The following is a 143,505-nucleotide window of genomic DNA, read 5'->3' on the forward strand; positions in this document are numbered from 1 at the left end:
GAATTCATTCACTGCTTCCCATGGGCAGCCAGGTGTTCAGCCATCTCCAGGAAAGCCAGGTTCCATCACACCCAATGGTGACTTGGGAAGAAAAACACCATCACTCCAAATGTCCCCCGCCTTCCTCCTTCTTCCCCCAGCTTTAGATATTGAGCATGATGTCATATGGTCTGGAATATGCCTTTGATCAGTGGGGGACAGCTGTCCCAACTGTGTCCTCTCCCAATTCCTTACGTACCCCCAGTCTCCTCTCTGGTGGGATGGGGTGAGGAGCACAAAAGGCCTTGATTCTGGGCAAGCCCTGCTCAGCAACAACCAAAACATCCCGGTGTTATCCTTTCCAGAACAAAACCAAAATATAGCCCCATACCAGCTATGATGAAGATCAATTCTACCCCAGCCAAAACCAGTACACCATTGCTAATTTCAAATAAACTATTTACATGACAAAAAAAAAAAAAACCAAACCAGTTGTGTTTTGTGCTCTCTGCACTCAGTAGAAAGAAAATTTGGTCTCTGAATTGCAGATTTTACAATGATTGTCTGTTGACAGAAGAAAACCCTCAAATGAGCAAAATGTGAGGGTTTATGTACAGTGAAGCCTTTACAGCAGCTTGTTGTATTATGGAACATGGTAACACATGACTTTCACCTTGATTGGTAAAAAAGTCTGTAGGAATTTTCTTTGAGGTATTGTGTTATGAACAAGCAGAGAGTTTTATTATGGCCAGATATTCAGGATAAGAGTTGAGGAGTATATCCACATCCAAACAATTCTCCCATGCAAGCAACTGCATGAGGTTTTGACATTTGTTAGTGACGCTGCTCCAGACACCATCCCCCAAATCCCCAGCAATAAGGCAACTGCATGGCTTAGGGGATTGGTAATCGGATACCTCACCTCCAGGTCATCGTAGGTCTCTGGTTCAAGAGCAGCAAGGCTTTGTAATGACTTAAATGCCATTGCATATTTATTTGGAGAAGTGAGCATATGATTTCTGTGTAACAAGCAGTAGATGTCCACATATCGATACAAACATTGTGACAGTTGCCAGCCTGTTTGAAACATTTGAATGACTGAATATCAGTCTAACAGAGATTGATTAATTCCCTAATAATAGTTGGAATTGTGTTTTGTTTTAATGCTGTCCATATAGTAAGAGACATGGTGTATGTATGTATATGTGTATACATATATAATGTATTTATTCTACTTTTATATATACTTATATTTTTATATATAAATTTATATTTACTTACATTTTGTAACTGAGTGAGACAAAAGCCTGTGTGTAACCCTGCCTCTTTTTCTCTCCAGGTTGTAAAAGACTTTGAAACATGGTTTTGAATAGTACTGGAGGCAATCCAAAGCCAAATTTAATTTGAATTTTTTGTCTTAGCTGATACAAATTCAACAAGAGAAAAAATATGTTCTGTAGGTCTTCTTAGGCACCTTACTACATAAGGAGAAACTGTAAGTGCAGAATTTGAAACTTAAGCACATCCTTAATGAGGATACAACTGAAATAAAACTCCTTCCAAGGTCAGTATTAATCTAATACTTCTGGAGTCAGACTGCATGGCCTGTGCATGAGAAGGAAAAAGGTAGATGATGCTCCCTGATGAGGAACCAGGACAGGCAGGTATAATTGTCAAACAGAAACATGACGCCTCCTCCAATCTCCTGCCATTAGTGGTTCCAGCAGAGAGAGGGGCTGGCTGGCATGAACACCCTGTCCATTGACCCGTACTGCCTCCCAGTGGGCATCGGCTACTTCTCTTTCGGGATAAAACGCAGGGGGGTTTAAAATGCCTGGTACAGAAGCCATTGTCCTCGGATAGCTAATGGGGGAGGTCACTGACAGCAAGACTTTGGGTATCTAAAACCAAAACGACAAAACTCTTGCTCATCTTCCAAGCGTGTAGCTCTCTGTGAAATCACGGATGCATGGTTTACCTTTGCCTATGGCTTCATGCAGAACATACACCTCCGTAAGAAAAAAAACCCCAAACTGATTTCAGCAGGCAGCCTTACAAATGTGAGTTCTCATCATATCAACTTGCACACAGAGGGCTCTGTCTCCGCCACTCTAAGCTCTGAGGAGCAGCAGCAGAGTGGTATCACATCCCATGGCTGTACCCTCCATGCAGTGCTATGAGTAACTTTTTTTTTCTTCTCATTTTTTTTGAATGTGCTGAGAGCAACAGCACAGGACATTAAAATGGGATGCCAAAAATGAAGAATGAAACAACATGAGGAAAGAGCACTGTTTGCTGCAGTAAGGTCTCCACAAAGGAGTGAAGGAAGAGTTGGGGAAACGCTTTTGTACTTCTTTGACAGCCTACAGACTTTCACAGTTTACAGCCTCAACTTGCCTGTTCCTTCTGGCCTCAGCGAGACAAGAGATCCGTTGAGAGCTGGGCACCTCAACTCTATGTGTTTCCCACCCAAAAAACCCCTAACAATCCCTCCCAGCCCTGTGCAGATGTTGTTACCTACCTGAAAACAGTCACCTGAATCTTTGTTTTGGGATATTTGTGTGGTTGCTGCAACTTCAGACAGGGAGCGGGCTTTGGGGAAAACAGTTCTGTGCTCCTGTGGAAGTCACAGGGCTGTGCAAACACTTGTAAGGATTAGAGCTGTTGCCCGTGCCTTAAACTTTGCATTTGTCTATGTCTCATACCTTGATCTTACAGAATGGGGAAGAAAAAGACACCACTCAGTGCTATAGCACAAGTTTCATGAATAAACAAAGACTTCTGTGTCTAGGTGTGTCCAGCTACAAAGGTCACTTAGGTGTGGGGGTTTTTTTCCTCCAAAGTAATCCTGTTCAGGGTGTAATATCCTGTTTCGTTGCTGCAGTCCTTATCGTTGAAAGTCAATGTTCAGGATCCATGCATCTGATATCCTCCCAGTGCCCTTAAGAAATAGAACTGAAAAACATTAGAGCAAGGGGATAGTACTGAATACACAGAAAAGGCAAAAGTAGTATTATATTGGAAGTACTGTTTTTGCATCACTCTGGTTTTTGGAGAGCTTACATTATCAGGTTTCTGAGTGTATGCACACGTCTGACATTCCTTCAAAGAAGGAAATAGGATGCCTAACTTTCAGTGCAGAAAATTAGTAACAAAATAACGCACAAGCTACGGGGCTGATACCATCTCTGTAATCTTGTGCTTAATCTGCTATCCCCAAGAAAAATCTGTTGACTTTCCAGTTCTACTCTGCCCAGGCTGCACACAACAATTAATGGGCCTGCGTTACCCTACGCCTATGAAAGCCCCTGAAGTTAAACGTCTGCACCTTAATTTTTACAAATCGGTGCCCAAGCAGCGCTGCCCACCCAACTGGGAAAGCCCAAGCCCCACTCGAGGTGTCCTACTGCTCCCCCGTTTCCCGGAGGGCTGCATGCGCGGCTGGCCGCAGCCGCGGTCCGGGCGGGAGCAGGTGCACGGGAGCGCACGCCCGGCGCGGTGCCGGGGCGGGGGCAGGAGCGAGCGGCGGCCCGGGGCGAGGCGCTCCCGCCCCGGTGCGGGGCGGCCACGTGGAACCGCGGCTCCCGCGGCGGCCACTTCCTGCTCCGCATCACCCCGGCCGCTGCGCCCGGCGGGGAGGCAAGCGCGCAGCCCGCAGCCTACCGGGGCGGCGCGGGGGAGGGAGAAAAAAAGAGGGGGAGGAAGAAAAAAAAAAAGAAAGTTTGTACGTGCGGCGGCGGCGGCAAGAGGACAGCCTCCGCAGGCGGGCGGCTGCCGGAGAGCAGCGGCGGCCGGGGGAGGCGGGGGAGCGGCGGCGGGGCCGTGCCGTGCCGTGGGGGACGGAAGGCGGCCGGTGCGCGGGGCCGGGCGCTGCGTGCGCGGCGGCGGGAGGCAGAGGGCGGGCGGGAGGATGCGGCTGAAGCTGGGCTTCCTGCTGCGCGCCGTGCTGCTGGCGGGCAGCTTCTTGGGGCTGCTGCTGCTTTGGTCCTCGCTGTCGCCCCGCGCCGAGGAGCCGGATCTCCCGGGACGGACGCGGGTGAGTGCGCGGCCGCGCCGGGGCGGGCGCGACGGAGCGGGTGGCGGGGCCGCCGCCCGGGATGTGACCGGCGGCGGCTGCGGGCGGGCGGGGGGCGGCTGCCCGGGCTGCGGCCTGCGGAGCCTTGCAGGCCCGAGAGGGGAGTGCGGAGCGGCGGGGCCGGCCCCATCCGGCCCCCGGAGCCGGCGTCCCTGCCCGGGCGGCGCCGCGCCCTGGGGCTGCCCGCGGCGGGGCCCGGGGGCGCCGCGTTCCGAGGGAGCCCGGGCGGCCGAGCCCGGCCGGTGTCCGGTCCGCGCCGCCCCGCCCGGCCCGGGGCCGCCGCAGCCCCCCCGCCCGCCGGGAGCGCGCCGCCGGTGTCCGCCGCCGGCGCGGTGGTGCGGGCAGCGTCCCGCCGGGGCCCTTCCCTCCCGGGACCTCCCCGCCGGCGCTGCCCTGGGCACCCGAAACGCGTGGGATGGTTTCCCCTTCGGGGGTTTTCCATCCCTAAATAACGGCGCCGGTGTCCCCTGCGTAAGTGTCCTGCCAGGGTCCCCTAGAGCTTCAACAAAGGGTGCAGGTGTTCCCTCGCCAACTCACCTAGCTGCCGCGGATCGGCTTCCCGACGCTTTACTAACCAAAGGGCAGGTTTGGCCAAGGAGAAGCAGCAGATCAGGTAATTTAAGAACAGCTCACGGAAAACCAAAAGGCGCCGGATTTATCCAGGTGGTGGTGCAGGTCTCCCACGCCGAAATGGTGGGAGCACAAATGATATGCAAGGTGGGCAGCGCTTCAGCTGACTTCCAGAAATGCTTCAGGAGGTCAGACGGACAAATCTGCAGTACGAGTCTTCCCATGGCCTTGTATTAGTCAGGTGAAAATAATCTGACCCTTTGACACCAGGGTCTTAGAAGGAGTCAAAGTAATTCTTCCGTTTTCACCAGCTGTTTTAGAGCTCAGGAAAGGAGATCTGCTTGAAGTAAGATTAGCCAAGATTACAATAATCTTGGTAAAGTCATAAAATTTTCCAGTGATTATCTTAAAAAGGAATCTTTTATGATGTGTTCACTAATGATCTTGTACCTCTCTAGTGGGCTGCTTTGGATAATTGTGTAAGGCAAGTGAGTTGACAGAACTCTTGTTTTCAAAAACTGGGAATGGCTTTGGACTCCTTCAGCAGATGCTCTGCCTTCTGAAGCTGTTACATTTTGCTGTATCTTGGCAGTTAATGCTGAGATAATAGGCCATAGTGGTTTTTTTGGAGATGAGCAGTTTATTAAGTGGTGAAGTTTCTGTAATCTGTTCTTCTAGACACAACGTGAGATTTTCTGTGTGTGGAAAAATCTTCAGGAATTTATTTGTAGACCTCCAAACAAAATGTCAGGCAGTAGACATTTTGCATCAAAACCGGTCAAATTACTTTTCCTGCTCAGGAAAGGACTGTAAACAGACATGCAAAGTGACAATCTCAGGGGGAAAAAATTGTGATTGCATTGCTGTGTAGGGCAGTGACCATCATCAGATGCTTGTTCTGGGATGACAACTGAAGTATTGTAGCCCTAGTGTGCGCGTGCTGTATCAGCTTACTCAGGTGCTGTAATGCATCATGTTGTCCTTTCTCATGAGCCTAAAGGCTTTTGCTGGGATACTTTTGAACTGAACCCTTGTATCACTTCCATTCACATGTGAGGTCTAATTTAGAAGCCTTTTTTAGCTGGTTTGCGTACCAGTAAAGGAATTGCAAGAGCTTTTACAGTCCTGCCTCTGTTAAAGCAGCATTCTGTCTTGATTACCTGGTCTTGACCTGAGGAGGAAATGTCCATGACAGCCATCTCAGGAAATAATTCAGTCTTTGTTGAGAACAAATACAATTATATTAAGTAAACACTTTCCAAGATGAAATCTAAACAGAATACCTGGTTCATTAGCTAGATCAGCAGTTTACTTACCGTTGTGATATATATGAGAGTAACACATGCTGCTTCATAATTTTCTGAGAAACATTATTGTTGTTACTAAATTCATGTTTTGGGTTGGAGTGCTTTCCACCTTGGAAGCTGCTCAGGTAAGGGATATGAGTTAAACAGTAATGACTGTGTTTCCTGCTAGCGTGCTCCGGCATATTTCTGGGAAGCTGTCGGAGCCCAAGAACATGTCCGGAGGTTAGGAGCTGCATACCCTGCATCGTGTTAGGAGAGGCAGAGCTGACCCCGTGAGCTGGGCTTGTATCTTGGAGTGTGCTCCCTGCAACACCTGGGAACAGACTGTACCCTGGTACAGCTTCAGCATAATGGAAGTAGGAGTTTAATCTTAACTGCTCCTCATAAATGCAGTGGTGTGCACTTTGTTCAGTCATAGAAATGTGTGTATTTGCTCTGTTGTTATTTGCCCAGAAGTTTGTTAAGCTAAAGATGACAGATAAATCTTCTTCCTGTATAACACCATCCTCCCTTTTCTTGCACTAAAAGCTCTAGCCAACAAATATGAAATTCCTTGTCAGACAGTACCAGCTTAAAATAGAGTTTTGCTTTTTTAGCTTTTATTTTTTTTTTTTTCAACTTCAGGCAGTACCCTTTTCCTCTCTGCATTGTAACTCTGGGCATTTTTTAATAGCACCAAGCACTATAGATGCAAAGATGAAAAGATTTGCTGTGTCGTTCTTTTTTATGTTTATAACCTTTAATGTTTTCCCGCTCACAGCAGCAGACAATGGGTAATACAGAAGATCTTTTAATGTTATAACTATGTACCTTTAAAAAAATCATTCTTTCAAATGATTACCTTTCTTTCTGCTGATTTAAAAGATTTCGGAGGTCTTTTGGAAACTAAAAATTATTAATTTACAGAGAGTTTTCAAAATAAAAATGAAAGGGGAGAAGTGGCTGTTTAGGAAGGAAATGAGAACAAAGTGGTAATAACAGTAATACAGATAGTTGGAGATAGCGCCTTTCTTTCTGACGCATATGCAGAAGTTGGGAGGACAGAACTGTTCTCTGGGTAACCCAACTGTGGAACTTCCTCCAAGAATACATTTGAGGAAAAAGGGCTTGTGGGATTTGGAGTGAGAGGTTAAGTATTCGTTTGCACTATCAGAAATCTCTAAAGACAGTAAACTAACTCTGATCCTTAAGAACTTTCAGTTTCCAATCTAAATCAAATAGAAACAATGAAAATATATTAAGGTCTGTTTTCAGAGTCTTAAGTGCACATGTGCTTTCGTGTAAGTAAGGATACCTGCTATCTAACAGTGAGGATTGCAAGGCTACCAAATATTTAGGCAGGGACTCTTTGTTTATGGCTGTGAGAAAAAATTAGGTAGAATCATTGATTTGATTACCATGTTGTGTCTTTTGGATGTTTTCTGATACCTTCTGGTCTTCTGGATCAAGAAGTCACAGTTCTGGAGCCAGCAGGGAATGATTGAGAATCACAGAATCACAGAATATGCTGAGTTGGAAGGGACCCATCAGGATCATCAATTCCAACTCCTGGCCCTGCGCAGGACACCCAGGAATCACACCATGTTCAATCACACCACTGAGGCTATTCATCGTAACAAGATTGCTGTAGGGATCCCAGCTATAGTATTTGTTGGTCTCCAGCGAGATGTGTTGCTAATGATCAGCCTCAGAGGTACAGCCTTAAAGCTGGTGTTGTCAAGGAGTAGGTAGTACAGCAGGCAGAACCAATGGGCTGAAACAGTAAAGAAAGATTTGTTATTGAAAAGTTGAAAGCTTATTTAAAGGAGTAAATGTACTGTAGGTGAACTTCAACTCTCCAAATTTGACCAGTTACAAATAACCCTATTCATTTGTCCATATGAAGAACAGTATGGAAGAGTGTCCAGTGTGTTCCTAGAGTGCAGAGGGAGATTGGTAAGGTAGTAAAAGATTTGCTGGAAGTGTGTACCCAACCTTGCACAAGGCAGACATGTAGTGATGAGATTGCTAAACCCACAAAATGTATTCCATAGTCTGTCCTGTTCACATGTGCAATGAGGAGAGCTTACTGAAAACTTGGCACAGGCTGCTTGGCCTTATGTCTGGGAATGTGATGCTTCAGATTTGAAGCATTACAGTAATTTCAGTATTTTCCTTAGTCACTGCACCTGAGCCACCAATGGACTTGCCATATATTGAGGGCATTTGATTTTCTGTGTCTGTAAGTGACATGATTTTACTGGGATTTTGTTTAGGTCTTACTTGTATATCAATAGTTCTCAGACTTTCTGGGCTGTGTTGCAAGTGTTTCTTCCTGTGCATACGTAGTTGGACAACAACTGTCCCCTTCCTCCTGCCACCCATGAAAGTGTGCACATCTCTGGTACCAGATGTGCTTAACAGGAGCTTGTGAGGTTGGTCTCCCACCCTTAGACATTTATACTCCCATCTCCCCACCAGGACAGCTAGCTGCCAGATGTCATGGCAGCCATGCCAGAGTGAGGGAAGAGTGGTTGCCCTTGGATAGGGAGAGAAGGCTTTGCTGCATGCCCCGGTCAGGTTGCAATTCTAGCACATCCCTCTGGTTCAGGAAACCAGATGATGATCTTGCAGTCTTGCAGCTGGGGCTGTGGGCCTTCACCAACTGCCAAGTTTAAACATTACAATTCCCACATGGCCAATAGAAGGTGGAGAATTTATGATGTGGAGGCAGAAGCTTTAGAAAAAAAGAAGAAATAAAAGCTGAATGGACATTTTCTGAGCTTTCTGGTGACACACCTTCTCCCCCACTTTAAGAACTGCTAATATCCTGTATACCTTGGCTGGATTGTCACTGAGATCTTAATGACAAGTTGCAGACTGAACTTGAAGTGTTATTGTGGTTTAAATTAGATTCTTTGTATGGAAATCCCAGAGGAAATTGTTCACTTTCCCTCTAAGGAATAAGTGTGCTTAGAACAGAAACTGAGACACAGGAATTTGAAGTTGATATCATTACTGAAGGAAAGGTGGGAATTGAAATAAGATAATAAGATCTGATGTAACAGGGACAGTGGTGTTCAGTAATGAAGGGATTCGAGTTTTCTGAACTTGGTAAAAACATGATACATGGTGCTACACAAATGATTAAACGACAAACTAATCTCTCTCCAATTGCTTTGTATAGTTATCTACATGTTGGTCACGTTTTTCACTGGTTTGCCTTTCTGTAATTGAGTGACGCTAACACAAAGGGCACTGCATCAGGTCTGCTACTCTGGCATTATCTGAAAGCTGAGCACAATCAATCATCACCTGGGTATGAAAAGCTCTATACAGGTGCAGGGCTAGACATAGCCACACTGCCTTCTACAATCAAAGCTGTAGTAAGTCACTACTTCTTGTGTGACATTCACCAGAAATTAACACCTTGGCAAACTCTTCGTGCTCAACAAGTTTGGTTTGAAGACCATGTGCAGTGAGGTAGTGAGCTTGCTATAGCCAAAGTATTGCTGTTGCAGAAGGTAACCATCACTTCTTACAGTAATCTTTTGTGGTGCTAGCAACAATAATAGGCAAAATGTTTTGAGATATTAAATGATATTTTTTTTAAATATGTGCTTTTATCTAAATTTGCTTTGAAAAAGCTTGTAAAAATCTCATACCCTTGGGAAGGTATAAAAACCCCAATCCCTATCATATTAAAAGGGAAATCATTTGACAAGTGCTTCCAGTTATGTTGCAGAATCAATGACCACAGAGCAAATAATGTGAAGAAATGGAAAAAAAAAGAAAGCCTACATGATACCTACAATTTAGTATACATGTATAGATTGTATTAAAAATCTCTCAAACTCTCTCATCATTAAAAACCCTTGTATTAAGTTAGGTAAAGAACTCGTTATTATCTCAAGACTATTAATTATGTATATGTCTAATCCTCTTTAAGGAGTAGTTTTGCACCATTTTTATGTGCGTGACAATATTCCTTTTGTCCTATTTTAGCCCCAAGTGTTACCATTTGTGAATAATATAAAAGAACTGAACAGCTGAAAAATCAAAGACCTTAAGCTAAGGCTGGCATTTGCTTTTCAAGAATCCCATTGCAGGAGAAGAGGGATCTAGAGTATCTCGGGAACATTTGGCAGGATCATCAGCATAGGATGAAAGGTGACTTTGCACACCTAGGTAAGATAATTCAACAAAAGCTTAGCAGTTGTGTCTGTTTTGGGGATCACATAGGTAAAACTATTAATCTATTGCAGTACCTAATGAATAAGCTGTGAGTAAGATCACAGAAATTGGGATCAACACCATGGACTTGGTAGGCTGTAATTTGTTTTTTTTTGGCGGGGGGAACAAAACAGAAGTGGTAATTTGTGCTACTTAGTGGCCAAATAGTGGGACATTGAAAAGAGCATGTAATAATGTAATAAATTCCTCTTTTAAATAAAATCCTAGGTAATAGTTAATTTTCGGTTTTAAAGCTGGTGGATATGAATGGCTAAGCTGAAGTAGTAGAAATTCTGATGCTAGTAAATTTAGTTATTGCAAAAGAGTCATTGGGTCATGAGGATGACAGCATTATCCAGAGGTAGATATGTGGATTTTTCTCCACTTGGCCAAGCAGCATTCACCTTCCCTAACCCAAGCTCAGCAGAGTTAAAATTGCTTGTATTGAGCTGACGTTCTCTAATGAAAAATGACAGCGTCTTTGTCCTATTTTTGTCAGATATTAAATCAGCATTACAGAAGACTGCCAAATGGAAATAGGACAGGATAAGCTGTTACATTAATAGGTTTGACTTCTACCTGGGGGGGCAGGGAGGATGCTTTTTACAGTAACTAGGCCATATAATCTGAGAGGACTTTAAGTCTGGCAACAGTTACATTTAATTACTAGATTGACTCTGTAAGTATGGAAAACAAATGTCTACGCTGGATGATTAGTTTAAAATTAGCAACATAGAATCACAGAGTATTCTGAGTTGTAAGGGACACACAAGGATGATTGAGTCCAACTCCCAGTCCTGCACAGCACTATCCCAGAGAGTCACGCCATGTGCCCGAGAGCGTTGTCTAAACTCTTGAACTCTGTCAGGTTGGGGCTGTGACCACTTCCCTGGGGAGCCTGTTCCCCAACCACCCTCTGGGTGAAGAACCTTTTCCCAGTATCCAACCTAAACCTCCCCTGACACAGCATCAGGCCATTTCTTTGGGTCCTGCCACTGTCACCACAGAGCAGAGATCAGTGCTTGCCCCTCCTCTTCCCCTTGTGAGGAAGTTGTAATTGCAGTGAGGTCTCCCCTCAGTCTCCTCTTTTTCAGGCTGAACAGACCAAGTGACCTCAGCTGCTCCTTATACAGCTTCCACTCAAGGCCCTTCACCACCTTTGTGGCCATCCTTTGCATCTTCTCTAATAGTTTAGTGTCTTTCTTGTGTTTCAGTGCCCAAAACTGCACACAGTATTGGAGGTGGGGCTGCCCCAGTGCAGAGCAGAGCAGGATAATCCCCCCCCCTTGCCCAGGTGGCGATGCTGTGCCTGATGCCCCTCAGGATGGTGTTACGGAATACATACAGTGCACGTAGCTCTGTGCTGCTGCAGTTGGAGCTGCAAGCTGGGCTCTGGGGGGCAGAGGTGCCCCAGAACTGCCATCCTTTGTATAAGAAAGAGCCCAAGGGCCTGGTGACTGGACACAGGGAGGCACAGCAGGAGGCTGTACGTACATCCAGGTTTGCCCCACCCAGGTGCTTTTCCAGCTATGTGTTGGATATTTTGTCCAGATGGATACTGAGAGACGGTATCAAAAGCTTTAGTGAAATCCTAAAAGATTACATTGACTGGCTTCCCTTGATCAACTACTTGGGTTACCTTGTCATAAAAGGAAATCAGATTAGACAAGCAGGGTTTCCCCTCGTGAAGTAGTGCTGGCTGTGACCAATGACTGCATTGTCTTTCAGGTGTTTTACAATACCTCCCAGAATAATCCTCTCCATAACTTTACTGGTCACTGAAGTGAGACTGACAGGCATGTAGTTTCTAGGGTCCTCCTTGCCCTTTTTGAAAATTGGAAGATTGTTAGTAAACTTCCGGTCAACTGGGATATTTACAGATTCCCAAGAACTTTCAAAAATCATCCAGAGAGTCCTTGTGATGATATAACCAGGTCTTTTAGGTATTCTCAGATGAATCCCATCAAGTCCCATAAATTTATATGGATCCAGCTGGAGCAGCAGATTCCTCAGAACTTCAGGGTCAACTGGGAGTTCAGCATTTTCATAACCGTGAAAGTTCAGTGTTGAAGACAGAGGCAAAGAAAGCATTAAACATCTCCACCTTGTCAATATCCCTGACTGTGAGGTGACTGTCCTCATCCTTTAACACACTGATGTCATTTCTGCACTGCCTTTTAACAATGTATTTTTAAAAAATCTTTTTATTGTCCCCCACAGTTCTGGTCAGCTTCAACTCCAATTGAGCTCATGCTGGTCCAAATGCCACCTCCTCCATCAGTTTTCTTTAAGATTTTTGTGAATCAGAGGGAATTTATCTTGCTTGAAACTGCCTTTAGTAGTCCACCTCTGCCCCACAGTGCACTAGGTTAGACACAGTTTTGATGAGTGAGGTTTCCCTCCCCATTACTAAGTGCAATGCTCAGGTGATGCATTCAGGAAGGAAGATGTCCCCAGAAAAGGGGAGCAGCTAGCAGCATGCATGTCCTCACCACCTGTGCTACTGTTTAGGCTTGGATTTGGGGGTTTTCTGGCTTTTCACTTAATACAGGCTGTAGCAGAAAAAAATAAACTGAGTGGGCTTCTATAAATTTAAACAAAAGGTTTAAGATTGTGCTTTATGGTGGATTAGGATTTATCAGTTTGATTGTAGCCTCCTCCCCTGTGAAGGAGCTTGTGGAGAAGATATGTGCTTTTGTGGAAAAAGAGTATTTTAATAGCTGTACAAAGTTATGGAGGAGAAGGCTGATACTTGTATTCTACCTTTGCTTTTCGAATAAGCCTCCTTATTGTGTTCCCCTTGCTTGGGATCAAGCAATTTTGAAATGTTTGCTTACTGAAAAAGGCCTGAAATTTGAAAAACCCGAGTTCTTTGCTTAGTGTGTTTTTGAAATATGTTGGTGCTTTCCTACAGGTACATTTTACAGCACAAAATTCCTGAAATTTCTGAAATCCCATGTCTTCCCATGTGGGTATAAAATACTTTTCTTACCAGGCTGCATACAGACTTTATTACTGAGACAAAAATGGCTATCTTTTGTAATTCAGAGATGATGCTTTAAAAAGAATTGCATTAATCAGAAGTTAAGCATGCTTCTCCCTGCATAAGCACACCTCTTTGCAGAGAAAACAAACTCCCTTTTTATTTTTTCGCTCTATTGTAATAAATGAATTGCTTGCTGCTCTATGGTGGCCTGTGCTTCTTTTAAGTTTCTCTTACCATGTGTTCCTGAATCCCTCGTTCTAATCCTTGAATGCAGTAACATTTTTTAGTATTGCTCTTGCTTTCTTAAGCTACAATGTATTTCCCTTTGATTTCCTTGTGGAGCGTTCAGTTGCAAATAGCAGCAGTCAGCACTGATGTGTGAACCTCTGAGCTGCAGGAGAGAATTGAAGGAAGGTATAAGGTAAAGACATTATACTGGTTTACATGTTGTTTACGTGTGGAAAACTTGCCTTACAGGTGACAGTCTCAAAATAGAACTGTTAATGAAATTAAAGAATAAGCAGATGGTGCTCAGCCCACAAAATTTCTTACTTATTTTTGTTGTTTTTTAAGAAATTGGCAGTGAAAATGGCTCAACAAGAACTGTTCTGACTTGAGTTGATTTTTTTATAAGGCAAAAAAGTATTATTTAGATACTATGTTTCAGAAAAAAATACAATCTTTTTAATGAAATTGAATACAGTCTTTTTCATATTCAAACATTTTTGCCACAACTTGAGGACTAAAATTTTCTTTGGTTTTAACCTGGTAAAACATTTTCTTTTTAAGCATTAATAAATGAACCAAGGGCCAAAGCATAGCACCCCATTTTATTTCTCAGTTCCTGCCTTTATGGATTTGAGATATTTAAGCAATGTCTTTCTTTTGAGTTATTTAATAAGAATTCTAGCTATGGCAGAGAAAGCATTTACCATTTTAAATTTGCTGTAGAAAATGTCTCATCTGTAATAACGCTTTGAAGCAAGACCATAAAAAAGTAGCCAAGATACCTCTTTTAAAAAGTTCCTTTTTTTTCCTATTGAAGGAGGAGGATCAAGAAAGACAATATTAAGCTAATGGGTTCTTCAGAGAAGATTAATTGTTCTCTGCATGCTTTAGTCTTGAAACAAGTTTTGCTACACTTTCAGTTAAATGAGGCCTTGAAGTCACCTCTTCAAGGCTTGTAATGTATTGCTTTTATTGGGCTGCTTCCTCTGCTCTGGCTCTGCTATTCCATCTCCCACAGTATTATTCTAACATTTCAAAGTCTATGAGCAGCTTTAAACTCCAGATATGAAATATGTTGGTTTTTTCTCACCTCTTCCATGTTTTCTACCCTTATTTCCCTCCCCTCTATGAAGTATGTTCCGCCTGCACAGAGCCAAGACCTTCACTAGTGATAGCGTGAATCAGTATCTCGGTAAATGGCAGAGATGGAAAGGTGTGGTACGTGGGGTTTTGTTGTTTGCTTCTTTGATGGAATATGAGATTCTAGCGATAGTAAATGTATCCCCTACCTCTAAACACAGAGTTCTTAGCCAAGAGCCCTCAAATCCAGCAGGATGCTTCATGGGTTTCCTGTGCCTCAGCTCCTCCTTGTGGGTGAGAAGAATCTCCTGCTGCCTTTTGGATAGCTGTTGGGAGATCTTCAACTCCAAATTCTGATATTTGAATCGATGTAAGTGAGGTACTCCTACAGCATGAGATTTACCAAGTGAGTAAAGTGGTCTCGAGTACTCTCTGTAGAGTTATTCCAGCCATAGGTGTCTGAAGTAAGACTGTGAATTAGTTTCTTGGATGCGTGTGTGTGGTCTTGGTGAGTTTTCTGTCCCTCATTGTGTTTCCTTAAATAGTTGTTATTTTTTTATTTATGTAAACACTACAGGAAAGTTTGGGCTCAGAAAGGCCAAGAAGGATTAACTTGACAGTGAGGCTGTGAAGCTCTTTGAGCAGGTCCAGGCATAATGTCATCCTTCAGGGTCATCTGCAGAAAAAACCATCCTCAAGGAGAGCAGCTATCCATGATGCAGGAATCAAGTCTGGGAGAAGACTGTGATGCCAAACTTGGGGCAGATGGGTACTCTGGCCCAACTTTGGCAGTGGGTGATGAGACCCTTGAGTGCTCATTGACAGAGCAGTGAGTAGGTGTCCAAATTGTCAAAGTCATTGCCATTATTTTGTGTAGAGAAACGGGGAGAAATCTCTGCAAGATGCAGAGTTTCTGTCTTAGAGAGCAGGCTTGCCTTTTGCATGAATAGTCACATCAGTCACCTCTCAGGGAGTTAACAAGTTTTGCTCCCATTATTATCTTCTACCAAGACTGGTGATGACAGGGGAGTTGTCAAGCTGTTGTGATAAAAGGGAGCAGACTGCCAGGATAGTTCATGTAGCTTTTAATCTTTGTGTATGCCTGAGGGGCCTTGGGAAAAGGATGGCAGGGAGCAGGCTGGATTAATTTTTCTGGATGTAATGGATATGTCCTGGGGGTTGGCCTACTTTAAAAATAATTAGAATTCTTAGAAATCTGTTGTCCTTGAGCACACTTCATCTGTCCTATGTCCCCTTTTCTCCGATTCTCATATGCCTAGATCTTGTGGTTGAGAGATGCCTTGTGCCTCTTTGGGAGGCATTTGTTTTGATAATATTTCCCAGGGGTGCATAATTTCTAAATCAAAGCTGACTTGCATGTATGTGTGTGGTGAAATGCACACAGGGACTGCAGGTAATCAGAGGTACCCAGTTTTGCTCTTAAGCTGAGAACAGAGAGGCTGCTCGACTTAAAGCAAGGTGTGTGAGACACTGATTCTCAGTTCTGAACATTTATATTTACTGGAAACAAGGATGTGGTTTTCTTCTTTAAAATAAACTTTAAAAAATAATCCTATATGTTTGCATCAGGTGACAGAGGTATGGTTGGATCCTTACAAGGAGCCTTGATGGTGATCATTGATTGACTGCAGCCAGCACAACTCCACGATAGTGTAGCGAGATGCATTGGTCTTGGTCATACCTTGGTTTTTTTGTGTTCTTATTGCAATCTCATCCTCAGCTGAAGGATGAATACCTCATTTACTCTATTTATTTTTTTCCTGCTCATTTTGGGTTTTTTTCATCATTCATTCTTTGTGGGAATTTGGGGAGTTAATTAGGCTTATTGTCACAACCCCCTGTTGAACAGCTTAAGAGTTTTCTTGCATTGCAGTAAGGTTTTAAGTGACATGGATATCTAGAAGTAAGGAAGAAAGATAAATGGTCAGACTACTCCTCTTGACTTTTTAATAGTTTGGCCAATATATCTTCCAACGGGTTTGTCACAGGATATAACACACAAAGGGTTTTATGTGAGAAATGAGTTTTCATTTTAAACTCTACAATCCATGTCTATGATAAAAGAAGACTTCACTGCCTTAAACATTAAGCACCAAGATTTTAATGATAGACTTGGCCAGTTAGTATTGCTGCAAAGGAGAGGCAGATTGAACAGGTTTTATCTTGTATAATATTTGCAAGAATTTATTCTGTACTGATAACTTGTCAAAATCCTGTTTGCAGTCTAATCCCAGCAATCATAATTTTTCAGGAATGGCTTCACAGCTGTTAATTTCTAAGAAACAGACAGAACTTTTATTTATAATTTGGTTTATCTAGCAACCATAATATACTACTTAATGTTACCGAAAGCATAATGTTGTAAGCAGAATTCATTACAATTTCTATGTTGATGCTTTAAAAACATATTTTATTAACTTAACTAAATAATCTTGACTCTGATGCCTTAAAACGTTCATTGGTGAGAATGCTTTTGCATGTCAGAAATAATTGTTTGGGTTTTTTTTCCTTGTTTTACTCTCCAATGTGAGATTTCTTTATTGCAGAGCATCATATTTTTTGTGTATTTACTAAAATGCATGGCATGGGCATTTATTTAAAGCTGAGTATTACTGATGAGGAAGTTAAGATTTTGGATATTCTGTAAGTCACTTTGGCTTTACAAGTGGAAACTTTTCAGCAGTGTATATTTAGTAGATATATTCATAGCCTAGCACCAAACCCCAGCAACTTTCCTGTAGGAAGTCCATTTTCTGCCCTACATGCATTTATTAATTCTGTCACGCCTTAATGTTCCTTAACTGGCTTTATACTGTAGGGGCTGTAACACTCAAAGAAACTTTAAACTGTAGGAAAAAGACCAGTTTTGGCAACTCAAATGTTTTATAACTGGTGCTGATTTTATCCCAATCCATGTTAGCCTCCATGATGTTCCTTTATGTTCCTAATATGTTTGCTTTTAAAGTTCTGGTTTCTTAACTTGTCTGCAGACTAAAGATATGCCAGCACTAGACTGACACATTCCCTAATATCGTTTTTTATCTAGCTGTAGTGGCATAAAAGATTGGCTACAAGGGTGAGAATGTACATGGAAGGAAGTTCTGCCTGACATTTGGGTGCACTTTCTAAGGAAAGGGTAGTTTGGACACCTAGGAATATGTGTTCAAATCATCATGCTGTGAAAAGTCACCAGTTCGAAGTGCCCTCTCCTAGTGGAGGGCAACCACTGGTTATGCACATCTTCTCTCTCCTCCACAAATTTAAGAACATGAGTTCTCTCCTTAGTTCTGTAGTAAGAAAGAAAATAATCCTATGTTTGTAGATTTGGTTTGAAAGAAGAAAGGAAGATTCATATCACTAAGAATATTTAACGGAAACATACTTTGTTGTGTAGAGCACAACAGTGTTCCTGCATTACCATTATTACCACAGGAATTCCTGGGAGAGCAGTTGTGGGCTTCTGGGGAAGAGGAACAGCACCCCTCACCCAGACCACTCAAAATAATCTGTTTTACTGTTGTGGGTTTCTCCTACTTGGATTATTTCCACTTGGATTATTTCTGATACAGGATCTGGGTGTGGCGGCTCAGTAAACCACACAAGTCACATGCGCAAGTCTGCATTTTTTTGTCTGATGCTCTTAATACACCATGAGTATCTGACCTTAAATGCATTAGGGACGTAAGTGTGCTGCCTTTTGTGCCTCTGCTTTCTCAGCACAGCAAGCAGTTCTCCAAAAGAGTATAAATGTTTAGGGAGAAGAACTTGGTGGTGAAGGTTTGTCCATGTTTGTTTTGTTCACCATAGAATGGTTTGGATTGGAAGTCACTTTAAAAATCATCTGGTACCACCCCCCCTGCCATGGGAAGGGATACCTTCCACAGGACCAGTTTGTTTAAAGCCCCATCCAACCTGTCCTTCAACTGTTCCAGGGATGGGGCATCCACAACTTCTCTGGGCAACCTGTTCCAGTGCCTCACAACCCTCACATTAAAGAATTAATTCCCTGTATCTAATTTAAACTGACCCTCCCTCAGTTTGAAGCCATTCCTACTTGTCCTTGTAAGAAGTCCCCTCTCCCTGTCTCCTGTAGACCCCTTTAGGTACTGGAAGGCAGCTCTAAGGCCGTCCCAAGGCTTTCTCTTTTCCAGGCTGAACAACCCCAAGTGTCTCAGCCTGCCTTCATAGGAGAGCTGCTCCAGCCCTCTGGCCCTGCTCCGGACTCAGTATTGTGTTGTAATTGAGTTGTGTAGTCTTGCTTTAAAGGTACAAAAGAAGCAAACCCTCTCAAGTCAGGCAGCTGCTGTCCTACCATTCTGCTTGTTCTTGTTCTCTCTGATGTTCCTCAGAGGTGCTGAGGGGGCTCTGAGGATGGGCACTGCTGGTGGGAGCAGGGCTGGGCAGCCCTTGAGCCCTCTGTGTGCCTGTGCACAGCTAATGGTTGTAGACAGCTGGAGAGGCAGCAGTGTTGTCTGTGTTTTGCTACTTCCAGGCACTCTGTTTTTCAGCTACCCCTCACTTCCAGCAGCTTCCCTCCTGTCCCACTCCTGTTTTGAAACAGCTCAGCACTGGTGTTTACCCTGCTTACGGATGCCAAATTCATTTGGCTTGCTCATGCAGCTGTCTGTGGGGAGCCCTTGATCCAGCTCAGCGTGCGGGTGTAAAGGTGCTCGCATTGGCACACAGACAGGACAAAAGTGCATGGTGTAGAAGTACACTGACTGCAAAAATGTAACCATCTCACTCCATAACATCAGCCTGATATATCCAGCACCTATCAGACAGAGGTTTAAATCCAAAACAAATTAGCAAAACCAAATATTTAAAGGCAACTCATCTGCAGCAGCTGAAAGATACAGTTTTCATAAATCTTCTGCAAGATCTACGTGCATCTTGTAATTCATATTTCTGCTGTTCCACAGTTCTCATTACAGATGAGATGGAAAATATCCCCTTCAGGTTTTGCTGTATATCTGCAGTGATAAGAAGATAAACATCCCTGTAATGCATCAATGTTGACACTCAGAAGCCTTCCAAACTTTGGTTTTTAAATCAAATGGGAAAATTAGCTTTGAGCCTCTTCACTTGGTAGGGAGAATGGGCAAGTGGTTTTTTGTGTTTTTTTCCTTTGCCGCATCTTGTACAAATCTGACATCCTTTACAAATCTGCAGTTGCAGATATACTGTCAGGAATTATAGAACTGGAAGTGCTATACCAAACACAAGGAAAATATGCTATTTCCAGGTAAAACACTATGTCTGAAGCAACAGCTAAAGAGATGCATAGAGTTATGCTGTTCCTGTTCTGTTGAAATTATTAAAAATGGAAAGCTGCATAGTAGTGTATTTTTAAGCTGTTATTTTTTTTAATTGAAGTGAATTGAAAAGTCAAAAGTTCCAGGTTTTGGTGGAATTTTTGTATTGTTTGTGTATTTGTTTTGCTTTATTTTTATCATTTACTGGGAGTGTTTAGTGGGATAGTGAATCAATCTGGTTTTCTCTATCTTAACCTACAGTATTTGTCCAAGTCTATGTCAGATGATAATATATTGAGAAAATGTTGATTTGCATAACTTGCATATCACAGTTTTAAACAGAGCATATACTTCTTATGTTTTGCTGTTGTCATTTGTGTGTAAGAACTTTTGAAAAGAAAGCACCTCATCCCAAAAGGTGACTGATTATTGACAGCTGTAGTATTGGCATGGTTGACAACCATGGGAATGTATTGTCTCTTACAGAAGGAGCTCTTTTATATTGCTTTTCCTTACCATTTTCAGTATAAGAGTTTTGCAGGTTATTGAACAGTAGCAAAACACAGTGGATTTTGTGTGTGTGTGTGTATTTTGATTAGAATATCGTCCTTGTGGATTTTGGGTTCTTTTGCTGATTCTGTTTTGATGTACAGTAAACAGTTCTATACTGTTTACTGTCCTGTCCTGGTACATTTGCCAGTTCATCCTTCTGTGGTATTTGATGGCTTATGTATGTAGCTTCTCTCTTATATTGGAGATTGAAACACTGACAATTTTCTTCTTTTGCCATTCTTCCTCTTGGGAGGCACTGTCTCTCTCCCCAGTCAGACTAAAATATGAACTGCCTTACTGACTCCTCATTTTCCAGCTGCAGGCCAGATTTTGCTGTTAGAGGCAACAGACTGTCTTTCCCAGGGACTGCAGAGGGCTTTTGAATTGAGTTTTCTGACAGGCTTTAACAAAATTGTCTTTGTTCGAAGTTGAAGTGCAAAGCTAGCACGTAAAGGTCTTGATTCAGTGAACTGTGTTCCATTTAAACACCCATTTAATGAACAGATAGATCATAAGTAGACTTTGTAATGTCTCTTCCATGTTAGATGCAGTAAGTGAAGGGCACAGTTTTCATAAATGCAGCTATTAGCAGGCCCATTTGAAATCCACAAGTAGTGCACATGCTTAGGGCTTGTGGAAGTCACTCCAGATGGAAACAGCATTACTGGGGTGATTATACCGTGAGGAAAGGCTCGCTGTCATTTTGAGATCAATTTTTAGCCAATGTTCCATTCTCAGTATTTACATGGAGAGTCCAAATTGCCAGAACTTCAGATTTCATAACAAAAATGTTTACAGGAAGTGAGCATTTGTTGAGAAGATTGTGTTGCTTCAGAGAAATACCTGTTGCTGTGCTGTTTGGATGGTGAGGGTATCTTGCAGACAGAGGCACCCTGCTGAGAAAACTGACTTCCATGTTTTCCAAGCAAGAAGGAGCCTCATGTGTCTTTCTTTGTGTGTGCTGTATGCCCATTAATTTGAACAGTGGAGTGCTGCAGTCCCATTGCTAAGGAGACAGTGCAGATGGGAGAAGTAGTTCACTTGCATCTTCTCCAGATGTGTGGTCAGAAATGCCAGCCATAGTGTACCTGAGCTGGAAACAAAAAAGTCACGTTAAAAGTCTCTTCAGGATCTGACAGATGTAAGGAGGTCCCTCAAAAGATGTTCAGGACTAGAAGTTAATCCTTGGTACCGTGTTAAGAGAAGGCAGTGGGATGTCAGTTCCCAAAGTTGGTTTGGAGAGTAATGTTTTGATCGTTAGTCTCACATAGCTTCAAGTTTATATTGTGGCACCACCATGGATCATAACAAACTAAATGTCAAAGCAGGCAATTACTTGAAGTTCAGGTGCAGCATGTCTGCCTTTTTGATTGGCCCTGTGGTCTCAAGGTGCCCACAGTGGCTTCCATGCTCCAAATAAAAGATACTGCGTGGCAAGGTGCACACAACAGACAAAGGTGCAAAGCTGGAAGCACAGAGGAGAAGAGGCTGGTTTAGTGGAGTCCATTTAAGGGAGTTTGTGGATTATATCATAGCATTCTTGCTGGCTATCTAAAAATTGCAGATAACCCTGGCTGTGCTAACACATTATGTGGCTTCTAAAGCAAAGCTGCAAGATAGATTTTGGTATTCATCATGTTTACTTCACAGCAAAACAAACAATACCACTAGTTGTATATGTCACAGAAAGAGTAGTCTATTTTCCAAGATTGATTTGTCTGTTCAATAAATCGGTTTTTACTAGTTTAGTGTTGTTGCAGATATTTTTTCCTTTTTTATGCTTCAAATGCATGTACTGTGTTGATTTTTTTGGGGAATTTTTAAATATTTGATGCAGATAAGAACTTATCTTACCTCAATGGTTCAGTAGACTATAACTAATTTATTGGCAAAATAACTAATTTATTGGCACACGTTCTCCTATGTAGGAAAGACCAGGAATGAAGGGCCAAGAAAAAATGAGATCAAATAGCAGAGAACACAATTGATAACAAGTTATTTCCCTTTTCTTATCTAGTCAAGCAGTACACAAGGTAATTATATAGACCCCCTGAATTTTTGAAATCTTTTGGGAGCTCAGATGAAACTTGCAGAAGCAGGTTTTAGACTGTATGTATAATTTGCATACAATGCACTTCTTGGATTTAGCTGGCTGTTTCATTGAAGAAGCTTTCAAAATGGTAGGGTTGATCAAATTCTAAAAAGCAATTTAAAGAAAAAGACAGAAATAGACTATGGTAAAGCTTGAGAATGGTGACAGTATTTCAAGATAAATGAAAATCTAATCATGCAGTTTGCTCCTTAATAGCAAGAAATATGAAATGAGATTGACGTATCTGTCTTTAAAAATTGAGGCAGACAAGATACATCACAGAAAACTGCATCCCTTGATCAAGCGTGTCCATTAGTGACGGATTTATTGTATTGTAAATGTCATTTACTCGCTGAGTTATATAAAAGAAATGCATGATTTTTAAATATCCATCTGTCCCAGATGATTGAGAAACAAGAATGAAGTTCTTCTGCAGGCTTGAACCAGTGCAGTGTTCATAGCTGATGGCTGCAGGGCCGGAGAAGCTGGCCCCAGCCACTTAGAACGTGACAACTGATGATAGTTTTTGTTTCTTTCTGAGGCTGTTTCTGAAAAATAATAGAAGTTGGATTTTATCAATAGCAAAGTTATGGATTATATATTGTAACTCCTTTAATTCAAAGCGAATGCTTGTGTTGTGATTTAACCCCAGCCAGCAGCCAAGGCCCCCACAGCTGCTCACTCACTCCCCCACCAGCAGGATCAGGGGGAGACTCTGCAGGGTAAAAAAGGCAGAGAACTCATGGGTTGAAATAAAGACAGTTTAATAGGGAAATCAAAGGCCATGCAGACACACAAAGCTAAACAAGCAATTCTTTCACTGCTTCCCATGGGCAGGCTGGTGTTCAGCCATCTCCAGGATAGCAGAGCCTCATCACATGTGACAGTGACTTCCCTTCCTTCTTCTTCCCCCCTCTTTCTATCCTGAGCATGATGTCATTTGGGCTGGAATACCCTTTTGGTCAGTTTGGGTCACCTGTCCTGGCTGTGTCCCTTCCCAACCTCCCATGTACCCCCAGTCTCCTCCCCACCATGGCAGTATGGAAGGCAGAAAAGGCCTTGGCTCTGTGTAAACCCTGCTCAGCAGTAACAGAAACATCTCTGTATTATCAGCCCTGTGTTCAGCACAAATCCAAAACACAGCCCCATACCAGCCACTGAGAAGAAAATTAACTCCACTCCAGCCAAAACCAGCACAGCTTGTTTTTACATGCTTATCTCTACAACTTAAAACTGAAATACTTGAATTTTGGTGGTTTCAGTCCAAAAGAAACAGTTTTATCTATTTCTTTCTTCAGTTTACAGAAAACATTCCTAAAATGGGCTTGGTCTTGGTAAAATTAAAAGCTTTGCTCCTTCCTCGTCCACTGTGTAATAGTCTACACAGGAAAAGGAGAATAATTTTTCCTTTTTGGAAGGAGACGAAGCTGGACAGAGGACATCTTAGAAGTTCTTGAAAATCCGTAACGTCCGTATGAATAAACATGAGTTCTATTTTTAGGATCTCATTGAAACATATGCATAACATGAAGGATATTCCTAGAGCGGAAACAGAATGTGGAAGGAACAATGACTCAACTAGAAAGGTCACAAGCTTCATTTAATGTTGACATGTAGTGATGAGAACAAATCTTGTATTGAAGCTCTTGAGTGATGCTGTATTTTAAAGCCTTTCACCTTGGAGGGCACAGCTTCCCAGGAAAAAAAAAGATGAATGAGGTTTTTGGGATGGGAAGGAGATGTTTGTCACTGCTGAACTATTAAGGGCTGTGGAATAAAGTTCCTAGCAATTGTAGCAAAGCACTGAGTGTAAGTATAGTACTGGCTGAGGCCAGCTGCCAGGCACAGATACAAGGTGATGTGGCTGAAGATACGCAGAGTGCAGAAGTGAAATGAGAAACTACCAGAGAAAATGTCCGAGTGATAGAGGTGTTAGTGTTCTGGATTATGGCAATATTGCAGCAAACTATTTCATTCTCATGTCTTCTTTCTCTCTTTTATCTTCCATTTGATTGTAAAAACTACGGGAATTGTTTGCCAAGCACTTGACAGTGTATGCATGTGGCAGCAGTAGAGTAATACTATAGAAAGAGTAAACCTACATGGATCAGCATACACTACTTGCTAAGACATCAATACAACACTATTTTCAGGTATTCAGGCTATTTTTCCTCTTTGTTTTTATTAATTGTTAAAGTTGCATAGTCTTGTGGATCTTGGGGATCTTGGGAAGGAGGTAATTTAAGCTTCTAAGAAGTGTGTGAGTACCATTTTAGTAATCTACATTACTAAAAAAATGTCCTCTTCTGCTAGCCTCTCTTTACAATGCAAAGACAGTAAAAAAAAAATGTTTTTTTTTTAATGAAGAGGGTAAGAAATACTCCAAGAGTCATGAAATCTGAAATCTGGGGGCCCTTTTACATCTTACAATCAGCTCTGGTAGAGATGGGGTCTCATGCAATGGTCCATTTTGTTCTTAATACTCATAAGTTTATGCATTTAAGTTTAAGTTTATCCAGTTAAGCATTTGTAAAATCCCTCTAAAAAGAAAAGTTGTGGACAGTTGTCTAATTATGGTATGTTTCCCTTTTTCTTCTTGCATTATAGGCCAGAAAGGTGTTAGTTAGTCAAAGTATTATGAAGCAATTTGCTATAGCTCAGGTATGTTTCTGATTAAACATTGTTTTCAAAATCTGATTGTACTGCTCCAAGCCACATAGCCCTGTGCAAATGTGGTCCTCCTAATCACTTGGAGGAAGGAGACAGGATAAAAACACCCTGCACTTTGGACCATCATTGCTGCAGTCCATTTTTCAGAAGAGATTTCCTGAGGAAAAAAGGTTTAACTTTTTAGGCAATACATGTTGGCCTTTCTGTGAGTAGTGGCACCTTGACATCTCCTAAGACTTGACATCTCCTAAGATTTGATGTGGAGAGTGGCTTCAGGAGAAGAAGGAAAACTGAAACTGATTGGGTCCTCTCAAGACTCAACAAGAAACTAGACTTTATCTTGGAAGGATGGGTCAGGGTCTGATGGGCTTTGCTTACCTGGGACAGATTTTCTCCCTGGTGCTGCAGTAGAAGAACTGTGCCCTGGGGTTCAGTGCTCTCCTTCTCTTTGGCCTCTTTGTGGGGGTTGACTGTAAGAACAGAATTTTGAACAACTAAAATACAATAAAATGTTAAATGGCTGAATTTAGCATGAGATTAGTCAACTGGCATACAAATTAGTTTGGGTTTTTTTACATTTGTGTGGAGTCTCATCTATGATACAGTAACCCATATGGTGCATTTGAGGGTAACTATAATGAACAGGTGCTTTTTTGTTGGCTTGGAGGCCTGAGTCACTGCAGTCTCTGTTTAAGAATGAATTAATGTGGGTGATACTCTACAGAAGTTGGTAGTTGAAATGCCATGCTAATGACAATGTAGACTGCAGTATGTAGAAATTTATCTGTTGAGCAGAGAGAGAAGGAAGGTTATGGATATTTGAAGAGCAGTTGCTTGGTCTGGTGGCAGACTGTTCTACAGTCAGTGGGTCAGCTGGTGGTTTATTAGATCAGTCTTAAGTGCTTAACCTAAACTGACTTACCTTGTGTGATGTACAGTATTTGACTTTCCTCAGTTTGTGTCACGAAGAGAGCCAGGATCAGTGCAGGCAGGTCTCTTGTGGTCTGGTTCCTTGGGCCCAGACAAATTGCACTTGGATGCAACAAAAAGAGCCATTTAATTAGCAAGGAGCAAAAACACACCTGAAAATACGCACTATGTGGGGAGATGCTTGCTTTTATGCTTTTTTATTTGTGTTCTGTCCCACTTGATCAAGGCCAGGTTGGATGGGGCTTTGAGCAACCTGGTCTAGAAGAAGGTGCCCCTGCCCATGGCAGGGAGGCTGGAAGTGAGAGATCTTTAAGGTTCCTTCCAACCCAAACCATTGTATGTTTCTATGATTACTTCAGCTTTCTTCTACTGAAAATGTTGATTGGTCTAATTGTAATAAACTTGTAATCAGTTCTTGCTGTTCTGAGTTTTAAAAGTTTTTCTGCCATCTTTAGTGTGCTGTCTGTAAGGAGAGGATTTAAGAGGCTTTGGACCATACTTCTGTCTTATCAAGGATCCTCTAACAACTTTTCTGTTACTCTGCAGCAAGCAGCTGCAGATACAGTTTTGTGTTCTTTTTATTGCACAGGTTACTAGTGCCAACATGTTTTCATTTCTAGAACATGGGAGAGACTAAAATACATCCCCTTAGGTAATGCAGCAGCTTCATTTACAATTCAGTTTAAGAATCTTTCTGTTAATTGAAAGTGATTGTAATCTTAATGATAAGAGGCTATTTTGCTGGCTTTGAAACTAGGCTTAAGTTATGAAGTCAAGGACAGATTTCTTTGATATCAGTTTATTCAGGTATTTGAGTCTTTCTATTTTAAATCTTATTAATTACTGTCCAGATTACACAGTGCTCTCCATAGCCACAAGGAGAGGTACACTGAGAGGCACAAGAACAGTAGGTTTACATTAGATATTAGGGAAAAATTCTTTCCTATGAAGGTGGTAAGGCACTGGAACAGGTTGCCCAGGGAAGTTGTGGGCACCCCATCCCTGGAGGTGTTCAAGGCCAGGCTGGATGTAGTTCCAAGCAACCTGGTCTAGTGGAAAGTGCCCCTGCCCATGGCAGGAGGGTTGGGACTAGGTGGTCTTCAAGGTCCCATCTCAACTCAAACCATTCTGTAAGTCTACGACTGGTTGTGGTTAACTCTGCAAAGTTCTTGGGCGTAAGTGGGGGCTTTGAGTGATTGTCAAGACTTCCTTAACACACCATGACTACAGATGGGACCAGGGGTAGCGTCACCATAACCAGGAAAGGCAGGATGGGATGTGTAAAAGCTGAGTAAGAGTTGAATCTCAGGCAATCAGCAAGGAGATTGGTCAGTTTAAGTATTCTCCAAGCACTGAGTGCTAGTGACAGTGAGGACAATAAGACTGCTATTTTTTACAGTAATTTGTTCTGAAGCACTCAGTGTCTTTATTTTTACTTGCTTTCGGTCAGGCAGAGTCTAATTGAGAAACTGCTTGTCGCGCAGGAATTCCAGGAGTACTGCACCTCTCCTAAGGAGGCATCATGTAAAATAGGTAAGGTACAGGCCATGTTCTATCTGCCATTTTTTGTACTCTTAAATCTCCCTGAAGGTGAGAGAGAGAAGTTGGCAAGTTTTGGGTGGCCAATGGCATCCCTTGTAAGAGACTGAATCTGGCACAAAGCACTCTGGCCAGACCTCTGGATAGTCTCTGCTTTCAATGAAGGTATCTGAACTTCCCAAAGTAAAGGAATCTACTCAGTCTGGACCAGATGCATATGAGTGTGACAATTGCATTTGTAGGAAATCCAGACTCCAGGAGAAACATAGCCAGCAGGAAGTTCTGGGAGAGCAGTGCCATTGGAAAAGGGAGTGAAGAGCAAGGAGAGGGGGTAAAGCAGTGCAAGTTGAAAGAGCAATTGTGGCAGGATTGCATTACTTTGCATGAGTTTTAAATGACACGTGCACAGCAAAGCCAAAGAGGATGATGGAACTATCATTAGCTGCCCTGACAAGTGAAAGATCATATCACAACAGAACAATTTCATTTAAATGGGCTACTTAGATGGGTATTGTACTGACATCCAAATGTGGATAGAGATCTTTAAACCAGGTATTCTGCAAGTAAACAGGTAAAACTCAGGATTGATTATGCTCCCTTCTGTTAGCCAAATAACCAGGGAATCAGGTTATTCAACTGAAAATAAGTATTCTTCCTTCTTCCATAGGATTTGTTATCTGAGAGCTTCCGTAGATTAATACCAGTTTCTGTGCCCTGCTAATGATCGTGTGAAATGTTGGCTGCAGACCATGGCAGTATGCAGCATTAGCCTGAACTCCCTGTCCTAGATGAATGCTTTTGCTGTGACAAAGTAGATGGTATCCAAGAAGACAGGAAGAGCTAGTTGGTATTCTTGCCCAGGAAACTCATTCAAAAAATGAAATAAATTTGATAAACTAAGGCTTATCTTCTTCAGTGTCTTCCTTGAACTCACAGGTTCAAACACCAGCCGAGATGACCTCAGATATTGTTTGTTTTTTGACTCATTACTAGATAACAAGAGGTTGTTTTAGTCCATTATTTGGAATCAGTGATACAGAGACTCATGTAGATTAATGCAAGTCAGTCAGAACTTGAATGCTAAATTCTGTCAAACTCCTTCATTATAGCAGAACACAGAGCTGTTAACAATTTCACATCTTTACAAACAGTTCCTCTCCTTTACTATGTGCCCTTCTTATTTTCGGATGTGCCACTTGCTTTTCCACAAGCAATGCTCTCAAATCTCAGGAATGTCAACTGTAAAATAGAATGAAATTGTTGATCTTTCTCCCCACTAAATTGTTTTGCCTTGGCTAGCACAGGTAATTTTGGGGCTCAAAAGTCCTGCTACTTTGTTATTCTGTCAGTGGGCTGAGCCAACATTAATGGCTGTGGTCTGCTGATATCTACTGAAAACTCAGTGATTTCTGTACTGCAGAAGTGTATGTACTAGTGATTGTCCTGTTCTGCCTTATCACACAGGACATAAGAAGTGAGTGGGAAAGGGATTTCACTCCCTGCAGATGACTAGCAGTTTTTTTACAGGTATCTATTCCTGGCAAAACTTTTTCATCTCAGGGAGGAGAGAAGCCAAGCTGGATAAAGGATGGTGCAGGGCAATGAATAGTATATCACATGTCAGTCAGCTTGATAGATGCTGTGAAATCTAGGAAACAGGTGAAGGAGGAAGTTGCCCTGCTGGTTTTTTAGTTAAATTTCATGAAAAGAAGAAATCAAAACCAACCCACAACATTTTATTTTCCATTCCTCAGGTATAGGTGGGAGTACAAAACACATTTGTATAGAAGTACTGCTCAACACACATTTCTCCAAAGCTGCTTGTGGCCCTTGCACCTCATTTACACTTCAGGGCTATGTATTTTTTAATGAGTAGGACATACATATATGTAAATATGCATATAGTGTAATGCTTGCTGTTGATATCATCACAATTATTTTTAATTATTTGGACTTTGTGATTCCTAAGTGGCCTCTGGCCAAGTTTTGTGCTGAACATTCCAAAAAATAATAGATGTGGTTGTTGTCTTATAGGATTACTTGCTTTTTGGAGATGCCATCACAGCAATGTGTCTGTGGTAAAAAGCTGTATAGTCATGGTAGTTCTGTGTACCAAAACTTATTCCAGGGTGCTAGATATGAATTGGTCTTGTTTAAATTTGTTTTGTTTCCCCCTGGATATTTAAGGGGGCAGAAATCTACTATGGAGAGGTAGCACTGGTTGCATAATGGACTTTCATATTGTCAGTTTATGTCCAAATTGAGGGCAACTATGAACATAAGAATATAACTTACAAATTTATATTTTCTTGGAACTGCTGGTGACAGAACATCAAGAGCATGGTTTCTCACATGGGTTGCACAAAGCATGCAATGGAGGGATTTAGCAATCTTAGTTTTACAAACATGCATTTTTAAACTTCAGAAGTTATCTCTAACTTAGTGTAAAATTGTATTTATCTCTGTCTTTATGCAGTTCTCATAAATGGTCTGTTTTAAGTATGCATTCCATCACTTTTGGAGTGTCTCTGAAATACACTGAGAGGAGTCATAGCAGGATAGAGACTGTTTTGCCCAGGCACTGTGACAGCAAATGGCCCTTTCAAGCCAGATGACTTGAATGTCATTGCTCATATCTGACAAAAGAACTCTCGTGGTCCAGCTTCAGCCCTAATTTGAGTCAACAGGATTGCCATGTGATGAAATTGCTTGATGGAAGTTTAGCAAAATATGATTTAGAAGCAGTGCTGCATGTGGAGCTTAAAACAGACTTTCTTGTGCAAAAGTTGTAGTGATTGAAAAGGCTTTTTTTTTTTTCCCTTTAATTTTTTTTTTAAGTGATACCCGAAGTGCCATAGATCTTTATCCTTGTTTGGGAAGCTGGGTGTTTTTCCATTTGTGTGTGCTTGTGGTCTGCAGCTGGTCCTGCAGTGGGTATAATTCCTAGTTGCTCGAATGGAGGCTACCATGGCAAGGGTGAGAGGTGGGAGGTCTAATGGGATGGAACCCTTTGAGAGTCAGACAACTGTGTTGAGGGAATCACTGCTTGTTTTACTTATTCTGAAGTTAGTTCTCAAATGAAAATTCTGAAGCAAATCCACTTTTTTAACATCAATTTTTTTTCAGACATTATTTCATAGACATTATTTCATAGACAGTTTTAGGGAGTTGCCAGTCTTGAACTAGTTACTGAAGAAAAGCAGATTATGCAACTTTCACATTGGCAGTTTTATTGCCAACTACAACTCCAGCCCTCCTACCAGATGACAGTTCTTGCAGCGTTATTAAGACCTCTCACGGTTTTTCCTTTTACTTTGTGTAATTTATAGGCATGTTTTCAAAGGGAAACAGTTATGTTTTCTATACCTTCAACTGCATTCCTGTCTTCTGCAATAAGGCACCTAATTTGTGAAGTAAAATGACAATGAATAACCCCCATTTCTTTATTTACAAGTCAGGTAGTGACTGTATTTATATCACGTCACTGTTTCAGAAACACCCATTGCAGTTACTCATACATATTTCCCTAAGGAGTGAAAAAAACATTCAAAAAATAAAGAAGCATGGAGCAAACTGGATCTAGAAAACTGGTAGGAAATCCTAGGTCCAGCCCTATGGAAAAAAATAATGATCTGTGGAAAAAACTTTTTTCTATATTATGTGTCCTTTTTATAAAGTTGTAATGAGATTTTGTTGGTTTTGTTATTTGTCTTTAGATGTAAGAGAATATGCAGGTTTTGCTTCTCTCCCCTCATTTTTGGACAGCCTAGAAGTGCTGTATTCAGATGTATGTTGGGCTCACTTCTGCTGAGCCCTCCCTTCACCTTGCTGTTATTATCTTTTTCAAACCTTTTAAAATAATTTTCAGATCATCTTGTTTTGCCACTTTAGAAAGGTTGTTGTGGTTTATATTTTTATATGCATGCCTTCCAGTTTGACTGTTGTTGTATGACTACTTTTTACCTGAGCCAAACTTGTAATCAGTGAGGAACGCGGATTAAAAATTATTTCAGATTTTTGATATGTCATTAATTTTTTTAAAGGGCGTGTGGATCATAATTCATAAAAGAAAGAGGAAGCTCTAGAAGTTCCTAACTAAGGCATTGTGATTTATAAGATGACTGAAGTAGTTCTTTGATTGTGGTTTGACTTTGCTTTTTTTTTCAGACAATATTTGGAAAATCCTTGTCTCAGTTATCTGTGGAGAAATGAATAACATCTAGTAGCTGTTGTCTGCACCATGCACTTAAACACTGCTAGTTCCACTTCTATTTGTTTTTTTTTAACTGCCCACAAAATGCTGAGATTAAGTTAATTTTGTTCATAGCATCCCATATGATTGTTGTGTTTTAGATTTGTATCCAGGGGTACAGAGGAAGGAGTGAGCAGCTGTGTCATGCAGAGGTTTGCAGAAGGTTAATCCACCACAAGTGCCTTCTATCTTATTTGTCCTCTGTGCATGGATATTGGGATCAATGAGTGTGTCTGTGTGTTAAAGTATAATTTCTTGTTTTAGGAAATATTTTTCCAGGCCAGTACATATGGAATATATTTGGTGCGTAGAAGGGAACTGCAAATAAATGCATTATAATGCAAATTGTGCATACCAGTTATAATGAGGCTAAGTGTAATACAGGATAAGTCATAGTTCTGACGGCAGCAAAATAAACAAGTTTCTTTCAGAAGTGTTATGCTTCAGTCAAAGAATTGGCTAAGTGGAAGCTCATAATTGTTTTATAGGTAATGGAAGTGGAATGAAAGGTTATTTAATTCCACACAATAATAAGTAACAAGGAGAATAAGAAAGTCCTGTCTGATGGAGACTAATGATCCAGGGTGATGACTGAGCGTGGCAGTGTGCAAACCCGGCTACTTTCGGTGCTGCCTTCCCTTTGGACTTCAAGCATCTACAGCTGTTCAATTCAAATTTTCAGAAGGTTTCTCCCAGCCCTTTTACAGTCCCCCTATGGACCTGTCATCTGTCACAGTAAACAGTGGGTTTCCATTTGGTTTATCCATCACTTTGATGATTTTTTAAACTTCAGTTATATACCCCTCAGCCATCACATCTCCAAACTGCGGAGTCTTGGAGATGAAAGATGAGTGGACTTTCTGGTCTTTCATCTCAAAATACCTTTCTACCTTCTCCTTGATTCTGGTTACCCGACTCTGTACTTTCTCTGACTCCTTTTGAGATGTGGAGACCAGAACTAAATATTACTGAATACATAAATGCATGGAATTTTATGTAGTCAAAATTATGCTCTCTTTAAACATCCTTCCTGATGATGCTGACTGTTTTGCTGGCTTTTATAGCTTCCTCCGCACTCAGAGCAGGAATTAGATGCGAGCTGAGAGCTCAGCAGTGTTCTGACAGTCTAGTGGCAAAGCCTTCCTTTTGATTTCTAGGTTTAAGTGTGAGATGATGCTGTCTTCAAAAGTCCTCTCAGGGCTTTATTTAGATCCATGGCAGCCTTCTACTTGCTTGCAAAATGTGCCTTTTCACATGCCCTTAAACTTCCCTTTTCTAACACAGACTTCTGAGTTCCTCAAAAAATGATGATGGAATAACAGAATAATGTAACTCCTCTGCATGTTGTATGTCCTCCCTGTTTAAACTATCACAGAGAACTCATAAAATTTCTTGAATAAACTATTTTGAATTGGAGCCAGTCTGACTCCCATTGTTACCATGTTAACCTAGAAATATTCTATACTGTATTTTTCTTAATTTCTGAAGGTTTTTTACGTGGATTGATGTGAGGAAAATAGTGTAAAGTAGTAGGAAGTGTTGTGTGGTTTAATTAAACATGGACATGCGTCAGCACTGTATCCTTGTTGCAGTAAAGGCAGAGTGCATAATGGGTGGATGCCCTAGAAAGAGCTTAGCTGTCTGGAGTTCTGTGTATGGTTTCTCCTCCCACACTGCCCCAACACGGGAGAGATGTTAACAGATGCAGAGGACCCAGAAAAGACCTGCTAGAGAGGCTGGGTTTGGCTGGAGAAAAGTCTAATGGGGAATTTAATTGCATCTTTTCACCCTAAAAAGAGAAGTTGAAGAGAAAATGGAAATAAATTCTTGTGATGGGTGCAGACTGAAAGGACAAGAGTCAACATGAGAAACTTATACTGAGGTATGAGGAAAAAGCCTTCACTGTGAGATGGGTCAAGCAACTGGAACAGGTTGCCCTGAGAAACTGGACAAAGGGATGTGACTGGACAAGCCTCTGAGAAACCCCATCTAACTGTGAACTTTCCTTCAGCAGGTTTGATTAGGTGACATCCTTCTGATGTCAAATTTTTGTTTGATTTTGAGACATTGCTAAAATGTGTGTGTTGTTTCCTGCAGATATCTGAATGATCTAACATTTGTCCTGCTTACAAGTAAACAATTTTAGCAGGAAATCTGAACCTTCAGCAATGTTTCCCTAATCATACTTGGAGAGTAGTACTGGAAAAAGCAGTGAGTGTGTGTTTTGGAGTGCTTTCATGGGTGGTGCTGTTGTATTCTGGAGACTTCACACTCAGACACTTCAAAGCCTTTCTGTCTAGTTTCTTCCAAAATCACACACCCTTGTTCTAACCATACCAACCTCGCTGATCACTGAAAATGCTGAGCAGATTTCAAAATCCTAGCCTTTCTTCTCAGCGAGAACTTCAAATCTCCTGGTGGGGAGAGAGGGAGGAGTGCAGTGAAATTGTTTTAAACAAGGATGCTAGAGATGCCAGTGGCTGTGGCAGCTCTCTTCACCCCAGCACTGCCTCCCCAGGCGGGTCTGCCTGTGTCCATGCAGCTGATCTCATTTCTGCCTGTTGTCCCCGATGCCATCAGTGTCACCTCCCAGCTGTAAATAAACTGTTGCAGCAGAGGGAGCTTGCTGGGAGTGAGTTGGGTGGGGTGCAGGGGGATTTGTGGAGGGTTGGGATTATATGTGGCTCGCAGCTGCCGCAGATGTGTGCACCAGATTACTCGTAGTTACAGCAGTCTTTCCCATCTGAGGCTGTATCTAGCAACCACTGAGACCCTGCTGAGCTCTGAGCCACAAGTGCACGTAGAAACCCCAGAAACACCCCCTGTCCAACAGTGGGACCAAGGCCACTGTGCTCTGGACTGTGGCACTGCCTCCATGTCACCTTCTTCTTCATAAAACGCTCTGTCAGTGCCCCCTGCATATCAGTTTGAACTACAGCTTGAACTACATTCAAGTTAACGTGTCCTACATGGGTATTTGGTCTTTGGGAATGCTTTGGGCGTTTGGGCATTTCCAGGACCAACTCACTGAGGTAAGTGTGGACAACGGCTGGTGATGTTCTCCAGCGGTCAGTAGCCTTAGTAAAACGTGTTCATTCAGTCTCAACAGAGACTTCTTGGTACTTGCTCAACATATATTTAGTACCAACTCTTAGTGCATTAAGCTACTGGATGTAAATAAATAAAGGATCATCAATTGATATGGTCTGCTGTTTCTCTGTGTGTGTATATAGGATGACAAAGAAGCCAACAGACCCCTGCCAAACAAAGGAGACCATGGACTAGGAAATGAGAAGTTCAAACCTGTGGTACCTTGGCCTCATGTTGAAGGTGTGGAAGTGGACTTGGAATCCATTCGAAGGAAAAATAAGGCCAAAAATGAACTAAATCATCATGGTGTCGATAACAAGCAGCAAAACATCATCCAGAGGCAGTATCTCACATTTAAACCTCAGACATTTGTATACCCGGATCCTGTGTTACGACCTGGAGTCCTTGGTAATTTTGAACCCAAAGAGCCTGAGCCTCATGGAGCTGTTGGTGGCCCTGGAGAGGAAGCAAAGCCATATGTTTTAGGACCAGATTACAAAGAATCCATTCAAGCCAGCATTAAAGAGTTTGGGTTTAATATGGTGGCAAGTGATATGATCTCACTAGATCGGAGCGTTAATGACTTGCGTCAAGAAGAGTAAGCAAACCTTCTGTTTTCTCTTAGCTCTGTTTTTATGGAATTCAGTTATTTGCTTTCCATAGATCTGAGTTGATGCTTAAAATATTATTTATTAGGCCTATTAAGGCTTCTTGTACTGAAGGCATGAGTGCTGTACTATTAACACGTTTCCATATATTCTTCTTAATGCTGTTGCAATGATTCCTTTCATGAATACTTAAGCTATAGTGATTTATCTCTGAAGTCATCTGTTTGTGTGTAATTGCATGTATCTGCATGTTCCATGTCTAGCCACAGTCCTTGTTGTCATATCTTTTCTTAATCCATAACTTCTTAAGATTTGTCTGAAGGAAGGAAGGATTATCTTTATTAGACATCCCTATGCTTAGTTAGTTTATTCAGTTTTGATTTACCCCAATGCTTTTAAAATGGACCATAAATAAAGAGAGAACAGAAACAAAGAAATACTGTTCTCTTTAAATAACACTGCCTAATTACCTGCAGTAACAGAAGTACGGATCTGCCGCAGTGCTTGTTGGAATAGTCTTCTAAGAGTTTCTCTCAGCATTTGTCCTAAAGAGGGAACCAATCTTAGAAAATACATTAGTTTACTTGCTGAAAGGGTGTCTACTTTGTTGTGGGAAAATCCTGGAAAGTTGCTAACATTTGTTCAAGAATTACTAACAGGTTTACACAGTCTATTCTAACTTTTGATATATGTTGAAGCCAATTTTGCTCTCAGGTTAATCTGCATTTGATATAATTTTCCTTGCTAAATATCAGCTAGGGACAGGCTTCTGAGCAAACTGATTTAATGGTAGGGTATTTTTTTGTTGTTGTTTTTGGGTTTTTGGTTGGGGTTTTGTAGGCAGTGTATGAATTTAGATATTAAGTACTTCGCAATTTTCACTTCCCCCTCATCCCCAGCAATGGGGATCCCTGGACTGGGTGCCTGTCTCTGGGCTGTATGTGTCCAGCTGTGGTAAATAATCTGTTGGTGGTTCATTGATTGGTTACTGGGGCTCTGCTCGGGGCTTTTATGATGGTGTTTTTTTCATTTTGCAAGGTAGGAGAGAACTGGCCAGCTGTGAGTCTGACTCATACCCATGCATGTACAGCTGCTTGAATTTACTGCATGGTGTGCACTCATTGAAAGCAAATGAAGCACATGGAGTGCAGCATTTCACTTCCTTTGTGCTGTGTTCCTCAGGTGACTTACTAAAGGTTTCCACTTGCTGGCAGTCAGAAGAGAGGACCATGCCTGTCCGCTGCTGGTGGCAAGGAAGTGCCAGCTGTCCTGGGGCTTCCCTTTGTTTCTCTTTCTTTGCTGTGCTCAGAAGTTGGTCCTTCATACTAAAGAGATTTTTCTGAAAGGGAAGAAATGGTCTGGGTAACCTGTGTAGGTCAGCATTTTCTTTTTAGGAGGTTATTCCCTAGATACTGCTGCTTCTGCTGAGGCATTTGCAGCCACTGGGATCCCTTTTGTAGGAGGCAACAGGACTAAGGAAACTTGAAGAAAAAACATTTTCCTGTCAGGTGTTGTGATTAACTAAGCAGGATGGAGCTGCTTGTTGCCTGCTATTGCCAGGAGCTCATTTTGGCAGAACAGCCTTTGGCCCTGCCTTCCCTAGAGAGAGAAGAAGAAAGAGGTGGAAGCACACTCCTTCCTTGCCCTTCACTCTGTAGGAGTGAAGCAAGGACAGCAAAGTGGAAGATGGCAATGTGCCACATGCGGGTGGAATGGGCTGCCTCTGCCCAGGTGAGCTGCCTGATCTTAGGCAGCAGAACTCAAGTACTCCCTCCCCTTCATTTTCACTCGAGGTGAAGGGCATCAGAGAGCATATGTATCTGCCAAGTAGTTCCATACCTGTAGCTTCCTGAAGTAATTTTGGCATAATCTCAGAATTTGTCTTCTGGTCTGAAAGACATTAATAAATAGATATTCTGAAAAATGATTAAATACTTTGAGGAAGAGGAGGGACAGCCGTGAAAAGATGAATTTTAGAAACTGTTCCCTTAAAGCACAGCTGCAGATAAGCCTTCGTGGAGGTCAAAGCCAGCTGCTCAAATCAAAGTTAGGTTTTGGTATTTAATGTTATAAGCAAGCAAACAGAACAGCATGAAAAAACAATGTGAACAAAAGGTATATTTCAGACAACATTGTATCACTTATTTTATGTACTGAATACTTGGGATGCTTGCAATTGCCTAAATAGGTTAAAGGTTTATAGCTTCTGTGTGTCTCCTGGGAACAGCAGAAGAGAGGGGAAGCAATGTGAGATAGGCTGATATTGCTATATGCTTTCAGGGTTCCACATGCTCACTTTCCTGCTCATCCCCCAATACCAGCAAGAAATGCAGCAAAAGGTAGCAGATTACCTATTGGATGCACCATTTATTTTCCTCCCACTGATCTGTTTAAAGAAGCCTTTGTGGTTGATAAGGCCAGTCGACATTCACTTTTATCCTACCAAAGAGCAATATTGTAATAAATTTTTGGTTAGTAGTATCTTTGCATTGCTAATTGAGGAAGATCTTTCTGGTAAAGACTGGGTTGTTCATTCATAGAGAGATAGACCTCCCTTCAGCCCTCTCTTTCTTCAAGCATCTGAACTTTTAAGTGTTACCCTGTGCAGTCAGGTTTGTTCAGTGAAGTATGCCAAATGCTTTCCCAGGCTGTGCTAGCAAGAGTGAAATACTGCTGCAAGAACTCTCAGCTTAAAAGCCATGTAGCCTCAGGGCTTGTCCCTGCTGGAGGGAGAAGAGGGAAGAAATGCCAATAAAGGGAGATTCAATTCTGCTATGTTTGGATTTGACTTTGTAGTCTGACATGTTGCCAGGATGATTTGCCAGCTGCCTTTATTGATTCAGTAGGAACTTTGCTGGTGATTCTGGGCAGTCTCAGCTGCTGTAAAAAGCCTTAACTCTTGCTGCATCCTGTAGAGAGGAATGACATGGGATGGTGTGTTGAAGGTTTTTGTCAGGTACATCAGAATATTTCTGCTTTGCCTCTTACTCTTGGCTTAAGGATTTTAACCAGTATATTTCAGTGTTGATGCCCAGCACTTGTGTTGACATACAACAAGTCATAAGCTTGGTTTAAAAAATCAAGAATATATGGGTATATGTTTAAAAGTCAGTGTACAAAATTTAAAAGATGGCTCATCTCACTGCGGTCTTTCAGCACTCACTTTCAGCAAGAGACCCAGGGGAACATAAACTAGGTTATGGTAGAGAAATACCTATTTTCCACCTTGTATCTAGGTGCAAAGAAGTAGAGCAGGCTTGGCAGGCGCTGCCTAAACCTCTATACAGTATCTGGAAGAAAACTGTTTCTTTAAACTTGGTGATTTTTACCTTTTTTGGATCTATTTTTATCATCTTGATAGGTGGCAGCTGTTTAAGAGCAGTCATTTATATTGGATTTTACATGTTATCACTGTTTCCTAGCAGACCTGCAATAAAATTAATGTTAGCTCTTGGGAAGAAGAATATTAATTTTATTGCTCCCTGAATTCTACTTTTTTGTAATCAGGAGTCTGCATAGAGGTAGAGCTGAAGTAAAATTAGAGTGATAAATTTTCTGGATTATTTTGGATCCAAGATAAGGAAATAAATATTTTCATGCTAAGGAAATAAAAAAGGGACCTAGGTTTGAGGATGAATGCTGTTGAGTAACAAGGTATGTTCTCTCAAAAAAAAGCCCCAAGAGATCACTGTGGAGAATCGCTGCTAGGAATAACAAAAATTGAGTTGTTTAACCAGTATAATGATCCACTTGCCCAGAGTAACTGAAAATAAAATCTAACTTAAAAAATGCATCTATGCTGGGTCTGACCAGTGAATGTTTTTCTTGACAACTTTAGCTCTGGCCAAAAACATACGCTGGTGAGAAAACGTACAAGAGTGGATAAGCTTCATTCCTGGCAAGCAGTGCACTGGGACGCTTGAGCCAAAAATTGCAGTGCGGTTGTCATGCTTCATAGACGGCTTTCTGTGCACAGACTTGTCTTTTGAATGCATTTATAGTCTTGAAATTAATGACATCTTGAGCCAGTGACTGCAGAATGTGGTGCTTGTTTTAACCTCTCCTCCCAGATATGGATACTATTATGTACCTCTGTGTCTCTGCTGCCCTGTGGTATGGGAATATCAGAGACCTCTCCATGATGTTGCTATATAAATGCTTCGTGTTCCATCCTTATTATTCCTGCTATTTTATTTCCCTTTTCATTAACTCTGAGCTAAAATTCTGAAAGACCTATTTGCATTTGACTCCAAGATTTTTAATTTTTTTTTCCTCCCGGTGGTGATGCACTGAGTATATGCACTGAGTGGTCTAACACTCCATATACAATCATTTGCACTTGCACTGAGCTCTCCTGCTGGCTCATTTCCTTGACAAAGTTCTTGAATTATTCTGCAGCTGTTTATAGTCATTTTAATTGCAACTACCAAGAACTTTCTTATTGTTCAGGAATGACCTGGAAGAGGAGTTGGACTGCTCAGCTGCCAGCACAGACATTTATGCTGCTTACAGTCTCAAACACACTTAAAATTTGGAATTAATAGACTTTAGCAGTTATTAGCCTAAGAAATCTGCCGTACTTTGATGAAGAACTATGCCTGTAAAGAAAGCAAAGAACCTCATCAAATACTTTGGAAAGTCAGTTACTGTATTAATAGCCTCGCTCATGTCCACATAATTTTTGATTTCTTCAAAAGATGATAATATTTTTCTGTGGCATGGCTTTTTTCCCACAAAAGCTGTGTCTGTGGTTTACTAATTTTGTTATTTATTACCAGCTTCTATTCAACACAGAAGTAGGACTTAGTGCTCTGCAATTCTTTAGCTGCCCATAGCCCTTTGATAAAAAATTGGTGTCGTGTGTTCCTCTGTTTGATAACGAGACTGGAGTCAGCAATACTTAACACTCTACAATAGTTTGTCAGTTTATGTTGCATTGTTTGGGAAATACTGGGTTTATTAAAAATTTTAAAAAGGCCATGAGGCTATTCATGGCAGAAAATTCCAGTAGAAGCTATCATGCAGATTATCTGAAGATAGGAGTATTTAGTAGGAAGTATCACTGTGTACTTGCCCTTTTTTTATTCTCTTCTCCGGGTATCTGGTGTTGGGCACTGCTAAGAGTTCAACGGAAATGCTTAATTTGGCCTTCCTGCTTCTGAAGTGGTCTCTTGTCATTTTCACTCTGTATCAGCCCAACAGACTTTCTGGCAGGCATCCTATTTCTGGTGTTTGGAAAAAAATATTTCAATAGCAGCTTTCATACTTCAGTGAGCTGTTTCTCAAACTTGGGTTTTGGGGTTTTCTGTTTTTTTTTTTTTTTTGTTCGATCTTATTATTTACATGCACTTAGCTTGAATTAATGCTCATTTTTGTTTCCCTTGTTTGGACACCACTCTGTGCATTTAAAGAATGCATGTCTTACTGCTAATAGCATCTGGTTTTTAATCATGCTGTCTTTCCCTTCTTCAGAGTTCCCCTTTTCAAAAGGAGGTGTCTCCTGCCTGTGTCTTCTGTCCTGTCAGGTGCTCTGATTCTTCCATAAACATCACAGGTGGTGTCTTTCTTGGACAACCAGTAGTTCTGTGTGGTTCTATTGATGGCTTCCCCTTATCCTTATGCTAGACAATCCCTGGCACATTTAAACTCTAGTATACTGGCTCTGATTTATTCTAGCAGAAGGCAGTCTTTCATGGACTAAAGTTGACTAAAGTTAATCAGTTCCGAAAATTTCACCCGCTGCTAATGAATTCAAGGTCATCATTTCCTGGATCCTGCTTCTTGAAGGTGGGCAAGAATTTGTTTTAGTCAGTCCTCAGGAACCGCTGTCAAGCACCAGGACCTTGTAAATATGGTAGAGCATGATCTCACAATGACATCACAAGCTTCCTCAGTGCCCTCTGGTGCCATCCATCCAGTCCCATGGACTTGTGCCATGTTTATCCTATTTGCTGTGATACTTCCCAGGAGGAGGTCCCTGGCTCACCTCTGTGGTGGATATTCCTTCCCTTCTGCAGGCTGCCCCTAGACTCAGGGACATAGGAGGTGTGACAGCAAACCTTGCAAGTAAACTGTGAAGAAAATCAGATGTTGAGTGTCTGGGTCTTTTATGTCCTTTGACACTAAATTTCATTTCTTTTATCAGTAAATTCATGTTTTCTTTAGTTTTTCTTTAGCCTCCAAGCTCTTCTCGTTACTCTTTCCATCTTATGGATTTGAACTCCACAAAGCTTTGCCTTTACTTCTCTCTTCGTGGGCTCAGGCAGTATTTCTGTACTCCTTCTAGGTAGCCAGTCCATGCCTCTACCTTCCCTCCTCTACCTTCTGGCATTTTTGGTGCAGCCAGGTGGGTTTTCTGCCATGCCTGTTTGTCTTACTGCACATGGGAATGGATGGCTCCTGTGTTTTGGGGAGGTTGTCCTCGAAGATGCCATTCCTTGGCCCTTTTTGACAAAGTTGTAGCACCCAAAATCATTAACTTCATATGGCAGATATAAGGAAACATGTAAATAATGCATGGAAGAGTCAAAAAGGGAGAGAAAACTGCCTGATGGACAAAACCAGTGATGACTACAGATGGAGAGCTCTGAGAAGAGTCTGGTGTATGGCTCACAGGAGCTGCACCTGGTTATACAAGACCAAAGCAGTGCAAGATGTTCCAAGGAATCTGTATTTCTAAAAAATACATATCCATAATGCATTAGTTGCAGTAGCCTCTTTTTATACTTCTAGCTCAAAAACACTTAGAATCAATGTAGGTTTTCCTTTATGAATTCCACTTTCACAGTAGAACGCTCCAGTCCGCACCTGCCATTTTCATTCCTGCATTTTTCTGGGTTTGAGCCATGCTAATTGCACTTTTGAAGTCAAGAAGCATTCTCTTAGAGTATATTTTAAATGGTGCACTGTGGAACTCCCTATTTCTCCTATTAACGAACTTGCACTACTGTAGAGCCCTTGAGCCAGGGATGTTCTTAGTGCCGATCAGATTTCATGCCAGGGTAATTAACTGTGTTGGCTGAAAGAAAGGATTAGAGCTCAACATGCTTTGCTCAGGCTTGATGTGCTGTTGTTATCCAACCCATGGAAGACTTGCTTACAAATTATTCTTACTGACCCAGAAGGTTTTAGTCTTGTGACTTTAAGCTAGATGTTTTTTGACAGCTTCTTTTGACAAGTGTTGAAGGAATTTTATCTGGAATAGTTTGACTGGGAGAGGAAACATCATTAATGTTTATGGCATGAGACAAATTAATCTCTTGATGGATTTTTTTTTTCAGTATGACAATAAATAACTGCTGTCTACTCATCACAGTGAGCCAGAATTTCAGCTGCATCACCCACACACATCTGTCAGTATGATCACGGCAGAATAAATATTTTTAAGTGTTTTTTCCTTCTGCGGATTATCCAGTTGGAGTTTTCCTTTATAAGGACATTATTGCTGTTACAGGGCATGGCCCCTGGGCCGTACAAATTTGTACTTGAATAATTGGATCTGTTGCCACAGGTCACCTTTGACTTCAAACAGAACAACTGACAATGAGCCTTTGTTGAAAAACCTGAAAAGGTAACTCTTCCTTGCTTGAGTACAGTGTTGTGTGCATAGAGAAATGTATTTTTGGACAACTGTTCTTGCAGCTCATTTTATAAAACAAAAGGGAATGAGAATTGGCTTGTTTTTAAAAATTGCACATGTAGTTTTAAAGGGTGTTAGTTTTATTTTTCAATTAATTTTAGTATAAAAAGAGGAGGGAATTCTTGCCAAAAATAGACTTCTAACTTTACTAAGAATACGTACATGCAGAGCTGTGTGATAGTAAGACAGAGCTGTTAGTAAAGATGCTTTTCCTATCATAGTTTGATGGTGACAGCTTGGACCCTTTGTGTGGTCCAAATACTATTAAAAATACTGAATTGTATAGAAAATGGTTAGTGCTGGACTGGAGTAAAAAAATACCAAAATCTTTAGTTGTAACTAATTACTCAGGGTATAAAATAAGGCAGATGAGTCTTGGCTCCCCATTAGAAATGGACAGTCTTATCTGGGCAAATAACGTGAATTTAATATGTTCTCTTCCAGTAAGTAGTTATTTGTCCAGTCAATCTTGTTGTAGCTAAGAAGATTGAATAGAAAGGCTCTGGAGTGGAGCCTGCTTTCTTCAGGAATGTGATTAGTTCCTTAATTATAGCACTTTACAAATTACATATTTGATACTGTTACAAGAAAAAGGATTTCAATAATTACTTTTGGTATCTGTATCATTGGAAATGAACCATTAGGGACTTGGTTTCATTTCACATGGTACCTTGGGAAAATCTTTTATTCCAATGCCACATCATACTCTGGAACTGTTCTGTAACAAAGAAAACTAGTTCTATAGTGTGCACATAAATTTTTGTGCACCTCAGTGAGAGCTGGGGTTGAGAATCAGGTGAATTATAGTGATCCCACTAAATCAGGAGGGCTAGCTTTCCACTGCAGATTATCAGCTGCCTTACTGCTGGCAAGACTCCTGGAGGGAAAAAAAAAAGATGTTTAAATTGTAATTAGCATGTATTGTGAGAGCATCTCATGTGGTCAGGAGAGATTTGAATTCCAGGCATTGGCCTTAAAGCAAAGCCCAGCATTTTCTGTTAATATTTCAGGTCCCAGTAGTGAAAACTACAGAGAAAATGGATCCTTTGTCTCTTTAGTGTTGGCTGCTAGCATTTCAAATGTTAAGTTCTGAGGGAGAAATAATTCACCCAAAGAGTACAAAGAAGTTGTCAGAGGCACCAGGTGTGTTATCTGTAGTTGGATTTACTTACCTCTCTGTGTACACATCTGAAATGAGATGACCAAGCTCTGAACATGACCTCTTACTCAACAAAAACATATATATAGCACAGCACCTGGAGTATATTTAAATTGTGTCTTAAACTTGACTTCAGTGGAGGGGCAGAGAAGAGTGTGAGCGATTTCCTGCAGCTGTTTGTGTAACCCTCCAGGTGCTGGCTTGCAGCATAGAAATTCTGGGGCATGAGGAGGAATCATTTTGCCAGATGAGTTGTAATCTGAATGTGAAACCAAAAAATGAAATGCACTTCTTATGCTCTGCCTTGTTGCTGTGTAACCAGACTGTGCTTTGCTAGAGCATTCAAATAAATGTGCATGATACAAGTTATAATGGAGTCCAGATGAGCATGGGTAGGAACTTCAAGGTTCAACATCTGATGAGCAAGGCATGGTGGAAATACAGTATTTCTGTGAGACTGAGCTCACTGCCTCAGGCTTCTTTCTAGTTGTTTATTACATTAGGTAAAGCCTGTAAAAGTTTGATAAATCCAAAATTAGGCACAGACTCCCTGCAATACCCACAGTGTGTCACCAGACTGCAGAAGGCCTCTAGAACTGTGAGGTCTTCTTCCCTTTAAACCAAAAACAGGAAAGCAGAGGGCTTTTGCTCCAGCTGACTGTATGGGAGTTTCCCCTTCCCTGAGGAAGGGAATTTATTTTAGCCACCTAGCTGCCCCAGCTTTCCTGCCCTGTGGTGTTTATTGCTTCAATTTTTTCAGTGTCGGATAAGTGATAGCATGGGCAAGAATCTTGTGATTAGAAAAATTGTGAAGGTTATTCCTTTAGTTCTCCTCTTACCCCTGAGGTTGGGTTTCTATGCAAACCTTGCCCTGGATTTGGATCGTGATGCTTTCAGAGGTATGGTAGATGTAGGTTTTGCTTCCAAGGGCACTAATGATAAAATGTAGCCACATAGCCTTGCAAGTTACTTCAGGAATGGAAATGGGCAAAGCTTGTAGCTTGTATTTTAAAAATAGCAAATGCTGTTTCAGCGTAGGTTTAAGCTGCTTGGTATTGTGTAATAGAGGTTTTGATGCTGTCTGCTGAAGGGAATAAAACATTTATTCAGCTGATCAGTCTGTGCTTCTTGGGTTGTCTCTTTACTTCTCTTCCAGAGCCCCTGTTTTGTAAGCTGACTGCTGTAATCTTCTGTTGATGTTGCGGGTGCATAAAAGTACCCTGCAAGGCTTCATAGGTACCAAATCTAGTATTAGCATTAGCTTTACTTAGTTGTATCCTAACAAAGAAATGCCCAGTTCTGTGATCTGTTTCTGTCTATTCTGTCTACTCTAGACTTGAGCAATGATCCTTCTGTCAAGCAGCCAGTCTCAGCTATGACCTTGGTGATGTCACCCATACAGATGAGCAAACAGCTGAAGGTGTTTTGTGAAAAAAAAAAATTCCCATCCATCTTCCTAGGGGTTAGATTCAGTTTACTGCAGTAGTCATAATAAATTGGTGATTTAAAATAACAAGGAGCCCTGAATTCAATATTAAAAATATGTAAACAGCATGCTGTCAGCTGAATGCCTATCTCCTTGTAAGACAAGAACAGGACTTACTAGAAAAGGAAACTGAAACTGCAAACAGATCTCCTGACTTATTTTTGGGATTCGCTTGTGCTGGACTCTTTCAGAGTTGAAAAAAATGCATGCACTATAAAGCAATTATAATAGGTCATAATACAACTGTGAATCCCATACCACTTTAAACGTGAAATAAAACTTAAAATACAATTTAAAGTTGTGAACAGTTCTATATTAATGGAGAAGAGAAATTCCATTTTTTAATGTTGGTTACAATTTCAGGATACATACTAATTTGAGACCTTCAGCTTTGTACTGATTCAGGGCCCTTATCTTGCAACACTGATTAGCTTCTCAGGAGCTTCTTTGGCTGCTGGAGTGGTTACAGGAATGGGATGGCAGCTGCCTGCCCTCTTGGAAGAATCTGGGCTGGTACATTTTGGTCTTAGCACACAAATACAGTGCTTTAAAATCCAGAGGGTACTGATGTGTCCTTGATATGTGCAGGTGCAAGTTAGAGAGCTGACCCAGGGGTGGAGAGTCATGATAAGCAGCCATGATACCTCTTCTTCTGGAGCTCAGGTGCTGGTATACTGGGAAAGCTAGGGATTCAGCATGACAGGAGAAACACTTCTGTTGGCTCCAGATCTTAAATTGCCCTCTAAGTATCTATCTGATGGGGCTCACCCTTAAATTGCTGTCAAGGTGCTCTCCTTTTTCAGCTCTTGTGTTTTGATTGGTGGTTGAATTACTCTTCCAGGAGAAGCAGACTCTACTTCTGGCTTTTTTTTAGCCTGAGGAAATTTGAGTCTTTATCTGCATCTTCGGGGGTAGCTAGCAGGGAGTCTGTACAGTCATCCCAGCCTTGGACCAAGTACCCACACTCACAACTGTGGGGCCCCAGGCCGTCCTGAGAGCAAGCCACTGAATAGAGTACAAAGCTGTAAGAGCAGAAATTTCCCCAAGCCAAGGAGCACTCCAGGCCAGATGCTCAGCTTCTTGTGCAGAGGGTCTCCTGTAAAAGCGCTCCTCTCTGCTGTGGCTGGTGCCCAGGGATAAGGGGACCTTGACATGGTGCAGGCTCCAGCAGTGCTGTTCCCTCCAGGGGTGGAGAGGGAGTAGAACTAATTCACATCCTAAGTATGCAGGCTAATAGACAGAAAAAACATTACTCACCCTGTTTCTCAATTGGATCACAACTGTGCCTTCTGAAAGGTTTCATCTTGCTTCAGTGATGAGTCAGTCCTGTTTTTCCTCAGTAGTGCTGATTGGGGAATGGAAAGTTTTTATTCGTGGACTGATCTGAAGATGTTGTTTCCTTTACCCATGAGTTCCCCAAGGAAAGGGGACACAAACAGAGCATCTCTTCCCTGCAGCGCTGCCCAGGGAAGGTGTTGCCAGCCCTTCGTAGATCTGTGCACACTTGTTCCTCTTTCCCCATACAATTACTCTTTACAGGGCTCAGGACAAGCAATGTGAAGTGTCTAGAGGCAAGCCCGGCTTAAGGATACTACCTTGTCATTCCTGCATATCTGCTGCAATGTGCCATCCTCTCAGCCATATCAATAAGAATTCAAAGATCTTTTTAAAGTGAATTTTTTTATTAATTTGGTGCATAGAGTATTGCCACAGCTGGCCTGCAGGCTGCACCTGATAGGGCACTGAGCTAGTATGTGGGCAGGACCGCACCCAGGGGATGAAGCTAGATCCTCTTTGTCACAGACCCTTCTGTACTTGAAAATGGGCACAAGCAGATTCAAATAGCTTGCAGCTTTTGCCTAAACATTCATATCTACTTCACCCTCTCTTTTAAAAATGAAGAAAGTTCCTGGAAATTCAGTCATATTTTTTTTCCTTTTTTGGTGCCTAAAATCTACAGGGAAACCTGTGCAGTAAAATTCAGCTTCAAACATAAGGAAAACACATTTATCGTTTCTTGGTATGTGGTTTGCCAACCACTGGATGTCAGTGCTGCTCCACTGAGGAAATGGTCCACTGAGGAAAGCTTTCCCTGCTTCCTTCCCTATGAATGTGAAGGAGATGAGAGCTGAGGCTCCTGGCTTTTGTCACTCAAATACCTGAGCAACATTCACATTTATTGAAAAAAAACTGCCAGAGAGATTAAAACGTTTATTAATTGCACATATCTAAAACAACTACTATATTTCAAACCTCTAATTCTCAATTCAAGATGAGGAAGAAGACTGTGCATGGGAGTTACTGCAGTCTGTCAGAATTTATGGTCTTGATGAGTCGGTCTGTGAACTGTCTAATAAGTGAAATATAGTGTCTGGAAAAAGCTGGAAGCATGATCTTACTGGAGATGTAAATGTAGTGCTTCACTGCTTGCAAATGGCACATTTAGCAACACCCGATTTAAGGAGATTTAAGTTGGCTTTGTAAGAAAAAGCCTGTCTAGACCTCTGGGTTTATGTTTTTAAAATGTATTAAATACAGATCAAAAAATGCTTATGAATTGTTCATAGATGTATTTGTTCAATCCAGGCTTTTGTAATAGGTTCGACTTTTTTAAATTATGCAAAGTTACTTGCTGTCCTTCATTCTTATGCTCTTCTCCATTTTATTCCTAAATATGACTAACCCATACTGCAGGAAGTGGGAGAAATAAGCAACCAAAAGATTTGGGTTCTTTTTTAAGGTTTTCTTTGTTTTTGTCCTTGAAGGCAGTCTGAAACATTGTAGCTGTCTCTCTTTTTATTCGGAAATAAGCAAAAAAGTTTCCTAGCTAAACTGCTGCAGGTGTAAGTCAGGAGCACAGTGCAAGCTGCATCAGCTACTGCCTTCTCCTTTGAGACAAAAGGTGCTATTCTGCTACCTTTTACACAGAGCTCTTGAGTGGCATTCAGCTGGTCTGCTGGTCTTTTTGAAAGTATAACACCCTGTTTTCCTCCATTTGTACATAACCATATCACCAAAATTAATGCTGAGAACATATGTGTGAAGCAACACTGTTCTGTTATAAATCTGTTATTAAACATATTAAATCTTCCTTTTACACTGCCTACTTAACCCACCTAGGTAGGATGTCCATTTTATCTCTGCAGATGGCTAGGCAAGTCGTTGACAGCTTAAGCACTTGTGCTACAAATGGAAGTACTGCAATGTGTAATCAGCTGGAATCTTTGAGAGGGATCTGTGGAAGGAAGGCTGGCATCCGTGGCCTGAACTTTTTAAGCAGCCAGTCTAGCACTTTTTTGTTGGTACCTATGATTAGCTGCAGCTACTTCAGGCATAAAAGCTATTGAGCTGAGGGATTTTAGTCAGTAAATTGTACTTTTGGAGATTGTCCTGCTTCAGACATTGCTTACAGCACTCCTAAGAAAAGAAATGCCTTATTAGATAAAATTTTGTTATAGTCTGTTTTGATTCTGTAATTTTCTTCTCCCACAGGAACAAAATTAATAGTATGTTTCTACCAATGTCTTTTATTTTCTGTGAGGTGAGAAATGCCTATTGATGCTGTTCCCTGAAAATAAGTGAAATGTATCCTTCACTAGAGAAACTCTTTAAATACCTATAGATCTGTTATGTGAGCTCTTTCCAAATTTAACTGAATGTAGTTTTGGAAACTCTGGTGATCTCTGATGATTAAGGTAATTATTTTTAAAAACAGCGGTGTTTCTGTTCACTTGAGCTTTTTATTGTATAAAGAGAACTATAACTATGGAAGTTTGTGCATCTGTAAGTTTAGAAGCTTTTGTTTGTCACTAAAAATTCTTAATACATGATAGCTGCCTTTGAAAAGTCAGAATCTCTCTAGTAGGGACTTTATTTGCTGAAAGATGAAAAAAGGAAGGATTTTTCCCATTGAAATCAAAAGTGCTATGTCTCTATGTTTGATGATAGGAATTGTATTATTATAGTTGGAAAATGAGCAGAGATCCTGTAGGGAAACTTCAAGTTAAGGAAATACTTGGACAGGTTGTAATAAGGAAGACTGTGAACAGTCTCACTTAGGGATGCAACTGGGGAAATGGACATTACAATTGCAAATTAAATCCAGTGTTGATAAAAGTGATTAAGAGGTATTGGAAAGTGTGGAAGGTATCGGAAGTACTCGTATTGCTTGTTTCTAAATCATCTCTAACCCCTCAGGAAAAAAGACCTGAGTCATCTGCACTATTTTTGTTTGGGTTTTTTAACTCTCTCTTTTCTTGTATTTTTTTTTTCTCCATGTGTTTTCATATCTTTCAAGGAAGGAGCCCATGAAATTGGACCAGGTCTGAAACTTGTGCTTGACACAGTCTATTTTTATTTTTATCTGTATCTGTGATGCACTTAAGCTGTATTACCTTTTATATCCTGTCTCTCTTAAATCTGAAGGAAAGCTGTCAGGGAAGATTTCATCTGCACAAGGAAGGATGCTGTTAAGCAGTTCTGTAAATCAGCATGTGAAAACTAATAAAATCAACTCTTTTTACAGATGCAAATACTGGCATTATGATGATAACCTGCTCACCTCCAGCGTTGTCATCGTCTTCCATAATGAAGGATGGTCCACACTCATGAGGACAGTCCACAGTGTCATTAAGAGAACACCAAGAAAATACTTGGCAGAAATTGTTCTGATTGATGATTTTAGCAACAAAGGTACATTTGGAATATTAACACATTCCTTGTAGAAAAGGAAGCTTTTTTGTTTTCCTGAAATAGTTTTCTTTTGATTTATTATCTGCCATGGTTTGAGTTGACTATGGAAGAAAAGATTGCTTCTTCACAGTTCTCTACCACAGTTTTTGGGCAGTTTATAGAAGAAAGCTGGGATACCTAGTATCTCTCTTAGCTCTTGTGAAAACAAGTAGTTTGAAGAGTATCAAAGGAGTCTGAGTTAAGCCTGTTAGGAGTAATTCCTTTCTTTATTGCATATAGGAATCCAGATGTCTCTTTTTTTAACTACAATAAAAATCTACCTAGACTATCAAATTATTCTGATGAATTTTCAATATGTTTTACATTTCTAACATCCTTTTTTAATTAAACATCACATTAAGCTGCTTATTGATTCTTATTAAGGAGGAGAAGCTTTTAAGAATTTAAATACATTTTAATTTCTGCCTTTCTTTGAGTCCTGCATATCAACATAATTCCAAAGATTTTGTTCTTCCTTTGTAATTTACATTCTGATCTTGGTTTATGGGCAGGATGCATGTCCTTGTATTTGTGATTCTTATAAGCATACACTGGGGTTTTTTTGCCTTTCATGGTGGTATCATCAGTGTTAATGCAATACAAGGCTGAATACAGAGAAGAACTGAAAGTGGTATCCTAGGGATATAAGTTGGTTGAGATGGAGGAAATCGGACTGATTTTAAACTTTACACAAATTTCAAAATAGTGTATCAAAGCTGCATGTTTGTTAAGTTTTTGTTGCAGCATAGTTCTTGAATAGAAGTTGACAGAGAAAAAGAGTAGACACATAAATAAAAACATAGTTTTGATTGTGTGGGAAGACAGTCTCTTCTAGACAATGTTGATGATGGCTTTGAGCACAGGCAAGTTTGGTCAACAGCACAGGATACCCTCACCTTTGTTTTCGTAATAGCTGAGTTGTGTAGTGGCATAGAAAACAGATGACTGTTCTGAAACTCTCCTTTTTATTAAGTCGTCTGGGCCTCACCCAGCTCCAGTCTCATGGTAGTTATTTTCCATGGGTATATTCACTACAAATTTTAAAAATTAATTCATCACATAGTTGAGGTTGCCTTTTTTAAGTCACTATAAAAATAGTTATTGTATGTTATTTTTTGTGTTATAACTGTAGATAGGTAGTATCATTTTCAGTTTGTTTTAACAGGGGAGGGAAAGTTACCTATATTATAAACTGGACTGGTTTTGGCTTAGTCTAATAAAGATACTGAATGCTAAATTATAGTCTTCTGTATCCTTTAACAGCTGTTGAGAATTTGGCTTAGATATACACACATGCTATAAAGCAAAAATATCTTCTCTCCTAAGGGATATAATTTTAATAATTCAGTCAGCAGACATATGCTGTGTTTTTGCTTTTCAGCTAGGCTCATAGCTTTCCTTCAGAGCTGTTCAAGGATTGACTTAGCTGTATAAAGTAACTGTGACACTGATTGTGTCTAGAAAACTTCCCAGATTTTTTACTAATGATAGGTCTCAATACTTGGGTTTCACATGACTTGCAGCTGACTCTGTGCCATGTATATGTAGTTCATGGAATGAGTTTGTCTGGCATAGCAACTCGTACTAGTTTTCCAATATATGACATTTCTTAAACAAAAGCAGTATTTTTAAAGATTTTTTTTTTAAATACAAAACTTTTGTGCTTTCTGCTCATAAATGAATGGTTAGCAGACACAGCTAGCCTGGACCTAAGATCCAGCAGACCCTTGCCTCTGTATCTCTCACACTTTATTTTCCCAGATAACTTTCTTAGATCAGAAAATTCAATAAAGAAAGCTTGAGATGCAGTTTTCTCAGGTATGAGTGACTGGTAAGACAAGCATGGACTGGAATTGCTCTGAACACCTTGCTGCAATTGCACTAATTCACTATAATAATTCTTCAAACTGCTTTAGGCTATTACTTGGTAAATATAATTAACTTAATTTCAATAATTCAAATTATGTTCTAGATGAAAAATGGCCAAGAGAGCAGGATCTTGCTCTACTTCTTTCTCCCCAGAGAGAAGGATGAACTAGTATGGGCTGCAAAGTGTGCCAAGCTGCCTGAAGAGTTCTCCAGTTGTTAGGAGAGATGCAAAATACAAACACTCTTGATCACAGCAGAGCTGCTGGTAGCTTTTTGCGTTTTCAGCCAGGAGAAGAGCTGTGCTGACAGCACAGATACGGATTTTCTTCTTCCCCACCTACTTTCAGGCTGCACACTTCATATCTGCCTTTCCACCTAGCAAAGACCACCTTATGCTCTTGGAGCCCAGTGCTGAGTGACACGTGTGCTGGACTGGGTAGATGTTTGCTCATGCTCAATGTGACCATCCTTATTTCTTAGCTGCCACCCTCTCAAGTGATATGAAATTAAAATGGAGCACAGCAGTTGAAAACACTTCTAAAGGCTAGCTCCTAACAAACCCTGCCTGTCCTTATGAGAAATCCTCTTTCATCAGGAGGGAGTTACAGCTGCATAGAAGCTTATATATGTTATGTCTTACAGGGAGGAACAGTTGCAATGCTTGGAAAATGTCCTTTTTATTATAATTCTTAGCATAAAGTCAGGTGGGAGCCATCTTTTTGCTGAATGACAATCTTTCCTTAATCTCTTCTGCAAACAGCAGGGTTTGACTGTGGAGAACTGTGCAGAGATATGAGCTGAATTCTACTCTGGCGTTTTTTTTCTTTGTCAGAGCACAAAGGGAACAGTAACAAGAAGATTGCCAAGCTAATTGAATGATTCTATCTCCATTTTCTATGGAGACCTCTGTATTAATTCATGTTAGAGTGCAAGAAATGTTGCAGCAATTTCTACCAGAGTGTCAATGAGGCCAGGCTGTTACAAACAGGGTTTCTTTTCCCCCTTTTTTTTTTTTTTTTTTGTATTCTCAATAGAAGCAGTTTATTCTTCTGTGAGTGCTAGCTGTGTGAAGGAAACAGCTGTTCTAGAAGGGCAGTGAGAATTCATAAAACTGTATTTTCTAAAGCTTCCTACAATTATAGTTGTGTGTATAGGTCTCCAACACTTGTTACGTATTTGGGCACCAGCTTGCTTGTTTTTCGAAGCATAGAGGCCAATATCAGCTGGAACTGCTTTTGTAGCCTGTGCACCTGTAAAGGGTGGCTGTGAAGCAAAAAATACCAGTGTTCCTGGTAGCATTTAATGGCTTTGTCTACCTTTTGTGTTTACTTGTATGTTCTTTATTGTTACCTGTTACTGATGCAGCATCCCATGAGACAAGCGAAGGGGAAGTAATGAGCATAGGCAGATAGCAGTATTTTTATTAACCTGTGTAATGGTGCTTGCCATGGGGAAACTGAGGCATTAATCAGTGCTTGTGTTAGAGCTGAGAGCCCCACCTTAATAGTATTACAATACAGGGTACTCGGAGGCAGGAGGCAGCTGCTCTAGGAAGATACCACTGATACCACTTTTCTAGTCCTCAAACTGATGTCCATGAGTTGAAGGGGGAAAAAACTTGCTTTCCTCTTCTTCCCCCCTTGTGATCTGCAGTGCCTAAGATCGTTGGGAGAAACCATGTGTTTTTAAAAGACACTGATTCATGCTTTAATCATGCACTCAGACCTGAGAGAGGAACTCAAACAGGGGAAGGCCAGATTGGTGATTATAATATTTTGAGAGGTAAAATATACATTTCTGAACAAAAACCAGATTGCTGTAAGGCTGTTGACAGATGTCATAAATACACATTCTAGGTGAACAAAATTTAATGCTGGCCAAACAGTATTTTTAACTGTAAAAGTATCAGGATTTTGTACACTACTGTCATGCAGGCTTTGTAATATGGGAAGGAGGAAAATTTCAGCTTTCCTGTGGGAAATAGCACTTGCTGCTAACCCTGGCATGGTTTCAGATAATGGACTGCAAAGTCCTGACACTGGTACTGTAGAAAAGCTTTACACAATCAATATAACAGGTTTTTACAGCTCCCTGTGAGCCTTACATAGTTGAACATTTGATAACTAAAACATTTGGCCTCATAGGCAGGAGAGCTGGAAATAACTTCAGGTTTTAAATCTTTAAAACATTCCTGACAGTCCTTCTGTAACACATACTTGGAATTTGCAGCATAAATAATGGTGTGGTATAAAGATTCTCTTAGTACCACTTCAGTATGACCTCAAAATTCTGTTGATTTTATCCTATAAAAATTTATATCACAGCTATCATATCATATATTCTCTATTTATTACATGGCATGTTCTTCTATACAGCATATGTGATAAAATTGTTCTTTCTCTAGTTTGACATTTGTATATCCTTGAAGTTTTCCTAATGCACAAGGATGTACAAAAGAAACTGTAAATGTGTGTGGGAAAGGAGAATGCATAAAACTTGGTTGAGAAAACTTTTTCTTATATAAAGGTGGAGAGGAAGAATAATATGAGTATCAAGAGATAGTGATTTCAAAAGATTGTTTCTTTGGTAGAATTGCTGAATTTTCGATATTGGAAACTTCACTTCCAAGAAACACCATTTCCTTTTCAATTACATGTAGCTTTTGTTCAAACTATTTTTTTAATACTGCTGACAAGGATATAAAACATATGGAAACATAAGTTGCAGAAGTCTCCAGACTTCATCATTTTCATTCAGGTTGCAGAAAACATTTCTGCTGAAGTAACCTAATGGCATGTTGCTGCTGAAAGGGACGTCCTTCTGCTTCTACCTCTACATGTCCCCCCTCCTGTTAGATCAGCACAGGCATGGCATCTATCAGCCCCTCGGAGCTGGTGCAAAGCAAACCAGTGCATGGATGCCTCAGCTGTAGATTAGGTGGCTTATTTTGGTTCCTGACAGAGAGAAACTGAAGCTGTGGGCAATTCTTTTGAGCCTTTGAGTATAAAAATAGATTTTTAACAAACGCCAGTAGCTAAATCAGCGTAGCCACAAACAGCAGGCGCCTGATTACAGCCCTTCTGCCTTCATGAGTTTTCTCAACAGAATCATCTGGGCAAAAATGTTAAGCAGCACTAGAATCCTTTTCTCAAATTGTGTGGTAGGAATGTGGTTTCCAGAGAAGTTTGGCAAAGACAAATACAAATCTGCAAATACAAATCTGAAACCATTTAAGCATAGCTCGTCTTGATTTTTGTGCAGTGACTCGTCCCTTTACTGATAGAAGTCCCTTTGGCTAAAGGTTTGTTGTCTCCTCAGTCTGATGCACTGCTGGCCCTCCAATTATTCTCATTAATTTCATTAGAAGATTATCATAGGACCTCCACAAGAGGGAACAGGTCTAGATGAAGGAGGGCAATAATTTGAGCATGGTGAGATTCTGCCTCAGGTTTCCAGATTATTAATAGACTGACAGAAAATTTTGTGAGGCAGAAAGTGAGTGAAGGGAAATGTTTAACTGAAAAGCGGTGCCTTCAGCTGTACATGTGACATCAACTGATGAGGAAAGACTTTGTGCTGAAGTGTACAAACTTCTCTGGCTGCTTGGAATACAGACAAAAACCTAAAAGCCATGTGATAGGTTGAAGTGACTGGGAGTTGTACACCCAGCTCCCTGTGGTGTGGCCAACCACTGCAGCTGCCTTTTCTTCAGATGTGCCAGACACAGACCTGTACCATGAGGTCAGCGGTCTTGATCTCCTCAGTTTTAATGTTTGTGAGTGGTTGAATTAAAGGTTATTGTAAATTTCTGTAGATATTTTTGGGGTTATATTAAGAGTACAAAACTCTTTGTTATTAAACCTCACCAAAATTTTTTTTCTTTGTTATCTGATAGCACACTTACAAGAGAGGCTGGATGACTACATTAAGCAGTGGAATGGTCTTGTAAAGGTATTTCGAAATGAGAGGAGAGAAGGTTTAATCCAAGCGAGAAGCATTGGAGCCCAGAAGGCTAAACTTGGACAGGTAGGAGCCAGTTCACACACAAGTCTGTCTCTTTTTCTTTTTTGGGGGAAAAGGTTGTGGTGGTTTCAGTGGACGTGGAAATTATTGATACTGTTTTAAGAAGAGATTAATTTTACTAATTTAGTCTTCATTTTCTTGTTTAAAATATGAATGTATCTCAATATAAATAAGATTAATTAAATCATGCTGTTGTATACAGAAATATAAGTTTCTTTTTTTTTTTTTTCTTTCAAAGGTTTTGGTTTACCTTGATGCCCATTGTGAGGTGGGAATTAATTGGTATGCGCCACTTATAGCTCCTATATCTAAGGACAGGTAATGTTCTCCTGTTATTTCCAGTGTCTGGCCTTTTAGGAAGAAAAGGTCACAGCAACAATCTTCACTTTTCAAACTACAGTCAATATGTTTTATGTCTATATCAAACTATATCAATATATTTGCATGATGATTATATTATTTTCCAGCATAAAAGATACATAATGAGAAAGGAATATAGTCAGGCAAATTAATCTCCAGGTAGTTTATTTTAGTAGGCATACTGAATATTTTGTCTAATGTAGATTATAAATAACTCATCTTTCACAATGATCTGAGGCACTAATATAGAAATGTTCCATTCTAGCTGAATACGGAGCATAAATGAACAAAATAATTTTTAAAACTGTGGCTTTTGGTAGAGAAAAAGCAGCAATAAATGTTTTGATTTAATGGGAGTTTAAAGCCCCTGTGATCTCAAGAGTTTGTAACTTTTTCATCTTTGGTCTTGATATATGGTCTTCCTCTGAAGTGCTTTGGAGCATTGTCTGTAGCAAAGAGAGGCCAGGCTTGAGCCTGTCTCTGCCACAAGCCCAGGCACTTGCTAGGGGTCTGTGGTGGAAGTGCCTGCACTGTGAGGGGGGATCTGCCAGAGGTGACAGAGGAGAGAGATCCCCGGCGGTTTCATTTCTTCCAGCTGTTGAAATGCTGTTGTTGCTGTGTGCTACTGCACTCTTAGCTTGTGTGGTCAGTGATATGTGTGTTTAGGAACCATGTGCATGTTTAAACTCTTTAATCCCATAAAATAGCTGCTTAATCCTAAAAACTATTTGTTAACCTGCCGTGCTACCAGAATTCCCTTGAGGAATTGGGTTTTGTGTGTTTTAAAGGCTGTAACTCAATCAATTCTCTATTTGGGCCAGGATACTAGAGAGGAGATGGAAATGCTTGTGTGCTCCCATTGAGTATGTCTTACTGTTTTACACAAGAAAGACTGGTGAGTACAGGGAGCTTTAGGGGCATCCTCCAGCACTGCCCATAAAGGTGAAGGCTGCAGGAGGACCAGAGATGCTGAGGCACACAGTGCCAGCAGACAGTGCTTGGCAGCCTCCTTCCATGCCCTGGTACCCAGGGTGCAGCGTGCTGCTGCTTCTGCCTCAAAGAATGGCATAGTGTTGACATTTCTCTTCCCCCACCTTCTCTGTCTCTTGGGGCTTCATTTAAAACGGTGGAAGTGCCCCAGCCTGGGTCACTGGGAAACTCTTTGGAAAAATGTGGAGAGAAAAGCAAGATAATGTCTTTACCTTGGTGAATATTGTTCGTGATAGATCACAGTGAGGAGTGTATTGCAAACCAAACAGGAAGAAGTCTACTGAAGACTGCTTCTAGGAGAGCACTAGTAATGTTTGTTTATCCTTAGAGGTTGGGTTTTCAGGGCATTTGAATAGGACAGTATAATGGAAATCTGTGTTAACACCAGTAAAAGCTAAGTTTATCTTACTTGTTGACATCTAAGATCTGATATGAATAGAAATTACAGGAAATAATAATACTGTGAGAACCCTGGCCCTCTGAGAGCTCCTCTGTTGCCTCCAGCAGTGCTTTATTAGAAGACTGATGTCAAGAAATCAAAGGAAAATGTACTGATAAAAAAATTGATATATTAGCATCTCAGACCTAACTTTTCTGTTTTCAGAACATCTTAAAACAATGTAAAGAAAAGACCATCTCTTTTTTCTTCTAATGAGGCTTCATTTTTTAATAGTATGTTTACAAGTGACTTTTTATATACACTGCTCTATAAACTTAATTAATGGTGTAAATTTCAGATTAGAGAAATTACTCTTCTGAAATTGTATTTTGCTCTTTCTTTCCCTTCTATAAATGTTTCAGAACTACATGTACTGTACCTCTAATAGATTACATAGATGGGAATGATTATTCCATTGAGCCACAACAAGGTGGGGATGAAGATGGTTTTGCCAGAGGGGCCTGGGACTGGAGTTTGCTATGGAAACGAATTCCGTTAAGCCACAAGGAAAAGTCCAAACGAAAACATAAAACTGAGCCTTATCGGTAAAGAGAGCTGTTTACATACTGTGAATCCTAACGAATAATTGTCTAAACGCTTTCGTTTTTCCCTCCACCCCTCTCTCCCCCTGAACCACGGCCGGTGCACGTGTGCCACGCGGGCCCTTGCCCATAACCGCACCCGCCGCGCGCCGCCCCGCAGAACCACATGCACTGTGCCGCTTATAGATGTCATAGATGGCAACACTTTTAAGATTGTGCCGCAAGGGGGTGGTGACGAAGATGGGTTTGCTAGAGGAGCGTGGGATTGGAGTATGCTATGGAAGAGGGTCCCCTTGACCAAGAGAGAGAAGGAAAGCAGAAAGACAAAAACTGAACCGTATCGGTAATCACTAAATCACTTACCCCTTTCTTTTTTTTTCTGAAGTCAATATTGATCCACTAAAACTTGCATGTACTTCTAGCCTGAACACCTTCACGTTTCTAACTACACTAGCTGCTTTGTTTAGTCAGACCTGTTTGCCACAACTGACTATTTGCTCAAAATATCTTTGCTACCTTGTGTTGCCTCTCCATTCCCGTTCTTTTGTGGTTAATAGGGTGCACATTAGAATGACTGGGTTCTGTTTGGCAAAATAAAATATTGTATAACTTTGTTGCCAGGGAAAACTTTAATTATAGTTTTTTAAAGTACTGTTGGAAACAGCAGTGCTTGTTTAACCATTTGGTTTGAAATAATGAGCATGCTGTAAGTATTTATAATAGACAGTAATGCATAAAATCTGTAGCCTGCTGTCATGGCCTGATGCATGCATACAGCTGGAAGATTATGCATGTGTATCTAAAAAATCCCTTTTGTCATATTTCTCCCACTTGCTTCACAATGGATCACATTTGACAAAGAAGCATACTGTTTAAAAATCTTGGATAGATATTTTCTAAGCATTTTAATATAATACACAAAAAAAAAAAGGAAGAAAGATAAAAACAGCGCCTTTTATTGTGGGAAAACTCCAATAATTTTCACAGAGTTTCTGCCTTTTCATTATGCTTTTTAGTGGGGTATGTTTTCTTCCCAGAAAACAAAAACTGCCTAGAAACCCTAGCTTAGAAACTAGGGTTTCTGGATTGCTTTTCAAGACTGGGAGACTGTGGTTCTGCTGGTTTTTATTACTTTCCCCTTCACACTTAACTAATCTTGTTACTACATTTGAAAGCAATCTTCACATCTTCAGAATCTAATGTCTTCTATTGCTTGTATATATGATTTAAACATTGTAAGAACTGACGCTGGTAATTCCCTATCCCCACCCATGATTGTTCTTTGCTAAAATGGCAACACATGCAAGCAAGTTATGAAGCTTTGATCTGTTTTGTATACAGTTTAAAGAATACCATTTTCTGATGAGGCTGTCCACATTGGAACTTTAATATTCACTTAGGGGGATAAACTACTTCAAACATTGCTGTAGTGTTCTGTGTTTACCATCCAAACAGGTCTTAAAATCGTTTAAACTCTTCCCAGGAACACAGAACACATGTTCTCAGAATGTTTTAAAAGATTACTTTATTTTTAATAATACCTTCGGAGTTACAGTGCTTCCTTTAAAAAAAGACATGTCCTGCATCTGTTTGTGTCCAGGCTGTGTGCATTTTCTTGCAGCAATATCAAGGCAAGTAAGACCAAGTAAAAGTCTTGCTGAAACCGTAGCCAGGATTGCTTAGTTTAAAAAGAAAACAAAAAGATCTTCAACAGTTTAAAGCACAGAGACAAAGTTTTTGTAACGTGGGAATTGCCCCAGGACTGAATCTTTCCTTCAGTAAGAGTGCTTACCCCTTGGTATCCTATAAAGTAAACTACTGAGCTTATGTGGGTTTTACTGTGTTCTTTAACACACTTGGCAGCATGTTGGAGGCCAAGACTGAAACTTCAGTATCTGAGACTTCTACACTTGCCAAGTCTTTATGGTGTTGAGGAAAACCAAAAGTGCAGGAAAGCCACAGGACTGTGCTATGTGAAGTGCTTCCCCTATGTCTTCTGGCTTCTTAACCTTTGAAACCCCGGGATGCAAAAGCAGCACTGGAGGAAAATACAGTAGGCAGCAAGTAGAAAGGGACATGTGGCAGTACCTTGGCATGTGATCACCTAATTTGGACAGCAACCAAACTGATAATTAATTATGCTTAGAGTCAGTGGCTGCGTTTCTGTTGCCCAGCCTCTGCTATGCAGAAAGGGGTATATGTTGAACCCTACAGGTTACTTTTTCTTAAGCAGTTCTCCAGACGTTTATCTAATAGACTGAATAGTGCTAGAAATTACCCATCTCAATAATGTGGTGATGCAGGAGTATTTCACTTGTGTCTTAATTGGCTCACCAGGGTTATCTCTTGGATCCTCCTTTCAGTGCTGCAGATCATCTGAAGTCAGAAAGAATTCACTTTTTCCTTACAATTTCTTTTTTAAATTGTCAACTTAGTAAGGACTCCATAGTGTATCCATTAAGGTTTTAGTATATTTATTGATACTTAGATGAAAAATCCTTGCTATATGCACTGGAAATGGCTTAATGTATCTATCTTTCTATTTCAGTGTGAGCAAGTTACCAAAGAATTTTAGTTAGAATTGTTCTGCAAAAATGCTCTGTTGTGGTTTAACCCCAGCCGACAGCCAAGCACCACGCAGCTGCTTGCTTGTGCCCCCACCAGTTGGATTGGAGAGAAAATCAGAAGGGTAAAAGCTGGAAAACTCAGGAGTTGAGATAAAGACATTTTAATCAGAAAAGCAAAAGCCACACACACAGGCAAAGCAAAACAAGGAATGAATTCATTGCTTCCCACAGGCAGGCAGGTGTTCAGCCATCCCCAGGAGAGCAGGGCCCCATCACATGTAATGGTGACTTGGGAAGACAAATGCCATCATTCCAAACATTCCCCCTTTTTCCCCAAACTTTCATATATTGAGCGTGATGCCATATGATCTGGAATATCCCTTTGGCCAGTTTGGGTCCGGCTGTGTCCCCTCCAACCTCCCATGCACCCCCAGTCTCCTCCCCACCATGGCAGTATGAAAGGCAGAAAAGGCCTTGGCTCTGCATAAACCCTGCTCAGTAATAACAGAAACATCTCTGTATTATCAGCCCTGTGTTCAGCACAAATCCAAAACACAGCCCCACACCAGCCACTGGGAAGAAATTTAACTCCACCCCAGCCAAAACCAGCACACGCTCTAATCCAGTCCACAGCATCTTTTTGACATATTAAAACTTGCTAATTGAATCATGTCATATGGGAAGGGATTTACAAAGTCATTAAAAGAAAAAGGGTAAAAAAGAATACTAAACCAAAAAGGAAACCTTGTACTAGTTTATCTAGGCCCTCTTTAAAATTTTACTGAGTATAATGTAAAGCGTCTCCTATGGCAATAGTCAAAAAAGAGCTAGAAGATTAGAAAGCTGGAAAAAGTCTGTTCCTTGTTTAATAGACAATATGTTTCAATGTGGCAGCTCCTCAGAACATAAACCTTGTTTGCAGTTTCACGTTATCTCAAAAACTAGAACAGCTTTTAAGAGAAACATCTCACCACACTGATTCTCATCTTGTTCTTTATTGTTTTAACGGAAGGATGTTGACTGGCTGAATGGAAAATTTGGACCCAGATTTTCTATCATCAAATTCGTTAATTAAATAAATTAATTATAGAAGAAAACCCACAACATAACAAAAACTGTGACTTCACTAAAAATTATATAGATGCCACTTCAGAAAATTGCTGCAAGCTGATGACAAAGCTTTATGATTTTTCAGTGTATTGCCATTTACCTGATCTTTACTGTATGTTAACAGAATTGCTTTCTTAGCTAATGCTTTCTCTGAGTGCTGTTGTTGTTGTATCTTTTTGGCAGAATGAGTTACACTGTCTTCCTCTTTCAGGTCGCCTGCAATGGCTGGTGGATTGTTTGCCATTGAACGTGATTTCTTCTTTGAACTGGGTCTCTATGATCCAGGGCTTCAAATCTGGGGTGGTGAAAATTTTGAAATTTCCTATAAGGTAACACCAATATTTGAAAACTAATATAATTTAATAGATTTTTTTTAAATACCTCTGTTCGGCGTTTAGACAGACCTACCTCTTCCCCATGGAGCCCAGGTGAGAGATGCTGTGACAGAAATGTATCTCCCCAGTGTTTCCTTGTGGCCTTTGGGACAGAAGTGTTCAGGGAGGTGGCCTCGTGCTGAGACACAAATGATGCATAATCCAGATTTTGTAAATGGTTTGGGATTGCACCCCTGACTGCCCAAATATCTAGTATGAAACCAGACTGGCAGATTTGATGGGAGGAAATGGAATGTTCTCATAGTGATATAGAAAAATGTTGTTTCTAATGAAAGCAATGATAGAGAACGAGTAGTCTTCAGTTTATGCATGTGTGCTTGGGAAGTATATAGTGGTGCAACAAAAAGTAATCTGCTTCCTCCCTGCCATTTTTATGAGTGAAAAATTATATACTTTTCAGAATTTCAAGAACTTCTTTACAAGAGAAGTCTTCATAATTGAAATACTAACTGCATAATTCATAATCACTGAGGAGGACTTTATTTCCACTGCTAGGCATGTGCATGCTCTTCAGTTTGCAGGAAACGTAAGATGATCATCATTGGCTTATTGTAGCTTCAGTATTTGTAATGCCACAAGTGGCAGACAGCAGGAATCGGTCCCAATTAACAGACAAAAGTGAAGATGTCTAATACCCTCAGCAGTGATATGTGAAATTGTAGCTGGATTTTACAGAAAGTACATTCAGAGCTCCCTTAGTTACTCTTGCTCTTCATGAGTTAGAGGAAAGCTCTGAGTGCACTTGCTCAGCTGGAAATCCATATGCAAAGGGTAGTTATTGAGGATGTTACGCACACGGGGCCTTTATCCGTGTAATTCTCCATCTTACTTAGATCAAAATCAGGATTGAAATTACTTACAGTAGTTCTGTAACTGAAATGCTCATTATGTAGAGACCTCCAAACTGGTTTCATGTAGGTCACAACCAATCTTCAGAAGAACTAAACATTTATCAGCCTTGCGTGCTGACTCCTAGATAGCAAATAAAATTAATGCCTTGCATATCTGAGGAGGGTTTTTTGATTAAACTTAACAAAATTAATACCACCATGCAATGAAGAAAATAATATATTCTGCCCATCTTTCCTAATACTGTAAATCATATTTTTAATCTGGAATTCGGACTAATTTGAAACATTCCCAAAGTTAGCCTAAATTTGGATTTGATGCTACCATTAAATTTCTCCAAACTATGAGCAACTAAATTCTGATTTAATATGTTTTCTTTTCCCCATTAAGGAATTATCTAAAGATATGTGGGAGGGAGGGAATTTCAGAATGGTAATATATTTTACCCTTTTTTTTTTATTTTCAGCTACTATAGTCAAATAAATATCTGTTTCTACTTCGAGCAATGGCTTACCTAAGACATCCTTATCTCCTACTAATCTTTATTAAGAAAAACCTAAATGTGAATGGGCATCTAACCAAAACCCATCTTCGTGATGGCATGTGAACTACTTTAATAAAATCAAAATACCATTAATTCTGTCATAATAAAATTTACCCAGATTTTGTACACTTGTTCTTTACTGTTGTTCTAAAATAGTGATGGAATGAGATGTCCAACTTTTTAAAAAGCTTCTTAAAAAATTATTTTAGTTGAGTAACTTCCTGGCTGAGTTGAAGGTGTACTCAGTATACCTTTAATTTCAAAGACCTATTTTCTTTATGCTTACATCTGAAGCAAAAAATATGTAAATATATGATAGTCAGTAAGGTACGAAATGTAGCTGACATTTCTTCCATAATTTATTATCTGTCTGTCTTAAATTCTGTGCATATATATTAATAATACCTTTGTTCTAACTTGTAGATCTGGCAGTGTGGGGGAAAACTGCTTTTTGTTCCCTGTTCTCGTGTTGGACACATCTATCGTCTCCAGGGCTGGCAAGGAAATCCACCCCCTGTGTACGTTGGGTCTTCTCCTACACTAAAGGTACAGTTTTGAAGCAACCTTGAAGGTGGTTTTTGATTTCAGATAAAAACAGTTTTAGATAAATTTGTTTAAATTATCAGTAACAATTTAGAGGGGACTGCATCCAAAGCTATTTAAGATCTACAGCTCAGCTGATCATCCCCACAGGAGAGAAATCTTTGTGCTAATCCTGAATCCCATCTTCTGGCTCTAAAGCATTAGATCTAAAGCCTTAGGTCATACCCCACTATCTTTGAGGTACAAATCCATTTCCTGTTACTTAATGTCAGCACCTCAAGTCTTTGCTGCACTGTGCCCAAGTAAGTATGAACAACTCTAGTAACTATAGCACGGTCCTGCAGATGAATATTGTGGGCTTGAAATCCCCCTTAATCTTGATGAAGATGGGCATGATCCTAGGCCAAGTTAGTGAATTCTGTAATCTAGCATCTCTCACACTTTTGTGTCTGCATTTTTTAGTTAAGGAGTAGTAAATGACATCTGGGAAGATGGCATGCTCTGCACTACATCATAAGGGTTGGTAACTCCTCAGATACACTGCAGGTTCTAGAAGTGTTACTCAAGCCCCGAGATTAAAATTAGACATCAGTTCCAGAAAAGAAATGAGCCAGCTCTCTATAAGAGAGAATTTAAATCAAGAAAAACTGTTTCGTATCAGGTTCATCTACCAGCAGGGAGACAATCCTCCTACTAAGTTTTTCTATTGCCCAGTGTTGTGGGATATGCCCAGCCCTTGCCCTGGAGGGATCTCTGCTGAGACAAGAGATTTTGCAATCGCCCAGCAGGACTCCCTGAAGGGGCAGCCACTTCTTGGTCATGGCGAGGAAAAGTGGACCCACAATCCTTTGAGAGACACTATGCAGATCTTTCTGTAACCCCCTGGTCTGTCCCAGACCCTCTGTAACCCATTGGTCCCCCACTGATCCCCTGTATCCCTATAAAAGGGAGCCCCCTGGCTCTGTGGGGAGAGAGAGCTCGTCCCTGGCTTTCCCCTTCGCCGGAGGGGACCAACAATAAAGCTACCTCTGTGCGGAACCAGCCACACGGGCCTTCTCGTCTCTCTCTGGTCTGGCTTGGCCTGGAGGCTGCCCTGCAGAGCTGAGCTGGAATCATGAGCTGACAATCACTAAAGAGCTGACAGCCTCTGCAGGGCCCTCCTGCCAGCAGCTGAGAGGAAGACACTGGGCCTCGGGAAGGCGATTCCTTTTGGGACCATCTCTCCGGACCTGTCACCTCTTCCTGGGTCAGAGCCACGGACCCCTCCACCAGCTGTAATACAGTGTAAGCTTTCTCTTGTGCCCTGTTTTGGCGTTGGTAGATCCTGTTCCTAAAGACCCAGCTCTTTGTAAATTCCAATCCCAGAGCAATCTTCCTAGACATTACCTATGACAATGACTACCTGTAGGGTTATAGAGTATGGCTTGGGCCAAGCTAGCAGTTAGTTCCAAAGGCAATGTCCCAGCCTAGCTGAATGGTAAAACACTAACCTGGCATACACACCCCACACCCCCCCCAAAAAAAAAAAAGTCACTTATTAGTAACGTGAATTGATTAACATTTTGATGAAACAAGGACTAGGACCAGTACAAGGGAGCCCAGGGGGACATATCTGGGAGTAGAGACAGAGCAGTGTGCAACAGGATAGCAAATGATAGGTGTATTGCTCAGTGCAGGCAAGATGCTTGTTTGCCTTGTCTGAAATGGTAAAAACCATTTCAGTCTTCTGAAAAGCTGATCAAAAATATTTACTGCATATCTTAACACCTTACATGAGTCTGCTGGTCTGTTAAGGCAAAAGAACACTGCTGAGTGTTCTTAAATATTAAGTTGCTTCTCTGTACAAGCCAGGATATAGAAATAGGTTTTTCCCCTCTTCAGGCACCCTCCTATCCTCACAGTAGATGTCATTTTTTTATAGCTTTGTTCAATTTATGCTGGATGTGGATTAAATTAAAAGTCACAATAATTTGTGCCTTTAGTCAGATCTGTTAAGATTGTTACACCACCAGGTCATTAACACTGAAAGAATGGGACAAAGTGAGGTGTGCATCTAGATGTGTACAGGTAATACAGAGATAAGAGCCATGGAAGAGAATGAGAGGAAAGAGTGAGGGAGAGGCTTGTTACCAAGTGAGATATCCAGTTTTCCCCCTTCTCCAAATAGCTGACCCATTTAAGGCTGGGTTTTTTCCCTGTTAGTGGACCAATGCATATCATTCTCTGCATTAAAAAACTGTAGAAGGTGAATAGAAACCATGAATTACCGTTCTGGTAGCAACAAATGAATGCAACATTTTATTGCACCCATAACTGAAAAGACTTTATTTTCAAATAAACAGTCTCTAACCTTAGAAAAGACTTTGCACTCTCATTAAGCAGCCCAGTTCAATTTGCTGGCTTCAGTCCTAAACTGTCATTTGAAAATAATATTCACATGTCTTGTATAGTCTAGTGATAGTGACAAATTATGAGTGCTATATAATAGCTGCATGCTGTCACTTTTTAAGAGGATAAATCCTTAAATTTCTGTTACTAACAAGGAGTTGCTTCTGGCCTGTTTATGTGTGCTTTGAGGTGGCAACAGTGTCTTTATTCTTCACAGAACTATGTCAGAGTTGTAGAAGTGTGGTGGGACGAATACAAAGATTACTTCTATGCCAGCCGGCCAGAGACAAAGGCCCTACCCTATGGAGATATAGCTGAGCTGAAAAAATTCCGTGAAGATCACAACTGCAAAAGTTTTAAGTGGTTTATGGAAGAAATAGCATATGATATAACTTCATACTATCCCTTACCACCCAAAAACGTGGAATGGGGAGAGGTAGGTACAGCACATAACTCCTATGTATTTTAGGAGCTTTTTTTAAAAAATTGTGAATTCAAAAGGAAGCAATTGTTACTTGACATGTGGCTATTTGATTACTTCTATACTAAATGACATGATACTAACCAGAGAGCTATAATGATATAACCCCAGGAAAAAAATTGTATCTAACTTTTGACTTTTTAAATTAGTTCCACAGGTCCTTGAAGGATAATTTACCTAGCCCTGTCCAAAGCACTTTTTTCCAGAATTGGAATTTAGGTTTTCTCAAAAGAAAAAAGTGTGTATCTTGCCTGTAGGAGTATTGGTGAAGATTAATAGGTGAAAATATCAGGTGAAGGCCTAGAGAAGAGATCCCAAAATCTGGGTGGAGAACATTCTGCCTGCGTTTGCTAGACTGGGATGTACTCATATATGCCCAGCCTCAGTGAATCCCTTATTTGTGTGTAATGATTTGATATGATTCTGTAACCATCGTTTCCAGCATTAGTGCATAGCAGTATGACTTCACTAAATTAAGGATGTGGTTACAGATGTGGCCCTTTCAGTGGTTGACAGAGAGAGTTGGCATATCACAGGTGAGTGCAGGACACCTCACTGAACTCTGCCCATCTCCTTCTGGCATTTAGCCCACACCTTGGAGAGCACTTACTGCAGGTATCCTGCCTGCTTTCAGATTTTTTTCCCCCTCTGCAATTGGTTCCAGCCTTGCCCTTGTCTCTCCTATTAATTTCACTTTTGCAGATTGTTGAGGCAAAATCAGAAAATCTTCTTGCTAGCTGAGGAGAACTCCTGTGTCCCACCAAATTTAGCAACCTTCTTTCCCAAGATGCGATGGATATAATATGTGGCTTTGTAACTTTAAAAGTGCATTAGAAAATACAGATCTATGCTGTCTCCTATCACCAAGAAAGTGTCATCTCTTAATTTCTTAGGAGAATTAGTGATACAGAGCATGTTCACGGTGAAAGGGGGTACATCTAATCTTTTATCTGAGGGACCAGGCGAACAATGCCACCTTTATTTCTTACCTAAAAGCTAGCACAAAGCATCAGCTACTGTATGAGCCTTAGACCTCCTCTGGAATCTGCATAAAGGGTTTGGCAGGTACAGTATATATTACTATTCACCAAGGTGAAAGCGTCTGAAGAGCATAAAATAATACTGGCGACCTTGCAGGAAATCATCCATGATAAAAGCAAGTGGGTCTGGTGAAGCAACAGGAAATTTCTAAGTTCAGAAACTTCCCTGAAGTTTTCTTCAACTCTTCTTCACAGGCTGCTAGTTATCCTACATCTGAGAAATCTTGTTCCCCCTCCCCCCGTTTGTAGCACCAGACTGATTGCATTGCCAAACTATAGGGTATAAAAGTATGGGGTTCGTCTTCCCTAACACTCCCTGGAAGAGTCTAAGCTTAGTCCTCCAGACTTTATAAACCATTACAAAGAGGAAAGAGGCTCTGGCAAAGAAAATAGGTCTGGAAAAAATGTTGTGTCATAAAGTCTTTGTAAAGCTGCTTGTTGGCCCTTCTGAGAAGGGAGTGAGATAATCAGCACTTGAGACATACTTTATGACAGGGCTTCTGTTCTTTATCCCTGTGCCTGTGTCTGCCCCTCATCAATTTTTTTTTTTTTTCCCTGTGTAATTGCTGCTGCAGAAGGTCCATCTGAGCATCTGGGTCAGTGGGCTGTGCCTGGCTGTGGGTAATTGCTGCTGTGCATAACTTCTCTGCAGCTCATTTCTCTTCATCCACAAGATGAGAGCAACTTAGCTGAGCTCCTGAGCTTGTTTGTGAAGATCTGGGAGATGGAACATGCTCTGATAGGAGATTGAATAAATTAAAATACTTGAAAGTCCTATATTTTGCTGTTATTAATTTGGAATTGAGCTTTGCAACTCTAGCTTTATGAGCATACTCTGACTCATGGAAGAGCCTGCAAATTAGCATGGGGAGGTTGAAGCTCCATCTCCCAGAACAGATAACATCAGTATTTAAATTTCATACACAGGTTTGTCTAATCTCTCTGTCAGATGCCTGTTTCTGGTTTGAGAGATAAGTGAGAATTTTCTGAACTCCTTAGCACTTATTTTTCCCTTGAGACTAACTTAGAGTGCAAAACCTCTTTTCCAGATTAGAGGCTTTGAAACCTCTTACTGCATCGATAGCATGGGGCACACCAATGGTGGCTTTGTTGAGCTTGGGCCATGCCACAGAATGGGAGGAAATCAGGTAAGGAGCTTGGAGGCAAGCCTGAAGGAGAATTCCTTGCTACAGATTGATAACAGGCAGGTTTTCTGTTCAGCCTGTGCATGAAGTCACCTAGGTGCCAGCTACAAAGGTGGGAAATTAGGGTTTTCCGTAAGCATACTGACATCGCTAAAGTACAGCAGTCTGAAAATACCATATCGAACATAAATGGTATGAAATGAAATGCAAATTCATAATCTGTTCTTCAGAGAAACTGAAGAAGTAAGAGTATCACTGCCTTAGAATAACTTCATCTCTCAGCATTGCTCCTGATTCACCACTTACCTTTACTTAATAATTAATCCTTACTCACTTTGAATCAATTATTTCACAAAGTTGTTTTGCTCTAAGTATAAAACACTTTCGTGCAGTAACTCATTTCCCACCACACGAGAGAAGAAATTGAACAGAAGTTTGTCTCTGCTTCATTTACAAATTAGATGTATTAGATGGTTGCAATCCAGGCTTCTACTGCACTTGACCTATATCTTCACAAACCTACCCACTCTACCACACAAACATGCTGTTCTGTCTTTGTATCTTCTTTTCTGGTTGGAAATTTTTTCAGAATTTAAAGTCCTTATTTAAGCCAATGTAAACTTAAATCAGGCAGTCACTGCAACTGTAAAATTACATGTAAGATGATGTTTTCTGAAATCCTACGTGGATTAGCTCTTAGTAGCCCCTGGAGATGTCTCTTTTATTCTGATATTTAATGAAAAGGTTACCTAAACTACTTTTTCTGCACACGATACACAAAAAAACCTGTAGCAATTATTCTGTAAGAAGTAGCTAGGATAATCTTTTGGTATCTGGATGCATTAGACTGATTTCCTCCATGGATAAAATGCCAAAGTTTTAGTGTCTTCACATGAAATTACTGTCCAGGACCAAAGACTTGCTATCAGACTTTTATAAAGATAATGGGTTGTTCAGCCATCAAATCATACAAAGATTTGTAATCAAACACTTTCAGAAGTCTCCCGAATCCCTTTGCCATTTTTTGTCTTTCTGGTGAAGTTTCTTAATCTTCTAAGTCCTACAGGAAAGTTATCCATGAAATTTAGTATTATGATAGTAATTGCGTGATGCAAAATTAAGAACCCTCCTGAAAGACAGGTGTAATAAAACCAGAAAATGTTTTGAATGTTGCAGTTTTGTTGTATTTTCAATGCTTCTAAAATGCTCATTGAGTCAACTGTTATAAAAATGTTTGGGGTTTTTTTTTCCTGTTAGCTTTTCCGAATCAATGAGGCCAATCAACTCATGCAGTACGATCAGTGCTTAACTAAAGGACCAGATGGATCCAAAATTATGATTACCCACTGTAATCAGAACGAATACAAGGAGTGGCAGTTCTTCAAGGTATGCAACAGATATATGAAAGAAAATAGGTTTTTAGATTTCATACTGGGTTTTTGTACCTTTTAAAAATTGTTTTGTGTATATCTGAAATTAAAGATCTATGACAAGGTTAACTGAATCTAGTAGAGTAAATTGTTAATGGCACATTCTCAGAAACACATGCGTGCTAGAAAAACGTCCTCTAGTGAAGGATGCTTCTGTGTAGCAGTTCTAGTTGCTGTTTTCTGTAGCAAAATCTTTAAGAAAAATCCCATGAGGCTACATATGTTGCCACAGGTATGTTAGGAGTTAGCACTTGTCTCAGAGGAAGCAGAGAGCATGTCCACTACCAGTGACAGAGTTTATAGTGCCATCACCCTCTCTGCTTGTATGCTCTGTATCAAGAAAGTTTCATTATCTCATATATGCTGTGAGAAGATGGCTTAAATGCTGGAGTGCATTTAGAAGCTAGGGTCAGTATTAGGTCTAATTTTGGGCAGTCTGAATTGAAGTGTTTCTCTGTTTAAAGACAGAAGATATTTTTAAGCCTACATAGAGTCAGGTAAAAGTAAGATTACTCTGCCTCTCTGTGTTGTCTTTGTCTTCTTCAGTATTTCATTTCCTGTTCATTAGCCATTCTCTGATTACAATAACATGCTCTGTTCTTAATCCTGGGTGTGGTGCTGTTATAATGCTATTGCAAAATCTGTAAATTTTTAATAAGGACTTGGCTGATATACATGTGAGGGCTGCTGCAGTGTATTTAGTCATTACATCTGTAAGTCCTTTATTCATAGAAGTTTTGTGTTACTTTAAAAAATGTCTGAGTTTCTATTTCTGTTTGTCTCCTAAAAAAGTGAGACTGAATAGTCTAGGGGTGATGTTATCCTTGGATATAGCCACACATAACTTGGTTCTACATCTAAAAAACTATTTTGTGTCAATTTTTCTTCAGCCTATCTAGCACATTGCATATTTATTAATTCATTTGCTGGATATCTGGATTCTTTGTTGTTTGTCTGAAATATGCAGGCACAGTTGAGTGCAGTGAAATCTGGTTGTTATCCTTTAAGCCACTCCACATTTTCTGGTGTTTGCATAGAGCTAGGAAATAGCAGGTACCATAATAGCATTTTCACCCAGCTCAGCTTCCTTGTTCTGGATAGACGGACAAATTTCTTTAAACCTGAAATGTAAAAATCAATAAGCAGTGGCAGATAAGTGCCAACTTCAGCTTAAATATTGTAATATAGCCGTTTTTAACTCTCCAGCCATTCTAGTGTGTCCCAGCATGTTACTTGGCTTCTTTTTAAGAACTTCATTTATGCAAGATCTATTTCCTCTACACTAGTACCAGTTGTGTAATTGTTTGCTTACTACCTCAAGTTATAAGGAAGCCCGGTAAGCACAGTCTGGGCTGTAGAACAAAACACTGACTGGCTTCTAGAAGGGGAAAAAAGGGAGGGTGAGAATGAAAGGACCACCAAGGATATGTAGAAATTGGGCACACTGCTGTGCAGTACAGAGGGTATAACTGTTTCCCCTAATGGTGAAGGTGTAAGGAATGAAACACTTATGGACTGCTGAAAAATGTTGTGGCCTTGTGTAAATTAAGGCTGCTAGAAGATTTTATCTGTTTGGTCAGTTGGTTGTCTCTGCAACAAACAGTGTGCCAGTTTGGTGAGTGTAACATGCTGCTTGAGCACTGAGCAGTAGCAGGGCCTCAGTGCCTGTAAGCAAACCTCGAGAACAGGGCTGCTGGTGGTCTGCCTGTTGCTTTTGTTTAGACACCCATTTTTCTCTCCAACTAGAGGACCTCCATATCTGGCCAGACAGCAGGAGCCAGGTATTGATCTGAACCAACATTTGGCTGTGCACGTGTGTGATGGTGATGGAGATGGTGTGGGGGTGATGGAGAAGGTCCCATGCTGAGGGTATCTGTGCGCAGGGGGCAGGGCTGCAGAGCCCCAGCCCAGCCACAGTGCCATGGGCTTGCTTCTGCTCCCTTCCCCTCCACACTGGATCCAATCAGTTAGTGAATCAGGGCTGCAGCTGGCACACAGGGTCAGCAAGCAGGAGGGGAGCCACATGCAGGAGACTTGAGCATGGGAGCTTTCTGGGTGTGGAAGGAGCCAGATGTGCAAGCGTCAGCCTGAGTGTGCCTGACAGAATAGGTTTGCACTTTTTTAGGCAGCCTCCTGTTGCTCCAGAAGCCAGACTTAACTCTCACATTCTTTACTCTTCCTTCTGCCAGCCAAACAGGGAGCCAAGTTAGTACTTTTTTTACCCCTCTGTGGTTAATGTTGGTGTTGTGCAGCTGCTTTCTGTGAGGGCTTACTGGAGGAGAATCTGCCCAGCGAAGTCCTCATAGAGCTGTCCTCAAGAGTTAATCTTTTAGTTTGGTTACAGGATGCATGAAAAGGCTTAGAAGCATTTTAGATAGAGCTTTGCTAATTTTCTTAGCAGTTTGTTGCCTAAAAGAAATAGGAGGCATCTCAAGGGGATCTACAGGAACCAAAGATTTCATATGAAGGCTGCAAAATGCTAGGTTTAACAAATAGTAAAACAAGTATAGAAATGATCGGTTCTGGGACACTGAAACCTGTTTTTTTAAAATAGCTATATTGTAGATGTAAAGAAAATGTTAAAAGAAACCCCAAACAAACAAAAATAAACCCAGCACAAAAACCCAACACATTTTCCTGGTGGTTTTGTCTTTCAGAATCTGCACAGATTTACTCACATTCCATCAGGGAAGTGCTTGGATCGCTCCGAAGTCCTCCATCAAATTTTCATTTCAGAGTGTGACTCCAGTAAAGCAACACAAAAATGGGAAATGAACAACATCCTTAGTGTGTAGACAGACAAAACCTACCTACTGACGCATTCATTTGTGCAGGACTGAAAATAGCCTGAAAACTGCTGCAGTTATTAACTTTGTACAGCTGTGAGCCTCCTGGCTTGGATGAAGGACATAGAGGAACTGTGATTATTACAATAACATTATCATCCGCAGTTAATGTTTACAAAACTGCTTTACCTTAAACTCTGTAGATGTTTACATCTTTTTGTTTCAAGATGTTGGTAAATTAATGTGCTGTTAGCTATGGTTCGTAGGAACATAGTTAAAAGCGTTGTCGTCTTCTTTGGGATTACACTCAGGGGTCTGAAGGCAGTTTTTTTACACACACTTGAAAAGGTTGGAGTAACCAGATTTTCATAGAACTTGGTGATTATCAACCTGTTGTATATTTTTATTTAATTTTACATCTTACTAAGCACTGCCACAGGTTATTAGCCAGGGTGGCCTTCTCTCACAGTCATGCTGCTTTTTTGGAAGATGAATTTCAACATATTTAGTGCCTCTTTCATTTCTCTCTTTCACAAGGAAAGCATTTGTTGGAAATTTACAGTGGGTTGTTCTGAGCTGTCACCAGGGGTAGGGACCAACTGTACCACCCTGTGTAATTACTGTGTTAACAAAGACAAATTTCTATTGCCAGTTTGGCTGCTCTACTTCAACTGAATGCTTGGTACGGTGGAAGGAAGACTGTCGAGGTTAGTGCTAATGTGGTACAATTTGGTGGAGATAAGCACCCTCAGAAATCCAGTTAAGAATTTATAAGCACTAATTTGCTTATTTAAACCATGCCTTATATAAAAATAATTAAAATAAACAACAACAAAAAATCTGCACTATTATGTAAAACTTGGAAAGAATCAAATACTTCATCTATATTGCAATTTTGAATGGAAATCACTTAGTTTTAATCAAAATTAAAACTTTTAATTAGGAAAAAACATCCAGCTTCCTAACACATCTGTGTAATTTGTCATAAGGACATCTGTCAGCCAGTTTGGATGTCAGATTTAGATTCAAAAAGAGAAATGGAAATCCTGAAACCACATTTGTTCCTACTAATTTTCTTCTCATTTCTGTCATTCGCAACTTCTCCAGTGGGATTGCAAACACAAAAAACCAACTGCTTGGTGCTATAGTGTACAGAGTAGAATGTGAAGAAGTTGTTTCTAAAAATGTTCTGGAAAGGAGTTGGTGCAAACTCCCTTCGGAATATAAATATTTACTCTGAATGAATAGAGAGATGGAGGGAAAACGACTTCTCCTCACTTCCTTTGTCCAGATTTTGTGACTTAAATGTTGACATCAGTGTACTGATTTTATAACAGTTATCCCTATAACACGTCACACAATTAGGTATGACTAAGTACTTCCCTGAAGTCTAGAATAGCATTGCATGCAGCTTCCATTGATGTTAACATGGGTTATGTATCATAGTTGGTGACAGAGTTTGATCTTTATAGGGCTGTCTGCACTGATCTATTAGTTTGGCATCTTTCCTAGTTTCTTTACGCTTCTCATCTATCCTTTCAGAACTATGAAAAACAGAAAATAAAGGAGGGAGAAACTGGAAAAAAAAAAAAAAAAGAAAAAGAAGGTTTTGTGCCGGTACTTGTTCCTTGTGTGTGCGAAAACTGACTCCATTTGTGTGTTGGGTAGATTAATTTAATCATACAACTATGCATAAGAGAAAGAATGGTGGCACATAAATTGTGCAGGTGTGTGTTTGAAATGGGTATTATGTGCAATTCATTGAAAGCTGATGCTGTGTGTGGATATGAATCTGTATGTGAGAATGAAACCTTACAAAACATGAGATCATAAGAAGCTGTTGCTGTAATGACTTTTTCCTACTATAGCCAGCTTGGAAAAAAATAATTCCCATATTCTTGCTTTGTAAGTTGATGATAATATCACTATGCATTTCTACATATTTTATAAATTTGATTTATGCAGATTTTGATACACTGTATGTTTCTGTAGAAATTGTATAAATCTTTAAAAAATTTATTAGGGATAATCTGGGAAACCTATGTATGTCTTACTCATGGGTTGCTTGTTTTTTAGGTGAAGTAAATAAAATATTTGAATTTTTCGTTTTACTATACTTTTACAGAGTAAAAATGGATTATTATCTTTATAGAAACCCCTTATCTCAAAATCTAGACAACTTCAATGTTACAAACTTATAAATATTAAAAGTGGTTTATTTTAGGTTTTCTCTAGGTACCTCTTGCTGCATCTGTGGGGACTCAGGTTTTTTTCCAGTGAAATAAAAAAATTTAATTCCCACTGAGAACAGTCACATGGATATATTTGGATTTTTGTATCACCTGCCCTGATATAATTAGGTAGATTTAATATGCTCATAGAAAATGAACTTGAGAGTAGAACCAAAGGTCAGGACTAGTTTGTAGTGTTTTTAATGTACTTTATCTCAGTTCATTTGTTTCCACCAAGGAACATGTTTCAATCAAACTTTATTTTTTCCTGAGGAGGTTCCTTAGCAAAGGAATATGTAATTAAATCAGGGCATGAAAGACACAAGTTCTAATAGCAAACTTTAGTGCTGAAATCTGCTGGGCTTTTTTTACAAATGGAGTTCTTGCTTCCCAGCCATATCTGTCAGTGCATTTTTGTGTATTCAGTTTTCAAAAGGCTCTTTTGACAAAACCCTGGATTTATAGCACAGGCAAATTATGTAGGCAACACCCTTTTATGTATGGAAACAGGGACCAATAGGAAGGAGGGGATGTCTTTCTTTATTGCCAGAGATCCTGGCACCAGGAGAACCAGCAGACTTTGGGCAGTACCAAAGACACTGTCCCCACTGATGGCATCTTAGAATCAATGCATTCTCTTTCCCTAATGCCAGCCAATCTCCTTTACTACTGTCTGCTACTTCCATACCATTTGCCTCCAAACTGCAGTCCCTAAAGCCAAAAATTATCAACTTGCTGCTCTAAAACTAGATCAAGAAACTTGATCTTGAGATCTATTACACCATGCCAGAGATGTTAAAATTTTATGCTTATCTCTGATCTGTGAGCCTTCTCACAAGAAACAGCAAAACATACCACTGCCTGTAAAAACACAAAAGGTGCTTTGGTAGATTTTGCTGTCTATAAAGCACAATTTTCCTTTTACTTTAAAAAACATCAAATTGTGCAAGAATCTATGGAGGCAAAGTAATAAGGGGAGTTTGAGAACATGAAGAAGAAATTATCTACACCACTGAACACAAACTTGGTTTCTGTAAAAGCATTTATTTATTCCCTGCTGGTGAGCTTAGATCCATCAATTGTAATAGGTGAAAAGAAATAACTCAAGGGAAAACAAATTGGCAGTGTTTCTGTTTCTGGTTGTTCTCATTGCTATGAAAGGCATGAGAATACTAGCTCTTGCTGTGTTCTGAAATCTTATCCTGCTTACTTCTATGAGAATAATCCCAGAGAAGTGTCAGTGGTTATCTTCCAGGCTAATATGTACTTTCAGGGAACATCAGAAGTGGTTGCCAGCATTTGGTCCTCTGGCTGTTGACTTTACTTACCCTGCAAGCCTACTCTGAACTCCTGCAGTGTTGGAATAGTAAATTGTGTAGCTTGGCTGGGACTGTATAAAAGGACTCTCTACGTAGAACAAATCTAGTTAGAAAAAGTGATAGGCTATCAAAAAATGTAGGTGATTTTGGCTCCCTTGGGTTTTGAATAAAACTCAAAACATAAACTGTAAGTGACCCCTGAAGTCTGAAACCAGTTTGGCCCTCCTGTCACTGGGAGCCTCACTTGCTGCTGCCTCAGGTGTGTGCATTGGTGTGAGCTGCCTCCCTCATCACGCCCTCAGCTGTGGGAACTGCTGTGGAGCCCAGAAAAGTGGGAAGAGGTGTTTGTGTGGATTTTACATCTCAGTTACCCAGGTAATGGTTAGTAAAATTTTAAATCCTAAAATTTTAAAATCCTAAAAATCTAACCCATTCTTCCTATGGAGGAACTAATGAAGTGTTCTCCATTACCATGTAACATGGGGCCTGGCAATATTAAAACTAAGGTATCTGCACAACCCTCGGGATTTTTACCACATTGCACTGCTCTGTAGCTTTTCTGAACAGTGTGGATGGAGACTCTCCAGCAAAGTAGTGGCATATGGTCTGTGGTGGCTGATGGTCTGATGGGTCTAAACTGACTGATGAAAAATGCATGCTCCTTCAGTCAACAGGTCAATGAAGGTGACAAGTATCCAAGTCTGTAAGGAGGAGTTAGAGCTGCTCAAACACCAAGATGGGAAGGTATGTTTGCATGTTAGAGCCTTACTTGTTCTTACTAATATGCTTCACAGAGAAGAAAGACAATTGTTTTAGCTACAAGAACACTGTCCTCTCCGAAGTGGAGTGCAGCTAAAGCAGGGCTGGGGGCTGGGTGTGTCCAGCAGCTCTCGTGAATGCCGTGGTTCAGTGTGAAGGCAGACCTGCCTCCGGTGGTCTAACATTCAAACAACTCCATGATGTTTCTTGTGCAAGACTAATGTCTCCTGCGCAGAAAAAGAAGCAGAAAGGTGGGAGAAGCAGCATAGCTCTAACTCATAATAATAATTTTAAAAAAACCCTAATGCCTGAGATGAGCATGATGGCAATAGCAGCCTTCTGGCTGAACATCCCAGAGAAAGGGAAAATGAATGGAGAGATGATATTTTACTTCCCTGGAAAGGGCTGCTGGTGGCAGTGTGTGTCAGCTAAGAAGGCAGCATGCCCAGACAGTTGTTAAAGTACAGCCTTCAGATGAAGAAGCACGGCTTGGAATGGGCTTTCTGAATCATGTGAAGGCACTAAAGTGGAAACAGGAATCAAAATACAGCCTTTCGTCTTGAAATTTGTGGGAGGATTTCCCCAGGAAAATAATGTAGGCCAGTATCTTTCAAGAAGCCCTGACATCAGACAGCAGTAGGTCTTTGGGTACAATGTCTTCTGAATCATCTGTGTGTGCGGGTGCATGTTCCCTGAGTTAGACCTGTCACAAGAAGCAGCATTAGCACTTGTGGGAAGCAGCTGAGCCAGATTCATGGAGACTGGAACTGGCACTCCTGAGGGCTGTTGGTAAAAATGCCCCTCTGCCAGCCGTGCTTCCATACAGCCAAGGACTTTGTCCCACTGTGTCATTCTGTGCAGGAGACCCCAAGCCCCGCCTGGCAATGGAAGCCTTGCCAGCCTGAGCCTGCGGGATGACTGCGGCACCTTGCCAGTGCCCTCAATTGTCACAATTGCCCAACAGGCAGCTACAAATGCAGTTTTTGTGTTTTTATTTCTGAGACAGCAGAAACTGTGAAGGAAAGTAGAACTGGATGAAAGTTAGAACCCTGCTGGAAGATTCTTGTGAGTTCATAAGAAGCGGAGATTTGGGAAAAGCTGACCAGGAGAAAAAGCATGTCCAGCTCTGGAAGGGCTTCTGTCATGCTGCTCTTTCAGTTGCGCTGAGAAATCCACTGAAGTCCTTCCCGTCCTGAAGATGCCAAGGAACCTCTAGAGACAGAACCTCTAGAGCTAATCAACCTGGCAATGGAAAGGAAAGCCGTCTGTCCTGCCATCTGGGAGAGAAGGTAAGATAGTGTGGGGTGTTGCTGAGGAAAACAGTTCTGTAACCCTATAGCAGAGTGGGGTCTGGTTACTATTGGTATTAAGGCTATTGAGGATAAAGTAATACTGAATGGGCTGTTTCCAGTTGGAGATAAGAAACACTCCTACTTTTTTTTTCCCCTGTGACATTATCCCATTATTTTCCAAGTCGTCATGAGAAAAATGGCATCCATGCTCCAGAATTATCATGACCCTTTGTCTCTGACGGACAGGCTGAAAAATATTTTGAGTTAGGATAAGAAATGAATGTAACATTAAAACATAAAGCACATGCAAGAACAGATCAAAAGTCCAGGTAGCACAGCAGCCTATCTCACTCAGAGGTCAGAAGGATCCGTGTGGTCAGAGAGTGCAGGGAAGAGTGAAAGGATGCTGCAAGGACACTTGCCTAACCTTGTCTCTGCTTCTGGCATTGCATAACTCAAGCACTTTCTGACTAGAGATAGCATTTCTATTTAATAGTCTAGAATTTACCCAGCTGCTGCTTCAATCTAGGCAGACTTCAGTCACGTGTCATCAGATTTATGCAAAAAGTTTTAAGGTTTCTGAAGAGGCATGCTGGCTCTGCAGTGCACTTCTCTGCTGTGACAAGTCAGTGAGCTATAGGTGAATTGTGAAGGCTTATTCAAGGTCTTCATTCCTGAAGGAGTAGTCAGTGCTAGGTCCATGCAGAGTTCAGCCAGGCAGGAGTTGGGGTCAAGGTAGCAGCACTGACAATAACATCATCAACCACTCATTTTTCAAAGGGCTTTTCAGAGTGTTGTGGTCTTGTCCATAGAAACACCATCCCTCCAGCACTGCTGAAGGAATGATTCATGGGTACAAACTTTACCATTAGATGTTTGGGCCAGGAAATACTGACAGTAGCCAAACAACTTACAGGTGGACCACTGGATCTGCTGGCTATAAAGATTTTTCTGGTGAGTGACTTCATGTTCAGTCCTGAGGCTGAGGGGGATAGTTGATTTCAGGATGTTAGGATAATCAGAGCAATGTACAGGTTCACTCACTAATTGGTGCTGGCCTGTGACAATTAAGTAATTTGAGGAATTTGTGTAGGGAGTAATCTTTTTTACCAGGTAGATCTGAATCTTATGATATTCCACAGTTAGGAGACTAAATGCATCCCTGAAGGGCTGTGTGCATTGGAGAAGCAGCAGTGAGCTCGACATCTGGGCTCTGTTATGTGATTCTTGACACTGGATTCAAATAGGATCACAGAAAAGCAGATGGGTTGTGATGCAGCTCATACCAGAGGCCCAGCAATTTTTGGGAATGCAGAGCTTGCTGGCAAAACACTTAGGTATTTCAAGATGCAGAAAGAAATAGAAGCTAAAATGAGAAAACAAACAGAAAAATAAATCTATGCTAAGGCAAGTGAAGTGGGATTGGTGACAGTAACCACCACAGCAAATAATCCATCACTGAACAATATGTTCTAGATTATGTACCAGTGTTAAAGACCAGATGCCTACAATACACTGTGAGGAAAAAGTTCTATACATCATTGGCTCATCAAAGGTAAAACTCCTATTTAATTTTTTTTTTTTTTTCTCCACAATCATTTGCAACTTCATTAGTGTTATAGGAGTTTTGAAGCCTGTCTATACTGAAGTCAGTTCCCACGTCTGTAGCTGTTCTAATCAAGACACACACAAACACACACACATGCACGCACGCATGCATATTCACAATTTTCCAGACCATAGGTTTTGCTTTGGAAAAATAAGACCAACTTTGTAAATAGGCTTTGTTCCTCGATGATCTAAGAAAAAGGAAACCTTTTATTCCTCTAGGAAGATGATAAGGCAATACTGAATAGGTGTTTTGCTTGTAACACTTTTACCTGATAATGCCTAACATGCTATTTGCTTTTCTAGCAAACATTCATTATGTCTTCCCAGAATTATCTGTTACAGTTCCAGCATCTCCTCAAGACTAATGTAATATTACCCCATATTACCCATGACTTGAATGTTAGGCCTGCTTTTTCCCCTTCACATGTGGTAGGGGAGCACATATTAACATGTAATACAATTTGTACTTACACCATATTTCACCTGCTGGTTTTACTGTTCCGTCACTTCAGGCTGCAGATCTTCACTGACTTTGCAGATCTTCACTGCTAGCTCTTGTTATTCATCCAAGACCTTCAATGGTGACTTATTTCTTTTATGAGAAGTAGACCAGAAAAGCTCAAGTAGACCAAAACTACCTGATCTCCTTTACCTTAACATTCACAGATTTCTTTGAAGAATATTTACAGCTCTATGGAACAGGATTTCCTCTTGTGAAATCACAAGTTCTATTTAGCCATTTGTCCAGCAACTCTCAGCTGTACTGTGGCTCCTACCAACTTGCCATATGGACATTACTGGTCTGAAGCTCTCTGCACCTCCACAGAATATTTTCTAAAAATTAGTATCATATTTGTGGCCTTCCATTCCTCTAGCACTTAAGACAGTTTTAAGTGAAAAAAACATATAAAGTATGGTTCAAAGTTCAGCCATTTCATCGCTTGAGTTCCCTTAGAATTCTTGGATGAATACCATCTGTCCTGTCATTTTGTTTCAAGACCTTTTACACTTGGATTTGAGACAGATGCTTCACCATGCCTCTTCTATTAAAAAAAAATTATCATGAAAACTGCCTGAAGCTCCTCTACAAGGTTAAAAAAGTTTTCTTCTAGGCATTGCTACTGTATCTTGAGCATCCATTGTCCCTAGGACAGTTTGGTAGCCCTCTTGGTTCTGAGGATGCCCAGGCTTTGGATGAGTTAATTTTCTTCCTTGTAGCTGGTACAGTGCTGGGAATTGGATTTAGGGTGAGGATAATGTTGATAATGCACTGATGGTTTAGTTGTTGCTGAGCAGTATTTACACTTAGTCAAGGACTTTTCAGCTTCTCACGCTGCCCTGCCAGTGAGGAGGCTGGGGGTGCACAAGAAGCTGGAAGGGGACACAGCTGGGGCAGGTGACCCCCACTACTGACCAAAGGGATATTCCATACCATATGGGTCAGCATATAACCAGGGTGAAAGCTGGCTGAGAGATACTCTTTGGGAACTGGCTGGGCATCGTTTGGTTGTTTTCCATTTGCATCACTTAATTTATTTCTCTTTTTGTTACCTTCCTTTTCATTACAATTTATTCATTTATTATGATATTAGCTATTAAACTGCTTCTATCTCAAGGCGTGAGTTTTCTTGCTTTTACCGTTCCAATTCTCTCCTCCATCCCACTGTGTGGGGGATGCGTGGGGCTTGGTTGCTGGTTGGAGTTCTACCATGACAGATGTGTTTGAAAGGTATCTGTTTTCTCATATTGCTGTGATGCTCTTTTGCTTTGCCATGTTGCTGTGTCTGGCCTGTTGATTGTGCAGGGCTTTTCCTGGCTTACTGGTTTAGAAATAACTTGAACTTTCTAAACACTGCTTTCCTACATTTGTTATTCTCTCATTCTTCCTCTTTATCCACCTCAGACTTATTTTTGGTGGTCTTTTGCTCTGCTTTACTGTGTGGGAGGGATGTCTTTATGCTGGATGTCTAGTGCAATGTGAGCATTCTCACAATGCCTGCAACCATTTGGGGCATCTCTTTTAGTTTTAGACCTCCAAGTTCACCTCCAGTGAGTTATTTCATAAGTTTGTCTATATTGAACACTGATGTGAAAAACTAATTTAGCTTTTCTTCTGTAGCCTTATCTTTTCCAAACATTCCCCTTACACTTTGATTACCTATTAGTCCTTTCCAGCAAGTGCTCACAGATGGGCATTACATGAACTCCCTGACCTGACACATCATACTTTTTAAAGCTTAATTTGAAAGCAGTAATTTTCATGTACTCTTTTCCATTTGCCTTTATATTGAACATCCTTCTTACCAAAAGGACAACATATGTTTTTTTTAAAAAGTGCTAATTATCTTTAGTCATGACATCGTTCTCAGTTGATAGATCAGCCTGATGCAGAGTGTTTGGCGTGCACACAAAGTGATCTGTGTCATGATGTGGGACAGGCTATAGAGCAGTGCAGCAGCCTATTTTTCACAATAAAGATCTCTCCAGCAGTCAGGATATATTTGTGAATGAGATCATGAACAAAAGTAACCCACAGGCTGTGTTTCACAGAGCATTGTTAGGACGTGCAACACAAGAGTGCCAACATTAGGCAGTTCTGCAGTGATCTGTGCAGAAACTGTGCTGAAGCTAAATTAGCCAATTAGTGTTTAAATAAAATAGAATCCAAAAGCTATTTTAGCTCACTGAGAAATATATTAGAAGAGCTCCCTTATTCTGAATTATCTCAAGATGTGTTCTTATTCTGACACAGTATTTAAAATTCTGCAACCTGTGCAACTTGTGGGACACCTGAAAGGTTATATTTTGTTCCAATTAAAAAAAAAAAAAAAAAAAAAAAAAAAAAAAAAAAAAAAAACATTTCAAATAATCAAATTGGTCAATTTACTCTGACTTTACTCCTCCACTGCAGAAGATTTAAATAATCTTATCAGAAAGACTTCTTGAAGCATCACCGTTCTGCACAGGGAGAGAATGCTAGAACTGAGAGGAGGTGATGGTGCATTTCTACGGGGAAATCTGAACAGGATATGGTAACAAGACCAGAATAATCTTGGGTACACACTATAACAGGGAATTGCCTCTAGATGGAAGAATTTTTGAGTAAAGGATACAGGTGCTGTAGTACTGCAAATTCTACAGCAAAAATGTTCTTGAGCACTGGAGGTGCTGTGCACAGAACCACTGCCTCCCACTTCCAGTTAAAGCCTGTGGCTTCCCGAAAGCTGAGCCTGAAAAATGGAGCCATTGATCCCACCTATGCCAAGTTATCTCTGGCATGTGCAACATATAAAACAGCAGCTAATCCTTCTGATGCTACTTACGTATCTCAGGGGTAGGGTGGGGAGAAAAAGCAACTCCAGGTTTCTAAGGCTCTCAAAGACTAACACCTACTCCAGTATAAAAATGTTTGAATTGCCCTTACAGTGACTTAATTTCCCTACTTACAAGAATATACTGTTTTTCTTGTTTCAGAAAGTGCTGTTATCGTTGACCTACTCAGTGACATTTACCATAGTAAAGTCCTGGAAACACTTTTTATCTTACACATAATACAATAATGGGACACAAATGTATTTCATAAGCTAGTGGACAATAGGGAGGCATTTTAAACAAAATCTTGGAAGCCTGCCCTTAATATTACTTTTTAGACATTACACGTTACAGGGCTGGACTTTCAAGGGCTAATAAAAGTTATTTCCTGGTATTTAGCTCAACAAATTAAGCTATTTAGTTTAGCTGTAGGATCTCAAGTTCCCCAGTTGAAAATATTGTTAGGTATCTAGATTCAAGCCTTTATATACACTAAACTAAAATAAAAAGTGAAAACCAAAAAACAGTGTAACTGGTGATACTGTTACAGCCACTAACAGGAACATATCAAGTGCACTTGTTCTTTATAAATGCCTTCTCTTTCTGCAGGAATCTACTGGCATGTCTGAAGATAACATTCCAACATTTTTCATGCTGTTCTGCAAACTGTGTATTTTATGAGAAGCCACTAATACTGGAGCCAGGGGGAGAGGGAAGGAGAGTAGGCAACATCTGGGAAGACATGCCTCTAACCACATCTGTCTTATAGCTAAGGCCAGTGACCCTGAGCTCTGCAAGAGAAAGTTCCAAAAATTCACTCACTGTCAGCTACTATGCCAGAACAAAGTCCTGTGCTGCAGCAGTCCGGGGAAAGAAAATAATCCAAGAGCGATTATCAAGAACTTCACTACTTAATAGCTTTTTGGTTTTTTAACCAAAAGGTAGCACAAGCAAATGCTACTGCAAGGAAAGCATCAGTTGCAACTTATGGCAGTGGATGTGGGAGAGGAAATCAGTTAAAAGAGTTTAAGTGGCAGCAAAAGCTCCAAGTCAATGCTTAAGGGACTTGCCAGTTTTGCAGTAACAGCAGGAGCCCAAGAACACCGCAAAGCGCTTTCCCACACAGGATCCCAGCGTCCTGGGGGTGCCCAGCCTCTCACAAACATCATGAATACAAAAATAATCATGTACAACATTTTATTACAAAACTGTTAAAAAAGTAATACAATGCAACAAAATACTACAAAATATAAGATCAGCTATTAAGCTACCTTTGTTTTACTTAGCTAAAAAGAAACACCTGGCTATCAGTCACTGAATTTCAATAAAACCATTAAATACGCAGAAACAGCAGAAACATTCAACAATTTTTTTTCTCAAACCGAACTGTAGCAGCCCTTGGCTACTGCTTACATTATAAATTGAAGTCTCCCTACAAGGAACCACATTACCTATACACAATTCTGTACAGATTTTTATACTGAAGCTAACAATGAGCTGCACTTGAGTTCACATTCTTAGCAAAATATTGGATTTTGAGCATAAATCTTTACAGCAGGACATTCATTTATTCTTCATCCTCATCTTCTTCCTCCTCTTCCTCCTCTTCTTCCTCCTCCTCCTCCTCCTCCTCTGGTTCTGCTTTCTTCTTAGACCCTGCAGGCCTACCTGGGCCCTTTTTTCCTGCATCACTCTTGCTCTTGGCACGATATGCTGCAATATCCTGCAAGAAAAGTGCTGTTAAATTGCTAGCAATAGAACACCAAAGACAAATTTGTACTACTTTGGTATTTCAATACAACTGCACTGCACAGATCAAACACAGTGCAAGCAAACCAGCAGGATTTCCACCTTGGGACTTTCATGCTTACATCTTTAGGCAAAAGAGCATTCAATGCAGACAGTTTTAAGAATTTTATGACCACAGTGCTTTGGAGTCTGACTGTATTTATTTCAGCAAGCAGGTGACCTGTTTTCTGGTAGTAAGGCATCTTACTGGTAAAATCTCTAGACATGCAAAACCCACATCCAGGTTCCCTGTAAGGATTCCAGATACCTGCCCCAGCATACCTTTCCATGTGTTCTAAAGCCTGACAGAGGTTGACGTAAGCATTAAGAATTATAAACCCCATATGCTTTGGGTGCAAGACACAATTCACTTACAGTGAGCTCCATGACTTTAACTATTGTTTTATTGCTTTTACTGTACCTTTTCATACTTCTCCTTTAGTTTTGCAGCCTTCTGTTCATATGGCTGTTTATCTTTGGCCGACTGTTCGGACCACATTTCACCTAATTTCTTTGCTGTATCTCCAATAGACAAGCCAGGATGATCATTTTTGATTTTTGGACGGTGTTCAGAACAGAAAAGGAAGAATGCTGATCTACATCGAGAGACAGTGATTAAAGTTAAGTATCAAACAATTAGAACTAATACTTTTTTCTGTGTGGGGGGAGGGAGTTCTAGAAACACTCACGGTGGTCTTTTAGGAGCGTTGGGGTCCTTCTTCTTTCCCTTTTTCTCGCCTTTGGGAGGAACATAGTTTTTCATCTCCCGGTCATAACGAGCTTTGTCTCCTTTAGCCATTTCTTCAAACTTTCCTTTTTCCTTGCTTGACATTGTCTGTGGACACACAGAGGGGAAAGAAGAGTCTGGATGAGATAAAGCAGCTACTGACCCACTAACGCCTAAGCAGCAGCTGCTACCAGGGATCTTTTCCCAGCAGCCCGCAGCAGGGGCGGGGGCTGGCCCGGCAAGGGCTCAGCACAGCTCGGCCCGGCCCCGCTCACCTTCCACCGCTCTGAGCACTTCCGCGAGAACTCAGCGAAGTTGACGGACGAGTCCGGGTGCTTCTTCTTGTGCTCCTCGCGGCACGTCTGCACGAAGTAGGCGTACGAGGACATCTTGCCCCGCGGCTTATTGGGGTCGCCTTTGCCCATGGCGAGGTCGGCGGCGGGTCCCTGCGGGGGGAGGTGGGTGGGGAGGCGGCGTGGGGCGGGGCCGCGCCTCAGGCCGTTCCCGCCTCTCGCCCGCCGGCGCCTTCCCGCCCCAGCGCGCCCGACCCCGCCCCCGCCGCAGCCCCTCTCCCCGCGCCCCCCCGCCGGGGCCGCAGCACCTTCCGCCGCCGGGCGCCTCTCCCCGCCCCCCCGCGACGGCTGCGGCGGGCAGCCCGCCCGGCCCCGCCGCCCGTGCCCCAGCCCGCCCCGCCGGGGCCGGAGCGGCCGCCGCCGCCCTCCCGGCCCCACCCGCCCGCCAGGAATCCTCCCCTCAGCCCCGGGCGCGCCGCCCGCCGTGGGAGCCCCTCGCTGCCTCTGCGCCCAGGATCGCCGCTACCGTCCCCTCCTTCCCGCTCTCCCTCCGTCTCTCCCGGCGCGCTCAGGCTGCGCGGGCCTTGCCTGGCTGAGCGGAGCGGGCGGCGCGGGCTCTGCTCCCTCAGGTGCTGCTGCCGAATGGTGCCCGGCCGCGCACTTACCGCCTCTTGTTTTCCGCGGCACTGCCCGCCACAGCAACCCGACCCGCGGCGTCCGGGGACCCGCCCCCCGCCGCTGCCGATTGGCTGCCGCGCCGGTTCAAACTGCCCGGAGCTCCGCCCCTCGGCGCAGAGGCCGGCCGGGATTGGCCGCATGCCGCTCTGACGTCAGAAGCCGAGCAACTCCCGAGCTAGGTCGAGCGCGAGGGGGTCGTTGGCGCTCATACCCGTTGGAACCGGTTGGGGTGAGGAGAGTGGGGGGGCGGGGCAGGGCGGAGCGCGCTGGGCGGCGATTGGGGGAGAGGGACGGTTTAAAAACCGCGGGGGCCCTCGCCATTGGCCGGCGGCGGCTGCGGCCGATCTGATTGGGCGGAGCGCGCGCGCTGCGGCGTGGTTTAAAAATACAAAGCGAGCGGGGCCGGCGGCGGGCCTGGCTGGGCAGCGCGCGCTGGGAGCGCGGCGGGTCCCTCGGCTCGGGGGCGGCCGGGGCCAGCAGCGCCGCCCTCCGTCCTTCCTTCCCTCCGTCCTTCCCTCCGTGGGGCGGGGGTCTGGCGGGCAGCAGCCGTTGGCTGTAAAGCTGGGCTGAAAGTTGGGTTTCGGCGCCTAAGCTAGCCCCGTTCCTGGAGGCCCCTCCTGCTCCCCTCTCCCAGGCTGGAGGGGTTTGAAGGAGCCTGGGGCTGCTTGTGAGAGGTGGGTTCCCCCACTCACACCGGGGCTCTCTGTAGAGAGCTTGGTGCTCTCTGTAAAGTGCAAGCCGCAGCAGGGGAAAGCTTGGGGTCCAATCTTGGTCGAACTGAGGTTTTAATGCAAGCCTTTAATGCCTGTGGTTTGCATTAGTGCTTTCAAGTGCACCGCCAGCAGTGAATCCGGCCCGTTGGGTTTGGGGAGAAAGTTTCCATACAGTCACTTATTTTACTGCGATGTGACCCTAGACTGCATGATACAGCTTTTGCTGATGTTGGTTTTCTTCTGTCTGATTATCTTCATCCAGTTCTCTACTTTGGGTAAATATTCTTAGTAATCTAATTGGTTTTTAACACTCTTGCTTTTTCAGGTGTAGTTTATAGCCCTGGTGAAAAGCAGGTTATGACTTTGTTTACTGAAGATGAGATACCTTCAGTAGAGCTTTAATCACATTAACCTTTCTCAATGGTAAGAAAAAACAAATCAAGCTTTGAGACAGCAGTACAAATCCCTAAGCTATGTGAGAGTATTGGGTAGCTGCAGGTGTGAGAGTGGTCAATGTCTTGATCTCCAGTCTCCCCTATTCAGAGTTGCTCAGTATAAGAACTTATTAGGTACAGTTCTTCAAGCCTTTTTTCTTCAGTTCTCTAATGTGGTAGTAAATGCCTCCTTTATCCCTGTTTCATTTTAAGCTTTGTATATTTGCCTAGACTACAGTCCTAAAAGCCAAAACCCACTACAGAAGGGGGTAATTGGGAGGTAAATTGACACAGCAACCCGCAGATATGCATTCCCTCTGCAGATGTCAAAGCCTTCACAAGCCAGTTATCCAAAATCTTTTATCAGTTCACTTATGTGGCTATTACTTTTGATAGTGTTTAACATAGAAATAAAGCTTAGTCTTCCTTACCATCTAAAATAAACATTTATGTGGGGGATGGTTTGTGTTCTGGTTTGGGTTTGTTATTACTGTAAACCATTCCACTGCTCTGTAGCAAATTAATGTTTCAGTTCTACAGTACTGAGTTCTATGGAAGTCTATCCACTTTGCAAAGAGTTATTTTAATTTGTCATGTGGCTTTAAAAATGCCTTAACTTCATCTTTTACATGGAAAGTGCTATTTTGTTTGGTGAGTTAAGCTGCCAGATGGGTCACTCGTTTACGTTGTGGTAAACCACGCCTTGATGACAGCTTCTTGTGTTTTCTAATTAATAAAGTAGTTTTGTAAAAGACGGTAGAATTTTACAATATAGGTGTGTACTGAGTGAATCAGAGTACAATCATTGGTATCTCTGGTGTAAAACCATTCCTTGCCTGCCAGACTGACCTAGACACTCTGTCAGTTATTGGAGGGGAAAAAAAACCCAACACTTTAGGTAAGTTTTATTAAATTTTCACTCTTCTAACATATATATATCAAGTTCATGGAAAAAAAATTACTTTGGAACAGCCTTTGGAAAGTTTGTGATATAATCATAGTAAGGCTTTTGCTGTTGCATCTGTTTTTATATCTGCTCTAAAAATATGAAGAAAATGATTGTGGAAAAGCAGGTGGGTTGAGGAAGTGTAATTCCTGCTATGGGAAAAAAGGAGATCTGCCTTTCAAATGATTTAATCAAATGTTTTAAGAAAGAAATTAGGTTCTTTAAATTTTCTTACCTGGAAAAGAATGCTTTTGTGCACTTAAATTGATCCATACAGTGTTACATCATGCTGTCTCATACAGCACAGGACACAAAAGAAACCAAACAGTTGTACTCCTTAACATCTGTCTGTCCTCCAACAAGGAAGGCAGTATTGAGAATTTTCCATGCTTGAACATGATACTGGAAGCTTCCCACAGCAGTGCCAATGCTGAAAGCCCTGCACAAGAATGCTGATGTTAGAAACTTGTCATTCCCAAAGCTATGCCTTCCTCCCAGCACCCTCGTGCCTGGAAAAGCGCTTCTCTGCTTCCACAATAAGCTGTCACTGTTTTTCATTGTGCCACACTGTTGCTTTTCAGACAAAAACACAATTTCTGTCTCCAGAGATTCAGTCACTGTTACTCTTCTAAAGCAGTGATCTATGCAGTATTGACTTTGGTCGGTACGCGTGGTTAATTTATTAACCACATGTGCATGACAGTTGTGGGGAAGAAGCATAAACTCTGAGACTTGGAGTTTACTTCTGTGTGAATAATTCTGCTCATGAGATGACTCTTAGGTTTTATAGCTCCTTGGCTTTGAGCCCTTCTGAGTTTCTAATCTGTTTCACAATTTGGGGTGCTATTGTTAACTCAGCTTAATCTTCAATTAACTGCAAGTGAGGAGAGGTAGGCAATGAGGCTAGAAATGCTGGATAGAAGGTAGAGAAAAGACCAGATGGGTGAGACCAGGTTACAGAGCTGAGAAATGGATTTAAAGAAAAGTATGTCACGGACAACAAAAATGTGTGATGGGAGTGATACTGCTTTCTATCATACTGTGTCTCTTGGCTTCTGTGGGCAGCTTCTGGAGCTTTTCTGGATAGTGGTGTCATTGTAGAAAAAGCAAGGGAAGAAAGTAACAAAGGCCTTTTATTTGAATTAAATCATCAGGGGATCCATTACAACAGTATCTGTTCAGCTGAGGAGATTGCAAACTACAGTTGCATGACAACTCTGACCAAACTTTCATTCTGGTGTAAGTGTATTTACATAGTGATGCTGTCGGTTTTAATTCAGTCAGTTGGATAAAGAAGTTCCACTGTCACTTCCCAGAAAATCTCCTACTAGCCAAATTCCTGTATGGAATATGCCTTAATTTAGCCTAATGGCAGTAAAATTCTGCTTTGGAAAGTTATCACTCTTGATTGATAGGCAATTTCTTCTTCTGGACCTGAAAAGTCAGTGGATGAATAACGAAAGTGAGTTGCAACTACTCTCAATTTTAATCTAACCTAACTTTGCTAATAGGAATCAAAGATGTCTAAAGAAAGCAAATTTAGCTTTAATCAGCAGGTTTTTTGTTACAGAAAAAAAGATTAAAATTCAAGACACAAAAAAACATTTAAGTAGGTCACTGCTTTGAAAACCCTTTTAATGTGAATTACGAAGTCTACAGACAGCAACAATGTTTTTGGTCTATTTTATGTGAGCATTTCTCACTACATATATGGTGGGAGCTGTAGGATGAAAATCAAAACTACTTAAGCTACTGCTTACCTAAATTCAACACAAAACTTATTTTATTGTAGTGTTCCAGTTATAAGCAGTTATTTTCTTTGATAATAACTTTGATAAAAACACATATAACTGCTGCTGCCCAAAAGTTTATGAAACTGGTATTTGTGTCAATATCTTAAAGAATTTCATTTTAGATAATGTATTAGAACATTCCCCATTTTTTCTGGTGTTGTATAACATGTGAGTAATATATATGTTGTAAAAATGAAATATATTTACCCTTTAAACATTAGAGTTTTATTATGTGGGCTATTGTAAAGCCTGCATAACCAGTTAAGCGGCTCATAGGCAAATGTGGCTGTGTTAGTTACACCAGGCTGGGTTAGTCTGAAAGCTCAGGAGCTTATTTTGACTTTGTGCTGTGTACCCAATACCTAAAACAAAGGCAGCCTGCATGAGACACTATCCAGGACAGCTGCAGAGCAAAGGCTGAAACTGCAGTTGTCATATGATAAGAAATAAATACAGCAAATCTCTTCTTGTACCAACACAGATAATATTAGGAACAGTAGCAATTCCTGAGCACAATAATTGTTACCTGAACTTTTTCAGTCTTAATTTGACAGTAACTTTTTTTGCATTGGGTTTACAAACTTTTAACTTTTTTTTATCTTTTTGCCTTTCTATTCACCTTGCTTTCACTCACTTTCTTGTTTACATTCAAAGTAATACTTATACAACATTTTCCCCTCAATATATTTTAAAAATTTATTTGTTTTGCTATACTGCTAATCCCTTTTTACAGGTATGAGAAGAAAGCAGCATTTGTCTTTATCTATTGGATAGTTTCACAGGCAGCTTAGAGGGGCTTTAAAATGCCCTAATTTATCCCTAATTTACAGTAAGAATACAGTTTAAATGGGTAAAAACAGTTTCTGTTCTTCTCTCCCCACCCCCAAACTCTTCCAGCATCAATAAACATTGGTACTTTGCCTGAAACATATGCACAACTTACTCTTAAGAAATGAAATTCAATTGCAAATAAAATTGTTCTGTCATTTGTGAGTTGGAGAGTATAGTTTGAGGACTCTTTTTTTTTCTTCTTCTAAGCAGTAAGACAGAGGGTTGGACTACCTCTGGAGGTGTGACATCCAGTGAGCAGATCCAAAGAGGCTGCAGTCACAGTCCAGCTTCTGAACAGTCGTGTGACACTAGCTGCTGGTGCTTCTGCCAGAATGAAGTACTATCAACCCATGCTACCTTATGACTATTGATACATTTCTACAGAGCAAACTAGAATGCTTTGTGCGTACCCTTGCCCAGTCTGGGGGACTGTTTCATTCTGTGGTCATTAGGGCTAGAAACTTAAAATGAGGCTGAACCTGACAGTAGAAGCTGTCACTGCAGCTTTAAAGTCTCCTGGGAAAGAGAAAGAAGAGTTGGAGTTGACAAGGCTGTGTGTCATGGGCAAGAGGAAGGAGCCAGCAGAGGTAAGCAGGTTTGGTAACAACGAGGTCCCTCCTAAGTACTGTGATATTCATCAACACACTGGTCTTTGTCTTGCATCCAGGTACTGGAAAAGCTTAAATTAATTTCAATGGGGTCTCATTAAACTTAAATGGGTCTCAACTGTTGGTTGTGTGGTGTGCATCCTGTGCTGTTGTTAAGGTATACACTGGGAGAACAATTTATTCTGTTACTTCTGGCACCTAGTGCTGTGATATGTGTAATAGAAATGACCACAGGATACATAGGTAATCTGAGACTAGAAAGAAAATGCTCGTGAAGTTTTGAAATTGTTGATTGAATCATCAGTCTCATTTTTAGTCATGGATCCCGTGGGATTTTCCAGCAACTGCTGATATAAATGTATAGTTTTTCTACAGCACCCTATTGCATACTCTATGCTTCTAAAGTACTTTACAGTAACAGAGGAGGTTGTTTCACAGCTACTATGCTACTAGAAAATGTGTCTGCCTGTAATGCCAGTCAAAAGCTAATGCTTCTATTCCAGAGCCTCAGTTCTCATGGAAAAAAAAATCTTGAAGTTTGATAATAAACCTGTGGGCCAATGGTTAATCCTCATCATTTAGTGTGACCGTGTGTGAAGTTAAGTAGAAGCTCTCCGTAACTACTGGCAGGGATAAGCACCTACTGCAAATGAAAAAGAATCAGGGAGTGGCACAGTTCTGCATTTGAAGAAATAAACACAGAAATTTCAAGTTGTTCCCTGTCAAAGATAGGTTTGCTTATTCAAAGCTAAGGAGAAACTAAATAGCAGCCCAAAACATGTCTTTTCCAGTTTTTAAAAGTTGAAAACCAAAAGCATCTGTATCTGTAAATGCTCAACTTCAATGTAAGCCTTTAAGAGAGAAACCACCTTGATGAATACACTCCAGTTCCTAGGCTTGACCATGTGCGATTTTTATGTTGCTACACTTTATACTAATAACTAGCATTTATAGGATGTTAATTATGGTAATATGTACAAATACTAAAAGCAGAGAACTCTCATTCTCATTTTCTAGTAGCTAAAAGTTTACTTTGTAAAGATATGATTCATTTTTGAACAGATTTTAATTATGTAATTAGAAACACAGATAATCACACAACAAAGAGGTGAAAGTTAAGAGGTAAAATATCTGTATTATTATTTTCCTAATTCTGACATAATTTACAAGATGATGTAAAATCCTGCTCCAGCAGTCACTTCTGGAGAGAGGTAAGGATGTTTTTTTTAGTGCATGTGAATAGCTATAATAGCAAAGTTGGGTCTCATTTGTGGTGTTTATATAGTTAATAAATATTAACAACCAAATACTTTGATAAAGAAAAAAAAACAAAACACCAACTTCTAAACCCATATTTGTTTAAAAGCTTTAATGTTGAGACTTGAGGGTGAGGGTCTCTTTTTGTGTTCTGTGGTTTACAGCATGTCCTTCAGCAGATTCAGATACACCTTTGCAACTGTAAAGGCTAGAAGTTTTATCAGTATGATAAAGTCATAGTGATATAATATCACACTTTATCAGAGTGAGACTCTAATATTAATCTTTCAAGTGAAGAAGTTGAGAGCATTAAAGATGAACAGCAATGTCTAATAAAGAAACAATGCTTTTGATCAGCTGCTGTGTATTGAATGTGACTAATAGCAGTAGGTACTATTCAAACATAGGAACGTAGTACATTCTGCCTGGTGGCCATTTTTTGTGACAAACTTTGGAAAACATTTTAGCTGATCCTCTTCCCGTAATACTTCTCAGGTAAGCATTTATTGTCAAGTAATATCAGCAAAAAAACAGCTGCAGTTCTGAATTATTGTTATACTTGCGTTTATTGGAATGTAAGCCTGTCTATGCCTTTTACCCAGGAGCTCTGCAGGAGGTCAGGAAAGCATTTAAACTCCAAACACACATGTAATTTTATTGATTTTATTTGTATAAAAATGTCATTTTGTTGATTTTATTTGCATAAAAATGTCTGCATTAGTATCAGACTATTTTGTTTTTACTAAGGGAATCCAAGTATCTAACTGATGGTTCAGTGGAGGAAGTGTTCACCTGCTCCCAAGGGGCACTTAAAACTTGCTGTTGACTTCAACAAGAGCTAAGTCAGACCTAGAGATGGTTATAACTGTACTGCAAAGACAGGGGCACTCAAGGGCTACAGAACTTTCCTATTTTCCTTTCTGTAAAAGGAATCCACATCAGAAGAAGACATGATGGTGTAACAGAGCCCTGTAGTTTCCAGGATCCTCTGACAAAACTGTGAAGATGGTGTAGTATGTGTTATACAAAGCAAGAAGCAAGTGGCTAAAGCCATTGTCAAATCTGAATTTCTATAATAAGAAAGGCTGTAGTACAGAATATATACAGTGCTTTTTGTGGTATTAAGAGTGCATTAGAGACCAGCAAAATTTACTGAAAATATATGACAGTTTGTCTTACAGGGAAAAGATCTGAGCAAGTTTTTTATTTCATTTCAAGGGATTAAAAAATAATTCTTAAGCAATATACTGCATTTGTCTATTACTAGTAATTAAGTTTTTATTGCATAACACAAAACCTCTAGAGGTGATACTTTTCTACAATATGTTCCAGATAGCTGCATTACATTTCAGAAGAGCATGAATGATGATTTAGTGGGGTCTCTTTCTAACTGTGTGATCTCATATCATGTGAAACAAAATGTTAATCACAGCAACCTGGATGAACAAGTGATCAGTGACTGTGAAACAAGGAGATGGAGGTGCACTTTGGTTGAGTGGGATCTTCTGAGGGGGAGGAGGAGCGCTGTTGAAATTGAGGGGTACCTAAGGCAAAGCTGGAGATCGGCTTCTCTGTTTCTGTGCAGTCATTGTGTTTGAGCTCTCTCTCCTAACTCATCCTTCGTTGTTTAAGTCCACCAACAAACAATTTGTCAAGTACATTTAACAAAGAACATAACAGTTTCTGTATTTTTGCATGGAAGAACAAAGTCGTCTATCAGAAGATCCTTTGATGCCCCCGGTAACTAATGGCTTATTGTGAAAGTGAATTGGCAGAAACCATTAAGGGGACTGTATAAGAAAACTTTAAAGCTTTTACAGTACATGGGTTTATCAGTTTTAATCCTGTAAACCCTAAATTATTTTTAAAATGTGTAGTTTTGGACCTTCTTTACTGCTTTAAATCTTTTAATAAAAGCCTGTGTTATATAAACCCTTTCATACATCTTGAGTTTCCATTGTGTACAAGGCTGAATGCTTAGAAAAGCAAGACTGGCTTCAGCTGGGTTCAGAACTGGAAATAACTGGTTAAAGTTATGGTATTTTCTTCTATTACTGCATTTCTTGAATCATATACAATATGGTCTATGTGTACTAATACAGATTAAGTTTTGTTATACGATTAAGTATCTGAAATTATATTTTAACTATCGTAGCCTAAAACCTGTAAAGAAGTAAAAAAAAAATACAGTCTGTAGGCAAGTTCCAATATTCCTATGCTTTGGGCTCTATGCTTTAACAAATTTGGACAATAAAATTGAAGCAGAGCAACAGGCAGTAGCAGGTTAGGTGGTGCTGGAGTGGAAAAGGAAAATGAGATATTAAAAAACAGAAAAAAAGAAAAGGAAAAATAAAAAGAATAGCATTTTGTTTCTGGTAAGGAAGGAGAGATTTGGTCACTGTTCTTTATCACCAACCATGAATGCCTATCGAGTAGGTTGCTTTTTTATTAAAACCACCAGCATGTGTGGTGAAATTCGCAGAATTTTTCAAGTGTTTTAAAGGAATCTATTTTTCACTGAAATAGTTACAATACATAACAAAGAAAATGTGTATTTGCTGAGAAAAAATGTATACCAATAGTTTTCCTTATTATTCCTTTTGCAAACAGGATAATTTCAGGTGCTGCACACAAGTGCACTAAAGTACACTTGGACTTCAAGTGAATGGTACCTGCTGGGGAAGGGAATATTCCTCCCCAGCTGAACTTTATCCCATGGAAATGCATACAAAGTTGCAAGCCACCTTTCTCTTCCAGGACTGATTGCTAGTAATGTGTTTGCAATGTGCTTGCAATATATCCAAGGTGATGCATCTGATTATCATTCTTCTCTCTCACATTACAAAACACATCAATCAAAAGCTAACAGGAGCTGGGACATATGGCATCTCAGAGAAGCACAAGCTGCTGGGCTCCCACCTGTGCCTGGCCTGCCTCGGTGCCAGAGGGGACACTGAGTCCCGCTGACTTCAGAGCCTGGGAGCTGTGAATTCAGGCAGACTTTTTGGGATGCTGCAGTTCCTGCTCTTTCTGCATGCCACATACAAGTCATGCATGCTGTGTTCTTGGCACCCACAGGGGATATAGATTACTGCTGCCTTCTGTACTACTCAGTTCCACTGTCAGTCCTAGTGACATGTCATGTACAGGGTAGCTGGTTTGGAGCTGCTGTTTCCTTTGAACTGATTTAATTTTTGAAGTTTAATCTGTATATGGTTGCAATGGTGCATGCTTTTATGTTTATTTAAAACATCTCCACATACATGGTTTATTTATAGCTGAACACTTATGCTAGCCACTACTAGAGCTTATGTTATAAAATCTTAATTTTAGACAACATACTCCACGATGATTTTTCTTTATATTTCATGGGGCCCAAGCTTTCATGAAAGTTAGCAAATCCTTTTTGTAGTAAGCTTCATACTGTCTGATAAGCCCATCTAGCTGCAGCTCTTTGTATTTTTCATCCCACATATGATGCAAGATTAAAAGGGACATGATTTCTTTGTTAGTGTAAGCAGGCATTCATACCAAATGAGGTGGTCATCCCCCTGCGCCAGTCACACAGTCCTGCCCTTCTACTGCACCATCCTGTGTGCTGGGGCATCCTGCAGCTGAGCAGTAAAGCAGATCAGGATTAAATTTAAATGATTTTTCTTGTTGATAGTCTAGTTGTAACCCAATATAGTTAGCTGTGCAGCCACAGAAATGTTTTTTATGGCCACAAAGAAGCACACGGCACAGGTGTGAAAATGAGCAGTTTACAGCAGAAGCAGAACCGTCTTTCCAAGTCCCACGATTCTCTTATCATGATCTAATCATGAAACTATGATACTACTTCACTTGAAATTACACTTATAAATTAGCATCTGGGCAAGCACGGCTGGGTAACAGAATCAGGCTTTTAACTGCTCCCAAACCATACAAAGAGGGTCAGAAACATTTAAAATGCACAAGTGATCTTTCCATCAAACCAAACCACAGCAGCCGGACCCAGACTGGCGTATTTTATGCTCACAGTAACATCAAATCCATCTGAAAAAAAAACCAAAGGGACCTCAAAAGACATAGTCTGAAAGTCTAGAAATTGCTATTCATGACCCAGATTTCCACTGAAGAATTCCTGGAACTCACCCTTGTCCCACTTTTCTCAGGTTATGCTTCCTATATTCTCAAATTTTAAGGTGTGCTATGATTAGTATTGGGTTTTTTGTTCTCTTTTATCTTAACATTATTACATTTTTTTTAAAGTTTGAAATCACAAGAAACTCAAAAAGTGAGTTAAACCTTTGCTGCCTGAGATTGCACAGCAGCAGAGCGTGGAACTAAACCTAGGCAGTACACAGTCTTCACCTTGGCTGATAACAAAAGCGGAATTCAGTATTTTTTCCAACTCTCCTCCTATTTCCCTCTCGAATCACTAAAAGGTGCCTTGTGGATAACTGCTGTGACATTTTGCTCAGTTTAGCTTCAGTTACTGTATCCTCCATTCAGTTGCGACAGTGGGACCTACCCTTATTCTCTAATACCACGTTACGCAATCAGATTAAGGAGCCATCTGCAGCACAAACTGAAACTGCTCTATAATCGTGTTCCCGGCTCACGCAGAACTTTGGCTTACGCAGGATCTGTGTCTCCTTGAATTATTCACCGGCCTCCCTGCTACTCCTTCTTCAAGCTGGAAACGCACAGCAAGCGATACGGTCAAATATTTCAGCGATTAAATCATTGCGCTTTGAGTACGCTCAGCTCAGACGCCGTTTCCGAGATTTAAAGGGATATTTGCGGTAGTTCAAAGGGAAAGCAAAACCTCTCCTCCTTCCTTGCGCGTCCTTTGAATGTGCTTGAAAGGACAGTAGATCAGAGCTTGCTGCTTTTGCCACTCTGCTGTCAACAGCTGAATTGTTAAATGATTTAATGCCAACGCATGTCTTATGTAGCTTTGTAAAGCCTCAAAACTAAAAATACCTGCTTTTGTCAAGTATTCTCAGTGTCTATTTTACCTAGTCGTGTGCACAGCAAGGTCTTGGTTTATCATTAGCGAATATAATTCTGCATTCTCACTCTTTTCTGTTGTTACAGTCACCTTTACTAACAAAAAGTCCTTTTAAATGACAAAACTGGAAACTCGCACTGTAAGTTGCCTTTGTCTTCAGAGGGCTTTGCCACAGGAACGCAGGACGGAGCCCTGACTACGTGTGTTGTAAAAGCAGCTCTAACAAAGGACTGAGCTTCGTTTGTTTTCTGCCGAGAGAGACACAGCCGGCGGCTGCGCTGCGGCTCCCGGAGAGCTCCCTCCCGCCGGCGGAGGGGCAGCAGCGCCCGGAGAGAGCCTGCTCGCCCTCTCCGGCCGGCGGGAGCCGCTGCCCAGCCATGGCCGACAGTAAGCGGAGAAGAAAGGAGGCAGGGAGGGAAGAGGCCAAGACGGAAGGCAGGAGATAGACGATCCGAGCAGTGCCGGCTTCAGCTAAAACAGTAGAGCGAGAACAAGTGAACAGGAGGGAGCTGCTGCGGCACAGCGAGGCGCCGCCGAGGGCCGGGAGGAGGCGGCCGGCCCCGCGTCGCTGGGAGCGCGGGTACGCGCTCGGCCGTGCCAGCGGTAGCTCCGACCCGCGACACCCTCCGGGGCCGCCCTTTCACACCGCACGGACGCGCCGCTGGGGCGGCACGGGAAGGGGGGGAAAGAGAGGCTGATGCACAGGGCTTTTTAAAGGTGGGCTGAGCCGCTGCTGCTGCTCCCGCGCAGCGGGCCCGGCCTCCAGACGGGAGGAAAAGAGCGGAGCGTGGGGCGGAAAAAAGAAACAGCTCCCGTAGTACATCCCGCACCCCGCCGATGCCGCGGCCGCGCCGGCCGGGACAGGAACTGCGCTTCCCGTGGGGCCGCGCGCGGCAGCCGGCATGCGCGGCGGGCGGGGCGGGGCGGGGCGGCAGGTTGCTGTTGTTACATAGGAAACAGCTGAAGAGTCTCCACATGACAGGGGGGGAAGGAGGAAGTGGGGTGGCCCGCGGGGCTCCGTCGCCGCCGCTCCGGTAGTCGCGGGGCTCGGCCGGCGGCTGCTGGCGGGGAGAGTCCTTTCCGCAGCGCGTGGGCTGACCGCCCTTGAGGGTGGACTGGCGCCCCGGTGCCGCCGCTGAAGGGAGGCAGGCAGGGAGCGGGGGAGCACCCCTCCGGGCCGCGGCGCCTCGCCGGGGAAGTTTGGTGCGGGGCGGGATCCCGCCGGCCGCGGCGGTGGCGCCGGGTATGAACGGCTTCGCCCCCGAGGAGGTGACCCAGCGCGGGGCAGACCCCGCCGCCGCGGCGGTGGTGGGCAATGCGGGCTCCGCCGTGGAGGTGCCGCCGCCGCCTGCGCCGCCGGGGCTGGGTCCGGCCGCCGCCGCGGGCTCGGCGGGCGGCGGGTGCGCGGGCGGCCCCGGGGCCGGGCAGCTGTGCTGCCTGCGGGAGGAGGGCGAGCGGTGCGGCCGCGCTGCCGGCAACGCCAGCTTCAGTAAGCGGATCCAGAAGAGCATTTCGCAGAAGAAGGTGAAGATCGAGCTGGACAAGAGCGTAAGTTCGCGAGGGGAGGACGCGCCAGGGCAGCCGGTGGGACGGGCGGACAAAAGGGGCCGGTGGGTCGCTGCATCTGTGGCTTAGTTGGTTGGGGGACTTTTAATCAAGTTTAGTGGGGGAGGAGGGGTGTTTGGCGGCGGGGAAGTGTTCGTAGCACGGCCGAGTTCGGCTGGCGCGGCAGGAGCACTGCCTGAAAGTCCTCTCCCTCCGGGCGGGGGGTAGCGCCCGCCTGCTCCTGGGGTCCCCTGTAACCCCAAGAGCCGGGGCATCGGCTGCGTGTGCCCGCCTGTAGCCGGAGCGGGGGTAAGCGTGGCCGGGAAGCGCCGCTGCTCGCCGGAGCGGAGCCTGCATGGCTCCCGGCGCGCTAGTTTGTGTTGCTGGCGAGGGCCGCGCTCGCTGCCCCGCCTCGTGTTGCAGCGCTGCACGTCTCCCGTGCCGCTTTATCTTCCGCTCGGCAGCCATCGGGCCCCGCGCAACGCGGCTCGGCACGGCTGGGCAGGGCGGGAGGACCGCAGGGTGCGGGGGGCGGCCGCCTTCCAGCGGGGTGGGATGCCCGGCAGCCGGGAGAGCGCCCGCCCTCGCTGGGTGCCGGGAGGACGAGGCGGGCTGCGGCGTGGAGCTGCCGGCGGGAGCGCCCCGGGCCGGGGCTGCGTGCACCCCCAGGGACCCCGGCCCGGCTCTCCAGGCCGGTCCCTAGCGCTGCTTGGTGCTCTCATTGCCCTTAAAGCACGCGGACCTGGGGATTCCGGGCTGGTACGCGCCGAGATCTCCCAACGCGTGCAGATCCCTACGAAAGGGAAACTTGTAAAAAAGAAAGAAAGTAAAAATAAGTGTGTTGCGTGACCACGCCGGGTAGCGGAAGTAAAACAAGGAGGGGAGGATATAGCTGGGGAAACGAGAGCCGTCTCTTAGCCCTGCAGAGAACAACTGAAAGCTTGTTTTTTGTTTGCGTGCTGCCCGGCCCCCGCGGTGCGATGCGCGGCCGGAGGGAGGGAGGGAGGGCTGTGCTCGCGTGGCTCCGCAGCCTGGCACTGCTGCATCGGCCGATTGCAGCATTTCAGCGAGCTCGGGGCCCAGCCGGTGGCAGCGATCTGCAGCGCGGCACACTCTCCATTTAGAAGAAGCCAGTAGTAAAGCTTCCTCAACTCAGTTAATGTGCCTGTGATTGCTGAAGGGTTGTCTATGTGCGTGCGCTTTAGTCTGGGAGATGCACTGCATGGATTTGATTGAAAGACACCGTTTTATTCTTCTAGGCAAGACACCTGTACATTTGTGACTTCCACAAAAATTTAATTCAGAGTGTGAGAAATAGAAGAAAGAGGAAAGGCAGCGATGATGATGGTGACTCACCAGTGCAAGACATCGACACTCCGGAGGTAGCTAAATGATTGTGGTTTGTTTTTTTTCGAGTTGTTTTGTTAAGCTTCTTAATGACACCGAGTCTGCACCAGTAGCACTCTCCCACTTTTACAGCTTTCCTTATATGTGGGAAAGGCAAGATTCTTGATTCTCTCAGTTCTTAATATAACAGAATTTAACTGAATTTTGTGGCATGTTTTCTGATTAAATGGTGCAGAGTAGAATGAACATGAGTCTCTATTTTTAAGTGTCTGATGGTTCTCTCAGAAATCTGCTGTTTTCATCTTTCTCCTCAGTGCTTCCTCTCCTCCTTAGTGCTTTGCCACATACCATCGAACTCTTATCTTTTGCAGGAACTGCCAACCTGAAGGGGATTGCATATAGTGCTTGGGATATAAATGCTTCTCTGTCCTGTCCCTCCAAACTTTTCTTTTGTGCTAAATGCATTGCAGATGGCTCTTAGCAATTACTCCATTGCCTTAGTCATGTTAAACACGGAAAGTTTAATGATGGTAGCTTTGTTTCTGCCCCACTGTGGGGGAAGAGCCATTTGGGGAGCTATGCTATGAAGGAGTGGAGTAGAGAAATACGGTGTCTTTTCAACCTGTTTTCTCCACTGCACACCAGTGAAATCTCACCCATTAAAATAAGGGAACTAAAGTGTTCAACTTTTTTCATAGTGTAATGGGTCGGTCTTGAACATAAGGCTCTCTTTTTCTTATACATGCTCTGGGTTATTTCTGCTACAGCGTTGCTTAGCAGGTGCTCCTCAGTGTGTTAATTTTGAGCAGAGGCTGTCATGCCTACGTGGTCCCTTCTGAGAGGGATTGTTAAAACATTCTTCAGAAATTGCTCTGTAAGCGTTAATTTAATGGCATCCTTATGGTCAGCATCTGCATATAACAGCAACATAAGGGAGGAAACTTTGCATGGGAGTCTGTGCCTTTAGGCACAGGGCTCCAGTCTGAAGGGGCTCTGGCTAAGAGGATTTTAGGAGACTGAAAGTAGTTTGATGCTGGATAGTGTTGTCTGAATGTTAAATATCTGGGATTGTTTCTTGGGAAGTTGTCTAAAGCTAGTGCTGTGTGTGACTTCAGGTAGCTCTCTGACACTGGGTAATTGCAGCTCTCCTGGAAGCCTGTTTTGTTTTCTTATGCCAGGATTGTGAAGCATGTCACAGCTGACGGATATCTCCAGAATGAGAAAACAAGCTTTTTTGCTTAGCAGTATTATTACAAAAAGAAAACTGGGAACTGTTTTTGGGGAACATCAGCTGGCCCTTTGGGCAAGGGCAGTATGTTCATTCCTTGTAATTACTGTATGCCTTAGATACCTGTTTGTCCTTGACTACCTTTATTTTCAATTGTTATCCAATTTGCTAAGGAAAAAAGTATCATTCTTCTGGCGACTTGTAAGGCTCTCCCATTTCTATCTCAATCATGACCATCTTTACTGGTTAGAAGTGATTCCTACAGGAGGGGAAGAAACTCCTGCAGTACTGGTAGCTTCTGGGGCTTGGTGAAAAGTTGCTGCTACTCCTTTGTGTGATGCTGCCAGGGTGGGTTCCCCACTGTGACTTGGGAAGTGGAGTTTAATGCCATGTAAACTTTAGAAACACCAAAGGATACCATCCTTTGTCATGCAAGGTGGCCTCACCTCAAGTCTGGCCAGGTTGCCAAGTAGCAGTAGTATTGCTGTTTAAAGTATTTTGCAGTGAGGCTGTTAAATTAATTTAAAGCAAAAGTGAATGCCTTCATCAATCTTTATTGCAGTGAGTTTGGAAAATACTATTGTAATTGCAACTGACCTAGTAGAATTTCTCATTCAGCCTGCTTTCTGAGCTTGCTCTCCCACTCAGTCATCTGATTAAGCTCTCTTAAGTTGTCAGGGAGGATGGGAGGGTAAGCTGTTGGTGGGGGAAGTGACTGATCAGAGTACATAGGATTCAAAACTGACAGAGTACTGGATTAAGTCTGTATATTTGTATCCCCGAGAGGACCTTGTGTAATTCTCTGAACTGTTGACTCACTGAGAAAGAGTTTCGGATGTTTATGCCCATGCATGCAACTCCTGCATTTTGTTTGTGTATCAGGGATGCGTTTGGAGAGCAAGAGCGGTTTACTCACCTCAAGTCAAGAAAACTTGTGCTCTAGACTTTGTCCTGATTCTAATATGTGCTCTTCCATGGTGCAGATGTGCTGTGTCTTGCCTGTAATCTGCATAAGATTTAGTGGCTGAAATCACAATACAGGGGCCTCCTTTGAATCAGCATCTTCATAGATGTTACATGAAAGTTGTTACTGGACTTTGTGTTATCATGCTGGAACTGGGAAGCAAACAAAAATCCCAGAACTGCTTAAAGTACAATAATGAGTTCTGAATACTGTCCACAGCTAAAGGGAGGTAGAGCCATGCTTGGATACAACAAAACGCTCTTAAACTGAGCTGAGCTATTTTCCTTTCTGCTGGAAGGTGCAGGGTGGAGTTTGTTTTTTGTCAAAATGACATCTGCTGAGCTGACTGTTTACACTTGCCTATCTGTGCGATTCCAAAACGTTTTTGCGAGGCAAACTATTAATGACTGAATCTTTTTCAGTTATATTAGATTGTTTTCTTCCCCTTCCCCCTCTTTTCTTCTAGGTTGATTTATATCAGTTACAAGTAAACACACTTCGAAGGTACAAAAGACACTTCAAGCTACAGACCAGACCGGGACTTAACAAAGCACAGCTTGTTGAAGTATGTATGAGTGTTTCCCATAATAGAAAATGCAACTTGCTATGGCATGTGGTTTTCTATACACTGTGATCCTTGCATAAAGTGCCTATATAATCTGGATTTTAGGAGAACAAAAGGGAGCTGCTTATCTAGCTTCCTTCATTGGTCACAGCTCCTGAGCCAAGTAGATCAAAAGTAAAAGCTCTTTCCAGAGGAGGGACCCTTAACTCCCAAAAGGAGGGTGTTCGGCTTAAAAATACAGTGTTGAGCTGGAACAGTAAGATGATCTGCATGCCCCTAAATATCATAGAATCATGGGTTTATTCTGTCTGTGCATCTATCACAGCTTCACCTGAAATGTCCTGCTAAAAAAAGCTAGAAATTTAGAGGTGTCAGTGAAGTTCTGGTAAGGTTCAGACTTTGCTTTAAAAAGCTAGTTACTGCAACCATAGGTTTCTGTATATGTAAAGTACAGAAACCTGAAAAAACATGATGCTATTGATAATTAATTCTGTTAAAACCCCTGGAATCTGCTGTCAGAAAACTGGAATTTTATGGAATTAGGGTTTTTCTTATTACTGTTTCTAAACATGCGGATACTGCATGCTAGTACAGTTGTATGTTAGCATCTTTGCTTCACATGAGTGCAATTTTAAAGGAATTCTTTTGTGCTGCAAAGGTGCAGTCACAGCATATTGGTAAGTGGAAGAGCTGGTGATCCTAACAGGAAGGTATAGCCACTGATTTTTCACTTTTGTGCAGTGATACGTTCAGCTGTATTTAAGTGCAGACACTTTTTTCATCTCTCCCTTAATCTGTGTGGATTAAAAGCAAGGCTCTGAAAGGTGTGGGTGATCTCGAAGCTGAACTGCAAAAGAGTAGTCCTGCTGCCACTAAGTGTAAGAATGCAAAATCAATCTTTCATTTTCTCATATGTAGGTTAGCTCTTGAATTAGCAGGACTGTGATTTGAAGAAGCACAAGCAGTTTTTATTCTGCAAAACTGGTGTTTCTGAGGGTCTGGTTTAGGTGCGTCGCACATGATACTTGCACTAGGTTATTCCCATCCTGCATGGTGAGCACGGGCAAAGCTGCTTCTGCCACATGCTTGATGTGACTGACCTGCAGGTATTTGTGAGCCATAGCCACAGAGCTTCCTTAGTATACAGTGCATTTGATTCCTTGTAATCTGTTCTAACATACCAGAGACACTGCTCTGGCTGTTACTGCAAGTCCACTTCAAATGACTTTGTCAAACTGTTTCTCTGTGAATGTTTTTGGGGGTAGAGTTTAGAAAGCTTCTTTTTAGTTAGGCTAAACATTTATTCTTCTATCCTGTGGTACTTAAATGAGCAGTCCCATGTTTTTCACTTCATAATTTTAATCTATCAATCTGGCAAAAAGCCAGAGAATAGACTCAGCCAGTTACAATATTTTGCAACTTTCTTTTAAAGCTGGTGTTCATTTTGATGAAGGGAAAGGCTTCTGAAGTGACAAGTGATTCAATAACTGCTTACAGATTGTCGTATTTCAATGGTTACAGCATGGTGAATTTTCATAGATAGCTCTGTTTTGAAGGGCTGAATGTTCAATTATAATTCTCTGATATTCTTGTGTTGTGTTGATGTTTCTGTATGTGATTTGATGGAGACACCACCTCCCAAGCTGAGGGGAGAACAGTAGCCTCTCGTTACTGTGCTGTCACTGTTGATATTCTGTAGTCATTACCTGTTACATTCAAGCTTTAACTGAGCGGATGAAATTATAGTCCCATGGTTGTTTTGATAGCTTTGAGGGTTTTTTTTTCCCCTGAAAGATCTCTGGACTTTTTACTTTGTAAATTAGGGGTACAATCTACTACATTTAGTTCACAGTTATCAGTAAAATGATTCCTGTTTACCTTTTCTATGACTACTAAAGACTTCTGAAAAGAGGCAACATTTCCCTTTTTTGTAAGCTTCTTAATCAGTCTTTTAAACTTTATTGTAGTAGATTAAATTTGAATCTTCCGTTTTTGCATGTAAGAGTGATTATTTAATTTCCTTGTATTCTTCCTTTATAGATAATTGGCTGCCATTTTAGGACAATTCCAGTGAATGAAAAGGACACCTTAACGTACTTCATCTACTCAGTGAAGAATGACAAGAACAAACCAGATCTAAAGATGGATAGTGGGGTTCATTAGGCAGAAAAGGTTGGGACTGAGACTCAGGCTGCAAATCAAAAGACTGAGGTTTTGTTGATATGCAAAAGCTTTCTTTGTAACTTTTTCTCCTGAGAGAGTTTGTCTGTTTTATTTTTCATAACCTTGCTGATTTGTTTGAAAACCATGTCTTATGAAACAAATTTCCTCAGCAAAAATATTTTAAATAAATATCACTGATATTGTTGCTCAAACGGGTGTGTCTGTAATTTTAGTGAGTTGGACATGATGATCCTGATGGGTCCTATACAACTCAGCATATTCTATGATTCTATGATACTTGTACCTAGCAGTTAAGCTTTGATGAACTATGTAATAATATTAAAATATTTTTCAATTAAAATGTACCTAGGATATATTTATAAATTTACCTCAAGTGCTCATGATTGAATGCCTTTTAAAAAAAAAAAAGCTGTAGCAGACTTGGCAGTAGGTTCCTTTTCCTAAGGTAAAAGGCTTTAAGTGTCACTTCTGTTCTTAGCCAGGCAGAAATGGCTGAATAACAGGTTGGGTTTTTTTCCCCTTTGGAAACAAGAATTGATGGAGGATTTTTTGATTTGTTTATTCATTTTGTCATTGCTGAGATACATGCTTCCAAGCACTGAGGCCTTCCTGCTCCTGTATTAAAATGGAAAAAAATGCAGCTCTTGAATTTCAAAGCTGTAAGTACAGATGAAGAGACTGCTGCAGCTTACTGTGCTGAGAAATCCTTCGATTTGGTAAGAAATCCTTTACCTGCTGCCTTCTCCATTTGTCTGCATGGACTGCTGCTAAGAACTTAATTGGAGAATGAGAGTTGAGTCTGTGTGGGGTCAGTACAGTCTCTTCTAACAGGCACACTGTTTCTTTTTTGTTGCGTGCATTAGCTCAGGCCTGTTTAAAAGGAACAACCCCCTCTCAATAAACCCAAACCTTATGGTAACATAGGAGAGTAATATCCAGGAATACTTAGGCTTTTAATTGCTTGGCTTAGAAAATTCTGATGTTGAAGATGGTATTAAGAATGACTTCTTGTATTGTCACATTTTGTGCTAGTCTAAATGTGTGGTGTATGGCATATGATTTCTTTCTGCTTAAACCTGTGCACACAGGATGAAGAAAAAGCTGAGGGAAAATAGTTTTCATCTTAAAGCTGAGGAAGACATGGCTTCAGCTTGTTCAGTTAGCATTCATTGCAACTCCTAACCTTATCAGATGTTTATAAGCTTTTTCTTAATTTGGGGAGAAAAGAAAAAGCAGTATGTCAGTGATCCAATCTGCCTGATGTTAATCTTTTGAGTTTTTTTGAAAATTACTACTCTGCTGGCATCACTACAACTAAGATGCTTCACTTTGCTTTTTTGGACCTGTGACGCTTGCACAGAATTGAATGATGATAAACCCTAACCTCAAGCTGGCTGCCTTCCCAGTATCTCTCAGTGGTATGATTTCTTTCACTTGTAGTGCTTTATGTATTTCCACAATATGGTTCTGCAGTGCTGGCCTAAGTTCAAGACAGTGATATCTAGCTAGTGACATCTATAATTGGTGCTCCTTTGAAGATACGTTTTTGTGCCCATTTCACTACAGGGACTGTTAATTTGCTAAATAACCATTTGCACACATTCTGCTTCTTACCTTCACAGTGCAAGTTGCATAAAAAGCCAGGGAACCTAGTCATGGATAGGACATCTGAAGGATAAAGATGTTTTCTCTGAGTGCATGACAGAGTTGAGTGTTCTCACCTAGGCCTGGCAGTACCTGTAGAAGAAGCTGTGTGAGGGAAGGAGCGCGGGGGAGAAACAAAAGCAAGTTTCTATGGAAAGTCAGTCTTAAAGCAATAGCTTAAGTGACCCTATCTTGCTGCATGTGGAAAGTGGCAACATTTTGCTCCAGTGGATTGTATATTTTCCAGGAGTCATAGAAGAGGGATGTAACTGAAAGCCACTAACTTTAGTACCCAGCTTTGTATCTGCCTTAAATCTTTTTGCTACTGCTGCTTTGCAAAGCTATGAATGCCAGGCATATGCAACGTGCTTCTTGTAGAAACTAGATGGCACAAACAACAGAAATTATGTACCCTAGAAGATTATAGAGGACTTGACACAAGTGTACATGCCATAAGCTTTTTTAGCAGAGCACTGACTTTGGGTATTTTTGCTGAGTTGCCAGATTTATGGGGTTTATTTTACTATCAATTGATTATTTGATGGGAAGCTCAAATGACTCTAATCTGCTTGAATAATCACACAAATGCGGCTTAAAAAGCCTGGTGACACAAACTGTTTAACAGTCAGTAGGGCAAAAATAGTACACGCAGTTTTACTTGAAACATTTATTATTAGCTGTGTATAATCACCCCCTCACCCAGTATCCAGCCCTTGTTTACTAATAGGAAGAAAAACAGTCATTATGATATTTCATACTGACATGAAGTAAGCCTGGTAAACTGGTGGTAGCTGTTTGGGCTAATGTGTAAGATTATTAGGTGAACAGTGCACTTTCTGGGTAGAAAAGACTGCCCAGTTCCTTCGATACTGCACACTTTCCATGTGACTGACTTGATAGCTAAAGAGTTTGTGTGCAAGGCAGCAAGTCAGGCTTGCTGCCTGTAAACCTGCCTTGTTCAGGTGACTCTGCTTAAAATTATGTGGTTACCTCTCAACACCTGCCAATACAGATTGCAGCATAAGAGAAAAATGGTCAAAAAATCATGTCTCTGTATCTATTTCCTAGATCACAATGCCTCTTTAATATTAAGATGATTATCTCTGTGTTTTCTCTTCTGTAGCTATTCCCTTACAGGCCTAAGCTAAAAATAAAAAGCCAGCATTTTAACTTAATTTTGGGGTACTGTATTTCAAACAAAGCTTGATTAAAGTATCTGCTGTTCTGATATTTAAAATGTTCAGTGTTAAGATTAAGCAGTTTGAGGGTTTACAGATTGCATAGTCAAGGCAGGTGACCAGTTAGACATAATTATAAGATCTAAGTGTGCTTTCGTACTATTACTGTCAGTTTTACTTTTTTTTATTCCAGTGAAATACTCTCCGTTATGGAAATACATGCCTTTTGTATGTGCATGTATTTTAAGATGGCTAAATAGAACACAGTAGCCTGTCTGCAAAAGTGCCAATGACTGAATGCCTTCAGCTTAAAACAGCATTAAAAGTGTGATGGCAATAATGCTGTAGGAAGCTGCACTGCCATAAGTTGCTATGAGAGTCATGTTCCTAACAACATGAAGGTTTAGGCTTGAAGTTTTTGTCCAAACTAGTTAAGGATATTGTGCTGAGTAAGAAGAGTTGTGCTTTTTGCTGGGGGATGCATATTATGATACATTAAGAGCTTGTACAGTCTGTTAAACCATGGAAATGGCTTTATGGAATTAGGTCAGCCACCAGATTTGAAAAGAAAACTTACGTATTTGATATTCCATACAGGTATAGAAAGGAAATTCTTTCTACAGTGTAAAGTGAGGCAGTCACTTGTGGTTAGAAAGGAAGTTTTTTTTGTTGGTGGTAGTTTTGTTTTTCCCCTTGGAAACATTATTACATGATCGTAGAATGATGTCTGTTATCTTCGCTTGCAGACTTAAATCATTGACTGTTGCAGGGGATCACGAATGATATCTTTGGTCCAAAGAAAATATCCCTGAAAGATAGGATCACATATTTAAACAATTAGATCATTGGTTTATTAGAGCTTTAACATGACATGCATTTCCCACTGTGGATATTTTTTAGCATATATTGTGATATATGTGGGATTACTGTGTTTGTCCTTCCAGCAATGTACATGCAACTGCAGATCTGGATGAAGATACTGCGTTTCTACCTCTGTTGGCCTGGTGTGGAAGCAATGACAAAATTTTCTGTGGCTGACCAGGTTGCCAGAACTCCACCCTGGTATTTTAGCTTTGAGAAAATAAACTTACCTAATAGATTATGTTACCAAAATAAGGAACTTTGGCATGTGCACACATACTGTTTTAGTGCAGTTTGTCCTGAGAGCACAGATGCAAAGCAGATCTTGTGTACCTCAGGATGGTGGAAGGAGTACTTTCTTCTGTATTTGTATCAAAGGAAGAGGCTTTATTGTGCTGCTCAAAGGTTGAAGCTAGAGACCCAAAGTGTGCTTCAGGGTGAGGACACCATATCTAGTTTTAGGGAAAGTGAAAGATGAAAAGCTTAGCTTAAACCCTGCTCTCAGTTTGAATGTGAGATTTTTTGCTTTAGAAGTCTTTCCCACTTCGTTCAACTTGAGTCCCCTACAAGAGTGCTGAAAAGTTGCCTTTATTGGATTTTAGGGGACTTGAGAAATGAGTGTTAAGAGGAGCACATGTAAAAAATTATTTTTGCTCGCCTATAAAATGCCATCACATTTTAGTGCTTCTGAAGTATTAATAAGTTTTGAACTGTTGATATTTCTGAACCAAGTCTACTAAAGAAAAGATACTGCTGAAAAGCTGAATGAAATAATACCTTGTAATACATTTTAATACTTCAAACCAGTATGGGCTGATGGTGTTTATTTAACTCAATTATGTTCTTTCTCTGTAACAACAGCAAGACCCCTGTGTTCAGTGAGAACTTCACTGTTCAGCTCTGTCAGCAGTGCAAACAGGCCAGGGAAGTGTTGATGTTCTTGGGCTAAATCTTTGCCTTGCCTTATGCAAGTATTTGTGAACCTCTGTGCCCCTCCTTTGCTTTTCTGCTTTTAACAGCTATCTTTACAGAATTATTTGTTCAACTGACATACGTGCATGCACTTTAGAATAGCAATGCAGTTCTCTTCCATAGAACAGAAATCAAGTAGTTTTGGTTTTGGTCCTGAAAATATCTTCATTGCAAAGTGCTGTGAATAAGGATTTGATGTAGTTATGCTTAGTTTGGATGAAACAGAGGTGTCAAAGTTGGGTGATTTAAATGCTGAAGTCCCTGTTAATAGGACACGGAGGTTAACAAAATATACTAAGCAAGTCCTAGGTGAACCCCTGAAACACAAATCCTCAAAACTGACAGTAACAGAAAATTTGTTATATCTTGATATAATTTTACACCATCTGAAGTGATGAATTTCTTTAAAATGATAGCTTATTCCACCTGTGGAAACTTTAAATAGATGGAAATATAATGGGCAGTTTTTTACATGAAGTGAGTGTGGTCTTACTTTGGGCAGCAGAGCAATTCATTCAAGTTGCAGTAACAGATCACCTCACAGCCCTTCCCTTCCCAAAAGTGATCTTGCAGACCATCGTCGACGTGTCGGAGGTTCTCCTGGCTTTCGGGGATGGTGTGGCAGCTGTGCTCCTTGAGGGCCCTCTTGTAACAAGAAGGGCGCTGGGAAGGCGCTGCAGGGGCGCCCAGGAGAGTGCTCAGCAGCAGCAGCACCAAGACCATCTTCATTTTTGCCAAGCTTCCCGCTGCAGGGTGCTAAAGAGAAATGAGGTACGTGACACAGGAATTGCTGCTGAACAGACCACTTTCCCTGATTTGTTTTCTGCCTTGCATTTTTCTTCCCTATGAAGTTTTGGACACTTGAGCCTGAGTGCTGGAGAGTTTTCTCCTAGGAGGTAAATAATATTGCAGCAGAATTGATATTCATTACTTTCTGTACAACCTCGGGAATCCTTTCATTGGGAATTGAGGCTTCTGATGCTGGCAATTTTGTTGTTTCTTTGGCCTCTCACCTTGAGAAAATTGCTTTGAGCTGGCTGTGTTTTCTTGGTGGTGTAAGTGATTGTATCGATTGCTCCCAAACCGGGGGAAAATGTCTGGGTGTGTGTCCTTGCCTTCCTGGCCACTTTGCCTGTCAAAACAAGAGTCACTCATGTAAAATAAATAGTATCCTTCCCCATCAAAGTTGTGGAAAAACTGCTTGCTGATTGAATCCTGTGTGATGGCCTGTGTGAGAAACTGAGGCATTAAGCAGCTGAGGAAGCCAAAGCTGTCTGCAGTGCTGCCGAGTGCCGCTGTCCTGGGCCCAGGTATGATACAGCATTATGGAGAATCTTCTTTATTGGGATTTTTTAGTACTGTAGGCTGCTTAGTTGAGTCTTGCTACTGGAGGTTGTTATGGTTTAATTGGCTTTTTAAAAGGTGGTATAAATGATCCCTTGCAAAACTCTCCTGCTGGCAACTAGGCTTTCCATCATTTTGTTTAATGTGAGCTCTGCTGTTCTGTGCTGCTTTGCACAGTCTGACCGTGCCACAAAGCTTTGAATCCTTGAACTTGCATTCACTTTTAAATTAGCCTTTTGAACAACATTTCAACTGAGCTTTTATTGGTATTCGGAGAGAGAGTGGTTTTTTTTACCTTTTCTCATGTTCAAACAAAATGGGTCTGTTATCTTAAGTAGGAATTCTGCTCTGAAAATGAACCTAAAGAATGACCTGCTCTGCCCAGCACTCTCCCTGTGTGCTCATTACTGTTTTTGTGTTAGACTTAAGGAAGACTTTGCTGTCCTTCATCCTGTTGGCACTTCGGAATTGATGCCCTGACACAATGTTATGGGCCAGCCCTGGTGTTCCTTGTGGGGCTGCAGGTTAGAATGCTCTAGGCTAACCCAAAAATACCAAGGTGCAAAGCAATGTCTAATCAAGGCTATCAAAGGTGAAGAAGTTAAGATGGCAGAGCTATTATCTATATAAGGAAAAAATGAGGTATGCCAGCTGTAGAAGTGACTATAATATGGGTTACTTTGTAAAAATCTTGAGATCGCCCTTGAAAAACAAACAGTAAATTTTAAAATATATAAATCTACAGTGTATCTTAGTCATTTTTTTCTTGTGTAGTTTTCTTGCCACCACAGCTATCTTGCTTATCTTCCATTTCTTCAGCCAATGAATAACATGCCATGTAAGAAAATCTGTGAATTTAGATTCGTATTAGGGATGAAATACAACATCTCAAAGGTTTTTGGTTATTTATTTTTATATTTTAACTTGGGGGTTTTTGAACATCAGTAGCCAAATATTAAAAAGTGTCTGATACATTAAAGAACATGAGTGAAGTGAGAATAAGCTCTTCTGTATTTTTTTTGGATTCTGTTGCAGAAGCAAAATTCATCAAATAATTCCTTTTAGTTTCCAAGAACTTGTACAGGAACTTTTGAGTAGAAGACTCACGTAAACTATTAGTAATGGAGCCTTGGGGATCTATTTTTAATTACCTCAGAGTGCAGTATTGAATAACATATTGTCTTTATTAGTTTTAGACCTCAAACTACTACTCAAAGTAAACATTGTTCTAACCTTGCCTGGTGGTTTTTAGACTTGAGAGAAGAATCTGTATTATTATATTTATGGTTTTTATTTTGTGGGAGTATAAACACTATAGTTATGAGGGTTCTGCTCGGAGATGTCTAATGCTTAAAGAGAACAAATCTGTTTATACTATACCAAGACAAATGCCAATGTCAGGGAGTACAATTTAATCTTCTGTTCAAATAATTGAGCTTAATTAAGTATTTAATGGAAGAAAATTTCCATGAAAGTGGAAATTAGGAAGCAGGGGGTTTATGCCTTTGTTTCTTGTGACTGGATTATTCTGTGTTTTTCTACTTTGGATGAGGGCATTCATGATATCTTTCTCTTGTGTACTTTTTAAAAAAATTTCTAATAATTCAGGCGATCTTTCCCTACCTGGAGTTCAATTGAAATGCCCATTTGAATCTGATAGGCCAGCTGCCTATCTCCTCAAAATTTGTAGGACTTCACTTTGTCCTGAAAATAGGCACATTCTCTATACGCTGTCAGATTGCTAGATTCAAAAATCATGACCTACAGTTTATAAGGTGATTCTGTAACTCACTACTTGCCTTGAAAAATAATAGGATCTTGCTGTGCAATTGTAGTGCATCATCAGGGGGGTTTCTATGGGTGGGTGCCAAAATCAGTATTAGCAAAGTCAGCATGCTGGAGAGCTAGGGATAACTGACCAGTTATGCATCTTACCAATGAGAAACATTGTTATTACTCAGAAAAAATATTATCATTTTGCTTCTGCTTAAATATTTCCTCTGTTTTTTTTTTTTTTTTGCAGATCATAACCAAACAGAAACTTTTAGACAAAAGACCTTTTCTTCAAAAGGGTATTTTTTTCCTGGGGGAGAACCGTTCCTATTTGCAGATGAAAGATTGCCAAGGAGCTGAAGTGTTTCATCAGCTCCCTGCACAGGATCGATGCTGGTAGACTCAGCAGGCCTTTCAGATGCAGCATCTCTGTCTGACAAACTGCTGCAACTTCTTTTCCCGAGTGCAGTTGAAGAGAGAGTCTTTTCTCATAAAACAAGTCAGGGAAATGCGATGAACAAATCCGATCACTGAAGTGGCTCAAAGGCTCACTCATTGCCAGCAAGCATCTTCTTACAGTTCTTTATTTTATAAAACCTTCTGAAAAGATAGCAATGCCAGGCATGCTAAGCCTGACCAGCTTGCTCTATCAAGATTGTATAATTTCAAATTCTAGCAGAAGTAAAGCCATCTAAAAATACTGAAAATGAGCTCCTTGCATTTGTTTAAGTTCTTTTCAGTTAATTATTTTGATTACTTTGACATGGTGTAAGGTTTGAGCTAAATGCACCTGGGAATACAAGTGCTTTGAAATAGTTTGGAGCTTTTTCTAACGGAAAATGGTTCGTTTGGGAATATGCATGATGAGTCAGGAATTAGTGCTGTCTCTGCTTGTTCAGCTGAGAGTGTTTGAATTATTTTGCCAGCCAATTTGGCACCATCTGGTCTTTGGATCCGCTAGATGCAGAGGTAATCAGAAAAGGCCAAAGAGAAAGCCCCAAATCTCAGCCTCCTTGTCCAAGAACAACGGGGTAATAGTTCATGAGAAGTGATGCCCTTTAAATGTCACACAGGACCAGTAGGAGCTCAGGTGTTAGAAATACGGGAAACTGAGGAATGGCACAAAATATGTATTTTGGCACATCTAGAGATCCTGTGTGGCTGGGAAAATAGAAATATTTACAGGTTGGTCTATCAACCATTAAAAAATATCAATCCTTCACTAAATATACCCTTCTTTTCCCCTTAAGTAGGCTGTATTTCTAGTTGCCTAATGTTGAAAACAAGAAATACATTAATTGGTACACTTTTGGTGTATGATCTTTTCCAGTCTGTCCAGTGGCATGTGCCAGGTTAACAAGTTGCACTTAAAAAGCAAATATATATTAAAATTGTTTCACTTATTCAAAAAGAAATGTATTTTAGTGGTTTTGTTTGTCAAGTTTGCCTTTCACAAACACCTGTAAGATGCCGAGTATTTAGTATTTCGGTGTGTTAGTGCTTGATAGTTAGGTTTATTAGTGCATTACTAAAAAATCATTACACAAGAGCTGCATAACTGATAATATTATGAAGAATTTTTTCCATAAAAAAAATTCTTAAATCTATTTTGCTTGAACAGTTGGTGCAGTGTAAGGATAGCAGCTATTCCACTGAGGACAAATTCAGTGAATTACTGCTTTGTAGTTATCATCAATACCATGATTCTTTCCAGAAACTGAGTTCTCATTAAAGCCTGTTTAGTTTTCTTTAAGACAGCAATTCATTGTGAGGACACCTCTTTCCGTATTATATTGAGCACTGGAAGGCAATATATTATGTTTCGTGACTTCAGATGTTAATATGTAGTATCCAACTTTGAAGAAAAGCAAGATAGTAAAAGAATTATTTTGAGCTGGATCACAGCCATTCAACTGTCTTGAATGGTACCTCTTGCCTGCAATGTAACAGCTTCTCCCAAATCACCTTCTGCATGTTCCCATATGTATTTCTAATTCTGTACTCTGTAACTAGAAGGAGCAGAACAAGTAGACAAGGATAATTTCAGGAGCGAAACGTACCTTTATCTTCTGGTTCACTCCCTTCCACTTTCTTGGCAGCTGTATCTTTTTAGATGTACCCAGAGAGAGCTAGAGCTAGCGAGGATGAGAAGAGAGAGGGAGGGCTGATGGGAGATGCTGTACAAACAGCCTTTTGTTTGTCCTGACTTCTGCCTGTGACTGGCCAGTGCTGGTCTCCAGCAGTGGGTCAGAGGATGGGCTTCAGGAGCCACCTCTTGCAGTCACTGCCAGCCTAGTCTTGGGGCAAAAATTTAACATATCCCCCCAGTAGGAAACAATTAGTTCATCTAGCATCTGATGTGAAGGTGTCTCCTCAAAAAGCAAAGCATAATATCCAGAAAAAGAGAAGAGGAAAGATCCTGTGGAATAACTGTATCTTGCTTGTGGAGCGTGAGCAGGCTGGGGGAAATGGGAAGGAGCAGTTTTCTGGGGTTGCACAGCCAGAAAAACATGGTTTCTAGACAGATGCCTTATTTTGCATTTGGTGGACAAGAGCAGGCCTACTCAACAATCTCATGCAGTACTTTAATTTTTGCCTTTGGGATCCTTTCAGTTTTCTGAAACTGACATAATAAAAAAAAACCCCTTAATTATTTTAGCCAGATTTCTAGTACGTACTCCATGCCATGCATCAAGTTCTTTACTGAACAAGTGTTTAATCAAGAGGTAAAACATTGTTGAACAGTATTTCAGAGAAAATTATTTTAGACTAATTCCAGATTAATCAAATAATCTGGTACCACAAAAACACATAGCAAGGTTTTTAAATGGAATTGAAATATTATGTACTAATGAGAAAATAGTCTTGAGTGTGAAGCATGTGTCCTCATATTTTTGTTACAATTTGATCCTTGTTCTATTGTAGCCATCCTGGATCTATTTTGTGATGGGAATAGAGAAGGATGATTGTTGAGCTGTAATTCTTATATTTTTCTTGTGTGTGTTGTTTTGATTCTGATGTTGTAAGAGTTTTGTTTCCTCTATCGGGCTGCTTCCAGCACAGAGGTTTCTTAGGAGTACAAAAAGGTGCCTCTGCTCAGCCAGTTCAGTTTACAATTTGATGTCTTGGTGCTTGTTCAGTTTGATTTATTGTTTGCCAGAAGTGAGCTAGGGCCACTGTAAGAAGTACATATCCCATGTTCTGCTGCCTCAGCAAAGAGAGGGGGTAAATGGCACAGTTGTTTAGAAGCAAACCTTTGGAACCTGAGCCTACCTACTCATGGCAGTCCCATCCAGCAGGGTGTTCCCCCCTCTCTGCTGGAGATGGGCAGCTGGGATGGAGAGAACAGGGTGTATGGCTGCACCTCTGCCTCTAATTCTGGTTAGAAACGTGAGGAAGGACATTTTTTGCCACTGTGGTTACGTGCACACAGCAACTTAAAAGGGGAGAGAGGAGATAGCTGCAGGCAGCAGCTGTCAGAACAGGACAGCCTTGCCTTTTCAGGGTGACAAAATGCCTGGTGCTCCCTCTGCCTTGCTACAGAAATTCTTTTCTGGTGCAGAGCCTGGCCACAGCGTTCCGTGCCTTAAATGAGATTATCATAATGCCTCTGGGAGTACGCGGTGTTCCAGGGCAGCATTCTCGCTGCAAGGAGGGAGGAGGCTGCAGGCCTGGTGCGGATGTACAGCAGCAGGGGACTGGCTATATATAAGCAAGGATAAAACTTGGAGAAGGGAGTGAGAGCATATTGTGCTGAAGCTCTGGATTTGAATGCCTTCTTCGTTACTTGCAAATAAATTTTGGTCTGAATAATTTGAAGTTTTTATCAGAAAGTGTAATAAAAGTGTATTAGGATTATTGTCTTGCTTTCTGTTTCAGTTTTCTTGTGTTTTCCAGGGAATATATGTGTTTTCAGAAAAAGTTTTCAGAGCCCTGTTTCGACAGCAGTCCAGTGAACTGATAGTTTTGTATATAAAGTGAAGTGTGTGAGGTATTGTTTTCTTCAGGAGATGTCTTACTGCATTTTGAGAAAAGACAGTTCTAACAAAGTTGGTGTTTTGCTGGTGATTTGTTTTGCCCTCCTCCATAGTTCCATGTACGATGTTTTCAGTCACCAGAAACTTTCAGGACCAAGATAAAGTTTTCTCCCTTGTGATGCTGCTACAGAGTAGAGACTGAGAAGCAAAATGGGATTTGAAGGAAGCAAAAGTTTTGGGGAATTTCATCAGTGAACTGCAACCCAAGAGGTAGTTGCTAAGGCTGCTGTAGAACAACTCTAAGGAGTTAAAAGTGAGGAATGCGAAATGCATTGAAGGGCTGGGGAGCCTGCAATGGGGGAAAGCAAACTGCATAGCTGGTACTTCCAGATTTTACCTTCTTTTCCCTTTCTCCACTTTGCCCCTGACCCATTGTCCTGAATATGTTTCTATACTGACTCTGTCTCGCTCCTTGTCTCCAGCCCTGATGGCCTTTCCTTTATTTTTGGTTTCCTTGGGCCTTTCTGCTCCAGCACTGCATCCCCAGCGGGCTCAGCAGCCGGTGTCTGGCACAGGCTGGCGGGGTGCCAGCTGTGACAGAGGGCTTTTGAAAATGGCAGAAGCTTTTTTGTTCCCTACCGTGGCATCTGGGATCTACAGATGAACCGTAAGGAAATCATGCTTTTTCACCCTCCTTCATCTGTGTAGAGAGAGTAATCCTGAACTGTGTTTGACTCATTTTATTTAGAGACACTCTTTTAAATGTACATGTATCCCTGAAGAGGTATGGCATCATTAGAGGTAAGATGCAAAGTAGAGCTACTTTGGGAGGTTTTTTTCTCTTCCCCAGGCTGAAGTCAGCAAGAAGTGATGGCCCATGAGGAGGCAGTGGCAGATGGAGGCAGGAGGGGGTGTGACAAGGTAGCAGCAGCAATCTGTAAGAGGAAAGTAGTTTTCAAAGGAGACTGGCCCCTGGTAGGGTGAGACGGAAGAAAGAAAAGGCATCATTGAAATTCAGCTGCAAAAGCATGGTTACCTCTGACATACAGCATTATTCTAGACTAAATTTGTGTAACATGCCCTGGGAAAGCGATCTTTTTCTTTCTTTTTTCTTTTTTTTAAGTACCCAGTGCACTCTAAAATGTGCTTTGCATTTTTAACATGAGCCACACAGGTTTAGCTTTTTGCTGTCAACAAAAACCACTTTGCATCTTATTTGTATCCTTGATACCAACACTAAGCTCTTTGCAGGCTGACAGTGAGAAATAGTGATACATCTCCACTCACATTAAATCTTCTTAAAAGATACCACTTTACCTTTGAGTTAACTGGCTCATTCATATGTAGAGCTCATATGAGGTGATCCATAAGGAGCCTCAGAACCTGATTTTGGCAGATGATGCAGTCTAAAACTGTACTTGAAGATTATAAAGGAATGTAAGTGTTGTAGGGATGCATAAAGACCTTGGAGACATAATGCCAGTAGTAATGACAGTGCCAGCAGAGCTAAGATATTAACTGCTGTCATCATTTGTTACAGGATCACAGTGGGTAGGGGACCTTGGATTCAATCATGGGTTTTAAAGCAAAGATAAAAATCTCATGTGTTCATTTTGCAAATATACGTAAGTGTAAAACAAGTGTATCTCATGTTATATACCTCATGTCACATTTTTCATCACTCAAAATTTATTATGTCAGTCAGAAAACTTATTTGGAAACAGTTTTTTGTGCTTTTATTTTGTGTAATTTTAATTTTGTCCTTTGTTCTCTTGATGGATTTTTTAAAGAAAATGTGCTGTTAAATACTCTGCAATGGCCTTTGTGATTCTTGCATCTGATAATTTGTTTTATACCCTGTACTTGCATTAGCCTGGGGGATTCATCTGAGTTTCCTGGAACACTGTTCATTGTTTGTTCTGTACAGTAGTTCTTGTTCATCCAACATTTCTTCTGTTTCTTGTCTTCGTTTGTTGAGCACTGCTTTACTTTCCAGGAGCTGTTTTCTGTGGAGTTCCAGAGCCCCTTTGTTTCCTCTCTCTCTGATTTTTGGCTTCCTGGTTTTACTGTCATTTTTCACAACTTTTTCTGCAAGCTGCAATCTGTGCTTGGTTAAAATAGGTGACCCAAAGCAAATGTAAAGTCCTGTATGTGAGGAAGAATGACCCCATGCACTACAACAGGCTGTGCTTGGAACACAGCTTTGGGGAGAGTAGGATCTGAGGGTCCTGGATTGCACCAAGCAGTGGACCCTTGCAGAAAAAAAGGCCAGCAGGCTCCTGGCCTGCATGAGGAGGAGTGATGCCAGCAAGCTGGGGTGATGATCTTTCCTTCCCTCACTGGTGAGACACATGCAGAATTCTGGGTCCAGATCTGGGTGACCTAGTGTGAAAGGAGTGTTGGATGAACTGGAGTGAAACTGGTGAAGGGCCACAAAGGTGATTAAGGGACTGGAGCATCTATTGTACAGAGTCTGGAAGAGCTGGGACTCTTCAGCCTGGAGAAAGGAAGCCAAGGAGAGATCTTGTGTGTGTCTCTGTCCCTCTGTCTAAAAATACCTGGTGGGGGTTGGGCAAAGAAGAAGGAGCCAGACTTTTCCTAGTGGTGCCCAGTGACAGGACAAAAGGCAATGGGCACCAGCTTGAACACAGGAGATTCCACCTCAAAATCTAAAGAACTTTTTTTATCTGTGAGGAAGGTAAAACAGTGACCACAGAGACTGTGGAGATCTCTTTAGAGATATTAAAACCCCAGCTGAATACAAGCTAGACCAAACTGCTGTAGCTGACCCTGCTTGAGCAGGAGAGTTGACCTACTTGGTCTCCAGAGGTCCCTTTCAACCTCCTCCACTCTGTGATTTCAGCCCCTCGCTCAAATGAAAAGCAGCTAGCGGTGCAGCATAGGCTCTGAACTGTAATCGCCCATACTGAGTGCACCACCTTGAGTGAGCTTCTGTAATTGTGGTTTTACAAAGCAAGTCTTTTATTTGCAGACTCCCTATCTGTCCCTATCACTTTTTGTCAGGTCACAGCCCAGATGCCCTGGAAGAACAGCAACTTCCCTTTGCTGTGGTGATTGTGTATTGCCACCATTCGTTTCTAAAAATTAAGTATGAATAGACAGTTTAGTTTCCTTAGCAGCCTCTGATGAGGGATTTTTGCCAAAAGCCTTCTGAAAACTGCAGATGCTGTGATAGAAGCTGAATGACTCTTAGCACTTAGTCACAGTTCATCTCACAGTGACGCTCTTCCACCTGCTTTACCTGCCAGGAATAGTTTTGGGGTATAAAAGCTGAAAGGTCTTTTGCCTTTGAGTCTCAACAGAACTTCTTCATTTGTTGATAGGTAATAATGAGGTCATTTTAGATGTTTATTGACAGGAAAAGGATTTGTTTTTCTAATAACTAACACAGAGTAATAGTTACAGTTCTTAAGTATTTGCCTTATTTTTGCAAAGCTGTCCCTCTGGCCTCCTTCATCCAAGGAACTATTACCTTTTGCTTCAATTACATGGTCCCTTGGTAACTTCAAATTGATTTACAAAGGTTTTGTACCTGTAAAGGGCTGTATCTCCTGAGCAGAACTGCAGCTATTTTTTCCCAGGTCTTTATGAATTCTACAGCTACTGATAGCAAATGCTACCAGCTTTAGGGATAATACAAAATGGCTAGCAAATCCACTGGTGTTAATAAAGCTAATGGCGTCTGTGGTGTTTTGTATCTCGTGAGATGAAGAGCGTGGAGACCTGTTAATTACACCTTGTTAAATGAAGCCCCACACAAGGAATTTAGAGGTTTCACCCAAACATTACTGCTTCTGGCAGACACTGCAGTCTGCAGCCCTTTGAAACATGCTTTGGCTCTCAGGCAGACATGGCTCTTATCAGAGGATGGAAATGAAGAGAGGAACATCTCTACAGTCTGCAGCAATCTCCATGCAAAGTGAGACAGCTTGCTTTGCTGCTGGAAGGGCGGTGTTCAGTATGCTGTGTGCCCTAGGCAAAATACTGCCTGTGTCCTTAATGTAATGAATGAAGGGGAATTTTACTGAAATCTCTTTTAAATCTGGACTTTTATTCTGCACTTTAAAACAAGACAAAACTTTAGTGTCTTATGTGTACAAGCTATAGATTGCATTCAAAAGTGACATTGAGAAAGAGTGCTCCCTAGACTTTTGGATAACAAAACTGCGAATCACAGTTGAAACCTTTTTTTGAGTGATATTAGATTTGACACTTAACAGAGACAAATAAAATGGTCTTATTTGTAACATATGTCAGTGCAGCTGATTTTTACTCAGCTTTAACTACTAAAGGAGACCACTTACTGTTGTAGTTTACTATCATCATAATCCAGAAAAATCCACAAAGAATGTTATTCGTGGAAAAATGAATTTCATCTAATCAATCTTTATTTCTGAGCAGAAGCTGTACAAGGGTGATAATTATTTTCTCAGTGGGGTATACAACTTGCAATGAATACTTTTTACATTGTTCCCTAGGTCACTACAGTAAAGTGTATTTACTCTTCTGATATTATTTTATTTTTCAATACTTATATATGCTAATTCAATAGGAAAAAAAGTCATAAAATGATGTCTTCATATGCCTTTTTTGGTGATCCTCAAGTCAATAAAGAGTATATTTTGGTTTCCACGAGCAACAGTCTTGGTAGCTCCTTCAAGGGTACTTAAGTGACTACTTCATTGTTGTATATTTCTTGTCATCACTGTAGATAGTTTGCAGAGCTTTTAACTTTGCATTCAAATTTCTTATCTTACGGTATATCTGTTTTCCAAGGTTTGAAAATAATACACATCTTTACAAGATATCTTGTATGCAATATATAATACATGTGTATATATAGGTTCTCATCTGCTTCTTATGCAGTCTTCCTTGGTCGCCAGAATGACTGAGAATTTAATCCAAAGCATTGTCAAAAATACTTTCCAGACTGTCCTTGCATAAATGGAGACTGAAATGCATCATGTTCAGAATATCTAAAACTGAGTTATTACTTCATAATCTTTACACAGCCTCTTGATTGTATTAGCAAGACCTGACAGTTGAGTGTTAGGTAAACATTATGCACCTATTCAATATAGAACTAGTAGAGTTCAGCATGTTTTGACAGTAAGTTGCCCAAGAAAAAGGACAACTTTGCATAAAGCAAAAGCAATGAAGCAATTTACTGTTGTCTTCAGCAACCTTGGCACTCATTAAGCTTAAGCTGTACCCAACACATAGAAAATAAATAATTTGATCTGTATTTATGTAAATATTTATGCAAAACTAATATTTTCTATATATTGCCCTAAGCCTGCTCACCATCAAACTAATCAGGTCTTATTACAGAGGATTACAGAATGGTTAAGGTTGGAAGGGACCACAGTGGTGCATCTAGTCCAGCTTTCCTGCCCAAGCAGGGTCATTCTAGAGCACATTGCCTTTCTCCTTAAAATGTTTCATCACTATGTTTGCAAGGCACCTCTATAGGAGTAAACTATCAAAACAGTTTCATCTGATTTTTGTGTATATATCTTAGCATAAAAATTTAATTGCCTGTATGACATACATTTGCAGCAGAGTTCCCACTAGATTATTAACATTTTGTGGCTTTTTTTGGTTTACGATTTCTATTTTAATAGTTCAGAAACAATAGCAGATAAGTTTTTCTGTCCATAGGGTGACAACCCAAGTGTGAGCATTCTTCACATTTCTTGAGGCATACTTGTTAGGGAGAGAGCTGGTTAACCAGTTCAAAAGGTTACCCAATCTCTGTTTCCTACATATTTTTATTGGTTTTGTTGTGCTGGAATGGGACTGTCTCCCTGGGATTCACAACTCAAGTGAAAATGATTATTTGAGTTGTACTTCCTTTTAACCCCTCTTGCCAATGCTGTTCCTTGCTGTTGAACTTGTATAGTTCTGAGCCAGTGATACCAGATTGCTTTTGTCAGTACCAGCACATTAGCATGCACAATTCAGGGACTGGTTTTGTGCCCTGAAATGTAAACTGTCACTAAAAGCTGGTATCTTTTGGCAAACCTGTGCTTGACGATAACTGGCATGCAAAGCAGCAAATTGACTTCTAGGTGGTGAATATTCACCATTTATAAAGTCACCATGAGAAGTTTGTGCTCGAAAGCTGTTTGCATTAAATATCTTGGGTTTGCTTTCTCACCAATTTAATAAACATAGGAAAGCTTACTTAAATCCTAGTCCTCATTCTGCCAGTTCTAGAGGGCTTTTAGTTATCCAATAGGAATGTAGTTTGTTCTTAATTGTATTCTATAAAGATGGGTTTACTGCAAAGTGTGAGGACTCTCATGAGTCTTTGAATAATCCTGCAGTGTTTATTGCAATGCTCTTTTCTATGCTTGCCTTCTCCATGGTAGATCTAACCTAATTATGACTTCATAAGTTCTCCTGTTGGATAAGGATTAATTTCTGCTCTCATATTATTTGTTGATGAGCCTGAATTAACATGTAAAACAAACCTAAGCATAGTTGATTTGCTAATATTTCTAATCTTTGTTTGCTATTCCAGTTCTCTCACTGTCCTATCACGTGTAAAGCTCAGACAACACCACCCAGACCCCCAAGGCATTTAAAATGTAAAAGTATGAATGCTGTTCACAGCACACTATATAGCAGCATTCAAAAGGTGGATTCTGAGGAGGAATAAATCAGCCTTGGAGTGACCACAACTTATCCCTAGCTGGTCACACTTAATCACTAGATAGGTAAGTATTTTTCTAAAAAAGTCACTTTGGTAACCATCACATATTCCTTTGGGCTTTTATTTTCCCAGTTTATGCTTTGAAGAGGTTACATGTCATTTATAGGTTGTTTTGGCACTGGCTGCTCAGTGGCTGGGATTTGTCTTAAATTTAAACCCCAAGGCTTGGCTCTGCTTGGGGTGGCTAATGGATGAGGGGAATAATGTTTCCCCATACCAGCTCACTGGAACTGTCTGCCTTTGGTCTGTTATCATTGATAAAAGTATGGAAGACATGTATGGGAGGGGAGGTCAGGATGCTGAGGAACTTCCTTCCTTGATGGCTTTCCTGAAGAAATGAGATTTCTAACAATAAAAGGGGTTGTGAATAAAGATTAGTCTGTAAAGTGTAATGTAGTTGCCTGATGAAGGAGAAGGTGTTCCTGCACAAGATTAAAAGGTGGAGTAAGACTACACAGTTCAGGAAGATATAAAATCTGTATCCATCATGTGAGATCTTATGGATTTAGAGGTTTTGGGGGCTCTCAGAGCTAGTTTTGTGCATATGTTATTAAGCATCAGTCTCTCGAAAATTAGTTGGATTTGTTTACAAAGAAAAATGAGAAGTTCTAGCAAGATTCTGTAGAATATAAAGTAATTTTTAGTTCTAGGAGGCAAACACAGTATCATTGTCTTTGAAAGTGTCTAAGTTCATATAATATGCAAGAACGTGGTCTTGTCACATTCATGCAAGTAGCTTTCTGAGAAAAGTTCTTTATTTGTTTTGCTTGAACTCTTCCTTCAAGCTCTGTAGAAATATGCCCTTGATCTTTTATCAGAGGAATCTGATCCCTGGTTCTCTATATTGTGCAATTGGTGTCTGATCTTGCAACCTTTTACTCATGTAAGTAATATTTGCTTATTTTAATTTGTCATTTATGGAACTATGTGTGGATGGAGGAAGAGCAGAATTTGTTGGTGAGCCAGGCAATTCCAGAGTAGGTAAGTGGGAGATTGGGCTAGTAAGGAAAATAGATTCTTGAAACTTTTTCACCCTGTCAAAAGTAAAAATATAACCTAATATAACCTATGATTTGCTTTAGATATTAATGACCAACGTAGGAAAATAAAACTGCCACAGAAGAAAAAGCTATAATTTAATGAAGCTGGTGTCCAATTTCTTATACCCATCATCATCACCCTGAACAGTGATCCTGACCTGCAGGTTTTAAGCCTGAAGTTTGCAGGATTGCATCACTCCATCCATCCTTCCTGAACCTCTGCTTGAAGGAAGGAAGTCACAGCAGTGTGCTTTGTCTCTTCAGTGGGGGAGAGAGAGAACACCCGTAATGCTACTGAATTTGGGAAGGATGCCAATTCTGCTGCTTAAGAACACAAAATTCAAGAGTCCTGCCTGATTACTCATTAAGATAGAAAACATTTTTTCAAGTTCATGGCCTAGTTGAAGGCCTGAAGACATCTATCTTGCAGAGATTCTGATAGGTGTGATTTAAATTGTACACCAGCAGAGTAAATCAGAAAGGAAAGAGGAGGCATCACAGGAAGCACACTGCAGAAATTGTACCTCTACGTGAGAAAGCAGTGAATGAGGTTTATATAATCAGGTTTGGACAACTTCATCTTCAAAATGCAGTGATAAGTATTAAAATGCAGAACTGGCTTTCCTGACTGAAGTTTTTAAACAGGATGTTTGACTTTATTCAAAATTAATTCTCCTTTAAAACTATTTTTATTAGTGAAAGCCTGACTTGAACACAACCTTTTTAGCTGATCAGACAGGTGGCTCATATGTGACTCTGTGCTGGTTCTTTGCTTGTTCTGACAGTGCTAACCACACCCCAAACTTTCCACTGCCTGGAGAATTTACATCAGGATAACTGTGAACCTGTCCATAGGGTTAGTTTGTTAGCACAATGGTCATACAGCATGTGTGAATAGTACGAACATCCATATTTTTAGAGATAAAACCACTGCCCAGCCCTCCCTCTTGCTCTGCCCTGAGGCAATGGGGACTTGTAGCCTGTGAGAGCTGGTACCCACAGGTCGTGTTTTCATCCTGAGAGAGAGCAACCATGCTTCATCTGCTGGACAGTCTCTAACAGCACCTTGAATTTCTTTTACTGTCAGAACCTGGGGAGGCTTCAGGGTTAAGTTTCTGCTTATGAATTTATGAGCAGCCTCTGTCCTTTGGAAGATGTGAGTATTTAAATTCTGATCATTCCCCTTTGCATCCCGCAAAGGAAATGAAGTTAAATAATTGGCATGGGATTGAACACCTGCAGCATGTAAAAGACAATAATTAAAATAACTGTATTAACTTTGTGTAATCAGGTTTTCCTTTCCCTTAGTTTGGAAAATCACCTACGGCAGTACTGTGGCTCCTCAACAGCTTACATGGTGGTCTTTGAGTGTGCTTTTCTTGTGCACACACACAGAGTCCAACCAGAATAACTTTATTCATTATATCAATTTTAAAAAGCAGAGGTGCTTTGGGATTTTCACCTGAGAGGTTTCTAAAACTTCATAGCAGAAGACATTGAATGCCTGGTCTAGCTTAAGTTAGCCCTTCTTTGAGCTGGACAAATGCAGTCTGTGGCTTCCAAAAGTCCCTTCCAATAGTTTCATGGTTCTGTGAAACACCACAGTGCGATGCCTTCATATCAGGTACAGTTAGAGTGCTTCTAAAATTATAACTGATTTTGAAAATGTTGAAAAAAGGGGTCTACAACTTGCTCACAAGGGGAGGTGGAGGGGCAGGCAGCAATATCTGCTTTCTGGTGGCCATCAATAGGACCTGAGGGAACAGCATGAAGCTGTGTCAGGGGAGGTTTAGGTTGGATATTAGGAAAGGGTTCTTCACCCAGAGGGTGGTTGTGCACTGGAACAGGCTCCCCAGGGAAGTGGTCACAGCACCAAGCCTGACAGAGTTCAAGGAGTGTTTGAACAATGCTCTCAGGCACAGGGTGTGACACTTGTGGCTGCTGTGTGCAGGGTCGTGAGTGGGACTCTGTTCCTTGTGAGTCCTTTCCAACTCAGCTTATTCTATGGTAAAAGTAAACCAGCCAGTTCATCTTGCTGTGCCTTTGGTCTTCTGAGCAATGTCCTGCAGGGGAGAAAGCACCACCCTTTTTTGTGCTCATGACCTGTTTTTGTGCCCAGCATGTAAAGTTTGCACGTGGGATATTGCTAAGAGTGGTCTGGATGCCCAAAGTACAGGGTAAAAATCATGTCTGCTGGTTGTGCAGCATGTGCCATGTGAGCTTACATGCTCCAAAACCATGATTTCTCCTTCGCCAAAGTACTGGCCTTGCTCTTGCTGGTGTGTTATGATCTGATTGGGCAGTGTTATCAAATGGTGGTGGCAAGGAGAGCCCCACTCAGAAACCTGGTGACTTTGTAGCAGTTAATTAGGAGGAATATGTTTTTGTTGTGAGCTGCTGAGATAGTTACTGCTGTCAGTAACAGTCGGTCCCGGAGCGAGGATCTGCACAGGCAGGTAAAGCCGGGAGTGCCTGTCTGCCCCCCCATCTCTCCCCATCGCCGTTTAAATGGAGGCATTGCTTTTGCTGAACTCACCCCAGATTCATTCTGAGGTGTGTTGGGGTTTTGTGTTTGTTTGGTTTTTGGTTTGGGTTGGGTTTTCTTGTTTGGCTGGGGGGTTTTGTTTGTGTCTTTGGATTTTTCGTCTGTTTTTTACACTATCACACATTTCTGTGAGACCTTTTCACCAATTTGCAAAAAACAAACAAGAAAAAAAAAAAAAAAAAAAAAACAACCAAAAAACAACAACCAACAAAACCAACCAAGAAACAAAACAAACGAAACCGAGCCACACTGTTGAAACTTGTTATTTGGTGCCACCTGGTGTTGAAGCGACCGGCCTGAGGAGGGACCCGTGCCTGAGCGGAGCGGGCTCCTGGGTTCGCGGCGCGGGCAGACGCCGTGGCACGGTGCCCTAGGCTGGAGCTCCGGCTGGGCTGGGCTGGGCGCTGGGCAAACGCGCTCGGAGCGGGGAGCCTCGCCCATCCTGAACAGCTCTGTGAGCGGGTGCTTTCCTGCGGGGGAAGCGGTCGGTCTGCGCTGGAATTCGCCGGGACAGACGGCAGAGGGCATTAGTGAATGCCTTAAGCATCGCGGCTTGCTGAATTTCTCTGGTGGTGTAAATTTATGTACCCTTTTCCGTCAACCTTTTTCCCCCTCTTTTTTAGCATGATGATGGCTATGTTTGTCATTAATTCCTATATGCTTTGTTTTAATTTCTGCATATTTCTTTTATATACCTCCTGTATAAATATAAAGCAAAATAATTGCTCACAAACCCAGGTCTACTCTGCCTGAGGGGATGGGAACCTACGGAGCTGAAAAAGATAAAAAGTTAGGCATGTGGTTGAGGAAGTCTAAGCTTCACGAAGAATAGCAAAAAGCTCAAAGCTGTTTTTCCCTCCTTACTGCTCGGTTATGGCAAAAAGAGTCAACTGAGACGTCCTTTTGATGGGAGTATTGCTGGGTTTACCAGACCCTGTGGACTGCCTTTTTAAATCTGTAAGACTGATCAAAAGAAAATGCTCAGCTACTCTAATCCTTTATGGGCATGTTTCACTCTTGTACTATTTAATTTCTGATAGGCAAGTTCAGGACTGAACTAATTTACTCCTGGCATGAAGCCTGGGATGTAACATGCCAAAGAGCAGTATATAATAACTACAATTGGATGGAGGAGTGTAGGTCAGCACATGTTTCACACCACTCCTTTTACTACTGGAGTCATGGGGTAAAATCTACTCTTTTTGCCAACTTTGGTGAAGGTGTAAATGCACATGCACAATGTAATGGCTTTAAATCTTGGATTCCTACTTGTATGCACCAGATGGATCTTGTATAAATGTTCCACTTTACAGCATGTTAGCATTTGCTAGTAGTTAGCTGGAGGTTATAGCTGCCAGACTCCTCTGTGGCAGTTTCCAGGCTTAAAAAAAAAAAAAAGGCAAAAAGAGAAAACACAAACAGAGAAAACAATCACGCACACAAGAGGGAATGTTAGAATAATAGATAAAAGTTTTAAGAATTGCATGTACCTGTGTTTGTTCCTGAACAGTATTTATTTGGCTCGTCCTGATTTGAACTACATGGGGCACATGAATATTAGGATTTTTTAGAAAAGCTGCCTTGATTTATCAGTAGTGATTTTAAAAGTCTTAAAATGTTTGTGTATTGTACACAGGAGTATATTTATCTTAGGATATATATATATATGTGTGTGTGTGTGTGTACATATTTTTCTTAAAAACAATTCTGGAACCTAGATATGTTCCAAATTATTTTAACAATAATTTAATTTGATTGTATAGGTCAGAAGTATTTTTCAGCCTATGCACTGCCATATATAAAATGCATTTGTGCTATCTGAATTTGTTAAATGCTTTTGTCTTTGCTAACTGGACGTCTAACTCTTCCAGACTACATCTTTAAGGCATGATAATATGTGTTTTAGTAGGCCATGAATTCTTGCCTCAAGTCCAAGTTTGATCTTCTCTATACCTCAGGCATATATTAATGGTCTAGTAAAATATGCTTTAGAGTGCCTACTTTTTGTATTTCTCAGTTTCTCTTTGCTTTTCATTTTCCTTTGGAATTAAATATGTAATTGCTGGGGGGGGGGGGGGAAGGTTCTAAAAATGCAGAAGAAAAATTCACCAGTTCTATAATGCACATATTTAAAACCTAAAATACTGGCTGGGCAATTGTTAAAAACAGGGCAAAGCCAGGCCTTTCTTAGCTGGCTTCTTTCTCTTCTTTTCTTTCTACTGCCTCGTTCCCACTTCCTCCCATGACTTTCTTGTAGTCCAACCAACAAGCACATTTTTGTCCTAATGAAAAGCATGTCAACACTTCTGTCTCAACATTACTATTACAGGTGTATAATAAGAGGAACATGATGCTGCTTCAGTGACTTCCAGGAGGATTTCATCACACTGACACAGAAGGACAGTGCAGTGCTGTTAGTCCTGCCAAGTGCGAGGGACATCTTCATGCCTCACTCTCTCCCCTGAGTGTGTCGGAAGTTCAAAGCCTTGGTATAATCTGGCTGCTACCCTGAACAGCCAGCGCCTCCGGGCATGGAGAGGAGCATGTTTGATGCCCCCCTGAAAGTCAGTGGCTGCAAAATTCCCCCTGCCTTGCACCAAAGGCATTGGAAGTCACACTCCTGGGCTCCCACATCTCAAAGTACAACACATGGGCCCTGTTTATGTGCTCATTTTAACTTAAGCAGGCACTTGCTTTGGGAGATTATTCTGGCAAGACCTGTGTCTGTCCTCTGCTAAACCTGGATGGTACCACTCTTGGCAATTGGCTCTCAGGTGATGCCAATTTGTAGCATTGTGATTTCCTTCCTCTACCAGGTCATGTCCAAAATCTTTTGTTGTGAGGGAAATTTTTTTTCCTTAAGTTTCTCCTGTACATGAAGAAAAAAACACTCATGTCTGTGATCATAGCCAAATGTCACAACTGCCTCTGTCGCCTTTTTCTGCAAGATCTTGCCACTCTGCCTGCATTTAACTTCAGATAATGGTCTCATGCAGTATTTATAGATGAGAATGGCACATTTTAAAAAATGTAGTTAAAAATGTCTGGAAATTTAATAGTTGCACTTCCCATCATGGAAAGCACATTTGCAGGAAAACTAATTGTTACCAATAGCTTTAATTGCCAGTCTTTATCATTAAACTTTGCCTTGGGTCAGCCTTTCACTCTGCCCGATTATTAAGTAGGGATTAAGAGGCTGTTGCCAGCATTAACTTTGGACTCATGAGGCATCGCTGTTCCCAAATACTCTGCACTTTATCTGAGCGAGCTTCAGCAGCAGAGCACTTTTCTTGAAACTTTCATTAGTGACCGGCTTTCAGAGGGACCGAGGGCTGTAATTGGATTATTTCTTCCCGCTGGATGCGGAGGATACAGGCTTCTGCTTGTCTCACGCTGCCGCCGGGTCCCTCCCTGCTCCCTTCAACAGCTGAGGTATTGTTGGATGGCCGCAGCCTGGGGGCCGTGTCCTTTTGTGCTGTAAGGGCCCGCATTCCCTCGTGCTCGCCAACGGCGTGTCCCTACTGGAATGCTCGGTGGAACATTTTAAGCTTTGGAAGTGTTCGCTTCTGAGCTCACCATGCTGGCCAGGATTGATATATGTGGGAGAAGAGAGCTTTAAAATGCCTTTGGATGCGGTTTCCTAAAAGCTTATTTACCGTATGAATTGTTAAAAAAAATAAAAACGAAATGTGTGTATCATGCACAGTTTCCAGGCACATCTTACCGATAAAATAAAAGTCTTTCCTGCCTGTTGAATTTATGGCTGAGATAGCCAGATTACTAGAAACACTTATGTGTTTAATCTTTTCATGTTCTGAGCGGGAGAAGGTAAGGCAAGGAAAATGCCATGGAATTGCTTTTTATTTTGTGGAGACTGTAAATTCTGTTATGGAAAATGTAATAAAGAAGCAACTTAAACAAAAAGAGTGGCTGTGTGAAATCACAAAATTTCCATTGGGTGAAAACAAATCCTAACTTTATGTACATTTCCCTGGAGAGATGTAATGTGAATGCTTACAGCTGTTTTTAGTTTCTTATTCCCTGATTAGGTTTAAATTAAAGGAAGGATGTCATATTGAATTATGAAGAATTACTTATTCTGTGTATTTTGGTTTATACGTACTTTCTATCACAGTCTCGCTGTGGCACTTGCAAGGACCTATTGAACATGTGCACACAAATAATATTAGAAGTGAACTGGCTGCAGTGTAGTGGTTCTGACAGATAAATATGTAGAGCTCTCACATCTCCCTTCCTGGTGCCTCCACCACGAAGGGAAAACTACTTTGCCATGCTGAGCCTTCCCCTGCAAGACAGGTTGGTTGCTAGCTGAGAAACAGAGGCTGTGTCTTACTGAAACCTCACCTGCAGCACCCTCTGCTGCCAGGGGTCCTGCTGAGGGACCAGCAGCCCAGAACAACTTTGCCAGCCCAGATCAGAGAGGACAAATTCACTAAGATAGCGTATCCAAGGCTGAATGATACCTGGAGCAAGCTGAGCAGGAGGGGAGAAGGAAATGCCTCAACCATCCATGCCATTCCTAAATGCAGACTCTTTATGTCTGCTTTCAGCAAGTATTCAGGCAATCCAGCAGCCCAGAAGTTTGAAATTCACTCTCTGGGGAGATTTATGTCTCTCTTCCAAAGGGAAGTGCTTTTTTTTGCTGGAGAAGATGGTATTATATGACTTACCTAAGTAGTCACAGCTATATGGTGCTGCTCAAACTGGGTGCAGATTTGGTTCTGGTACAGATGAAAAGTTTAAAAGAACTCAGTTCAAACAACTGGCACACTCAAAGTCTTTGTGTAACTGTGTACAAAGACAAAAAACAAATTGTAAGTTGGTTTCAAACCATTCCATGGGATCCTTCCATTATAATTTTTCTAGCAAATTATCAGCTCTGCAGTAGTTGTAAGACATAAAGGATTCATTAATAAAAACTACTCTGGTAAATATATGTATATATGTATAAAAAGCACATATATTTTTAAAATAGAGTATAAAAAATATATATGAATTGGACAGAAAAAGTGCTGATTTGAGTGATGGTGTTTACAGAACTATGCTGTGTACTGCAGCACACCATTTGGGGTTGGGATCAAAGGGGAAGAAGTCCTGCAGGAGTTCTGTGCATGATGGGTTATCTGTATTTTGCACAAGTGAGCGAACAGCTTGCTGGCACAGTCTCTGCAGAGCAAGATGCATTAATCTAGAGATGCAAAGAAAATGCTGTCTTGCTGCTGCTGGAAATCATGCTCCTCTTAGATGTGCACAGAACTGAACATCCCATCTAGGTCTTTGTGCTGCTGTAATTGACTCCTTTTTCATTCTCTGGAAGAGGTGGTTTATACCATGCTATGTTTTTTAGTGGAGGACAAGGAGCCTGCTGCTGACCCACAGGGCAATTGCAACAAAAAAGGTGGGATAATATTCTGAGAAGTGAGATTCTCGAAGCTGGCAGGTAAGGGAAAAGGAGGATGGAAACAAGGGTGTGAGAGGCAGTTTTGCTGTGAGCCTCTGGGCATCCTGGGGAGAAGCAACTCTCAGGTATGTTTGCCTTGGCTTTCACTGGGCTTCCCCAAATGCTCTGTCCCCCCAGTCCCAACAAACATTAACTCCCCCTCCTTTAAAGACAGGGTATTTGGGCCAGGTGTGCTGCTGGGGACGGGGAGACCACACCTGGGAAGGCAAACAGAGGCATAGTGTGGTGGTGGGGGTGCTGCAGCTGGTTCTAGAGCATCCTGGTGGCTGAGTTCTCCCTACATGCCTCAGAGCCTGGGGAGGAAGAGGAGACCGTGGAGCAGCATGTGGGATGAGAAAGCTGCTGACTGCCACTGAGCTTTTTGAGAGACACTGCCTTAAGAAAAACAATAATCATGGCACTGCTATCCAGCAGAGGTATATGGCCATATCCTTATAATTAATTATGTGACTTATGGAGTAATTCTCCTGTCCTACCATTCTCTCTAGAACAAAAAGAAGTTAAAACTCTTCGATGTGCTTAGAGACATCTAATCTGATGACCCCTTCAATAACCATCAGTGCAGCCCCTGGTTTTCATCATCCCGAGTAAAGAACAATCTGAACATGATGACAATTTGCCAGTCACAGTGTGTAACACTACTTCTAATTCTCTTCAGTCAAGTTCCCCTTTAGGTTTGACTTATGCCACAAGGCACTGGGAGCTACACAGGTTCTGCAGGGGCCAGCATCTGCTTCATGGTCCTTATCCTCTAGGAATTGAGTATGTCTAGGTGTGTAAGCTGTTGTGCCTTAGCAATGTCTTATGCATCAGCTCTTTCTTGTCTGCTAGTCTAAAGACATTTGGATATCTGTAGTCTCCAGCAACACCTTTGTATAGAAATAAAAATGAAAATGAAAATGAATTTAAACAGGCTGTTGCTTTTATTCTTGGAGAAAGGGTGATCAGCAAATTACATTCGCACCCAGAAATTTCCAGATTCGTCGTGCTTCGTCACTGTACATATCCCATCTGATATTGACTCAGAATATTTCTGTAGCATTTTCTCTTCTGTAACATGGAGGCAAAAGAGACATCTGCTTCTCAAAGTTACATTGTAAAATTAAATACCTTTCTGTTTTGAAGCACTTTAATGCAATATGAACAGGAGCCATAAAAGTACCTCAAACTGAGTGAAAGGATATTTTATTACACACATTTTAGAAAAAAAGTCCCTGCAGAATAGACAATGGATACTTCATCAGTTTTTCTACCTTCCTTTTTAAATCAGTTATGAGAGATATAAATTTGTAACTTCACTACATCAATGCTTTTTTTTTTCTTTCATCCTCTTTATATATCTATAACTTATTGGAGCTTCCATGTCTCCTTTCAGTCAGATTACCTTTTCCTATCAATCTGTGATGTTTTGCTAAGTAAATTGAATATCCTTGAACAATACCACTCTTTAGTCAGTCAAGTCACTGATTTATTTCAGCTTTGTAAAACTGACACATTTTCAAGTTCCCAGCATACACATTGCCGCCCATATCATGTTTTGTCTGCACACAGCAAATGCAACTGGATTAAAGTTGCTAGCACCACAGCAACTCTTAATTTTTTTGGATCATTGAGTAGAACTCTGGCCTTTCTCATGCTCAGGAAAAGAGGGCAGTGGGAAAGAATGAATAAAACAGGTAGTTGCTCTACACACACTCATGTGCAAAAAAATAAGTTTAAAAAAATTTCCCTCTGCTTTTGAAACCTGGGTTTGTTCCTGCATGTTCTTGACTGAGATAGAGACCAAGAAGGATGTTGCTCTTGTCTGCAGGCTGTAGGTCCCTGCAGTCCCTAGTCTCAAAAAGGGAAAACAGAAACAAATTTTCCAGTACCAACTACTCAATTACACCCTTGCTGTCAGGCGAGGTGTTCCATGAAGTGGGTTGGTGTGTTTTGGACATGTCACTGAGTGATGTATTTAATCAAGAACACCTTGCAGTTGTGAGCCTTGTTATTTTTTCTTTTCTCCTTTTTTCCCCTCTTTTTTATTCTTCTCTCTTTTTTCTTTTTCTGTCCCTCTTTCCTCTGTTCTCTCACCCCTCTTTTGCTTTTTCCCCTCTCTCTCTCTATCTCTCCTGAATAGCTGATTCTATTGACAAGTAAATCCCCTCCTTCAATTACTTTAATATGCTTTCATACCATGTTTGCTCCACTTTATTTCTCAGCTTTGTTATTTCCACTCCCCAGTAAAATCTATCACCTCTGAGTGAGTTATTTGCTTTTCTGGACTGCAGCAAATACCACCCACTCTGTTAAGGTCAGGCTCCAGCTCCTTGACTTTTCTATTGTTCCGTCCCTTCCTTACCCACTCTGTCATTGCAGTACGACAGCTCCAGCTGGGAGGGCAGGGAAATCACTCCCTCAAGAGCAGTTTATCACAGCAATAAATGTTATGTGTTTTACTAGGATGCCATCAAAGTTCACCATCACACCATCATGCTGAAGTAGAAACAATTGTTTCTTTTATTCATCTATTATATATACTTTATTGGGTATGTGTCTATATCCTGCAGCGATCAGCCTCCTGAAGGTACAAGGCACTACTTCTAGCTTCTGCTGTGTTGTGAAAATTACAGAATTTGCAGTGAGAAGCATCATAATATTTTTAATTAATTACTGCTTCTCAGTTTTCTTCCTGTTCTCCCTACTGCCTGGGTTTTAATTACTTTGCTCACATAGGCGTCTCCAAAGTCACGTCATTAAACAGTATTCATGGCCTTTACATTTCTTTCAGGTTATTTGCTTCTTTTTATTGTACTGCCTGTGCCAGCTCTGTTAACTTCAAAGCATAAGAAGCCTGAAATTTTTGTGATTGCAACTGGTACTCAGCAGAATCTGGCCTGCCATCTGAATTGATCTGTCATTCATGAAACTAAAAACTTTAATTTTTTTTTTTTTTTTTTAGATACAAGAGAGAAAAGTGAAACCTTTGTGCTTACATTCCCTACCCCCTCTTCCTACTAAATATTGATATTTCCTCAGCCAAGAGAGCTTAATAAAACTGAGAATAGACTTTACTACATTAATTTCATCCAGTAGAATTGCTTGTAGCAATATGAAAACAAGTTGTTGAATGTGTGACAGAGTAATTCACTGAGCGCCAAAGGAAATTGCTAAAAACAAAAAGAAATTTGTTATACTCTAAGCTCTCAGTGACATATGAGAGCTCCAGTATTCTGTTGGGAAAATGGTCAGCAGCCTTGCACTGACATATGTTACGTATCTCTATTCCCTGAAATGCAGATTTGGATTGACTGAAATTATCTGAGGCTTTAGGTTAAATTCCTAGCAATGTTTTCAGACAAGAACATGGAGGAAACACTTGAACACTTGAAAAGCCAGAATATTTCAACATTTTTCTGGAGAAACTCCTTTCATTTTTCTTTTTTTGGTTTTTTTTTAAACTTTTTTTTCCTTCAGAACACCGTGTGTCAAAATCTGGCTCAATTTAGTAAAGGGAAGAGAAAGCAACACCCAAGCCTAGTGTTTGGAGCATCTCTTCCTCTCTCTCCTCTCAGGCAGAAGGATGGCAGCTCCTCTCACTCCCACTGTTTGCCTTCTCCTTCCACTGGCACTGCAGTTACCTACAATGATCATTACAGAGACAACACTGTGGCTGCCAGTGCTCCTAGGGACCTATTTCACCATGAAATAGAGACTCAAAATCAAGCTAAAACACAGCCAGCACCTCTTAAAATTACTTCACTGGGGACCTTTGTAAAGACAGATCAGGAATTCAGTGATAGGGCTCCATCCCCCTGTCCCCAGTGTCAGACTAGGTACCCTTGAGAAAACTAAATACTCTGCTTATATACTGCTTGGATCTTAGTTTTGGAATGACTGTATGGCTTATTTTATTTTATGTTATACAGGAATGACATCTGCAGACAAATTGGAGAAAACTTTGCTTTGACTAATGAACCTTATCATGTATATTGAATCTGCAAGAAGAAGAAAGGAAGATGTATCACTGGGGGATGGGACTTAGCTTCAGAGAGGTGAATATCAAGTGCAAAAACAGTGGATCATTAAATGAGATGGTACAGCAGGGCTGTTCCTATTGGTGTCCACAGCTGTTTTCCTTCTGCTGGTATGATCAGTGTTCACTTATTGGTGCCTGATTCAGCTGCATTAAAAGCTTTTGATCAAAAGGCAAAGAAGGACGTATTTTCCTGCTGCATATTTTCCCAGGTTTGAGAGTTTTTTTCAGGTGGAGATAGATATTTGGCCACAAATATTGTAAAAAGCTTGTGTCCTTGTCTCTATGGGCTTTAAAGAAAGAATACTGACTGAGGGTTAAGTGTTTGGTTACTCAAAACAAGTGTAAATTCTTGAGCCCAGGAGCAGTGTTTCCTAAGTGCATTCCTATTAGGATATAGTGTGACTTCCCACCACCTTGGCTGTGGAGCACTGACATGTAGTTCCAGAACCCAGTCAGGGTTTGGGGCTGTTTTCTGATGGGTAGTTTGGTGGTCAGCAGTTAGAAAAAAGCTGAATGAGGCTTTTCAGGTGAGTTAGTTCAACATTTGCATGGTACTGACTTGGGTCTTTTAAGGGTTTCCATGGGTTCAGTCAGCTTCAGGCAGCAGAGGCTTTGTACTCCACCAAACTCCAGAGCTAGGGTTTCAGAGCTAGAAAAAGGAGATCCAGAAAGCACTGCACTTTTTCCACCTGGCTTCCACCTCTTTATTTTGAAGACCAAACACTGCCTCCATGTTGGGATATGCATTTATTTCAGGGCCCCCAAGAGTACTGGAGCCTGTGTACTGCCAGCCACTGGAGGGGAAGGAGTTTCCTTTGCCTGCTACTATTATCCCTGGTTTTATCTAAGGCTGGAATGCATCTGCACATTGTTAGGGCGTTATTCCTAATTTTTATCTCTTGGCTTGCCTTCAGTTCTAACTAAGCCACTGACCAAAGGTAGTAACACATAAGCTGGCACTGATGGCAGGAGTACAATCACTTTGACATATTGTGATAGGTTCCTCTGGCCTTTGAGTGCCTGCAGAGTTAGTGCAGTTCTATATGGACAAAAAAAATACAAACAAAGAATAGATTTATTTATTGTAGCCAACTGAGACCAAAGTTGAAGAGAAAGCCTCTTATCCATCTCAGCCAACTCAAAATGGGAGATTATAATATAGCACATCAACAAAGCTTGGCAGTAAAGGCATAAATGGTTGTGGGCCAGGTCTAATGCCTTCCAAGGTCATCAAAAATTATTTTACTTCAATTTTGGTTCACATGGTCAGGTCCCAGAGACCAATAGCTTAATGATTCTGGGAATATGCAGGTGCTCTTCTAGTCATCTGACTCGTATTTAATTTGGTTTGAAGTGTTGCCTCTGGTCAAGGGAGTGACTATGGCTTCCTGTGTTGAAAAGCTTTTCACATCCCTTCCCCGTGTAACAAGAACTGTTCAATAAAATTGTGCTCTTCCTGCCATTACCTTTTAGAGCTGTGTTACATCACATCCAAGGTAGCTCACTATTTTGAACTCCAAAATTAAAAGCAAACAAACAAACAGATTATATAAAGCCTTGAGAAGCCTGTAGTCCTTTTGCATAGCTGTTCTATCGCAGCTCAGACCTCTGACTCCTCAATATGAGCATGTTTGGTTAAAAGAGCAGGGTCCAAATGATAGATGGAATGGCTGCATCATATCTTGGGAAAACATTTTAAAGGGTGTTTTGTTTCTGTGAGCACATTTGGGGTTTGATGTAATAGACCTTGCAAGAGTTGATATAGAGGAAATTATTGCTTCTCAATAAAATTCTCCATTTTTATTGGCTCGCATACAGAGAATGGCAGCCAGCTGATAAAATACTTGGTGGAATTTTCTTTCCATCTAGCCATGTGCTGCTCTACAGCTATGAAGTGTGTCCTTTTTATAATTGGGCAAAATTATGATAGTTTGAAAGCATTTTGTGTTTATCATACTACTCTTTATGTGGAAGTCTGCATATTTTGTGCTTTAACTAAAATTTTGTCTTTTAAACCTGCTGGCTGTGTTGGTAAAGTAAAAAAAAAGCCCGTAAAAATAATAATATTAATCTCTTGTCTCTGTCAGATACCTACAGGCAAACTAAGATGTATATTCTGCAAAAGCATTTTTAGCTTCTCACATGCTGTTTGGATTCCCTATAGAATGTCTAGTTAAGGAGATATAGATATATGTATACATACATATATACATAATACAGCTTTGTAAGACAGAAACTGTAAACAACATTTGCAAAATATTACTTCATCAGGGCCATGGAAATCTAGAAAACAGATCAGCTCTACTATCTTCCCCAAGATAAACACAGACTTTCTCACAAATTTAAACTCCCCAGCGTTACTTGCATTTACTAATAACAATTCCTTAACTTTCCGGAATGGAAATTCTTCCATTTCCTACTCATTTAGTTACTGGAAAGTATGAAACATTTTATCACAATTAACTGTAGGTGGGGTTTTTTTGTTCCCAAGGGGGAATTTGATTCCTAAGTGTAAAGGCCAGAAGAGGACCTAGCAGGCAGTGTTTTAGGTGTCTGCTCTCTGGAACAATTGCCAGGATGTGCACAGAGAAAGCTGGGTTGCCCTAGGAGAGAAGCCCCTGCAATGAGAATTACTCAGAACTACCCACACACAGAGCACCAGGGATCTTAAACCTTGTCCCTTCTGCAGTATGGGAGAGGCTCCCCTGTGCATGGCATCCACAGGTACTTCAAGGGACATCTCCAACCACCAGGGTTAAGAGTCTCTTTTCTACCCAAGACACCAAAGAGCACTCTCCTGGTGGGCAATTGTGAAGGCACTGAAAAGCACCATCTGGGAGTTTTCACTGTTGCTTGTGAGGAATCAAAGCCTGGTAACAGGGTAGGTTGTGTTTTTGTGGGCCTCCTGCAGCATCTTATCTGGGCACTAATTTCTCTGGATGCTAGTTTCTCTGCCTGGTTAACAGGTGAGCTGAGTCCTCCTGCAATCCTGGCAGATGTAGCTGCCAGGGAATTGTAAAAATAAAAAAAAAAAGTAGGAAGCCAGTTGAGCTTGATGCTACAGGGCTCAGTTGAGCAAATATTGCAGAATAACAGTTTTGTACCTAAATTGCAATGTATCACCTGAACTCTGCTTTCCATGCTATTTCCCGACCTGCCCTCCCATTTCAGTGACATTTTGGTTAGAATTCAGCAGGGCCTAGGCTCAGCTGAGTAAAAACTGCAAGGCAAAGCGGTTCAATGCTGTTCAGATCTGGCCTGATAAGTTGTAGGGGTTCCAGGGTACTAATGTATTATATCTGCTTTCTGGGCAAGCTTCAGCTGAGCAAGGGGTCTGAGTGGGAACTGAGGTGTCTAAGCCCATTTCTTGGCTCTGACCTGTCCACTACTTTTGTACTAGTGATAGGCTCAGTCTACCTGCTTCTCTATCACTGGAAATTTACAAACTGCCTCAGCTTTCTCATCATTATCCAGTTTGGTTTGCTGTTCACAGGGTGCTTCCTCTGGAAACTTCTGTTGACTAGCTCCAAGGTGGAGGGGAAACCACATGAAGATGATAGCAATCAGTTTCATATTGCTTGTAGAGTACACCATGACTGGTCTGTCCCCATAACCATGGAAGAGGCAAATCCTCTGACTGCTCTGGCAGAGGCTGGAAATGAGTACAGCAATGGGGGAGAGCTTTAGTCATGAAAACCATTTCTTTTAATGTGCAGCATCCCCTCCACAGAAGCCCTGAGGGACACGATGTGTTGGCATGTTTCCAGCTGGTGGGTGTGATTCACCTGACTCACCCCCTGAAGTGTATCCACATAACATCCACACATTATATACATAAATCAACTTTCACCTGAAGAATGGGAATTCTTGTCAAATGAATGTGAGCCATGAAGAACCTGCAAAGTGTATTATAGCAGTCCTGAATGGCTGTCAGCTTTACAGAGGGTTACTCTGTTATCTGGAAATGTCTCATTGTTCAGTTCCTAGAGTTTTCCAGGCCTAAAGTCTCCTTGTCTGAATTTTCAAACATATAATTGTCACAAGAGACAGCCGGCACAGGAAATAATGCCATGAAACAAGCAAGTGACACAGCATTTTTGCAAAACCTTTTACAAATCTGTATTAAAACCAGTCTTTTATTTCTTATTAAATTAGCATCATACTATGCTGAAATTTTTATGCACTAGTTGAAGAGTTACAGCTAAATGATGTTATGACTCATTATGGCAATATGCAGCAGCATTGACCCAGACTTGTCTCCCAGTCCTCCAAATCTTATCCATTCCACACTTGGTTTACCACAAAAATGGCCTGCATTAACTATAAGCTTAAAACAAGAGGACACACTTTAACATCGATTCCATGTTTCAAATGCACAGTGATGGTTTAGTTAACAGGAAGCAGATTCAAGCCTGCTCCAGACACACTGGCAATTAGGCATGTATCAGTTCTCCATTCTGCCAGAGCACAGAGTGAAAGGAGATACCCTTTCTCTGGAGCGTGGAGAGAACCAATTATGGATCTTACGAAGGATTTAAATGGAAAT

At 41.2% G+C, this 143,505-nt stretch overlaps 4 protein-coding genes and 1 long non-coding RNA gene across 6 annotated transcripts; 3 read left to right on the plus strand and 2 right to left on the minus strand.

Moving 5' to 3' along the window:
- The first annotated feature begins 3,190 nt into the window (after nucleotides 1-3,190).
- On the plus strand, nucleotides 3,191-76,078 carry GALNT7 (polypeptide N-acetylgalactosaminyltransferase 7). Its single transcript, XM_069013735.1, is given in 18 exon segments — nucleotides 3,191-3,280; nucleotides 3,282-3,413; nucleotides 3,415-3,452; nucleotides 3,454-3,555; nucleotides 3,557-3,680; nucleotides 3,682-3,806; nucleotides 3,808-4,015; nucleotides 34,982-35,436; nucleotides 50,256-50,422; nucleotides 56,226-56,356; nucleotides 56,592-56,671; nucleotides 58,505-58,687; nucleotides 62,573-62,690; nucleotides 64,573-64,695; nucleotides 67,298-67,516; nucleotides 69,651-69,749; nucleotides 71,004-71,132; nucleotides 73,834-76,078. Coding segments are annotated over 18 exon segments (2,598 nt in total). The 5' UTR covers nucleotides 3,191-3,253; the 3' UTR covers nucleotides 73,972-76,078.
- A 1,738-nt stretch (nucleotides 76,079-77,816) lies between these two features.
- On the plus strand, nucleotides 77,817-84,044 carry LOC138109752 (uncharacterized). The gene is made up of 4 exons (XR_011150701.1): nucleotides 77,817-77,887; nucleotides 78,180-78,256; nucleotides 79,278-79,560; nucleotides 81,040-84,044. It is a non-coding gene; the product is annotated as an uncharacterized lncRNA (long non-coding RNA).
- A 1,625-nt stretch (nucleotides 84,045-85,669) lies between these two features.
- Nucleotides 85,670-88,062, minus strand: HMGB2 (high mobility group box 2). 2 transcript variants are annotated; one of them, XM_069013736.1, is made up of 5 exons: nucleotides 87,960-88,062; nucleotides 87,277-87,447; nucleotides 86,964-87,109; nucleotides 86,696-86,870; nucleotides 85,670-86,209 (listed from the first exon to the last, which is right to left on the minus strand). In XM_069013736.1, the coding sequence occupies exons 2-5, from the start codon at nucleotides 87,424-87,426 to the stop codon at nucleotides 86,054-86,056; spliced, it is 627 nt and encodes a 208-aa protein (XP_068869837.1). In that variant the 5' UTR covers nucleotides 87,427-87,447; nucleotides 87,960-88,062; the 3' UTR covers nucleotides 85,670-86,053. The 2 variants fall into 2 exon arrangements, with proteins under 2 accessions (XP_068869837.1, XP_068869838.1); XM_069013737.1 differs by having other exon boundaries at nucleotides 87,883-87,967.
- Nucleotides 88,063-100,517: 12,455 nt separating this feature from the next.
- Nucleotides 100,518-107,699, plus strand: SAP30 (Sin3A associated protein 30). The gene is made up of 4 exons (XM_069013738.1): nucleotides 100,518-101,098; nucleotides 102,355-102,477; nucleotides 105,101-105,199; nucleotides 107,240-107,699. Exons 1-4 carry the CDS (start codon nucleotides 100,796-100,798, stop codon nucleotides 107,360-107,362), a joined length of 648 nt encoding a protein of 215 aa, XP_068869839.1. The 5' UTR covers nucleotides 100,518-100,795; the 3' UTR covers nucleotides 107,363-107,699.
- Nucleotides 107,700-110,882: 3,183 nt separating this feature from the next.
- Nucleotides 110,883-112,996, minus strand: SCRG1 (stimulator of chondrogenesis 1). The gene is made up of 2 exons (XM_069012148.1): nucleotides 112,532-112,996; nucleotides 110,883-111,013 (listed from the first exon to the last, which is right to left on the minus strand). The coding sequence occupies exons 1-2, from the start codon at nucleotides 112,765-112,767 to the stop codon at nucleotides 110,959-110,961; spliced, it is 291 nt and encodes a 96-aa protein (XP_068868249.1). The 5' UTR covers nucleotides 112,768-112,996; the 3' UTR covers nucleotides 110,883-110,958.
- Nucleotides 112,997-143,505: the final 30,509 nt, after the last annotated feature.

Source organism: Aphelocoma coerulescens, chromosome 4 (genome assembly GCF_041296385.1).
Source record: "Aphelocoma coerulescens isolate FSJ_1873_10779 chromosome 4, UR_Acoe_1.0, whole genome shotgun sequence".
In the NCBI taxonomy this organism is placed as follows: domain Eukaryota; kingdom Metazoa; phylum Chordata; class Aves; order Passeriformes; family Corvidae; genus Aphelocoma; species Aphelocoma coerulescens.

What these genes read in the sequence shown, in the direction of transcription:
- HMGB2 (XM_069013736.1), bottom strand. Translation starts at nt 87,426, where the DNA reads ATGGGCAAAGGCGACCCCAATAAGCCGCGGGGCAAGATGTCCTCGTAC. An exon ending in AGTGCTCAGAGCGGTGGAAG is followed by an intron (nt 87,110 to 87,276) that starts GTGAGCGGGGCC and finishes GTGTGTCCACAG; the next exon opens with ACAATGTCAAGCAAGGAAAA. An exon ending in TAAAGGAGAAGTATGAAAAG is followed by an intron (nt 86,210 to 86,695) that starts GTACAGTAAAAG and finishes CTTTTCTTGCAG; the next exon opens with GATATTGCAGCATATCGTGC.
- SAP30 (XM_069013738.1), top strand. Translation starts at nt 100,796, where the DNA reads ATGAACGGCTTCGCCCCCGAGGAGGTGACCCAGCGCGGGGCAGACCCC. An exon ending in AGATCGAGCTGGACAAGAGC is followed by an intron (nt 101,099 to 102,354) that starts GTAAGTTCGCGA and finishes TTATTCTTCTAG; the next exon opens with GCAAGACACCTGTACATTTG. An exon ending in AAGACATCGACACTCCGGAG is followed by an intron (nt 102,478 to 105,100) that starts GTAGCTAAATGA and finishes CTTTTCTTCTAG; the next exon opens with GTTGATTTATATCAGTTACA.
- SCRG1 (XM_069012148.1), bottom strand. Translation starts at nt 112,767, where the DNA reads ATGAAGATGGTCTTGGTGCTGCTGCTGCTGAGCACTCTCCTGGGCGCC. An exon ending in GAATTGCTCTGCTGCCCAAA is followed by an intron (nt 111,014 to 112,531) that starts GTAAGACCACAC and finishes CCTATCTTTCAG; the next exon opens with GGATATTTTCTTTGGACCAA.